The sequence below is a fragment of the Anabrus simplex genome, chromosome 6 (genome assembly GCF_040414725.1).
Source record: "Anabrus simplex isolate iqAnaSimp1 chromosome 6, ASM4041472v1, whole genome shotgun sequence".
NCBI classification, from domain to species: domain Eukaryota; kingdom Metazoa; phylum Arthropoda; class Insecta; order Orthoptera; family Tettigoniidae; genus Anabrus; species Anabrus simplex.
Window position 1 is genome coordinate 25,955,491 of NC_090270.1, and position 144,179 is coordinate 26,099,669.

The window sequence follows — 144,179 nt, forward strand, 5'->3', positions numbered from 1 at the left end:
GTTGCCCGGGTATGGTTAACAAGCCTCCTCCACTCTTTACTGTCCTTCCACTTTTCCTGCTCCATTACATCCGCTACATCCAATCCAGCTTCTCCAATGTCCTTCCAAATTTGATCCATCCACCTTCTTCTCGGTCTTCCAACTGGTCCCTTTCCCTTAACTTCTCTTTCCAATTCTATTTACATCTCCGAAACATCTCAGTCTTGCTTTCTGTATCTTCTGTACTAACGGTTCTATTTTATCTCTTCTCTGATTTTAATATTATGAATTCTATCTCTTCTTGTCTATCTAACCGATATTCTTAAAAAAAAATTTCTACTGCTGGGATCTTACTATCTTGTCTCTTATAGTTACCAGCGTTTCTTGTCCGAATGTTACAATTGGTATGAAATAATGTTTATATAATGTTAATTTCGTTTTCTTGAGTAGTTTGTCATCCATAAAAGCTCTTCGACTTGATAATAAATTGTTGTACCTTTACTTAGTCTGTTATTAATTTCAGGGTTGATTTCATTACTTCCATTAATGATGCTGTCCAGATATGTAAACTACATATGTAAGCTACATTCTCTAACCGTTCTCCGTCTATGTTCACTTGGATTCTCTTTTTTCTCTTTTCCACAGTGCATGACTACAGTACTACCGGAGTACCCGGAGAAAGAACTGCCCCACCTCCAGTTTGTCCAGCGCAAATCTCGCTGTCATGGATTTCTATTTTTTTTCGTTTCTTTTTTTACAATTTAGTATATGTCGCACAGACACAGATAGGTCCTGTCGCGACGATGGGATAGGAAAGATCTAGGAGTGGATGGAAGCTCCCGTGGCCTTAAATAAGGTACACCCCCAACATTTGCCTGGTGTGAAAATGGGAATCCACGGAAAACATCTTCATGGCTGCCGACATGGGGGCTTGAACCCAATATCATCCGGATTCAAGCTCACAGCTGGGCGCCCTGAACCCCACGGCCAACTCGCCCGGTCAGTTATGGAGTAACCGGGATCTGAATCACTAAACCCGGCTGTGAGAGGACCGTACGTTGCCACCTGAGGCACGGAGGCGTACATATATGGAATTATACATATTTGGAATTATTTTTTCATATTATTTATCAGTATGAGCAACCCTCTAACGCTCATATAGCCGGCTCGCTTTGTTTCCGACCATCCTGTGTATGCACTGGGCTTAAAGTTAGCGCTGTTCTAAATTGGCTTATTAAAATAATAGTTACCAACTAAATCCATTTTATTCCGCTGCACTCAAATACTTGTTTCCCAGCAGCTCCACCAAGCACCTTCTCCGTCCAACTCCGCACCTCCGATCCACTTCCTGCAGAGAATATCGAATTCTAGGATACGTAAATCATTAAAGCAGACCGTGAACTTCAGCAACTTTTTCACACAATTTCAACGTTTACCCCAGACCAGCCGTACCTCTCTATTTGTTCAGGCTACGATGTTAGTTCCACTCAAGCACATAGTACCTGCATCCATCAACTTGCTCAGCAAAATCAACTGAAAGTTTTAACTCCATGTTTCTACTGCACCAGAGTGGTCGTTAAGCGATATTCTCTCTACAGTTCACGCGTTCACTTCTAACTGCTGCCGCCACACCTCAGTGAACACTCAATGAAAAAGAAAATATTCAGCCCGTCTGGTTGCCATGATCGTGAAGGAGTCAGGTTTCTGTGGTCTGACATCGTGGTTAGCTGGTTAGAGTTTCCTTGCTGGAAAAATGTTTAATAATCGGAATATTGGCCGGTATGGTATGGAAGTACCGCCTCTGTGGTGTAGTGGTTAGTGTGATTAGCTGTCACCCCCCGGAGGCCCGGGTTCGATTCGAGAATCTGCCACGACATTTGACAAGTAGCACGTGGCCTGGAACGAGGTCCACTCAGCCCCGGGAGGTGAACTAAGTAGAAGAGTGTTCGATTCCCAACTCATCCATCCTCGAAGTGGATTTCCGTGGTTTTCCGATTCTAATTACGACCACGGACGCTTCCTTCCCTCTCCCTTCCAATTTTCACATCCCCCCACAAGGCTCCTGTTCAGCATAACAGGTGAGGCTGCCGGATTGGGGTACTAGTCCTCCTCTCCAGTTATATCCCCCATTGGGATCCCTCTCTGAGTCCGAGAGATAAACTAATCCTGGACGGTAAACTGATTAAGAAAGAAGAAAGGAAAGAAATAAGAAAAGAGAGAAAGGGTAGGAAAGATGGTGGTATACACTATATAATCTCCCATCCTGCTGGTCATTATTCCGACAGTGATTTCTTTTGCCAAAAATGGGACTCGAATCTGATAACCACGGTCTCAGACCACATAGGTTTGATGCCTTGCCGATCAAGACAGCCAAGGCTATTACCAATGTGAAATCATGTAACATAGGAAGATAATGATTCGTACAGTTACCTGACACCTTCACCTGGCATTTTAATGGAGGTTCAATTCTACACTGTGATTATCTCCAACTGTAAACTGTAGAGACCTTTAAGAGCGATGACTAGCAGGCGGTCAGTAAAACGCCTCATCTCCTTATTAATTGATACAATATCTGGAAAACTAGCGTGTAAATATTTGAAAATCATCCCAATAATATCTGCATAGCTCTCCGCCTTGAAAGTAACACAATAATAGAAAATAATGCGTAATATTGTTTTTAACTGCGTTTTGCATAACCACATTCGTACCATAAATCATTATTATTATTATTATTATTATTATTATTATTATTATTATTATTATTATTATTATTATTATTATTATTATTTAATCAGTTTAGTGTCATGAGTTGGTTTCTCGCTCGGACTCAGTGAGGGATCGCACCTGTACCGCCTCAAGTGCAGAGTCTTGGGGTGTGAGACATTTGGTCAGTGATATAACTGGGGAGATGCTAGGGGAAATCAGAGTGCCGGAAGAAAAACCTGTCCCGTCTCTGACTTGTCCAGCAAAAATCTCATTTGGAGTGACGTGACCGGGATTTGATCCACGGAACCCAGCGGTGAAAGGCCAGTGCGCTGCCGACTAAGCCAGGATTGCCAGGAATATGTCATTCGCTCATAATTTTTTCTTTCTCTTACTATAAAATGCGGTTGTGATACGAGAAGTTACGAACGTATGACAAGAGATCGATATCAATAATATGGTCGAAAGTAAGTTTTCATTTATTCCACCCAAGGCCGTGGGAGCTTCGATGGGCAGATATTCTAATTTTCACGACGTTAAGAGCGTGTAAGTTCGGTTTGATATCAATAGGGTGAACTCCGGGTAGTATGATGGATATTTGTGTATTGCCTGTCCACAAACTTCACTGTACTCTCTGAGTAGGTAATCATTGCTGCATAGAAGAACGTGTTTCACGATGCTAGGACATCTTAATTTTGAGACGATTCCGGTAAGAATTTTGGCCTCTCATCTTTAGTAAAAAGAAATGAGTGCCGAGAGTGTCCGAGGTCAACTTCGGCTCACGAGTTGCAGGTCATTTGATTTGCGCCCTTACGCGACCTGCGAGTCTTGATGAGGATGAAATGATGTTGAAGACAACACATACACCCAGCCCCATGCCAGGGAAATTAACCAATTTTGGTTCAAATTCCCTACTCTGACGGGAATCGAACACGAAACCCCTGTGACCAAAGGACAGCACGCTGACCATTTAGCCATGAAGCCGGGATCATTTTTAGTGAACTTTTGACTCGAACATCTTTCTGTTCGATCCGGCGCTAGGTGTTTACTAGCGGTGAAACGCGCGTTAGGAAACGTGACACTATATAGCAACGATAATATCATCGTATATATGAACGATATTGCTATTGTAGTTACATTGTTTGTAAAAAAATACCTGCTAACTACAAGAAGTACCCTGTGACGTCACCTGACACAACAATATGGCCGACTAATGAGTCCCCATTTTGGTGGTATCGCACTTGGGTGCAATCGTTATAACTTCAGAAGTGGTAGTCTGATTTCAAAAACCAAAGTTCCTTTTCGAATTCTGTATAATACCCCATAAACCGACTTAGAAATTATATAATTTGTTGAAAGCTTTATCAGTCACCATTGATCTGTATTTAGGGCTATCGCGGGGGTGTCAGATTGCCTACCAGGTTTTACCACGTCTGTTCTTAATTTATTTCAAAAAAGTTAGAAAGTTTAAATAATCTCGCTTGATAAATTATTCCAGTCCGCAATTATTCTTTTCATAAATTACTATTTACACAATAGTTTCCTCTTGAGTTCCAATTTTACCTTAATGTTATGATCATTCCTACTTTTAAAGCTCCTCGCAAGCTTATTTGTCTACTGATGTAATTCCAAGTCATCTTACCACTGAAAGACAGAAATGTTGCGCTTATTCAAGCCGCTAGTCTCCATAATGTCAAGTCTTACCAGCACAAGATTGCAAAATGTTTGTAGCACCCTTATTTCAAATATGTATTTTAAATATTTTTTTGAAAAATGCATAATATCCAACTTCATACGACAACGAAGAAAGCAAACACATCCGCCCTCGCCGATTTTCATAAATTCTATAAGCATCTGTATCCTCTCAAACAAGTTTTCTGTGATTTTGAGGCCATTCAATATCCAACTACAGTGACATTGCGAAAGAATGAAATTTTACACTTCTTCGCACAACATATTTTATGAAATTTTCACTACGCTCCTTTTTCACCGCGTACCTGTAGAAGTCAATGAGAGAAATCAATCGGTACCTCACACATCGTGCCATCGTCGGAGTTGAAAGTTACAATGACTGATAGACATGTGGCACAGCTATTTTAGTATCTGAAGATGGTGACGATATTGTATCATCCGATGACAATGTACTGAGGTGAAACTCTTGTTGCAAGTGCATCCATTCTTCTTCTTTATTCTGTGCGGTTCAGAGACTGGATGTGTAAGCATTTACAGGTTACAACGCAAACTTAGTGAAGCATGTAACAAGTATACTCTAGTCATGACAGCATCTCTTGTATGAGATATGCTTATGAAATGGGGGCACGGGCTATTAAAACTCCTACAAGTTATGTTACTCTAACTACAGTACATTACAGGTGACACTTCTCACTAAGCAAATTAGTTTGCATCAGGGCTCCACTGATGTTGAACACTGTCGTACGTGCTGTCTAGGAATGATGTGGATATATGTTCATAAATACGGTTTTGAAACTACATATTGTATACCAAAAACACACAGCAGTAGTGACTGAATCCTCAGCAACTCCAGGACCTTTGATGATAAATAGTAATTTCTCAGCGTGACTATTCGCAGCGTCCAGATTAGCATCCGGTCTCTCCGAGTTCAGGTGTTTCTAACAATAGACTTCTGTTCAAAGTGGATAACTTAACGGGCCTCGCAAAGGCAACTTGGAGGGGAAGCAGGAAACAGATTAAGGCGCAGGAAATGAAGAACGCAGAGGCGAGAGAGGAACAGAGAAAACGAGACGGAGAATGGTAATCAGACGAACAAAGGAACGATGCAGCTGATGGCCAGGAAAATGAAATGAGGTACAGGATTTTGCTATTCCTAGTGCATAACGGGGCGTAGCGACAAGGAACTGTGAAATATGACACCATCTATCACAAACAATAGCAGTTATCTCAATGTTTTCATAGTTTTTTATATATATTTGGTGCATGGCTATTAGTGCCGGGAGTGTCTGAGGACATGTTCAGTTCGCCTGCTGCAGGCCTGCTGAATTCCAAGAGCGAACTGTGCGTCTCAGTGTGAGATCATGATAATAGTGAGATATGGAGAGGGTTAATCAAGGTTTCGGTACATATAGTGGCTGTTACAGCAAAACCTCGTATCTCCCAATACTCTTCTTAACCATTACTATCCTTAACACTGGTCACGCTTCCCAGACACATAAGGATATGTAGTCCGTCAGTACACTTTTTGTTGAGATCATTTTCCTATCCCAATCTTGTAAGGGAAGACGTGTACAAACAATTATTTATTTGCTAAATTTCCTACAGCTTGGGTATTATTTGAATTAGAATCATAAAAATGTGCACATAGATTTAAAATACATTTTTCTTAGCTACAACCATTATTCATTTCATTTAGATGAAATGTTTCTTTTGCAAATTTGAATTTTGGTCATATTGATGTACCTCTTCCTTTGATGTACCTTTTTATTGATTTCTAATAACATGATGATTTAATAGCTGCAGGCGTTTGTAATATTATGCCTACTTCTTTTTAAAAATAAATGTGATACAAAATTTTAAAAGTTAACAAAAATACATCCACAATATTACATATTTTGTAATTTCCTTGCAGGCAATTGTGTGATAGTGTTTAGACTCCCTGTCTATCAAGTTCCAGATTGATTCCTTTAGTAGTTCCAGAGAAAAATGTACCATTGTCATGGAGAAAGTGAAATCCTGGAAATGACAAACTCAGAACACGCAACCTCGCATTATATTTCTCAAACCAAAACCAATCTTCCGCTGTAATCACCCTGCGTGACCAACCGGAAGCGACATTTCACAGACTTCTTCAATACTCCTAAAGGTGATACCGGCAACTCCCTCACTAAACAGACTTAAAGACTTCAGCGAAGATGAAAGAAATGTACATGAAGAAGAGGATATAACACCTGACGCAGATGTGTTAGATATTTACTGCACTTACGTATCGAATTCAGCTAAATGGTACCGGAACTTAATTCCCAACGTAATAAGCTAGCAATTTCAGCACAAAGAGATTCGGTTTTGAAAGATTTCGTGCACATCTCCCCTTAAGGAGTATGAACCTTAAATACATTATATTATACGGGTGTATAAATACGTCACGCAAACATTGCAGCGCGGTAAAGTAAGGTTCAATTTCCTTTAAGGATAACGATAGGAAAATGAATAATGAAACGAATGTGGTTCTGATGGACTACAAGTCTTAAGCAGAATAATGGATAAGAAGAGCATTTTGACATAAGATGTTTTGCCGTCGCAGCGACGATATAAAATTTACAAATGGGACGAAGTGCCAGATTTTCATATGAGTTTACTATTCACCGAAAATCTCGATGGCTGATACGGAAACACCCGCTGGAAAACATGTTTCCTGAATCGTTGACCTACCATTTTCCTTGACTTAAATTTGAATTGGCAATAAGATAAAAACTTGGTTCTGTAAAAAATGTATAGATGCCCTTTGGCTTTTATATTCTTTCTTAATCTGCTTATTCTCCAGGGTTGGTTTTTCCGTCGGACTCAGCGAGGTATCCCACATCTACCGCCTCAAAGGCAGTGTTCTGGAGCTTGGGATTCTGAATCGGGTATACAACTAGGGAAGATGACCAGTACCTCGCCCAAGTGGCCTCACCTGCTATGCTGAACAAGGGCCTTGGTGGGGGATGGGAAGATTGGAAAGGATAGTCAAGGAAGAGGGAAGGAAGCGGCCGTGGCCCTAAGTTATGTACCGTCCCGGCATTTGCCTAGAGGAGAAATGGGAAACCACGGAAAACCACTTCCAGGATGGCAGAGGTGGGAATCAATCCCACCTCTACTCAGTTGACCTCCCGAGGCTGAGTGGACCCGTTCCAGCTCTCGTACCACTTTAAAAATTTTCTTGGCAGAGCCGGGAATCGAACCCGGGCCTCCGGGGGTGGCAGCTAATCACACTAACCACCACAACAGAGAGGCGGACGGCTTTTATATTAAAAATTAAATTCCCAGAAAGAAACCAAATTTACACTTTATCAACTGCGAATAATAATTTAAATATTGAAAATGTCTAAATACGCGAAATACTATAAATTTCGATATTGATGAAACGTAATTTTGGTTTCCTTCGTAGAACTTATTTTTTATGTTCAAAATTTATGTTAGAAATATGTTATGTTCCTCAGGAAAAGTGTATTTATACCCTATCAGCATGTGCAATGCAGATAATGCTACTTGGGTGATGTTTGTAATATGTTATTATCGAACGTAACAGCTAGGACTTTTTCTGATGACATGAATGGTATTTTGACATATGGTATATAACAATACGGTCGGGTCGATTGATTTCCAGAGTGACTTCGGATATCGTAGGGGAATGGCTTGCATTATTGGTGGGTTTACATGTAGGACAACATCTCAAAGGTCAGGAAGAAACCTGTGTTATATCCTGATGAATGAATTTTTATAGGGCCGAAAAATGATTGCATCTAGAGATGTTTACATTTGTACACCATCAGCGTAAATGTGATATTTGCAGTGCGTTAGGTTTTGGGAGACATCATTAATGTAAATTGAATAAAGAAGGGGTCCTAACACCCACCCTTAAGGAAACACGTTACTGCCACGGAAAAATATCGATTTGTTTATCCCATCTGAAACACACTGCCGACGGCCATGCAGGTAGGAATGCAGCCAATGGAGGACATTGTCCAAGGAATGGAGGGATTACAACTTAGATAAAAATGTCAGTGTCAATAGAGTCAAAAACTTTACTCAAGTCCAGAAGTATTAAAAATGCCACTTCCTTATTGTCCATTCTTTCTTGGAAATCTATAGCCTTGAGCAGTACCACTATAGTAGAGTACTGTGTGCTTGACGGAACCAGATTGTAGTGGGTCGAGTAAATTTAAGTCCTCGTGTAGTCTGTAACTTGTCTACAAGCAATGAATTTTAGCGAGCTTTAGATGAAGATACGACAACTTCTGCCGGGTTTGAAACTACGCTCCTGGATTTCAAAGGCAGGCATATCACTACTGATCCGGGAAGGAAATAATAATAATAATAATAATAATAATAATAATAATAATAATAATAATAATAATCTAAAGCATCTCAATTTAAATATCTGGGGTCACTTATCCAATCTGATGGTGACACACTCCCAGATGTCCGAAGCAGAATCAATGCTGCATGGATGAAGTGGCGACAAGTACTTTTTGATCGGAATGTGCCAATATATCACAAATCCAAAATTTATAGAATCATCATTAGACCAGTAGCACTGTATGGAACCGAGTGGTGGCCAGTTACAAGGAGACACGAACAACAGCTGCATGTCATGGAGATGAAGGTGCTTCGCTGGCCAGTGGTACTCACTAGACGGGACTACATCAGAAATGAGGATGTTCGGAAGGCATTTGGCGTGGCCTTAATTCCTAAGAAAATGCGAGAGAATCGTTTGCGATGGTATAGCCACGTGCTACGCAGAAACAATTCCTAATTTGCGAGAAGGGCATTAAACAAAAGTCCTGAGGGCTGCAGGCCACGAAGACGACCAAAGAAGCGCTGTCTTGACACTTTGCCGGAGGACATGCATGTGGCGAATGCCTCTCGTGAAGATACACAAGACCGCATCAAGTGGAAAAGAAAGTGCACAGCAGCAGACCATGCAATTAAGCGGGATAAATTCCAATAATAATAATAATAATAATAATAATAATATGAAGTGTATAGGCAATTATTTTTGCTTGAGGCTTTACGTCGCACTGACACAGATAGGTCTTATGGCGACGATGGGATAGGAAAGGCCTAGGAGTTGGAAGGAAGTGGCCGTGGCCTGAATGAAGGTACAGCCTCAGCATTTGACTGGTGTGAAAATGGAAAGTCACGGAAACCCGTCTTGAGGGCTTCCGACAGTGGGATTCGAACCCACTATCTCCCGGATGCAAGCCGACAGCCGCGCGCTCCTGAAAAGACAATTATTTATTGGTCTTCCTACGTAAGGACTCTAAATGATGGACCACTGCAGGATATTTTTAATGGATCTGTGTCCTGAATTTACATCTCTAGAGTAACATGATAGCATAGAAATTCACTTTGACCTTCTAGTTCTATCGTGGAGGACGCCCTGGCTGACAACATAAGGAATGGTGATCGGTTGGGAATTGAGTCAGCTATTTAACTGAGGTCTTGTTCTGGTTTGTTAGACGGACTGTACGCAACGTGCAGTAGAATTAAGTTTTAATATCGTACCCCACCGGGCCACATACTTGTTAACAAAGCCTCAACGTGAGCGGTCCGCAGGGAACAAGATTACAGAGAGTGAATGGGACGAGGAAAACAAGCGACCAGCCTATGTACGGTACACAGCGGACTGGCCAGGCTTCTACTCTACATCCAAATTCTGCTGAAAATACCTCAATTACACTACGTCTAATACATGCAAAATTTACGTAATAGCGACGATTATTATGGCGAAGGCCGCTCTCTATCCTGGCCCCTTCACATCTTTCCACTGTCGAAAACTTCAATATGTAAGAGCAATGTTAAAACCACTAGCAAATATACAGGTTGGTCGAAATTAACGTGAACCGGATATATATTAGACGGTTGGTCATGCTGATAGATAATTTGAAAAACATACGTCCAGATCTCGCGGCCTTGTCATTTTATCAGCTGCTGAAGATAGCCAATCAGATCACTTCGCGAGCCATTTAAGGTGGGCTTTGCGAGATGGTGTTGCTAAATCTACACATGAATCGTGCCCAGCTTGAGAGCGCCAATAGAAGAAATAAACTTCTCCAGGGGAGAGACTTGAACAAGGACCTTCCTGCTCGGACCATAGAAAGTGGCTGAAACCCACGGTGTGTTAGTGTTTGATGATGCCTCTCAAGCCCGACCAAGCCATGTACAGATTTAGGACTACCGCCTTGTAAAACCCATTTGAATTCGCCCGCTATGCGATCCGATTGATTAACTTCAGCAGCTGATAAAAAGTGAACGGTGCAAGATATCGGCGTAAATTTTTCAAATTACTTGTCAGTATGATCAACGTACTAATGCTCATATACTCCGTTCACGTTGTTTCCAACCAACCTGTAAATGCATGCATGTTTTGATCATTTGCATAATGATTTGGCTACTGTCTGCAAATCACGAACCCGGAGGATAGAACGTTTAGGAGGTTGAAGTGCTGGCTTTCTGAAAGGAACTTGCCAGATTCGATCCTGACTAAGTCCGAAGATGCGTCAGCCTCGTTTCGGTAGATTTACCGGTACGTAAAAGAACTCCCACGGTACTAAATTCCCGCACTTCAACGTCACAGAAAACCGTAAAGGAAGTTAGTTGGACGTAAACCAAATAACATTTAAGAACCTCACTGTCGACAGCTCTGAAGTTGGCTTTCCTTGGTTTCCCATTTTCACAGCAGGTAAATGCCGGTGTTGTACCTTAATAAGGCCACGGTCGCTTCCTTCCCGTTACTAGCCCTTTCCTGTCCCATCGTCATCATAAGACTTATGTGTGTTCCTGTGGCGAATAATAAGCTTCAAAAAGAATGAAAGTTCTGTAAATGTCAGCACTTTCTGTTTTAAACAGACGGACTTGACATGGCTACACATGCCTGGACCTTTCTATTACACACAGCTCCATGCCGTCCTTATCAATGGCGTTATGATTTTCTTTCAGTATTATGTTTTATTTGTGTGCTAATCATAACTGTAATTAAGGTATCTTCATATCAAGAAATGTAATAATTATTTCCTACGAAACAACCACATGGGATTTTTAATACAGTCCACTTTTCATCATATCCCGTTTTTCTTTCATCTAACTCGTTATTCAAATTTGGGCAGGCGATTGAGTCACTGGCTGATAGAGAGTCATAATTAGCTCATTACTCACCGCTGTTGCTATAGAACTTTATTAACCTTCTCTTCTGTGTGAATAGTGCAGCGAAGAATTACATCGTTAGTTGACCAATGGGACGACACATATCATAACTAGGGCTGTGCGTAATCCTTTCGGAGAGAAATAAGGAACGGACGTAAAGAGAATAGCCGATACTGGAGGCTCATCTGAATGTTCCTCTCCGCACAAGTTTTAACATATTACAATCCCATATTTCTGACAATACTGATTGTTTAAGTAATAACGATGGGACGATCAGCCCTCCTACTACCTTCATTAAAGTTGACGTGCCGCTCTGAGTAGCTCAGGGGGTAGGTCAATATCCTTCTGAACTTATGTTGGCGAGTTCGAACCTAGCTCAGCCCGATGGTACTGAAGGTACTCAAATACATCAGCCTCACATCGGTTGATTTACTGGCAGGTAAAAGAACTTCCGCTCGAGCATACGTGGCTCAGTCTGGGTTCCGTGCTTCAAATCCCGGTCACTCCATGTGAAATTTATGCTGGTTAAAGCGGAGGCGGGACAGCGTTTTCTCCGGGTACTCCAGTTTTCCCTGTCACCTTTCATTCTAACAACACTTTGTAATATAATTTCATCTGCCAGTCTGTAATCATTACCCCAGAGGAGTGTGTAAGGCTGCGGCAACCTGCGCAATTCCTATCCTTATCGCTAGATTGGGGCTTTTTACATTCCATGCCTGACCCAGTCGAAAGACTGGAAACAGGCTAAAGATTTTCAAGCGAACTTCTGCGGGACAAAATTACGGAACCTCGGCGTCTCCTAGTACCGTGAAAGCAATTAATGCGACGTAAGATCAACATTATTATTATTATTATTATTATTATTATTATTATTATTAAATGCATTCACATTACCTGGCTTTTTGACCAAATTGCTAGCGTATTCGTCTTAATCTATGATGATCCCGGGTTCGATTACGGCCGGACAGACGATTTTACCTTAGTATGGTTATTATTTTGTTACAATGTGCTTTAAGTCGCACCAACACAGATAGATCTTTTAGGGACTATGGGATAGGAAAAGGCTAGGAGTGGAAAGGAACGAAGAGGGGTATTACATAAAGTACAGCCCTGGCATTTCCCTCGTGTGAAAATGGGGAACTACGGAAAAACATTTTCAGGTTAATTTCCCTGCTTCGGGGACTGGATGATTTTATTCATGTCAGTACCTTCCTTTCCAGACCAGACATCGATGTACATTATTATATGCGAGCCGGCCCCGGGTTCGATTCCCGGCTAGGTCAGGGATTTTTATCTCGACCTGAGCGCTGGTTCGAGGTCCACTCAGCCTACGTGATTAGAATTTAGGAGCTATTTCGTCGTGCGGAATACACGGCCCCTCGTAATCTGCAGGCCTTCGGGCTGAGCAGCAGTCACTGGGCAGGCCAAAGCCCTTTCAAGGGCGTTAAGTGCTGTGGGGGGGTTATTATATGCTAACGATGTCATGATATCTAACGAGACACGTGAAAGCCTCGAACAGTAAGTACAGGGGCGAAGGATGCGTCATGAAGAATTTGGGATGAAGTGTAATCTGAAAAAGATGGAGTACCAGGAATGCGGTGACCAAACTGACAGCACGGTCACCGATGCTGGGGTTCAACTTAACAATGTGACCCAGTTCAAATACCGAGGGTCATGTATCACCTCAGACTGCAGTACGATTCCTGATGTCAAGACAAGAGTCAGCGCCGCGCCGCATGGGTGAAATGGCACCAAGTTAATGGAGTCCTGTGTGATAAGAAAATGCCATTGCATCTAAAATCTAAAGTCTAACGCGCATTGATCAGACTGGTGGCCCTTTATGGATCTGAATGCTGGGATACAACATCGAAACACGAACAGGCACTTCATGCAATGGACATGAAGATGCTGCGGTGGTACAATGTCTTGACTCGACTAGACCATATCAAGGACGATGCTGTGCGGAAGAAATTCGAGGTTGCCCCAATCGTAGAGAAAATGCGTGAATCACACCTGCGATCTTATGGACATATAGGGCCTACTCCGTAGCAGTGAAACCTCAGTTGAAAAGAGTTCCCTTCAACTGAACGTGGAGGGTCGCCGAATTCGAGGGCGATCTGAAACACGCTGGCTGGACCCGATGGGTTCACCGGGTGGGACACTATGCATCGACTGAAGTGAAGGAAACACTCCAAGAAGGCAGAGCGCCATATACGTGGCAAAATGCAAAGAGGATGATGATGATGACATTACTTTTCATTTTCGTACACAACAATAATAATCAACACAATAAAAACGCAATAGTGAATATATAGGATTGGAGTCAGGCAGGGCATCCAGCTGTAAAACTGGTCCGAATCCACGTTAATGTTCAATCAAAAGAAACTAGCATTAAATCCAGAAAAAAATATTAAAAGTACTTGCATGCATCACAACGAAGAATGAAAGGTATAAACTAGAGAAAGACCGAACGTCATGAAAGGCGGTAAATTAAAGTGGAGGCGGTAAATAGCCTCCTCAGGACAGAGAAAGAAGTAAACTGCATCTTGTGTATTTTAGAGAGCGAACGTGTCTCCTGTGTATAAATGCGCACCTTTAAACACACTTTTCTTTCCATTTACAGGCTTAAGACTGTGAGAACCGTGGCGTAGAAATATTTCCTCGTAAAGCTCGAATGCGTTTAAAACGTTAAATATTTGCTTTCTTTGAGCGACAGGTACTTTAAAGGAAACAGCCCTTACAAACTCAAATCGAGTTATCTGGTCTCGTCCACGTACAAGAGAACAGGTTTGTTAAAATAATTATTTGTGCGACAGAGATGCATTTCTTTTATCCAGGCTTTCATGCGACACATACATATTTAAGTACTTCAATGTAGAGATGAATATTCGGATGGATGGCGTTGAAAATACTTAATTTATGTATGGAACGATCCGCAAATCTTAGTTGTGTGTCTAATTGATAACGACTTTTTTCTTTTGCCATTAATGCTTTCACGACCCGTACTTATAGACATGATACTGTATGGGCTTTTGGGCTTGTGCCGTGTCAAGGAAATGCGGTGAAATTCTTAACGTTTCGCAGAAAACTGTGCTCTGCGTCCTCAGAAGAATTCTCAACTTTCCACGAAACTGACACTTTTGAATTTTTTTCGGCTCCCATGACAGGAGGGATATGGTGACTTCTGATATGTGGGTATTTAGTATATAGTCCGTGAATGTTCTCCTATGCAAGATATAATTTCGGTGGATGAGCAGGATATACCATGTGAGATGCCCTCAGAGGCAGATTTGAAGACTCCATGGGAGACAGCAGGAACTAATTTGCAGCACCACATTGGAATCATTACGGCCGGAGACGAAGATGAACAGGTGGCTAAGATTTATAAAGGAGGTTGTTTGCAAACATATTAGGGGAAATGTCAGTTTCAATCAGAGCCCTGTTGTTGCCAGTCCAAGTTGGCACATGGGACATAACATGCATCTTATTGTCAGTCATTTAGTCCTTGCCTGGGTATGCAGGAAAAGGAGTTCGATTCCACCTGGGGTGTTTCGATGTAAAAAATCTGCGTTGCTGAAGTATACAAGTCAGGCCCTTCAGGCAAGCAACGCAATATTGAAAACACCAAACGGATTTTAGGTAAATAAAATATCCAGACGATCAGATTAGCTAATGTGAGTCATTGCACAGTTTCACATAAGCCCTTATAACTACATTCGGTGTGGATATTTAAAAAAAAAAGAGTTTTGGGGTCATTATCCAAGAAACACATTATAGAAAGAATTACGTAAATATGTTAATTTGTTTAGGATTTGAATCAGAAAGAAGACGAGCAAATAAACAAGCGATGTTAGGCTATTTTCTCCGGAACTCCATTTAGGCCGGAAGTGATTTACGAAATTTGCTCTTTTCAGCTTGGTAGATCCATCCAAGAATTAAAATGTAAGACATCGCCGGGCCCTTTAGCCCTTCAACGTTTGGCGCAATTGCAGAAATTACGTAATTTCACGTTTTTCGCAGTATTGGGACCCGTACTTTTCTGCTAAGAAATGTTTGCAACATAATAATATTAATAACAATAATAATAATAATAATAATAATAATAATAATAATAATAATAATAATAATAATAATAATAATATTCGTATGGCCTCAGCTACTGTGTGCAGACATTTTTTATTTGACACCATCTGGCGGTCTGCTCGTCGATTTCGTCTTTCCATTTTACTCTAGGCCTACTAGATGGCAGACAGACTGAACTGAATCTTTATTGGGCGTCTTTGGTTGAGATTTAATTATTTTTTTCGGGAAAACACCAAATGTGTTACCAGAGATCTTTTACATGCCGACATCGTACATGGAGTGTCGAATGGACTTTAATCCGCTCTTCAAAATCCGACTACCTCTGCTGGGTTTGAACCCGATATCTTGGGATTCGATGGCCGACACTCTACAACTGATCCACAGAGATAGCTTTTCAACATTAAAACGTTCTTATTCTTCTTCCACCCATTCTTGCCGTTATATAGGCTCACTCTGTTTGATAGGATTCCTCCATATCCTCGTCTCTCTAGTGTCCAATGCTCACAAGATACTCTCCTTCAGATCCTCAGACCTTCTTGTGGTTTCCTCTCTTCTTCGTTTACCTTCAGTCTTAATATTTATCACCCTCTACCCCACATATAATTATCCTCTCTTCTCGTGACATGGCCAAACCATTGTAATCGTGCCTCTTGATTTTCTCCCATTATTTCTGTAACTTTCACTGTCCCTCTGATGTGTTCGTTTCGTCGGACGCGGTCGAACCTGGTTATTCCAGTCATCCTTCTCAATATCTCTGTTTGCTCCGCTACCATACTGTTCATTACTCATTTATTCAAAACCAACGGTTTGTTGCCATATATCATTTCTGGCTTCAAAACTTTCTTGTACACTTTTCTTGGCTGGCACCGTTCTATCACAGTGTACGGCACCCCTGCTCTTCCAGTCCTACAACCCTGCCTGTATTCTGCTCATGAATTCCAATTCCGCATCACTAATTTCATCCAAGAATGACTCCAGGTATGTTAATGGGTCATGTTATGAACAGCTCATTATTGGCAAAATTTCGACATCCGGGCGTTTTCAGCCACCGTGGTTTGGGGAGTAAAATTAATATTCAATTACAGTTTAAGAACCACACAGAAACATATACAACCAACGGTGTGCAATTATTAGGCATTCTCGAGCGCTTCACATAAATTTCTGATCCCAATTCTGTTCGTCAATTCTTCCTCATGATCATTCAACCTCACTCGAACTACAGCTCTCCAATTTGGACAACAGCCTCCCCTTCCAATATTAACTAGTTAGGCAAGGCAGTGTCCTTCTTCGCTGCAATTATTAGGAAAAGAAGCTCAAGCTCAGCAGGTATGTGTCTACGCTACACATCAGGAGACGGGTAAATGACATGAGATTCCTCCACGGAATTTTAAATGGATATTACCGTCTCACACTTCTCTCTCCGCGTTCCTTCCCACTCCACCAGAATCAACGATATTCTTTCCACATTCCCCACATTCAGCACGCAATACTTGAACGATCTTTCCTAATCCGCCTCCCAGATTTTTTAAAAAATAGTAACAGGAGACAAGAGCTTGATATAGCATCAAGTAAAAGTATTTTCCAGAGGGGTTAAATAATCTCTTAAGAATAAGTTGATGTTATGTGGTTATATCGCCATCCTGACCCACGAGGACTTGGCTATGAATATGGACATTCTCATGGTTTTCGATGTGGACACTTGTTGTTAGTAGGTTGTGTAACTGATCTTGTTGCCTTTTGTTGTGTTTGTTATATTTTATGATGAATGTTTACATTTGTTAATTAGTTTGTTGAGAGTACAACAAAGTTGCTCAGTGTAGTTGTATCTTGTGCTTCGTAATTAAATAAATAAATAAATAAATAAATAAATAAATAAATAAATAAATAAATAAATGATCCGCACTATCCTCCACCCGTGATATCAGATGACTGATAGGGGTGACTCTCAACATGGGAGCAAGGGTGGGTGACCACGTGACACCTAGCTGGGCTCGGATTTGTTTACGCCTACTCTTTCCTCAATACCCCAAATCATCATTCATTACCGACCTCTGTTGGTCAACTATTTGTCTCTTCCAACAAAGATCGTATTAGGGTTGCGAGACTTTCGCGGCCATTACCTTTCGTTTGACGATACCTTCATTTTTCGAGTGTACGACTTCTTCCTTTTTCTCCTCTGATTAGTGTTAATAGAGGTTTGTTGTACTTCCTCTCCACCGAGTGACTGGACTACGGGGTTCAGATCATACAGCTGTGAGCAAGAATTCGGGAGATAGTAGGTTCGAACCCCAGTGTAGCCCGCTCTCAAGACGGATTGCCATCGTCTTCCATTTTCGTACCAGACAAATATTACGGCTGTACCTTAATTAAGGCCACGCTTGCTTCCTTCCCATTCCTATCCCTTTCCTATCTCATCGTCATCATAAGATCTGTCTGTGGCGGTACGAAGTAAAGCACATTTTTTATCTTTAAAAATCTTACAAATCTCGTGATTTCAATCCCGCTCCATGCAACAATATTATTATTGTTTTATGTATTTTAAGGGGGATGGGTTTTGGGTTGGCGTCTATCTGGAATTAGGCAATTTAGCGTGGACAGGAAAAAACACCGCGGTAACTAGGCAACCAGTGCTCCTCATTTGTCGATACTAAGTCCTTTTCGTCTTCTTCCTCACGTTATTACCGTTTCAGAACACTGCCTTCTACATACAGTAGTTAACCAGGCAACCAGTGCTCGTCATCTGTCTATACTAAGTCTTCTTCATCATCTTCCTCACATTCATACCGTGTGTCAGAACACTGCCTTCTACATACAGTAGTTAACCAGGCAACCAGTGCTCGTCATCTGTCTATACTAAGTCTTCTTCATCATCTTCCTCACATTAATACCGTGTGTCAGAACACTGCCTTCTACATACAGTAGTTAACCAGGCAACCAGTGCTCGTCATCTGTCTATACTAAGTCTTCTTCATCATCTTCCTCACATTAATACCGTGTGTCAGAACACTGCCTTCTATATACAGTAGTTAACCAGGCAACCAGTGCTCGTCATCTGTCTATACTTCTTAATCATCTTCCTCACATTAATACCGTGTGTCAGAACACTGCGTTCTATATGCAGTAGTTAACCAGGCAACCAGTGCTCGTCATCTGTCTGTTCTAAGTCTTCCTCATCATCTTCCTCACATTAATACCGTGTGTCAGAACACTGCCTTCTACATACAGTAGTTAACCAGGCAACCAGTGCTCGTCATCTGTCTATACTAAGTCTTCTTCATCATCTTCCTCACATTAATACCGTGTGTCAGAACACTGCCTTCTATATACAGTAGTTAACCAGGCAACCAGTGCTCGTCATCTGTCTATACTTCTTAATCATCTTCCTCACATTAATACCGTGTGTCAGAACACTGCCTTCTATATGCAGTAGTTAACCAGACAACCACTGCTCGTCATCTGTCTATACTAAGTCTTCGTCATCTTCCTCACATTAATACCGTGTGTCAGAACACTGCCTTCTATATACAGTAGGTACAAATGGGGCCGTGTTTTAAACGATTTTCCACTGTCATCGACTGGCGTTTTGTCTAGGTCGCAGCAAAGCCCCTTACACACGGTAATATCATCAAAGGCAGCAGAATTTTATTCATAATACGCAACTTGCGAAGCATATAACTGTAGCCTAAATCGGTGAGCATTCTGTTGGGGGTAGATCTCAATAGGTGGGGTATAACAATTTCGTGTGGCTATTTCTAGCCGACTGCAGCCCTTGTAAGGCAGACCGTCCAATGAGGGTGGACGGCATTTGCCATGTGTAGGTAACTGCGTGTAATTGTGGTGGAAGGTAGTGTTATGTGTGGTGTGTGAGTTGCAGGGATGTTGGGAACAACACAAACACCCAGCCCCCGGGCCATTGGAATTAACCAATGAAGGTTAAAATCCCCGACCCGGCCGGGAATCGAACCCGGGACTCAGCCATTCAGCCAGCGAGTCGGACTCAATAGGTGGGGTTATCTTCTGACATGGCGTGCGAATGTTGTGTGCTGCATCAGCTGCCTAATTGTTGGACGTAGGTCATGATGCTATACACACGGTGGCCGAAAACAATGTGAACCGATCATATGAGCTTTAGAGCGTTGGTAAAACTGATAGATAATTTGAAAACATTACGTCAATATCTCCGCCGTTGTCATTTCATCAGTTACTGAAGTTAGCCAATCCGATCGCTTCGCGGGCGATTTCAAATAGGCTTTACGAGGCGATGTTGCTAAATCTTCACCTGGCTTGGTCGGGCTTGAGAGCAATGCTGAGAAATGAGCATCAACCGTAACACACCGTGAGTTCAGTGTAGCGTGCTTGCTATGGACCGAGCCTATCAGCAGGAAGATGCTTGTTCAAGTCCCTCCCCTGGACAAGATAATTTCTTCTATAGGCGCTCTAAAGCCAGTGATAAGGCACGTGCAGATTTAGCAACACCGCCTGGTCACCTGAAATCGCCACCGAAGCGATCTGATTGGCTAAATTCAGCAGCTGATAAAATGACAACGGTGCGGGATATTGATATACATTTTTTTCATATTACCTGTCAGTGTGACCAACAGTTTAACACTGAAATGAAATGTCGTATGGCTTTTAGTGCCGGGATATCCCAGGACGGGTTCGGCTCGCCAGGTACAGGTCTTTCTATTTGACACCCGTAGGTGACCTGCGCATCGTGATGAGGATGAAATGATGATGAAGAAAACATATACACCCAGCCCCCGTGCCATTGTAATTAACCAATTAAGGTTAAATTCCCCGACCCGGCCTCGAATCGAACCCGGGACACTCTGAACCGAAGGCCAGTACGCTGACCGTTCAGCCAACGAGTAGGACAGTTCAACACTCATACACCCGGTTCGCATTGTTTCCGACCACCCTGTGTTTGTTTCTATTTATCGGAACTTTTTATGTCCCCAGTAGGTGGAGGGGCTTCTAAGAAGACAACAAGCAATGAATCTGTACTAGATCTCCCATCATTTTTTACAAACTGTTTTAAGTCGCACCGACACAGATAGGTCTTATGGCGGCGATGGGATATAAAAGACCTAGAAACCATGGCTTTAACTAAGGTACAGCCCAACATTTTCCAGGTGTCAAAATGGGAAACCACGGAAATCCATCTCCAGGGCTGCAAACAATGTGGTTCGAACCACTATCACCCGAATGCAGGTTATTAGCTAAGGCCATGCCATGTTAAGTACACCGGTTCTCGTCTTTACTTAAGTTGTGTGTGAATTTGTATATGATAATGTTGGATTTAGAATGTTAAACTAATAGTATTTCTTGTAATATTTTCCTTCCATGAAATTGCTTATTGCTGCTGTTGCTGTTGGTTAATTATATTTTAAGTTTACTTTATTATCACACTATTGTAATTGATAATTGCCACCGCGATATTCACCGATTGCGACGTATTTGTTAATAATAACTTCATTATAATAATTGAACGTGACACAAACGGAACCCCACTTGTTCGGTCTCTCATCTTTTGAATACAGTAAGGTTACGTAGTTATACTTCCCCTTATAAACAATAATCACCACCACTTTCACTATTGCCAACATTTTGTCTTATAAGACCAAAGATATATCCATTGTTCTATGATTTTCCGTGTAACGGAGAAGTGTATATAATAAATTATATTTCTCTCCTGCTGTCCAGTATTTCTTTTCTCCCCTGTCCCTGTCTACCACGTACAAACACCAATGTTTTTTAAAAAAGGAATTTACCTTCAGTCCTCCACTTTCCGGTGTCTTTTACCATTTCCACACTTTGTTCTCCAATCCTTACATAGTGTCTGCGACTTCACCTCTCGGATATTCTAGAACATCAAATATTCTTCTCTGCAAGCGACTGTAAATTATCAGAAGTACCTCTGTCGGTTCACACAGCAGTGGTGGATATTCTCAATTTTGTGCCCCATTTAGTCTACGTTAAGAGACAAGCGATCTCCTCCACTACGCACCGAATATAATCTGCTTACGTGCGTCCATCAGCCTTACGAGTGACGAAATCTTCTTAGAGGCAGAAATATACAATTGCATGTCACGGACTGTACAGTGAAGGAAATATGAAGGCATGTTTAATAAACTCTGAGAGCACGTCTTCAGTTTCTTATTTAGTTTCAAGAACTGTAGGAATTCTCCCAATTCAAATAATTCTAGAAAGGCAACAACAAGAACAAAACACAAAGTACTTTTAAGAGTTACATACTGAACCCATAAACTTGGAGCTAGAATGAACCAGAGTGGTGAACAAGAGTCCTGAATCGAGTAGTTTCTAATATGTTTGAACCAGGTGGGCAAATATCTTGAGGAGCTTGAATCAGATTTATTTGGTGATGATCAGGCACGTGGAGAGACGAGGGAGCATTTTAGCTTTCTCACGGATGAGTTAATGACGTCAGGTACACGCGTGGAATGGCGTAAAGTTACAGAATGCTTTTTGATCTACAGACGAACTGGGACGAAACTGACGGGAGAAAAGCTACAAGGACTGCAAGTATAATTAATTCATTGTTAATGACGAAGTTTCGAAGTATCTAGTTGTTCAAATAAAGGATATCATGAAAAGACAAGTCTGATTGTTAAAACTCTGCGACATCATCGCAAGCATAGTGTCTGAATGAACTTTCAGTTTGGAAGGTATCGGTGAAGGGGAGAGAGGGTTGGCGGCCGTGGCCTATACTAGGAACTGTCCCGGCATTCAACTTAGGGCAGGAGAATGGAAACCACGGAACAACATTCTCGGACAGCCGACAGTGGGGACCAGGCCCTCCCCGTCTCCTGAATGCAGAGATGTAGAGCGACGGCAGATCCACGGCCACCTGTCTTCTGCTTGATTGGTCGGTCGGAGTGCATAGCTGTCGTACCAGCCGAATCCCACTCTGCAACCGCCGGCTGACCATAGATATTCAAAATTGAGTTATATTCCAGAAAACAAGAATTTTAGTAAACACCATGTTTAACTTGTCCAAGTACGAAACAGTAGCCGATAGTGAACAGAAATGCAAGTCATTTATATACGAGATGAGGTAATATTAATTTGTACTTTATAGCAACAAGAATGCCTCGAATTATTACTACTGTTTGTTTTACAAATCTAGGTTTCCACTACGTTGAACAGACATTCATACCTCAGAGCGCTCTACAGCGCGTGGATTAAAATAATTGCTGAATTGTTTGGAAATAGACAGCCGGAAACCGGAGCGGCTGGAATTATTAATAACATGACGGCAGTCTAGTTTGGGGCTCGGACCTTAACTGATACCTCACTGCACCCGCCCAAAGCCTGAGTCCCAACCAGCATTTATCTCAGTGGTGTTACCGTCCGATGTATGGCGCAAACAAACAAACAAACAAACAAACAAACAAGAAATGAAGATACGGGATCTCCAGTTTAAATATAGGTGCAAAGAAATTAGTACTACAGGGTTGAACAGGTCACACAAATTATTAACTGTGAGGCTCATCATAAAAAGAAGTATATTTAAAAACAGATCAAAGGGTAAAACTGGAAGCTCCGTGCTAGGAAAAGGGACGGATATATGAAACGGTCGCCAATGGTTTACTAATGTCTACAAACACAAGAAATTGGAACTGTTTCCTTGCAAATGCTTAAGGAGCATTTTATTCAAATTTTATCTTGAATACACAAAAGTTGTTGACCCATATTTGCCTATCAATCTGGCATTGCTGAAATTTAGACATACATAAAATTGTACACTTTTTATACCACCCATCCACTTGCGTGTTTGAACCTATGATCGCCGACCAAATGTGGTCGAGGCTATTTCTCTGTTGGAAAGGTGGGCCAGGACACATAAATAATGTCATCGTCTCAACCTATCCCGAGATGAGACCCACCAGAGATTGTTTAATACCATCCCGGGTTCCTAACCCAAGATATGCTACTGTTAACGGACGGAATATGACCATGGGACCCTAACCTAAACATCCAGATGCAGGTATTTGCCATCAATATTATCACCAAACTTTGCTTTCTATTTAGAGCATATTTACATTTATTACGTCATTTTTCTAGCTGACTACCCTAGTCACCGCAACATCATCACCCGAAATAATCCATAAACTATATTTATAGTATATTTATTGTCATTATTTTATTATTAATGTTATTATCATTATTCTCATTGATTCAGTATATTAATTCCAATTTCGCCATTAATACTATTATCCCGGCCCCGTGGTGTAGGGGTAGCGTGCCTGCCGCTTACCCGGATGCCCCGGGTTCGATTCCAGAACAGGTCAGGGATTTTTACCTGGACCTGTGGGCGGGTTCGAGGTCCCCTCAGCCTACGTGATTAGAATTGAGGAGACATCTGACGGGGAGATAGCGGCCCCGGTCTAGAAAGCCAAGAATAACGGCCGAGAGGATTCGTGGTGCTGACCACACGACACCTCGTAATCTTCAGGCCTTCGGGCTGAGCAGCGGTCGCTTGGTAGGCCAAGGCCATTCAAGAGCTGTAGTGCCATGGGGTTTGGTTTGTTTTTCATTAATACTATTAACGTAAATAATATTAAAAGTTCCTCTTCTTCTTCTGCTGCTTCATTTTGTTATTAATTAAAATACTATCAAGTGTTTCACAGCAGTTAACCATTATTATTATTATTATTATTATTATTATTATTATTATTATTAATCCAAAAATTTTACGGTTCCGATCCTGCTTGGCACTAAGCGATTAGCCAAATCACGATTTACTTGGCTGCTTGATGATGCAATGGAATGTGATTATTATCAATATTAATTTTCAATTTTAATGTCCAATCTTTAGAATTTAGTCACACATGTTAAATCCCAGATGAAAAACCAAGATCGGAATTCGCATCGGTTGGGACACAATAACGATAATCTAACGGCAACCTTAATTCAATTCGTACTGTAATTAATTTATGGGGACACCATGTCCTCCCAATGTTAATCTCAAATCCCATGACACCCCGCAGCTGGGCATCTCCATCCAGTTCCTGCCATACAGTTCCCGAAAATCCAACGGCTGAAGACTTATTTGAACGCTGCAGTTGATAACGGGAGGGGATGAAGAGATATTTCGAACTACCGCTTAGCTATGAGCCATGAGGTGGCCGCATACTACGAAAAATTCAAGCAATTTCCTCAATTGTACCGAATGTTGAAGGGCTAAACAGCCTGAAAACTTCTCAAATTGTCTGTCTTGGGTAAATCTATTAAAATAAAAAACAAACTTCGAAAATAACTTCCGGCCTAAATGCAGTTCAGGAAAAACAACCTACAATCGCTTGTTTCTTTACTCGTTTTCTTTCTTATTCAGAGCATAGACAAATTAACTTATTTACATTATTCTTTCCATAATGTGTTCCTTGGTTTAGTACCCTCAGGTATTTTTTGAGTTTTTGCAAAATGTCCACTCCGAATATAGTTACAACTGCTTAAGTGAAACTCTGTATTGACTCACATTAGCGCTCGTAATGGTAGAAAAATTCAAACTGATAATCAAATCGACCGGATAACGATGATTAAGAAAGGTATTGTATTTTTATATTCAAAGAATATATTCTCATACATTGTTATATTATATTTACCTAAAATTCGTAGCTCAAATTTCTAGGATGTTTTCAACATTGAGTTGCTTGCCTGATTGGCTACAACTGTGGATATTTTAATAGCATTTCTAGCATAAAGTTTGTAAGAAATTTTATGGTGCCAGAGGAACAATTTCAGAAATATTTGTAAGTTTTTAGTTTGGTCATTCCTTATATAGGGGCTGCCTGGCCGATGCGGTAAAGGCGTACTCGTTTCGCCCGGAAGGACGTGCGTTCGAATCCCCGTCAGGAAGTCGTAAAATTTAAGAAATGAGATTTCCACTTCCGGAGGTGCATATGGCCCTGAGGTTCACTCAGCCTACACCGAAAATGAGAACCAGGTTAATTTCTACTTCCGGAGGTGCATATGGCCCTGAGGTTCACTCAGCCTAATACACCGAAAATGAGAACCAGGTTAATTCCTGGGGGCAAAGGCGGCCGAGCGTAGAGCTAACCACTCTACCCCATCAAGTGCCGAGGTTACGAATAGTGGAAGCCTTTACCTTCCACCATTATCAGGGCCTTCAATGCCTGTACGGAGATGACTTCCTTCGCTTTGCTTTGCATTCCTTATATATATTCAGATCTAACTACTTTGGTCATCAGATTATCCATACAATGATTTGAAATAACTAGTACATTTCTGAGTAATACTCTGGTGAAACTTATGACGATGAGGAACTTCATGAAGCATTTAACTATTTTTCACATGCTAACATCAATATCGATGGCCATTATATTCCTTAAGACAGGTAACGCCTCCCAGCCACATGTGGATATGCAGTCCATCAGAATAATTTTCACTGAGTTACATTTTCTATGCTTGTGTATAGAATCCGAATGGTTTTGACTGGACACTAATTTGGATATTAGGAGGTGTTGTCTACCCCGCTCTGTCGTTATGAGGCGAGAGTAATATAAATTATTGGGGTTCTGCTGGGCCGTACCCCTAACGCTTATGTAAAACTCATAGCATAACCCTTGTGAAGGATAGATTATACTTGTTAATCGTTTCAGTATGTTCAGTGCCAGAAACTAGTGAAAATATTCCAACGCCGTGGGCTTTCCTCAAAAATATTGAGATCGGCAGTTGATGTGGATATCGCAAAGTTTAACAAATATTCCGATCATATCTGTTACTAAAGTCATCAAAATACCATTTTGGAAAATGTGAATGGTATATTGCATGAACGAAATTCCGGGAATGTACACAACTAGCATTCAAGTGTATACCGTATAATATGTAAAATATCTCGTACATATATGTTTCATTCTGTCTTAGTAAAGAGTGATATAGCAAATAGCGAACTAGCATCAGGATACAAAAATTAAAGGGTACCGCGGTACCTATTTCCAACAATACGCATCTCAAGGCACGAATTACATGCGAAGCCTAGCGGCCGGAGCCCCGACAGAGACCCTTCAAGTTCATTTCTCTGATCAGTGTGTCCAATCTAAAGATAATATCTCGCATGATACAGGTCGGAATGTTTGAAATATTTATTCAAAGTTCCGGAAAGTGTTTAGAAATATGTCATTTTTTTTTATTTTACTGAATATTAAATGATCATACAATTAACAATGAGTGATAGAACTGAGTAACATTCAGTAATTCATCTGAATATCTTCTTCTTTCTTCTGATGGTGATAAATAATAATGGCTTGTGGCCTCCGAATAGGCCTGGAGCAGGTCTTACGAGTTGACGCAGTATGGGCGGCCTGTGCGTCTGTGAGGATGGGACCTGCCTATGATGAATTGTAATGATTAAGACGGCACACACACACCCACCTCAGGAGCCATAGGAATTAATCCGACCCGGCCGGGAATTAACCGCAGGACCCTCTGGACCAAACCCCAGTACGCTAACCATTTAGCCATAGAGCCGGACTCCGATGATGATAATTATTGTTTAAAGGGGCCTAACATCTAGGTCATTGCCCCTTCCCTTTCTCCTTCTCTTTGCTCTCAAAGATGTGGTTCTTAGTCACATGTGTGAGGCATGATCAGAACGTTTCCGAAAGAGGACGTTCCTGCAGCGGACATGCAACGTAGTGCACTCCAATGCGACTACTAGCAAGGACGTGTAGACGTGGGGATTAGTGTAGCAGTCGCGTGACGTGCCGAGGTGCGCGCTTTAAATGCGGCCACGTGAACTATGGCGAAGTTATTACCAAATGCGTCCAAACCTGACAAACGTGCTGTTATTCTGTTAGTGGCTGCCAAAGGATAAACACCGGCGGGTGTCAATCGAAAAATGGGGAATATCACCGTTGTGATATGGTGCACCAAGTTCCGTACGGGTCGCGTTTCGATATCACACGGCGGTCGATCTAGGACGACAGCCTCATCCATTACGGCTAACATCAAGTGGGTTGTGTATGTGCCTACAGCCCTGATCTCTCCCCATGCGACTATCAAGCATTCAGTCCCCTCAAAAATGTCTTTAAAAGTGGACGCTTCCTATCGGACGAGGATGTGCAGCAGGCGGTTACGGACTTCGTCATGCATCAGGACACTGATTTACCACACGGGGATCTTCAACCTGGTGCGTTGGCGGGATAAGTGGCTCAATGCTCACGGCTATTTTTTTTATTGGCATCCAGATTCAGGACTATTCGGCCGTCGAACGGAAACTTTGTTATCACCCCTTATAGTAAGATCGTGCCAAGTTCGACATCATACCAGGATTTTACTCTACGATTACCCCTAGGTCAAATATTGATATCCCAGCTCAGTTAACTGCAAATTAAAGTGTTTAAATGGTAGAGAACCATACCAGTAGCACTATAAAGACATTCACAAGGTAATATAATACCGGCATCGCACTCTAAATTATCTTAAAACTGATATCAGTTGAAGGGAAGTTAAAGACATTCATTATTACCCATGGCACTTACGTACCACCGTGTACTTCCGCCCAGTAGCTTCTGTCTACGAAATCATGATGTAAAATATTTGAAGACTTGCAACTATATTTGTATTTTCTGGAACATTTCAAAATACTGGAACATCTTCCAAAAGGCCGACGATCCGGTAATACTGTCTCTGAGTATTGTTAAGAGAGGATAGTTGCTCAGTCATGACCTCCACCAATGTGGTGGTTACCGGCTTCAACTCAATACTCGAATGTCGTTGCTGTGCTCGATGCCCGTCACTTATGTTTCATATGTTTTGAAATTCTCGGGCAGGTGACACAGAGGTTAGAGACTTAGTTGTGACCTTGACTCAGGTCCAAGGAAGCATCACTCCAGTTAACATACGATCGTCGAGAAAACAGCTGCTGGAGACTATTATAGGTATCTGGTATGCTGCCAACATAAAGTAATAAATACTGCGAAAGTACATTCTATTTAACTTAAAAATGACAGCTGTTATGTTCCTAGAGTTATAATAGTAACAGGGAGAGTTCGTAAAGGAATCCATTCAAATATTAATGTATTTGGTGAGACTTCTATTCGCTGCAGCACTTCCAATTTACTCCGGTTTTCACCGACCGAGTGGCTGCGCGGTCTGTCACCTTGCATTCCGGAGATAGAGGGTTCGAAACCAGGAAGATGGAATTCCGTAATTTCCCATTTTCACACCAGGCTGTACCTTAATTCACTCATCCCGGGGAAAGATCTTATACGCAAATTCTACTGCCAAATTCTTCAAGAATACAAAACACTCGTCGGTAAGAATGTTGAGTTATCTTGTTAATATTCTAAATGTTGTCAGCCAGATAAGTCAGTTTGTCTTGTGTGTAATACATATTCCACGGCTTTCCTGAAGTGGACGTTATCATCTTGTAAATAAATTATTGGCAGTGAATTTACACACTGCTTCTGTTGAAGAGAACAATTAAATCTTACAACTAACAATACACAAATGTGACTCACATGCTTTTATTTTTACTCATCCACATCAGAAAATAATGTCTGCTCAATGTTGGGCAATTCACTTTATTTCACAATCCAAAGCAGATTCCTCATTAATAATGTGAATTTAACAAAATCAAACCAAAACCATGATTTAAAAAGCTGCTTCATATAACGCAGAATGGTTTGACAACATTGCTAAATCGGTGATAACGTATTGATAAAAACATGCTTCCCCTGAGAATTTTAAATATTTGGCTTACCTTCTTGTTCCCTGCCATGAGTGAATTACGGCCACGGTCGCTTCCTTCCTACTTCTTGCCCTTCCATAGTCTCCATAAGACCTATCTGTGCCGAAGTGATGAAAAGCAAATTAAAAGTAAAAGTAAATACTCCGATTGTTCTTTCACTGGTTATCTTTGTTTGTTTAAAACTTTACCAAGGGTAATATCGTCGCTGACGAGCCTAAACCGTGAATGTGACAATGACCTTCACACCCAGCCACATACGGATAGGCAGTCAATCAGAACTATTTTCCTTGAAATCGTCTTCCTATATGCATGAACCTTACTGTCCCGTACCGCAGGATTGTACCTTCGCATGACATATTTCTTTTATGCCATTTTCCTTTACACATTTGTATAGGAAAATTAATCCAACTAAAATTGTACTGACGGACTGTGGCTGGGAGGAGTGACCAGTCTTAAGGAGGGAGAGGAAGAACTTCGGGAGATACGAGGTTTTGCTGTAACTGCAACGATAGAGTATGATTTTCGATTTTATCTTTTATAACAGAATGTACGCACATGAGCTCGCCTGGTGGCCATGATCGTTAAGGCGCTGAAACCTAAATGGTCTGACACCGAGGTTAACCGGTTCGAATCCCGTTGTTCGAAAACATTTTCACCATCAAAACGTTGGGGAAGTGATGGTATACAATTTCTAATCACTAGATTGCTTGCCAAAAGCCTGGATTAAATTCTAAACAAATCCGCAGTGCTCATATGGAGTGAACGCATATGACGCTGTTGATGGTGATTCGTCCGTCGGATGGAGACGTTAAGACTTGAGCAGACCCCTTGGTGCTGTACCACTGGAGTAGGCTATGTGCCGGCACCGGGTTTATCCCTCTCCCTACTATCATATAGCACGTCATTCATTTAATATCATTAACTCCTCTGATGAGGTTGACGTCCGGTCATAAAAACCCACCGCGATAGATTAATCTCACCTCATACCCGACCCCATAAAGAAACGAGACAAGCGTTGGACAAACAAACAAACAAACAAGCAAACAAACAGAATATACGGGCATGTTAAAATGAACATATCTGACTGTCAACACGGGTTGTATCCTCGGAGGTCTACCATAACGAGCCTAGTTAACTTCACCCACAATGCTTCTGCACGATTGGGTTATAGCGAAGGGAAAATGCTGTATACACACCTTTGGAGAAGGCATTCGATAAAAGAGATTATGGATCTTTTAATGTTCAAAACATTTCTTAAGCACACGAAGTAAGGGTCCCCTTACTACTAACACCGTAAAATTAAGCAATTTCCTCAATTGTGCTGAAAGTTGAATGGCTTAAGGTCCGAAAATGATTCAAATTATGAGTCTTAGATGTCTATATCAAACTTTAAACAAATTCGAATATCTCTTCTCGTCTAAATGCAGTTCCGTAAGAACAGCCTAAAATCGCTTGTTTCTTTACCCGTTTTGTTTTTATTCAAATCCTAGACAAATGTGTTTCTTGGTTCAATATCAAGAGGCGTTTATTTAATTTTGAAAAATGTCCGCAACAAATGTAGTTATCAGGGCCTAAGTGAAACCCTGCATTGACTCGCATTAGCGCTCGTAGTAGTGCTTAAGTGAAACAATGCGTTGACTCACATTAGCGCTCATAGTGGTGCTTAAGTGAAACAACGCATTGACTCACATTAGCGCTCGTAGTGGTAGAAAAAGACAAACCGCTAACCTAATCGATCGGATAACGAGGATTCAAAGGAGGATTGTAATGTTCAGGAATAAATAAACAATATATTCACATATTTTATTATATTTAAAATTTATAGCTCACATTCCCAGGATATTTTAAACATTGAGTTGCTTGCCTGAAGGGCTATAACTGTGGATTTTTCAGCAAGCTTACCATCTCGTAGGATTATAAGTTTGACGAGTAGAATTATTAGCAATTCACTGTTAATAATTGTATATTTAAATTATACAATCAGGTATGTAGATGTAGAGTGTTCATTCATTTCTAAACCTGGAGGCTAAATATAGCCTTCCCGTTTCGGAGTTCCTATTTTTTGTGAGTATCTCCGCTACTATTCCCCGCCGGCTGACACAAGAGTTCACTCGCTGCTGCTTGCCGCTGGGGCTGATGGTGGTTTTGGTGTTCGACCATGCACATTGCTGATAACAATGAGGTAACTTCCACTGGACTGGGTCGTAACAAATTCCCCTTATCTTGAGCAGGACTGCAGTACACAACACGTTTCTCCTTCCACACACCAGGCTGTAAACACAGCCGTAAACGCTTAAAGGTTTAATTTTTAATAATTCGAATGTTATATTTGGGTTCTATGTCTCAGTCTAGGGACAGTGAGCCTGCCGCTCACCTGGGGGCCTGCGTTCGATTTACAGCGAAATCAACAGTTTTTACCCGGATCTGAGGGCTGCTCGTGATATACTCAGACTACATGAGCACAGTTCAGGAGCTATCTGACGGTGAGATAGCGGCCACGGTATAGAAAGCCAAGAATAACGGCCGAGAGGATAAGTCGTGCAGACCACACGACACCTCGTAATCTGAAGGCCTTCGGGCTGAGCAACGGTCGCTTGGTAGGCCAAGGCCCTTCAAGGGCTGTTGTGCCATGGGGTTTGGTTTATACCGTATTCAAACGTGTATGTTTCCATGATGTTTTCAGGCGCTCCTACAGTGTAGTGAATTTAAGACTCATTTTCCTTCACGTATGGCTTTCATACATAATTCTCCCCTGTTCCGTGTGATTGTGGTACAATATTCCCTTTCATGCTGTATAATTTGATGAATACACACGAATCTGTTGAAAACACTACGAATATCGTGCTGTCCAGCTCTTCGAGAACAGCACTCGGGAAGTCGTCCAGGCTGAGGGATGTCTTCCTGTGTCTTCATGCTACCTGTTCCAGCTGCTCCCAGGCATGTCCAATCGCATTCATTACGGCAGTCACCGCAGATTATGCTATCCGATTACTTTGGGCTTCCCTGAGAAAGCTGTTAACATAAGGGGAACTTTGCACGCGCACATTGCCATCTTGCAAAAGGATCCTGTCTTCGATATGACCGAACGGTAGGCTTCCGGATTCGGTCGCGATATTGTACACTTTGCATAATGCTATAAACGGTGAAGCCGTGGCATGAAGTATATGACTCGTCTCGCGTGATAGCGCGCTTTATCCACACATTTCTCTCACCATTATCAGGCATCAGACAAATCCTGCAGTCATCTCTGGAGAAGACTTGACGCCTTGATTCTAAATTCCAGTACAAGTGTTCCGCTACCCATCTCCAACCGGCACTACGGTGTTATCGTCTGCGTGCAGATGTTCAAGGGGCATTGTTGAGAATTGTCTGAGCAGATACACCCGTACCATTTGCCTCACGAGAGGCATTACGCAACACTTTTTGTGAAGGGACGAACACTGCAAGAACGATATGAACCTTTTGTGCCACGCGATAGTGGTTTTAAGTCCTATAAACGTTTCAATGGTCTACATCTGTAATTAATAGTAATTAAGTAATGCTTTGGGAGGAAATAATTCCTTACGCTCATGCGAAATTTATATTTACTCTTTAGAATGAAACATGAAAGTCTCTAGTTTCTTTCAAGTCCTTCGACCGCATCGGGAATGGAATGAATGAAGCTCCCATATATCGGTGATACTGCTTTCGTGATGTACAGGCCGTACTGTAGCTCTGATGACGTCACGCTTTGGGTGGGACTTGAAAGCTGTACACATCCGCTCCACTTGAAAAACACACTCGTTTAAATTACTTAAGAAACTGTTAACATCTTATACAACCAAAAACTATTCATAAACATTTGTTAATTTTGACATAGAGGAAGATATGGCAGTACCGGACGGCGTGCAGTATCGGATAGTGTCAGTTTCTGGGAATCGCCGCAAGATTGCAGCACCCTTCAGTAAGTGCTTACAAGCTTGTTGTGATGGAAGCGTGTGGTCGCCATTTTAAGGTGTTTACTTAAGAAGTGTACTTGTGGTGTGAGATTTCGTGATTTTGTGCTCAGTGTCACTGTTCAAAGATAACTTTCTTGGCTAATAACATCAACATAGGTAAGTGCAATATCAATTAACGTACGGTTCATCAGTTACTATCGGTTAGTGCACAACTGAGTGGTATAATATCCCTGTGACTTTAACACATTCAGTTTCCTGACGCATAAACTTTGAACGAATAGGTCGGGCAGTATCGGACATGAAGCTTGTAAGTTTTCCCTCCGACTATAAGAATTTTCCATTTTGTTTCAGCTCAAAATGGAGAAGAAACGTGAAAAATGGACAGATGAAAATATGAAAATGGCCATTAATGAAGTAAAACGTGGAAACATAAGTATCAGGGAAGCAAGTGACCTCTTTTCTGTTCCCAAAAGCACATTAGGCGACAGGGTAAAATTAATTTCTTCCGGAAAGGAGCTTACTTGGAAACCTAACTTGGGTAAATTCAAATCTACTGTTAATGAAAAACAGGAGGACACTTGTACACGCATGTCAAAATGCTGGACAACCAACCAATGCCTCTCAATACAAGCGAATTTCTAAGATTAGCTTATCAATTTGCTGAACAATTAAAAATTAATCACCAGTTCAATAAAGAAAAGCGAATGGCTGGAAAATACTTTTACTACTCATTTATGAAGACATCCCTACTTGAGTTTAAGGTTCGCAGAATCCACGAGTTTGCTACGCGCTACCGGATTCAATGAACAGCAGGTGAAACGATTTTTCGACAAACTCATTGAACTGATGGAAAAACATTCATTCAAACCATCAGTGATGTTTAATGCTGATTAACCTGGAGTATCTGTAGTGCATGAAAATCAGTTCAAGGTAATTTGAGTGAAAGGCAAGAAACAAGTAGGAAAGTTGTCTTCTGGCGAACGGAGAAAGAACGTCACCGTTCTGTTGTGCATTAATGCTTCGGGGGGATCAGTTTGTTCCTCCCGTATTTGTTTTTCCACGGGTAAGAATGGACAGTGAGCTAGCAAAGATGCTCCCCAAGGTAGTGTGTTTGATGCGCAACCGAGTGGCTGGATCACGAAAGATGGAATCCTTAAGTGGATGAGAGCTTTTTGTGAAAGAGTGAATCCAAATGAAGAGAACCCGGTGCTGTTTATTGTTGAGGGCCACTGTACTCATAAAGATTTAGAGGTGATATTGTTTGCTCGCTCCAGGAACATCCACATCTTGAGTCTTCCACCACACACTACCCGCAGACTGCAGCCTCTGGATAGGGTTATTATGAATCCCTTCAAAAATGCATACAATGAGGCGTGCTCTTTGTGGATGAGGAAATACAGTAATTTGAAGATTTCGCTGAGAGACATTTCTGGGCTGGTAAATGCTGCATTTACCAAAGTGTGTCGTATGGATCTGGCTCAGTCGTCATTCGCTTGTACTGGTATCTATCCGTTGAACCCCAATATTTTCAGTGACTTGGACTTTAACTCACCTCCCACTGAACTGACACCATGTTTGTCTGAAGTTGCCCGTACATGCCAACGTTCTACCTTAGAAACCACAACCATCAACTTCAAAACACGCTGTAACTTTCGATTCCAAGCCTTCCTCTTGAAGACTCGTCTTGTCAGCACCGAAGGCCACCACATCTTTAGAGATAGGCATACATAGCTCCTCATTGTCCCCAAGTGAAAACCTAATTCACATCTGTCCACTTCTACGTTCTAAGAGTTTCAACATACGGAAACGGCGTGGGGACCAAAGTGAAATTCTCACTTCAAGCCCTTACAAACTCCTCCTCGAAGAAAGGCAACGAATAAAAGGTGCCCATTCAGTGCAGACGACCGTCAAGTCCTATATTAAATCAAGGAGAGAATTAAAAGGAAATATTCAGCGCAGTAAAACTGCAAGGAAAGCGCTGAAATTTCACACTGGAGACGACGAAACTGTTTGCATCATCTGCGGGGAAAATTTCGCTGAGGACTGGATACAGTGCAGTTTATGCAAGGGTTGGGCTCATGAAAAGTGTAAAAATCTTGAAGGGAATGAACTTTATTATAAATGTGACATGTGCAGTGTGAAATAATATAACAATATATAAGAAAGTAAGAACACTCCTTTGAAAGCAGACTGTCCGATACTGTACGCCATGTTTTTAAATCTTTAAGATTGTTATGTTTCCTAAATTACTGATAAATTGCTTGTGTTTAATGTTAGTATGTAAGAGTTCAACAGCAGTCATAAGGTGAATAATAAGGTTCCTGAAAATCAGTTATTTGTTTAATTCCACACTAGTCTACCTTTTTAACTCGAGCGTTAGCTTGGGTGTCCTGTACTGTCAGACCTTCCCCTACAACGCATATCCTTCCCCGTAGTGTTCTATTTCTCGCGCATATCCGTTCGTTTCCGTGAGTACAGACCAATACTTTGAGAAAAATTATTGCGATTTCCACCCATTTTCTAGTCAACTGGAACATTGACATCATATAGACTGATATAAAATATGCAACCAATTACCAATACAATATACTGCAAATGTAAATTATTTCTGTACCACAAATTGATTCAGTACTGTACCTACGAGAGAGATTCCGGGTAAACTAACCTCCAACAATAACAAAATATTTCCTGTCAATGTCATGAAATTAAGTTATTGTTAAAATGTAGATTTTTCAGTAAATAACGCCTTTTTCATATTCAGTTTTCATGGAATAAGCCTGTGATAGGAAGTATGATAGGGAAAACCTCAGGAGACTTATTCCACAATACAGTACATTCCTAAAATGCATAAATTGCACTTTAATTTTCAAATACACCGAATTAAAATAAGCTGAAAGTCTGGCTATATAAAAATATACCTAATATTGACCATATTTATGAGATAATAAGAAATTTTAACTCGCCATCTGGACGAGATACTCTTACTTCCCTCAGGATTTGATCTTCAGGAAAGTGGTTGGTACGCATAACTGTGTGGTGATTAACTATTTAATTCTCCCTAGGAATAACCTTCTTCCATAGCCTACTTCTTTCTTCATGACAAATACTGGAGTGTGCTCTCGTCGTTTATTATTGGCACACAGCAACTCTTCGGCAGGATGATTCCTTCCACTGATAACCTTAATTAAATTAAATTATATACACATCGTGGTTGGTAATAAAATACTGAATGCATTAACTCAATTTTATACTAGGGATATAACATTACAAAATTAAACTAAAAATTAGAACACTGCAGAGCGATATTCTTAACATCTAGCCTGACATGAATACACGCTCACGCTAAATTTTCTTCACTGGTTAAGAACTTTTCAGATAATTGTGCAGTTGATGATGATTCAGTTGCATACGTATCTGATTAAACATACGACCAATGTTAAAAATTACAATAAAACGGTGAAGAATTCACATGTCACTCAATTAACTCACGTGCTAAGCTTCCACTCTAACTATCAACTGATTGCTTTCACGCGCTCGCTACTGTACGGCCTGTACATAACGAAGGCAGTGGCGGTGAGGATAGGAAATATGCTAGTTGCTGAAGCCTGTCGCACTCCTATGGGTAATTACTGACAGATGAAATGATATGATAATGGAGGGTGTAGCTGAGATGAAAGACGGCAGGGAAAACCGGAATATCCGGAGAGAAACCTCTCCCGTTTCTGCTTTGTCAAGCACAAATCTCAAATGGAGTGATCAGGATTAGAACCACGGAACCCAGCGATGAGAGGCCGGTGCCCTGACCCCTGAACCATGGAGATCTGTTTCGAGTATCAAGAGCAAAAGTGTAATGAAACATTGAATCCGCGAACTGATATTCACCTGAAAGGGAAATACTCTTCTTCCAGATTCCCGGTTCTTCGTGTGAGCATTTTCAGCTTCTGCCTACATTTGTGAGACAACCTTCTCACAAATGAAATAGTGAAGTCAAATTATAAAACGTATTTGACCAATTAACATTTGTACTTAACAAATAGCAAATCATATTTCGGAAGAAATGGAGTGCTGTATTTCAACTACAAAATAAGGTATTTAATATAGTTAATTGATTTTTCAACTAATGATCGTAATGCATGATGAAGTACTCGCAACAGTAAATAAAATAATTGAACAGTATGCATATGAGTTCTGCTTGTTAAAATGTATTAATGATACAAATCCATTACTCCGACTATTTATCATCCATTTGCAAATACACAAAATGAGCAAGTGAGTTCGTAGTACATACACTCAAAATTATTTGCAATGAATTAGTTCTTATTGAAAGAAATAATACTGCGATATTACTAAATGAACTGTGGTACATCGCCATCTGAAGTGAATCACACAATAAACGTTGTGTACACGAACCACGGTGTGACTTTGCCGTGTAACAAGCCGCGTACCGTCAAACGCTGTAATCACTCGTAGAGGCATATTTACACACTGAACAGGCCACATGATGCTTCCTGTACATGTTTACCGAAGTTCCAGATTCTGGACTGTCCTGAGATTGCATATCGCTTAATAGGTGTATTACGAATTCTCTCTCTTTATTTGGGCTACTTTCTTAGTGGTAATCCTTCAGGAACACCAAAAATACACCTGGTGTTAAACTTGTTTTAGGCGCGTAGTGATCTTGCGCCCGTGTTGTATCCAATGTTGGGAAGTAATTTAGAAAAGTATCGATTATTTGTAACGAATATTACTTTTAGAAATTTGTTCGAATCACCAGCTGAATGGCCAGCGTTAAGGCCTTCGATTCGGAGGGTCCCGGCCGTGTCTGAAGGTTTATTCGCAACTGATTAATTCTCCTGGCTCGGGGATTGTGGTCTGCTTCTGTCCCAACACTTTCCTCTTTATATTCAGACAACACACTACACTACCAACTACCACATACACACTCTGTAGTGATCACATCCCTCCGTACAGGGTTGGCGTCAGGAAGGGCATCTGACCGTAAAATAGGGCCAAATCCATATGTGCGATACAGTACGCACCGGCGATTTCACAGATGTGGGAAAAGCGATGGAAGAAGAACAAGAGTTTTTTTTTGAAATTTGTTATTTATAATCGTTACATTTGTCAATCGTATATTTTAGTAACAATTTACTTCTGGAAATAAAAGTATAGTCTTTACATTCTATTCATCGGTATACATTACATCGAGAGTTGGACATATCTGCAGCTCCAGCTTCGAAAGGCGTCATTCCAAGGGTATGTTGAGAAACCTTTTTTGATATCTAAACTTATTTCATAAAAAAATATCAATATTCCGATACTATCGGAAATAAATATCGATATCTACCGTATCGTTCGATAATGGCAATATTGTGCAGGGACTTTGAAACGTCCAGATAACGAAAGCTCAGTAATTAACTATCAATGAAACCTACAGAACTCTATTATTGTAAGAGGATAAACTTTGTGAAAGTCAACAGCAGTAGAATAATTTTCCTCCTTCACGGTAACGAAGTGAGTTAGTTTAGTTAACGACACTGGGAATTGGTTTTTAAAGAGCTCTTCGTACACCACAGTGGTGGTCAGTCCACCATTGGCAAGAACACAACCCAACAGCGCTCGCACAGTAGTTGCCCTGGAACGTGCGCTATGACACGATGAACACAATTTCTGGAGAAACTAATACAAATACCAAAAAAAAAAAAAAAAATCTTATGAGTTATAGAATCCTGCTGAATTATGTCAGGGATTTTCTCAGTGAGATAATTTTACTGAGAATTGTTGAAAAAGAAATTGGGTTAAACTTTGTCAAATATTTATCAGGAATTAAAAATTCAGGCAAATTACCTTTTCCTTTTTATTTTTTCACTAATTACCTTCACCGAAGTTATGTTGTCATTCTACTTCCCTTAAAACAAAGTATCTGCCGTGAAATAGTATCTCGTTCTAAAAAATCACGTGTCCCCAATGCTAGTTCAAACTTTCGTCACCATCTGCACTAAAATATACTCTTACATCTCTGTGCCATTTCTTCACACGTTGCTTTACGTCGTACCGACGATGGGATAGGAAGAAGCAAGGAGAGGGAAGGAGGTGGCCTTTACGTTAATTAATGTAGAGCCCAGCATTTCCCTGGTATTTAAATGGGAAACCACATAAAAAGTTTCAAGGCTGCCGACAATGGGGTTCGAACACACTATCTTCCGAATGCAAGGTCACAGCTGCACACCCCTAGCCACACGGACAACTCGCTCGGTATCCTAGAAACGCTAGTTTTAATTGATCAACTAGAGGGTCTCTCGTCTTCCACTAACTATTCACCGAACGCGGAAGTTCGGGTATTTATAGGCTATAATGCAAGTTGTCTAATAATATCATTGGCTTTACGTGCCACGAACTACTTTTACGGTTTTCGGAGGTGAATTTTCTGAAGGGAGTAACAAGTGTACTAGCCCGGGCAAGAGCTCTGCTATGAGATTTGCATAAACATCGGGGGGCGCAGACAACAGATCTGCTATGAGATTTGCAAAAACGTTAGGGGCTCAGACAACAGTTCTGCTATAAGATTTGCATAAACATTAGGGGCCCACACAACAGTTCTGCTATGAGATTTGCATAAACATCAGGGGTTCAGACCACAGTTCTGCTATGATATTTGCATAAACACTAGGCGCCCAGACAACAGTTCTGCTATGAGATTTGCTTCAACATTAGAGGCCCAGAAAACAGTTCTGTTGTGAGATTTGCATAGACGTTTGGGTCTCAGTCTGCTAGAATTCCTGAGAATGGTGTTAATCTGGCTGCATTATGAAAGAGAGGGGTAGACATTTCCTACAAGCCAAATTCTTTTGCGTTTTAAACTATCCCTGCCTAAACGTATGGAATATTTTCTAGTTCACTTCATACCATTACTCACTGAATACAAGCTTAAGTATTCTAAAAATTGTACTATTTCAATTAATTCACCTCGTCATCTTGCAAGTTCCACCTACAAGTTTTCATGTGCACATTCGTCATTTTTTATTAAAAATTTTGTGTAAGTAATTCTAGAAAATTGTATATACATACTTTAGGATAAAAAATCAATTATACTCGTACAAGTGATGGGACGAGCGGGAGAGATAGAGGGGAGTGAACAACCTGAAGAACGTTGTGAAAAGTTAGGGAAAAGCACCCGCTAGCTTTTTCATGCTACGAAAGGAACTCGAATTTGTGCTGCTGAAGGTATACAGCTATACGTTCAGAAATATTTTCAAAGACTTCGAAGAAATAATGTAAAAAATTCAATAATTCTTGGTCAACGGTTTACGTGTGACGACGACGTGCGTGGGTGTGCACAGATGTGGTTTCGTCCACAGCGCAAAATAATTTTCAATACTGATTTTGACCAATAAATTACACTTTGCCTGCCCCGCGGAGTAGTGGTAGCCTACCTGTCTCTTACACGGAGGCCCCGGGTTCGATTCACGGCTAGGTCACCAATTGCTCCCAAGATCTGAGGGTGGTCCACTCAACCTACGTGATGGCAATAAGGAGCTTTCTGATGGTTAAGTTGGTTTCCCCTGTCTAGAAAGCCAAGAATAACGGCCGTGAAGATTCTTTCGTGCTGACCACACGACACCTCGTAATCTGCAGGCCTCCGGGCTGAGCGGCAGTCGCTTGGTAGGCCATGTCCCTTCAGGGCTGCTGCGTCATTGGGTTGGATTTTATATTACCCATTATGATAAACGCCCCAGATTGCTGTAGTGATTACTTTTGAGGGACAAAATACTCTACCATACTTTGTGGCAGGATATTACCATTACCTGTTTAGGCAGTTAGGGGTTAGAATGCAAACTAATTCGGTTATTAGGAGTTGTTGGCTGGCCCGCTGTAGCGAGAGTAATATAGGAGTTCCGAACACAAAAACCGTAGCATAATCCTCGCAGAGGCTGGTGTACTTGCTACACGCATTCTACCTTATTACTGCCTGAAATTTCAACTTCCACAATACCTTGGACGAAGAAAAGTTCTAACTCCTCCATAATCGAAGAGCTTGGTATCCCGAATCGACTTCCAGCTCGGGCCAGTCAACACCTCCCAATAATCGAATTAGTTTGCATTATAACCTGTAACTGCCTAAACAGGTAATAGTAACACGCTGCCACAAAGTTTGGTAGAGTATTTTGTCCCTCAAAAGTTGTCTAGGCATGTCATAAGGAAAGAAAATTCTCAGAAAATTCCCAGGAACTAAATGGCATTTGGACGGAAAATAAACCACAACAAGTTTATCAATGAACAGGAAAAAAATCACATACAATTAGAAAAAGGCAGTTAGACTCCTCCGAACACTTACACAGAATATTAAATGGCGCCTGACAAATAAACACCTGAACATAAGTGGTACTCCCATACAGTATATCCAAAATGCCAGAAATCTTGGTGTAATATTTGACGAACATCTGTCCTGGTCTGCCCAAACTTTATCTGTGTATATAAAAACATACGGAAAGCTCCACTGTGTCAGTAAATCAAATTCACTTTCCCTTTTAAAGTAAATAAATTCTTGTTGAATCACTCGCATTACCTCATTTTGATTATTGCGACATAGTTTACAACAACCTAGGAGTAGACTGGGGAAGTAAATTACATTGTGCCCAGAATGCTTGTGTAAGATTCATATGTGGACTTCGTTACGCTGACCATGTCACACCGTCTTATATACGGCTCGGGTGGTTTCGCCTGCAAGAACGACGCACATTTCACACTCTTTGCTTTTTGCATAATATTCATAAAACTTCTCAACCAGCCTATCCCGTGATCGCATCAAGCTCCTCTCCACAGACCATAGCACCATGTGTTTGTCTCTTGCTGCACACAGAACAGCAATCTACACGATATCATTCACCATTAGCGTAGCCCAACAATTGAATCTCTCACCAGTGGACGTCAGAAACATGTTCAACAGCTCAGCTTTTAAACATGCCTGTGTCAAGATACTCGGTAAACATGCATGAATCATCCAGTTGTGACCTGAAAACACCTCCTCCTACCGCGTCTTCACCATTATTTCTACTTCCTTTCACAGATTTTCTTCTTCTTTTTCCCTTCTTCCTCTTGCCGATCCTTCCCTTCACTTCACAGTTTAAGGCGATATCTCGGTATACTGTACAAATGTATATATTTTTTAAACTTTCTCTTAAGTAGTAGTTATACTACTCATTTTTCATATATATTTAAATGTACTTTTGTCATATTAATGTTATCAGTAGTTATTATTAACAGTGTTCTAGGGTAAGACTGGTAAAGTGTAAGAAAAGGAGTACATCCCTAACTTTGCCATAATAAATAAAACGTTATTGTGATTATCCTCGCTGAAAAACTGCAACAACTCGTTAGTGGAAATAAATTAAGATTCATAATAAAGTAGAATTCCTGAAGAAATCATTCAATAGAATAATTTTAGAAGATCAGAGGCTAAGATGAACGTGGAGAGAAACCTAAAAGTAAACGTAGAAAATCGATAGAAGTACACAGAAAGAGAACACAGAAAGAAGAGGTATTAGTGGGACAAGAAGGAACATTGCGTTAAGTGAGTTCATACACGCTCCTTAATTGGTTATAATAATAATAATAATAATAATAATAATAACAATAATAATAATAACAATAATAATAATAATAATAATAATAATAATAATAATAATAATAATAATAATAATAATAACGTTGTTGTCGTTATTTGGTCCATCAGTGCTCAGACTGGTTTGATGCAGCTCTTCATGCCACCCTACTCTGCTCTAAAACTTCCATTTATATGTAACTACTACGCCCCAGCCAACAGCCGTAACCGTTTTGAAACACCGGATCCCGTGAGATCTCCGAAGTTAAGCAACATTGGGCGTGGTCAAGATTTGGATGGGTTGCCACGCGCTGTTGGTGGGGGATAAGGGAATGGAGGAGCGGAAAGGAACTGGCCACCCTACCGTACGTAGACTCCGGCTCAGGCACATCGCTGCGGAGGTTCGGACCTGCCTTCGGGAAGAAACACCCTTACCTGCTACGTCCTACATCTGCCCCAATCTGCCTTTCATCTTCATACCTTGGTCTACCAGTACCGTTTTTACCAACTACACTTTCCTCATTTCAAAAGGTTAGATTCTCTTTATTTTTGAGCTAGTTATCGTGCATGTTTCACTTCCATGCTCCAGATATAGTCTTCTAAAACATCTTCCACCGAGCACGATAGCTGCAGTCGCTCAAGTGCGGCCAGTATCCAGTATTCGGGAGATAGTAGGTTCGAACCCCACTGTCGGCAGCCCTGAAAATGGTTTTCCGTGGTTTCCCATTTTCACTCCCGGCAAATGCTGGGGCTGTACCTTAATTAAGGCCACGGCCGCTTCCTTCCCATTCCTAGCCCTTTCCTGTCCCATCGTCGCCGTAAGACCTATCTGTGTCGGTGCGACGTAAAACAATTAGAAAAAAAAATCTTCCCCTTTTCTAAATTAAAGTTCGAAGTGAGAAAATTTCTTATCTTAAGAAAGACCTTCCTTGCTTGTGCTAGTCTGCATTTTATGTCCTTTTAATTCTTTTTTACTACCCAAGTAACAATGTTCATCTACTTCTTTTAAGACTTCATTTCCTAATATAATATTTCACCGGTCGAGTTGGCCGTGAGCGTAGAGGCGCGCGACTGTGAGCTTGCATCCGGGAGATAGGGGGTTCGAATCCCTCTGTCGGCAGCCTGAATATGGTTTTCCATGGTTTCCCATTTTCACACAAGGCAAATGCTGGGGCTGTACCTTAATTAAGGCCACGGCCGCTTCCTTCCAACTCCTAGGTCCATCCTATCCCATCGTCGCCATAAGACCTATCTGTGTCGGTGCGACGTAAAGCCCCTAGCAAAAAAAAGTAATATTTCCTCTATCACCTGACTTCGTTCGACTGTACTCCATTACTTTTGTTTTGGATTTGTTGTAATACTACTACTACTACTAATAATAATAACAATAATTATAAAAATCATCTTCTTGAGCATTGCTACTCATATTCCTCTTCCCTCTCTGCTGATGCAGCACTGGTTGGTCTTCATGGAGCGTTAGGAACAGAGATGGCAAGAAGAGAAGACTGGCAACGTTGGAGACTTGCCTACAGAAAGTCGATAAGGGAAATCCTGGTCGAAATGGCGATAATCTCGCAACTCGCCGTTTTAATCAAAAGAGATGTTCATTTGCGATGACTTGCGTAGGCAGTGACAGTTGAGAGACGGCGCTCGTTAAGGAATGGATGTCACATTAATTTAACTCGTTGCGGTCAATTTCGACTGGGAAATTACACAATAAATTTTAAAAAGGAAATAAAGGCAATTCATCTAACTATGACTGGGGTGTCGAATAGTGCGACTTCCCTGTTCTCAAATATAGTCTATCACTCTTGTAATTGTCCTACATTTCGTGCTGTCACGTGTGGCAACAAGCTGTTATGTTGTAAGTGTAACTCGCTATGGAATACATCCACATGTTTCCTCCGTAAGAGACTGTAATCTTATACAGAGTAAGGCAAGGGTGTATTCTGCCTGAAGGCAGGTCCGAACCTCCGCAGAAGTGTGCCTGAGTCGGAGTTTATGTTCGGTATGGTGGCCAGTTCCTTTCCGCTCCTCCATTCCCGTAACCCCGCACCAACAGCGCGTGGTAACCCATCCAAATATCGACCACACCCAATGTTGCTTAACTTCGGAGATCTCACGGGATCCGGTGTTTGAACGCGGCTACGGCCGTTTTGCTTATATAGAGTGGGCAAATTAAAATAGGCCAGGGAACTAGTTATATGGCTCACGTGGAATTGACTCTTCTTAATGAACTGTCCATCACAGGAAATGCTGGAAACAGTGATTTTGATGCACCAATCGGTCTCTGTCACGTGTCTGCGCATGCGAATCTCCTGAATACGTTGCTATGTCATTACGTGTGAGTGAGTGAGATGAGGAGACCCTTTTAGTGACCAGTTGAATGCAACGCAATATTGTGCTCACGATAGAACAGCGCGTGTTCATTTCGAGTGTCATGCGGAAGACAATTCGTCAAAAATCTGCTCGGAACTGTTGCGCGAGAGTTTAAGACTGGAGGTGCTATGGAAAAACCTCCAGTAAATTCTACAAAGCAAGCCTTAGTGGCAAAATACCGTGAAACGGGCTTCGCAGCGAGTGAAAAACGTGACTATCCGAAAAGGAGTTCGACCATGGGGAAACATTGCTCGAGTGAAGGGAAGCCTGGAAGGAAGTCATACGAAATCTCAACACCGTTTATCTGTGCAAGTGGGAATTAACAGATCATCGTGTGAAAACTTTACCAGGAAGGACCTGCACCTGTATCCTTACAAATTTAGTGTTGTGTATGCGTTAAAGCGTGCAGATGGGCCTTGGCGTGTTGAGTTCTGCCGGTGGTTTCTGAGTGAAGTGGATTCAGATCTTTTGGATCAGCAGTATTCATTTATACAGATTAGGTCATTTTCGGCATATTATGTGATATTCATTAACAAGGTCAATTCCACCTCAGTCCTACTGTAAATATTTTTCGGGGCAATTTCATTTTATCCAGCCGGTAGTATGGGAGGAACACCCCCTCGTTCAACTCTTTTTCTTTTCCGACCTCCATGATAGTTGGTTTGTTAAATTAAGAAGTTCATAATTTTCACGCCTTTTGTGGTCGTATTCTTTCTTTTCCCTAGATCTTCACTGTTCGGAGATTTGAACTGTTCCATTTTTAACGCAGAATACGTTTATTTGGAGGACCTAGTTGGTCAGAAGCGGCACGCAAACACTGTTTCCAACAGCCATATAGGGCATGTGAGTACTGTGTAGTGGCCGTATGTGCCATAAAGTGTTGTTAAGTAGAAGTTGGGGATACTGACACAAATAAATGGAATCAATGCCAGAATTAGCTGTAAATAAGACACACGTTGGATGTAATTCTGAAAAATAAACTACTATCGCAGGTTCTGCTTTGGTAGACTGAGCGAAAAACGTGGTGACCTCTTTTTTTGCTAGTGGCTTTACGTCGCACCGACACAGATAGGTTTATGGCGACGACGGGGTTAGGAAAGGCCTGGGAGTTGGAAGGAAGCGGCCGTGGCCTTAATTAATGTACAGCCCCAGACTTTTCCTGATGTGAAAATGGGAAACCACGGAGAACCATCTTCAGGGCTGCCAACAGTGGGATTCGAACCCACTAGCTCCCGGATGCAAGCTCACAGCCGCGCTCCCCTAACCGCACGGATAACTCGCCCGGTTTTCTTATGAACGGCGCGCCGAGATTTGGATCTCGTCTGTTGGAATGCAACAGCTCCCTAGTCCATGGCAGTTAATGGCAGGAAATATACTGTCAGTTAATTGGTGACAGGATGAGCCAATCGGAGGGGACGAATATAAAATGCGGCTACATTCGCCGTCCGTTCTCTGACTGCTCAGTTCCGCAACCGTTAAACTGCAGCAAGTGGTACTCAGTACCAAGAAATAAGTTCCTAAAAACCGAGTGAGTTGGCTGTGCGGTTACAGGCGCGCAGGTGTGAGCTTACCCTCACAGCCCTGAAGATAGGTTCCGTGGTTTCCCAATTTAACATCGGGCTGTATCTTAGTTCAGTATCCAGGGGAAATAGTGGGTATTTAATTGTAATGATTAATATCCCTTACCAGGGGACTGGATGTTTGTGACGCACTTAATATTCCTTTCCTCACGCACAACATTCCACACTACCGCCATTCCAATTACACGCAGGTTCGTACAGTAGGGGCAAAATATCCGCATGGGTCGATGACCCGAACAAACAGCATTTTAAAAAATCTATCTCCTATCTTAATCTGTTTATCCTCCAGGGTTGGTATTTCCCTCGGACTCAGCGAGGGATCGCACCTCTACCGCCTCAAGGGCAGTCTACTGGAGCTTCAGACTTTGGGGGATACAACTGGGGAGGAGGACCAGTGCCTCCTCAGGCGGCCTCAGCTGCTTAGCCGAACAGGGGCCTTGTGGGGGATGGGAAGATTGGAAGGGATAGACAAGGAAGAGGGGAGGAAGCGGCCGTGGCTTTAAGTACCATCCCGGCCAGAAGATGGTTTTCCGTGGTTCCTCATTATCACATCAGGCGAATGCTTGGGATGTACCTTACTTAATGCAATGATCGCAACCTACCCAGTCCTATCCCTGCCCTCTCCCATCGTCACCATAAGATCTCCCTGTGTCGCTGCCACGTAAAACAAATAGAAAAAAAATCAACTGCAAACACAGCCATCCAGATTGTGTTGGAATTAGGAAGGTTATTCTCCCTTAAACAATAAATCCACTGTCCTAGTCCTAGAGATATGAGCTATGAATGTTAGGTAAATAAAATATATTTTTTTTATTTATTCCTAAAAATTACAATACGTTATCTTAATCTTCGTTATCAGATAGCTTCGATTAGCAGTTTGCCTTTTTCAGCTACTACGAGCGCTAATGTGGCTCAATGCAGAGTTTCCCTTAAGCCGTTATAACTACATTCGGTGAGGACATTTTTCAAAAAATAAAATAGGCTGAGTGTATTGAACCAAGGAACATATTACAGAAACAATTATTTAAATACGTAAGTTAATTTGGCTAGGATTTGAGCCCGACATATAACCATGACTGGCGTTGAAGTCTAAACGGTCTGACACCGTAGTTATCCGGTTCGAGTCCCGTTGGTCGAAAACATTTTCACCATTAGAATTTTGGCTGACAGGAGATGGGAGGTGGTGTTATACAATTTCTAATCACTAGATTGTGTACCAAAATCCTGGATTAAACTCCAAACCTCTCCGCAGTGGTCATATGGAGTGAGGGCATATGACGCTGTTGATTCTGATTCGTCCATCGAATGGAGACGTTAAGCCTTGGTGCTATTCGACAGGAGTAGGCTACATGCCAGCACCGGGTTTCACTATCTCCCTCCCTACCATCACATATCACGTCATACATTTCATCTCATTAACATTCTAATGAGGTTGACAGCATGTAGAGCAGCCGGTCATAAATACCCGTCGCGATAAATTTATCTCACCTCATATCGGACCCCGTAGGAAAAACGGGATATGGTTTGGGCAAACAATTTGGTTAGGATTTGAATTAAAAAAGAAAACTGGTAAAGAAACAAGCGATTTTAGGGTGTGTTTTCCGGAACTGCATTTAGGCTGGAAGAAATATTCGAAATTTGTTCTTTTTTAGTTTGATAGAGCTATCCAGGACTCACAATCTGAAAACATTCCTGGCCCTTTAGCCCTTCAAATTTCGACACAATTGAGGAAATTGCTTAATTTTACGTTATTCCTGGTATGGGGATCCTAATTTGTCTGCTATGAAATGTTTTTGACATTAAAAGAAATGTAGTGAATTTTAAGGCGTGAGAATGATTTCAGACCAAACTTGGCCCCAAAATAATATAATGCTTTGTTTGTTCTTGTATATAAACGATAGTTATCAGTGGAGTCGCGTTATTTAGGCATTTATAAGTTAGAATGCAAACTGGTTCGGTCATTATGAGGTGTCGACTGGCCCGCTATTTCCTACTGTAGCGGGAGTAACATACATTCTAGGGGTTATGATCAACGAACGCCTAGTGTTTATGCAAAACTCGCACAACGCTACAGTAAGTTTGCAGTAATACTGCCGAAAAGTCCGGACTATATTTATCTGTACAGAATATTACTATTTTGTGCCCCTTCAGGCTAAATGAGCATGCAAATGTTTACATCTAGATCCAAAGCAGGCAGCACCTGTTCCCACTCCCCAAGCTCTGCCATCCGAGACCACTTAAGTCCCAGCGGTGGGCTGAACGCAGGGGTGGGCACATCAGGTGACCGCGCTAACCAACGCTCGCCTGGTTTAGTGCTTATTATATCGAATTAGGTTAATGCACCCTTCACACATCGCTTCCCAGCCAGCAAACGGCTCGTAACAGCTCCAATAACAGACTCTAAAAAATAGAAGGATTGCCATTGTTGTTTGTTTTATCCGCTGTGGGTCAGCGGTACAGTGTCCGCCTCCTTGACGTCACGGATTCAATCCCGGCAGAAGTATTCGGGTACTGAAGGGTGGAATTATGCACATTCAGCACTCTTTATGGCACGGTGTCGGCTTGCTAAGGATTCTAGTGCCACGCCCGGTGACTACCCGAAGGAAGTTATTAAAACTCAGCCATTAATTACTCAAAAGAGACATTTTCTCCTTCCATTGAACATAGAAATTGACACACAGGCAGTCTAAATAGAATTAAAAACGGACCTAATAACAACAAAAATCCAAACCGCTGCTCAGCCCGAAGGCCTGCAAATTACGAGGTGTCGTGTGGTCAGCACGACGAATCCTTCCGGCCGTTATTCTTGGCTTTCTAGACCGGGGCCGCTACCTCACCGTCAATAGCTCCTCAATTCTAATCACGTAGGCTGACTGGACCTCAAACCAGCCTTCAGGTCCAGGTAAAATTCCTGACCAGGCCGTGAATCGAAACCTGGACCTCCGGGTAGGAGGCAGACACGCTACTCCTACACCACGGAGCCGTCTAATAACAACAATAATAAAATTAAATTCTAATAATATCATAATAAGAATAATAAGAAGACTACGAGACTCACTCTGCAGCACGTTGGTCTCTAACCACTGCGTTCCGTGGTTCAAATTCCGGTCACTCCATGTAAGATTTGTGCTGGAAAAGCGGAGGAGGGGCAGGCTTTTCTCCGAGTAGGCCCTACTCCGCTTTTCCCCGTCATCTTTCATTCCAGCAACACTCTCAACTATTATTTCATTTCATCTGCCAGTCATTAATCATTGGACCAGAGGAGTGAGAGAGGCTTCGGCAGCCGTCACAGTTCCTATCCTCGCCGCAAGATAGGGGCTTCATTCATTGCATCCCTGACCCGATCACTGACTAGAAAAAAGGTTGTAGGTTTTCATTTTCAACAAAAATAATAAAGAGATAGCAACCTCCTACGAGTGGGAAGAAATCGGCTCAGGCTTTAATTAATGTACAGATCCAGCATTCGACTTGTGTGAAAATGGGAAACCTCGGAAATCTATTTACAGGCCTGAGGACAGTGGGGTTTGAACGCATTATTATTATTATTATTATTATTATTATTATTATTATTATTATTATTGTTATTATTATTATTATTATTATTTCAGAACCTTCGTGGCTGAGGCGGCAGCACGCAAGCCTCTCATCGCTGGAATCCGTGCTTCAATTACCGGTTTGAGGTTTGTGCTGGACAAACTGGAGGCGGAACAGAATTTTCTCAGGATACTCCAGATTTCCCTGCCACCCTTCGTTCCAGAAACACTCTCCAGTATCATTTCATTTCATCTGTCAGCCATTAATCTATGCCCCAGAGCAGTGCTACAGGCTTCAAAAGCCGGCACAATTCCTATACACGCCATTAGGTGAGGGCTTCATTCATTTCATTCCTGACCCGATTGAATGACTGGAAACAGGCTGTGGATTTTCATTTTTATCTTCATCATTATTAGCAGCAGTTATTGTAGCACTAGTAGCAGTAGCAGTAGTAGTAGTTGTAGTCATCTCGTTTCGACCAACCATCGTCCACATCATTTCAACTGGGCTTTGGCTTTTGGGCAGTACTTTCGCAATGTTTCCCAGTGATGATGGTTTCTCTCTCGTATCCAAGCCTTTCCTCTTTTCATTTGGGGTTTTCCTGGAAACCACGACCTGATTCATGAGTTGGACTCACTCCAGGATACCTGCAGTTCTTCGAGATCTCTTCCTACCTCAGTGAATCAGGTCCCTTTGAGTTTCTTTCCCTGAAGTTGTTAATAATCAGATTGACCAGTCTTTGTAGGTTCACTAGCCCCCCCCCCCATGTCCATAACAGATTATCTTTCTTTTCTGGATTGTGTGGGTTTTGTTCTCCACATGGCTGTGTATTTCCTGGTCGTGACGCAGGACTTCTTTCAAAACCTTTCTTTATATCTTTCTTTCGCATCGAATGTTTCAATAAGGCATTTCTTGTTCTTTGTGCGACATTCCGCAGCGATTAAGACGTCTGGTCGTATGACACTGCATTACTGCCTCATTTTAGAATTGAAGAATCGTGACCTTTTCTTTTAGACAAATTTAGTTACGGGTATGGCATTTCAATTTAGTTCGCGTGTGACGTGAAGACTTCCTTCTCCAAAATGTTGGTTTCTATCCATTCTCCCAGCTAGTTAAATTTTCAGCTTTATTATTTTTATTGTTATTATTTCTTCTTTTCTTAATACGTTTACCCACCAGGGTTGGCTTTTCCCTCGGAATCAGCGTGGAATTCCACCTCTATCACCTCAAGGCAGTGTCCTGGAGCGTGAGACTTGGTCCGGTGGATAAAACGGGGAAGGAGGACCAGTGCCTCGCTCAGGCGGCATCACACGCTATGCTGAACAGGGACCTTGTAGGGGATGGGAAAATTGGAAGGGATAGACAAGGAAGAGGTAAGGAAGCGGCCGTAGCCTTTAGGGGGAATGTAACCCACAAAGCATGAATATATTAAAATAATTTTATATGCATAACAAGTATTTAATACCCTACTTAAAATAAATGTAAAATAAAAATATTGCATACGTTTATCAAAATTTTCGACATTTTCTGGAATTTATAAAAACATGTTTCTTTTCCTCTGTTTTTATCTTATCTCCCCTTGATAAATCCTGACCACAAGCCCCTTTGATGTAAGATGTGTAATTTTTAATTTTTTAAAATTTTGGACAGTTTTCGCACTCGATGTGTTATAAACCATATATCACCTAGTAAGATTCTTTTTAAATCGATTTTAGAGGACGTTCAAGAGGCATGCGTTATAATGATGCCCTGAAAATTTCATGCATTTTCACCGGGTAGTTTCTGAGAAAAAGGAACATAAAAGCGTTAAAATATAAGTTACGGAAAAAAACATTTGAAGTTGTCTCGTACTTCTAAAACACAATCATCTTTCTACAGATGGTAGAAAGCCTCAGTGTCCACCATATGCATATTCCTCGTTGTTTTCCTGGCTCTTCCTTTTAGATCTTCTGTCCTGTCTTATTTCTGTTGCAGTTTCTGTATGTTTGACTCTGCTTTCGCTATCCGCCCTTGATCAATGTCGTGAAAGATTTTTATTGTGTGCATTCCTGGCTCTAGTCCAGCCTTCTGCAACACCTGAATCCTACCATGATTCCCTTCATTATACTAGAGTAGAGCATCCTACACAGCAATGTTCACCACACTTAAGCCACAAAATGTAGTTTAAGGACACCTGATCAATACTAAGTTGTTGAAACATTCCTTAGTATTTTGCGTTTTGCCATATTTTGCGATACTAGAGCCATCTGGGGAAAGGAAAGTGTACTTCACAACATAGAGAATGAAAGTTTGGAGTATGATAGACCATGCAAATGGTTCAATAAGTGATAATATTGTATGTATACATTATATGGAGCGTCGAATCTTGTTTTTCATAAAAGGTGGCGTGAAAGTACCTACGCGCTGATACATTATTTATTTATTTTCAGTACTTTCCAGTTCCTATATTTTTTTCAAATATTAACATATCGAAGAAAACAAAATAAGCGACGTAAAGCAACAAAAACAATTTTCTAAAATTTTGATCTCAACCAGCTACACCCCCCTTAATATGTTACCATCCCGGCATTTCTATGGATAAGTGGGAAACCACGGAAAACGCTTCGAGGATGGCTGAGGTATGAATCGAACCAATCCCTACTCAGTGGACCTCGTTCCAACCCTAGTACCACTTTTCAAATTTCGTGGCAGAGGCGGAAATCGAACCTGGGCCTCCGGGAGTGACAGCTAATCACGCTTAGCACTACACCACAGAGGCAGATTTTATTTTTTTCCAAGTTTCTTTACGTCGCACTGGCGCAGATAGGTCTTATGGTGACGACGGTGAAAGGGCTAGAACTGGGAAGGAAGCGGTCATGACCTTAATTGGAGGTACAGCCCCAGCATTTTCCTGGTGTGAAAATGGGAAAGCACGAAACAACAACTTCAGGGCTGCCAAGAGTGGGGTTCGAACCCATTGTCTCGAATACTGGATTCTGGCCGCACTTCAGCGACTGAAGCTATCAAGCTCGGTAAATTATTATTATTATTATTATTATTATTATTATTATTATTATTATTATTATTATTATTATTATTATTATTATTATTATTATTATTATTATTATTATTATTATTATTATTATTATACTCTGATCACTTACTGCAGGATGAAATCGCTAGAAATATGAAAACATGAAGGACACACCTACAGTGCACTATAGCTTGATATATCGTCCTTATGTGACAATGCTGAGGAGACAAATACTGGCCCGCAGCACATGTCTCGCTTAGCATGAAAATTCTCTGATATAGTTCACGCAGTACTGAACCGCAGATGACAGAACATTTCAGGTCAAAGTTATAACTTGAAATGTTATCACACAGCGGTTTTCCTTCGGGCAACGACGATATCATCTCAAAGATTCTCTAAGAGCAGAGATTAAAGTTAATTCGACTCATTTTTTAGATAGGGAGACGTCTCTTACGTCCTCTGGCATTGGCCGAAGTGCGCCACATGAAAAAGCTCCTGGAAAATGAGATTAACTCCAGCTTTCTTCACTTAATGTGATGGAACCGGGCGACACTGAGACACACTTGAGAGGAGCAATGTGTAAGCCTTCGTAATATTTTCTATCAGGGGATGCTCTAGCAATGATGATGATGATGATAGTAGCGTAAATCATTAGACTTTGACCTTCTCTAATCAAGGTTCAAGGAGCACTATCTGGGTAAGACGGCTGGTATTTAAGAGTGCTGTAATGAAAGATGACCTTGCTAGTATATTTTCGGAGTAGTTGAAGAGCCCCCTTTCAAGGGCGTGAGGAGTCATCAGAAATTCAACTTTTTCATTTCTTTGAGTCGTGAACTTCTCTGAATAAATATATATATACTGTAATATGTTCTTGTTTATGCAAGAATAGTGTATTTTAAGTGGCTGTAAGCTAACATTATATTTTTGAAATAGCATTCTTTTTATATTTTGGTCCACTTTTTCAGTAACTGTAAGAGTTAGAGTAATTACTGTAATGTCATTACACTTATTTAATTGCCTAAGTGGTACAATCTGAACTAAAAGAAATACAGCATATTTTCCTCTAACACACAAGTAGTATAGCAATGAGTGAAAATTAAAATCTAGAGCCAATTTCCAGTCACACGACTGGGTCAACATTGGAATGAATGAATCTTCCATCTAGCGGCGAGAATACGAACAGTTCCGGCTGCCGAAACCTGTCGCACTCTTCTGGGGCTATGATTAATGACTGTCAGATGAAATGAAATTATATTGGAAAGTGTTGCTGGAATGAGATATATGACGGGGAAAACCGGATTATCCGGAGAAAAATCTGTCACGACTCCTCAATGTCCAGCACAAATCTTGCATGGAGTAACCAGGATTTGAACCACAGAACCCACCCGCGGCAGGCTGATGCAATGCCACCTGACCGCCGGAGGCCCTCAGTTACCACCATTTTCATGTTTGTCAGGCATACGACTAAAATATATACACTGCTGTTTGTAGAAAGTGAAACACCAAGACTGAGGTCTGTGATCACAATGCAATTTATTCCACATATTAGGGACATGACAAGACACAAATGATTACAATTACAGAACTGTACATGTACGGCGACCGTGGAAATTCAGTACGGTGTAGCGCCACAACGCGCTGCAATCAGAGCCACTAGACATCGTGGCATGCAATCAGAGCACCTGAATATGGTGTTGGGGAATACTCTGCCACGCGGTTTGTAGGCGCGCCCATAAATCAACAGTGACTGCAGGAGGACCTGAACGAACAAGGTGCCGACCGGCCATATCCCTGACATGTTCAATGGGTGATATTTCCGGTGAACGGGCAGGTCAGGGAAGCAGTGGTATCCGTCGTTCTTCGAAGAAGGCTTGCACATTCCTCGCCACATGCGTCCGGGCATTGTTCTGCTGGAATACGGCGTCTGGAACGGTCTGCAGGAGGGGCAATGCCTCGGGCTGTCACACCTCCCTGATGTAGCGGTAGCTGTTCAGATTGCCCTCAAGACATAGGAGGCGAGATTGCATGTTATAGGCAACTGCGCCCCAAAACATCACACTTGGCGTTTGTCGGCTGTGCCGCTCAACAATACAGTCTGCCTGATGGCATCCACCACGGCGGCGTCTAACGCGTATGCGACCATCACTGTAGGACACATTGAAGCGGGACTCGTCCGAAAACACTACATTTTGCCACTCAGCACGCCAGTGTCGGTGTTCACGTGCCCATTGCAGTCTACGGCGTTGGTCGTTGCTGGTCAATGAGCCGGCGCAATGGCATGCGTGCCACCAGTCCGGCCCTCAGAAGACGGCATCGAACCGTCGATGCAGACATGCCCACACCCGTTGCAGTGCTTCAACATCGAGCCAACACCGTGGACAAAGCTGTTCTCTCCGTTACGGCCAAGCGGACAAGATGGCGGTCACCTCGCGCTGTGGTCACATTGTATCGTCCAGTACCCTGTCGGCGCTGTGTAAAGCCCTCTTCTTTCCACTGGTTCCACATACGCCTCACCGTTGAAGCAGCGTACCCTGCACGAGCCGCAATATCACGGAACGACAGACCCATCTCCCGGAGCCCTATCATTCTGCCCCGTTCGAACGCACTCACATGCTGATATTCCCTCCTGTTATGTCGGCGAGACATAGTGGCACTTATGTACACATTTCCACTTCGTATGACGGCTCCGCACTGACTGAGCGTTGCGTAACACTGCCCTGGCCGGTCAAACACAGAAGGGCACTGCTGGGCCTACGTGCACGCCATCTCTCTGCAATTTTAAAGACTTATTATGGTTCCACTGTTCTACGCGTCCTCTGATTTTGGCGAGTTTCAGACCATTTCTTCTGAGTGTTTCACTTTCTACAAACAGCAGTGTATATATAATGTACACTACTCATTCACACAGCACACATGAAGATCCCAGCTAATAACAGGTTCAGTGTAAATTCAAGGAGTATTAGAGAGTACAGTATAACATTCCCTCAAAAGTCTATTCATGATTCTACGTCATTTGCCTTTTTTCGCCGACTTTATACATCGTTCTAGTTCACCACAATCTCGCACTGCTGGTCGTCGTACAACTGGACATTGCAAGCTTCACCGCGTCATCAATGCGTCAGTGCTACGTTACCACCTGTCTACTTTCACGAAGAAACTGTGCATACTTCCTGCACCTTCCACGTGCACTTTATAAAGTGAGGCTTTTCTACCTGTTCCTCAGTCCAGGTTCGATTGCTGTGTCTGTGGAGGGCTGAGGATCCAGTTATGCTGCGTTTTGGTCACTCGCTATCTTTATTACTGGACTTCACAGGAAGACATTCCGTTAGCAAAATATTTTCTAAATTGCCGGGACTTGGATTCCCGTAGCCCAGTCTGGCTCTTATTACTCTTCCCTTTGTTTATCCTCTTTCCTTTTCATTCTTCACCCTGAAGGGGTGAGGCGTGGCACCGCGAGGTTTACACCCTCGCTCTGGCCATGAGAGATGGTGTGTTATGGAAGGAGTGATGGATAGGTGAGGTGGAGGGAATGGTATGGTAATTTCTGGGGTAGTAAAAGCGGGATAACTTTGTATAGTATATGGCGAGGGCATACATTTTTTGGCATGTACATTGATATATAAATACGGTCTACAGTTTGACAGTACGTGGGATATTGACATAAATTAATGAGTTTTATCTTTACAGTCTTGTATGGAGGTCTAATGTTTAACACATTACTGATTAGAAAATTTTCCTTTGGTTCCTTCCCCATGGTGATCTCTTCTGAAGACAGAGGGGCCAATATGTGAAGAGTGATATTATATACGTGGTGCACTCACAAGACTAAATTTAACAGGATGTAAGTCCATTCAATGATTAAAAAACAGTGGAGAAAACGCGATGCTATGATGTGGTTGCAGGAGCAGAGGGGATGGGAATGTGTTCAGACAAGGGTTTCTAAGGGAGTAAAGTTGAAGTGCAAATTTAGGCCGGAATGGGTGGTGAGAAAATGAAGATTGAATGTTTGGTTTGCTGTGGCTTGTGAGTGAGTGAGAACTAAGGGACGGTGCCAGGGATGGATATATTAGTAATGAAATGGTGACAAAACGAATTAGATCCTCTACTGTAGGTATTTGAAAAAGGAAACGGCTAGGTGACGTATATGGATCAATGGTTCTGACAGGGGCTGTGAGTTCTGGTTGATTTCAAGGTGGTGCAGGTTGGCGACGGCGGCGGGGAGAATACACTGCGTGTTTACCTCCACATGTATGGCATTGCGGGGGTTGATGCGTGTTAGGTGTAGAGTGATCTTGATTGCAATGTCCACATTTAGGAGTCTTGGCGGTACACTGAACGATGGTGTGATTATTTTAAACGAGACAGCGCTCACACCGGATGGCTTGTGGTGGTGGGGCACGAGATAGTTCCACTTTAAGGTGGTGTCTACGTATAGAGACTCCGCTGGCCAAACCACGGTCGACATCTTCGGGCGATGGCAGAAGAATTCTCACCATATAGGTGGGACACGTGGAGTTATTGAGTCTGAATAATGCCTTCTTGACTGTGATGCCTTCCGCGTGAAGTTCGGAGATTATTGTTTCTTCTGTAATAGAGGGGTCAACACCTCGTATTAGACAGCTGATAATGCGGTTGAGTGGTGGGGCCGGGGTATTTTTGATGGGTTGAGGAAGGAGGCGTTGAAAAGGGGTACTTGATCCAAGTTGGTGAACTCCTATCGCAGTGGTGAGTTGAGTGGCCGCGATGTTCCCATTAACTTGAATGGTGACTCCACTTGTGGTTCGTCGGATGTCAGCTATATCCTCACGGCGCATATTAAATCTGAGGAGGGTGGAGAATATGGCGTTGGGGGACTGGAACTCGGGGGCAGGGTTGGAGAGTGGAAATGAATGCGTTCCTGAGGGGGTAGGTTGGAGCAAACGGGAATAAATGATGGGACGTCTTGTGCCGAATACGGATGAAAGTCCGAGTGGAGAGGGGGTAGTGGTGGAGGGTGGAGAACTGGCAGAAATGGGCTGATTGATAGCGCCCATGGACTGGGGAGGCGCATTTGTAATGTCTGTCGATGGTGCAGGTTTCGGGTTAAGAGCAAGGCGTCGTGGGGCTTGTTCTCCTTCCGGAGCAGACTGTGGAGGAAACTTCTTAAACTGGAAGTGAATTCTAGTGTTGTTCACCAGAGAAGCTGGCGTCGTGAGAAGAAATCGGGCCTAGTGGTCAGGAGCGGTAAAACTATACATTACGGCTGAGTGGTAAGCTGCTGTGGCTGTTTGACTGAAGTCAGTGGCGGTGGTGGTAGTGGCTGTCGTGGTCGTTGCTGTAGAGGTAGCTGGACGATAAGCTGAATAGCGATGCATAACGAAGAGTGATGTTAAGGTCGTCTGAGGAAGTACAGTACGACTAAAGTTGTGCTCGCCCTGAGGTGATACCTCTCGGAATTTCTTCTGTCTACGTGGTCAGAACACTTTTTAGTAGACCTCGCTCATTTCTATTTCTTTATGCAATGCAGTATTCCGTGCCCATCGGTTTCTGTGCTCTACGTTATTCTCTGAGGACAGCGATTTCTGCTCACGTACGTTGAGCATAGCTGCCGTAAGGAGTGCGGTGGGGTGGACAACGAACCCGGTAAGCACTTATGAATATAGGATTTTTTCGGTGCGTGTTTGTTAGTAACCTCTACAGCAATGGCATTTCGAGTGACTGATAAGAACTTTGCTGATATAGCTCGCACCATCCTAGATGAAGAGAGGGGTGACGGAAATGACATAAGGCAACGAAGAGATTTTTGATTAAACGCCTTATTATCCACTTTGGATGGCGATGCTAACCCTCCTTATGGAGCCACTATAAAAGGCGAGAAATTGGTTCTCTTTGGTCTTCTACTCCACCAGTTCAAACCTGAACTCCTGCTATAAATGCATATTGTGTGCTATGACTGACAATCTAATATAAAGGTATGGACCATAATATTTTATTGGCTATGTTTACATCTTTACTTATTCATACGTATTTCTATCGTGTTCCTCCACCTATATCTATATCAGTGTTATTTCACATGTGTGAAAGTTATATTTTGAGAAACTATCATCAAGATTTGAATACAAATATTCGTGTGTCACGATTTTGTGATACTTCAATTGAAGGGGTCGGGGCAAAAGCGTGCCAAGCAACATTTTTGACAAAACTAAGCTGTCGGTGCCATTTGTTGAGAATTATGATAATCTATCAGTAAACACTGGAAACTTGCATAGAAACACATTCAAGTGGCATTGCATGCGACTTTCATCTTGTTGCCCCCAACAGTTCTTAGAAACACTCGGAGCAAAACAGTGTCAAGCAACCAGGAGACCCAGATTACCATGGATTGTAGGAGGAAGTTTGTAGTTACGAGTGATTCTGAAGAATATCTCAGTGATCCTGATGTAGACGCTGACTATCTTCCTCACATAGCATGTGGAATTTCCTCTCAAAGTGGAAGTGAGGTAAGTGTTTCTTGGCATCATTTTGACCATAACTGAAGTTTCCGCCATTGTTGCTGGGGTTATGTAACTTATTAAGTCATTAGGTTATGTTTTAGGAACCGTTATAACACACTCTTGGATCTATAGCAAGTGGATTTTTCAGTTCAAAGTTTACTCAAGTTAGTTTAAGGCCTTCGTTGACCAACATTCGCAAATACGAATTATGTGGCTTGGAATTATATTGCTCCAATTTTAAATCTGCTGCTGTCAGTCATCATTTTTCTCAAGAAAGGTTACATTGTCACTTTCGACCAGAGGTTTATACAAGTTAACAGAAAAACTAGTGCATAATTTTGCAGCACTCTTGTTAAAGTATCGTTATTAGTTATATAACAGACGATACAACATGGGTACTTCTCGTACTAAGACTTGGTGTTTTGCACTGTTTAGGATATCCTGGATCATCAAAGGATACCGTAACATTAGCCTGAGAAAAGCCCGAATTCTAGGAAGTGAAATAGACGTATTAAGATACAGATGAATAAGAAGAGGCGAAATGAAGGAAGAGAATATGTAGCGCGTAAGACCGGAAAATTTGTTCCAGGAGCTAAAGTTGGAGAGCTATGTCGCTGTCCCTTGAGATGTTTTGAACTTGAAGAACAACAGATATTGTCAATATTTAATGGGTTTTGGGATCTCGCTGATTTTGATAAGCAAAATGCTTAAGTATTTTGATGTATTGGAGCTATTCCTGTAAAACGGAGATACAGGACACACTGAAGGAGAGCCAAGCTACGGAAATTGTGGACATACAATGTATGCATTCATGACTGTGGTAATGACTTAGTGTGCATGTTTTTGTGGGATGAGAGTATTGTAGGAGAGGCTATGACGAAATAGGCAGTGCAGTTTTGAATTATCTGAAAACAACGCTGTCGATGCTGAAAAGCTTGTGATTTTTTCTGATAACTGCGGGGGCCAGAATAAAAACTGGAATATAATGGCACTCTGGCCTTATTTAATTCACACTAAACGATTTAATGAGATCGAACACTGGTTTTTAACATCTGGTCACATATTCTTGCCATCAGATAAAGACGTTGTTAAAATTGAGAAGTACCAACGAAATCAACCGCCTGTGTACGACGCTGCCGACTAGAAATGTATCATTCAAGAATGTGGGAGAAAGAAGAAGTTCAGTATAACAGACATGAAACAAGACGACTTTTATGACCTGGCAGCATTAAAAGTTGGACTCCTGAACACCATTAAAAAACATGTGTAATTGGCATGGAATTTAAATTCACAGACGTAATTTGATCAAATTTGAAGCAAGTTTATCAAACTAAAAACAAGAGTGAATATGGATTTTGAAGACTGTAGCGTGCGAAAAAGAGGCAACACCACAACGTTGAGCTTGAAACGAAAGTACACTACTGTGCGAAAAATAAAGAAAAATAAACTGCAAGATGTGTTGAAACTCCTGGACTATGTCCCACCTGTCCATCACCAGTTTTATCTCAGCTTGATTCCTGATTTTGAAGACACTAATAAAGTTGAAGAAGTGTAGGAAAGGAGCAGCTGATCTTTTAGTTTTAATGTTATGCATGTGCAGTTATAAGTCCCTAAATTCCATATTTTGAAAAGAACATCATAGTTAAAAGATACAAACAGACCTTTTGCCGTGATGGGTTTATGTTGATTTATTTAAATTTCTTTTCAGTTGCCAGTTCTACCCCGATTTCTGCTGCTATCAATTTAAATATTATGGGTGGAAATGTTATTTTAATTTAATATTGGTGTTATTTTTCATTTCTGATTAGAATAGTTGAAATATCAGACATTGTTTCATTATCATAAAATAATATTCCTAAGATTAATGTCACTCCCATTGGGCCAATAAAGTGCCAAGCCACAGTATTCTGTGACGTGGTATTAAAAGTAGTGACTTTTACTCTACAAATAGCAGCCCAAAAGAAATTATGCCTGAAAATCACATACAATGAATATTACTGAACCTTTCAAAGCTATTATTACATCATTCCCGTGAATGGTACGATTTCACGATTTGAACAAACTTTCTAACTGCTCTCCCTTAAAGTTAAGAAAATGTTGCTTGGCACTCTTTTGCCCCGACCCCTTCAATTTTAATAAATATAAAAGCATATCAATTTATTTCATTGTCTAAAATATGTTCCTTAATTCGTTTTAACTTCAAAATATGAACAAAACTTGTTTATTAGTACTACTTAACTGATAGGCCTACGTATATCAGCAAGAACGTTATTCCACCCAAACCTTCATAAAGGAGAAGGAAATCTTTGAGGTGACGCATCACCCCTTTTAAGCCTTTGTGTGTGAGGGTTAAAGTGAATGTGGGTATTGTATTTGTTAGTCGTATCTTAATCCTAATTAGTAGGTTAGTGTCAAAAGCTCTGTACGGAATAAAACATATAGACTGTTTCGTTTCGGTATTGGGTGTAACTCCAACTGAGAAGGCGTATGTCGATGATCAAAGTATCAATCGATTCATCTTTATATTTTCCGCCACAGCGATGCCCTACCATTTATTTGTACTGCAATTTTGAATAACTGTCTCCCATATTTTGAAATTCTGATGTCAAATTTCAATGTGTACACGACCATTCGCTTGTTTCGAACGTCGCTGTGTGTCGGGGAGTTGTGCCATAAATAATGATTTATTCTCTTTCAAATGACGCCTCAGTCGTGTAAATAATTATATTGAGTCAGAACTTAGACTGAAGGAACATTTTACGAAGCCACGAATAGAAAACAAAGTACCAGCGCGTCCCACTCCATCACGCGTGTGGTTTCCCAATCTCCACTAGATGAAATGCATTATTTTGAGAGCATGTGGTATAGCCTGACTATCAATATGAATGATATTATTTGACCTCAAACGCGGAACTGCAATACCTGTTTTCGTTATCACCGAGTTTTCTGTAATGCTCGCAGTAGAGGAGGAATTTTTTTCGTCATTTGTTTTACGTCGCACCGACACAGATAGGTCTTAAGGCGACAATGGGAGAGGAAAGGCCTAGGAATGGGAAGGAAGAAGCCGTGTCTTTAATTAAGGTACATCCCCAGCATTTGCTTTGTGTGAAAGTGGGGAAACCACGGAAAATCATTTTCAGGGCTGCCGACAGTGGGGTTGAAACCCACGATCTCCCGGATGCAAGCTCAAACCTGCGCTCTCCTAACCGCATGGCTAACTCACCCGGTAGGAGGAAATTTAAAACAAACACTACCACGAGATCTTCTGCCTGTCACAAGAGGTTACTAACTTCTTGGGGCTTTCAAGGTGAATGGGTTGGTTTATGATCCGCGTTCAATAAATATATGCAGTATATATAAATATTAATTGAATGGAAACCTATCAGATACAAATTTGGGACAAGTAAGATCTCATCTATGTTTGATTGGTTATCATTGATGAATGACAAATCCCGTATCCCCGAGTAGGTGCTGCAAATAAAATGAGTTTCACCTCGTGATTTCTCTATGTAGGAGAGTAGAACTATATTCAGTCAGCACAGCAATTCTCACAAGTGATTTGAAACCCTAGGCTTCACTTTTGCTCTCCGTCGCAACATCACAACTTGTCTCTGCCGTGATTTAATTTGTTTGTAAACAGCTGACGCACATAAAACGCGAAGCAGCACTTTAGTATATGCGCTGCGGTACTGTGATCAAATTTCACAAAGAGATTGAGTCAAGAAATCGTAGTAGAGACTTGAGGATAGATATTGAACTGAGAAGGCGCCGCATATTCCCTCTCGCGTCTCCCAGGCTGCAGCAAAAAATGGAGATATACGCACCGACTTGTGTTCGTATTGGATGTAGTCTTGTTGTTCAGCGCAGGAATTGACACTGGAAGTCGACTGTTATTAAACTCTCCCCGGGAACAGACAAGGGTAGCGCTGTAGAATGCATTACGTTATAGAACATACGCAGTGTGAATTTAAGAAAATACTTTTTATTTTTCAATATTGCAGGGAAAATTGCGGGACTTCGACGAAAATCTCACAGTTATTTTGGACATATGGTGCTATGTATAAGCCGGCCCCGTGGTGTAGGGGTAGCGTGCCTGCCTCTTACCCGGAGGCCCCGGGTTCGATTCCCGGCCAGGACAGGGATTTTTACCTGTACCTGAGGGCTGGTTCGAGGTCCACTCAGCCTACGTGATTAGAATTGAGGAGCTATCTGACGGTGAGATGGCGGCCCCGGTCTAGAAAGCCAAGAATAACGGCCGAGAGGATTCGTCGTGCTGACCACACAACCCCTCGTAATCTGCAGGCCTTCGGGCTGAGCAGCGGTCGCTTGGTAGGCCAAGGCCCTTCAAGGGCTGTAGTGCCATGGGGTTTGGTTTGGTTTTTTGGTGCTATGTATAATCCACTTTATTTCGTAAATCAAAAGTTATTTTTAAGTACGTATACATAAAACATGACTTCCGGCCCAATCTGTATTCATTTCAATATGTAATTTGGCTATTTAAACTGTAAACAAATGGCTGCAAAAATAATAGAGCGACCTCTCATTTTAAAAGTTCAGTCTGTATCTCCTTAGAAAAAACAATAGTTGTTATGTGATTTAGATTTCTCCTTCAACTTTGTATTTTATTTATTTTCTTCAAGAAGTTTTATGGTCATCCACCAGGTATCACATGGAATGCCATCCCAGCTAAGCGTTTGATGTGTAGGGAGCCGTGGCATTGTTCCGAGTCTGCCCAGGTCCTACTTCCACTGCGACTACGTCTGTGGTAGTGTACGGAGCAACATGCTAGGCTGCTGCCCTTGCTACTTTAGCCGATATCACACACAATTTGAATTATTTAAATGGTTCTTTCATGTCAGGAATCGAAATCGTGCCTTTACAATGATCTTCCACTATTTAAAGAGCAGTTAGAGGAAAATGATTTTGAAGAATTCTCATATTAAAAAACACCCTTCGTTGACTGCAGTGACTCTAGCTACAGTTCATGGCACTGCATGAGCCTTTACGGCCATCGATATCCACACACTAAACTCTAACACGGTGATTTTTAGTCGCTCAAAATGTCTATATACATGTGGTTCTCGATTTGAGGTTTCATCTCAGGACTGGTATTACTACTTCAGCGACCTGTATTTCCTGCTCCCTGCTCTCCAAGAGGACAATCGAGGTTTCTGCCTTCTCCACCGAATAATACAGAAGAGCGAACTTGATCGTCATGCATCATTACGCCCTCGCCACTACCAGCGACACCTGCACCACCACTACATCGACGACGTCTGTTGTGTGAGACCGCCCAAACTCCGCCGCTGTAGCCTACTATACTGCCATCATTCCTCCCTCGCTGATCCTAACTACCAGGTGAGGTTTCTGCCAAATGTTCCATTTCCACCAGCTTTCAGTATAAACGGTCCGCCGCAACGCCCTCCCCTCCCAGAAGTTGCACATCCAAACGGACGCTTGGTGGTCAGACAGACAGATGTCCGTCAGGTCAATCCAGATCAATCACCAACATTCCCTACGGAAACTGCATCTGAACCTCCTATTCCTCCCATCATCGATTCAATTCCAGTCTCAGGGGCCGCCATCCTCTCAACAACTAAGGCTCTCTTCAGACCCCACCAACTGGTCCCACGTCTATTTGCTTGAAAATCCAACTCAGCACTTCCGATCCCAACGCAACATCCTTGTCACCCTCCTTCAGTTTAACATGCTCCGAGAAGAGATTGCAGACATACGGCCAACCACCAACGGCGTCGTCATCAAAATGAATGGAGATCTCGCCACCCAGAAACTCACTCTGTCAATTGGAGTAGATCAACTTGCTTCTACCACTCCCTTCAAGCTTCCATCACAACCAGCGCTCAATATTCCACCTCCGCCACCCAGACAAGCCTCTTTATCTGTGTGGTTCGTGTTATAGATCCAACTATCACAGAGGCGGATATAGTCACCGAATTGACCTCCGAATGTATTCCATCCCGTGAAGCCTAACGAATCCGGAACGCAACAGGCCCAATTTACATGGTGGGAATTCTACTGTCTACCACCGCAGATCTCGACTGGCTGCTGGATGCAGGTGTGTCCATCTACCGATCCCGACAGTTCAATCTTCACGTGCCCCATCACCGCAACCTATCCGCTGGGAAAGTTGTCTGTTATGCAACTCACGCGACCAACAAGTGTTGAGCTACGAACCCTAAGTGCGTGAATTGTCTAAAAGAACATCTAACCTACAAGTGCATCAACACTGCGCAACCTTCTGTCTGCAACTCCTGGGGAAAAGCACACCCGTCCTATACCCACTGATATAAAGCTCGTCCCGCCCCTTCTCTGATAACCCCAAACTCGCCGCACCTATTCGCACAGTTGGTTCACCTACTAGCCCCAGCCGCTATCTTTCCCATCTCCTACTGTCGAGGATTTAATCCGATTCGTCACCATAGGCCTCTGCAATATTCACCCCTACCACAGTCTTCCTGTGCTAACACACCTACAAGCTGCCCCAAACAGGACCCTCAATATCTACTTCCAAACTTCCCATTCAGACTTAAATACTCACTTTCATATCACCCCATTGGAAACTCTTGTCTGAACCCAGTCACTCATGCCGTTCCCACCCCTAACTCTTCTCTTCAGTGAACACTGCAGCATCCAGTCAGCAGATAGAATAGTGATAGGAGAAGAAAGATCCAGCACCACATCGTTGGCAACCTCCCATCGCTCTTCCACATCCAGAAGGATCACCTATCGTTTTTGCCTTCTTTGTATTATTAAATTATTTCATATCCAGTCATGAACTTTTTTACTATATCTTTCGCAAGATCAGAACATAAGTATCATAGGTAACAACGTTCATTCTCCAGACCAGAAAAAACGAAAACAGGAAAGAGCAATAAAAGCAACCACAAACCTGTAAAAGGTAATGAAATAAAATGAAGTTGAAAACCCGTTATCCAAGAAGCCAAACCCACTCTTTTCTTCTCCTTCTTCGCATTCTTTGCCCACCTCTTTGGCCAGAGAGAGGGTGTAACCCTCTTAATGGCCCGCTCCACCCCTTCAGGGTTGGGAATGAAAACACTGATAGTAGATAGATACATAAAATCATGGGTCGTGACCGAATAAAACACTGATTGAATTGAATTGAATTGAATTGAACTGAATTGAATTGAATTGAATTGAATTGAATTTATTGATTGAGATTTACATGCCACTGAGGCTGAAAAGCCCCTATATGTAGCTTCCTCTTATAATACAATACAGGTTTATGAACACAGTAATATATAATATTTCTAATATTAAAGTATTAAACTAAACATGAAACTTAAAAAAAATGAAAATAAAGATACCAAATCCAATAAGGTTAAGACATACATTATATAATAAGTAAGAAAGTAAATCATTGAGCCCTTCTGTTATTTTGGACTACATGGATTTAAAGAATATAAAGCTAAAGCAGAGAAACAATTTTCTTCGAAATATACATAGTTCTGATTGTTCGACACAAGAATGCGTGATCTCAGCCTCTTGTGTACTCCTCCAGAAAGATAGATGTTAAGAACTGCTTTAGTTGGGTACAGTTAGTGTTATTTGCAAAACGGTGAAGATTAAAGACGTTAAAGATACGTGATGCAGTGCAAACAAAGGATTTGTTAAATTTAGTGGTACGATGAAGGGGAATTTGAAGAGTGGTTTTTGTAAACCTGTTATCTTTGTTATGTACCGACTCCATAGGTTTAAATGCATTATAAAGGTAGGATGGTGTTTTCAGTTTGAGAATTTTCTGCGTAGCAACAGCTACTGAGATTTCCCGAAGTTCATGGAGTTTCAACCATTGTAGCTGTATGTAATAGGGTGTTATGTGTTCATCACGCCTGGCATTTTTAACGTAACGAACACATGCATTTTGTACCCTCTGTAGTTTTATGTTCAAAGTTTCAGATAAGTCGTTGTATACGACTGAACCATAGTCAATTATTGGAAACTTTGAACAAGTAGTTTTCGCATGAAAGGTGGTGTGCATGTCAAGCTACGATTCAAAATACTGTATGCATGGATGACACAACTTTTCGGATTACATTTGACGTATGATCAGACCAGGATAAGGTTCTGTCGAAAATTAGACTTAGATTGTTAACGGTGCCACTATAATGAATATCTGTCTCTAGAATTTATATTGCTGGGAGGGATTTGAGGTCAACAGTTTTCAGGAGTTTTGTGTAACCTATGCAAATAAGCTGGGTCTTAGCCACATTTAATTGGAGGTTATGATATGCGCTCCATTCAATCAATCGAGAGATGTCATGGTTAAAATGCGTTATACAAGAAGATGCATTAGTGGGACAAAAGTGGAAGTAAGCTTGTAAGTCATCCGCATACATGTGAAAGGTACTGCTTTTAAAGACTTCAGATATCTCATTAATATAAATAGAAAAAACATAAAGGACCGAGGACTGATCCTTGTGGTATGCCACAGTTTACTGATTCCCAGCTAGAGAATCGACCGTCAACGAACGTGACTCTTTGTGATCTATTTGACAGATATGATTCAAACCACGACAGATCACTCTGGGAGAAGCCAATTGACTTCAGCTTAGCAAGAAACAACTCATGATTAACAGAGTCAAATGCCTTAGAGAAATAAAAGAGACATACGATTGTAAGCTCCCTCTTATCGGTGGCCGCGCGTATATCATCTGTAACCTTCAGAAGAGGAGTAGTAGTACTATGGCCCTTCTTGAAGCCTGATTGGTAGGGATTTAGAATGTTGTATTTAGACAAATATTCACATATCTGCTCATGAACAATTTTTCTAGTGCCTTACTAAGTGCACAGAGGATGTTGATAGGCCTAAAATCACTACAGACTGTTGGTATTTTCTTTTGGGCACAGGACGTACATTGGCTCGCTTCCACTCTGAGGGATAAACTCCATTCTGTAGAGAGATGTTAAGTAAGTGCACAAGGGCAGGAAAAAATATGTCCATGCAGGTAGAAATCATGGATATTGGAATATTATCTGGACCTTTAGCTTTAGTTCGTATTGATCTGACTGCTTGTTCTACCTGTGAAGGGTGTACGTACATGAAATAGAATTTATCTCTGTTACTTGGAGTGAGATGTCTATAATGTTTGGCAGTCTCTGATACTTTCGGACAGTTGGAGTTAGAGACTGATGTCATGTAATATTCACTTAATTCAGATGGAGTAACAGGCATATGGCTATCTAGAGAGTGACTGACTCCAATACCAAGATATTTTTCAGCACGCCAAGAAGCTGAGGTGCTCTTAAAATTACGGAAGATGTTGTACGTATACTTCACTTTAGTGTTCCTAATTACTTGTTTTGTCTCGTTACGTAAGATCCTGAATTGCTCATAATCATCTGGAAGTCTAGTTTTAATACATTTCTTCCTAGCTCTGTCCCTTTTACTCATCAATTCCTTAATACGCTTATTGAACGATGGTGATGACCGGTGTTTTACGAGAATTCTTTTTGGGGCGCATGCTTGTCATAGAGTGAAAACACAAAGCTGTTGAAGAGAGATACTTTTTGATCTACGTCATTAGACTGAAAAAAACATATTCCAGAATAGTAATTCAGCGTCAGCATGAAAATTGTTCACGTCAAATTTACTGAAGTCTCGAACAAGAATAGTTTTAGGAATTTGTTTTGGCGTGGATAAAGTGAATACAGTATACAGCAAGTCATGACCAGAAAAACCGGCAGCTGGTTCCTGTCCGTATTCTACTACAAACTCATTGCAGTTCGATGAGATTATGTCGAGAGTGGCAGTATGAAAGGTTGGATTGAATGGAAGGCAGTCGAGGTTACAAGCGTTGAGCACATCACGTATATTTTCGCTTTCAAACGCCCCAGTTCCGAACCGAGCATTAACATCGCCCACAACGAATATATATTTATAATTCATAACATGAGAATACATATCATTCAGGAATGTATCCATGAACCCTGCTTTTGGTGGACGATATATACGAGCGAAAAGAATTTTAGTATCTGAAAGGGCTATATCAAGGATTATGTACTCAGGTTTCTTACTGTACTCTCCAGGAGATTTGCTAAGTACAGTACATTTTATACTATTCTTCAAATAAACTGCAACACCACCAGCGGCTCTGTTTAATCTGCTGTTATGGAAAATACTATACCCTTCGAGATAGATTGCAGAATCTGGTGCTGAAGGTTTAAGAAATGTTTCACTGACTGCGATAATATCAAACGAACTCTTGCCAAAAATGTGCCGGAACTCAGATATATGGGAGGAGTAGGCAAGAGACTGAGAATTGATATGAATGATCTTAAGATTTCTTGTGTTTCTCACACTAACATCGTATAGTAAATCAGATAAGACACACTCATTACTTGTCATGAGTACAATATGGTACAAAGGGTTCGATAGTTCAATAGCAGATCGTTCAAGGAAGTACGATGATCTTAGTAGCCTATACAAATATAAAATAATTTAAGGATTTAGAAATTATGTGAAGAAGTGAGAAAAATAAATGAGTAGAAAATTGGTATAAAATGAATCGCGTTAGCAGATATTTCTAAGTATTAAAAAAAATTATAACTAATATACTACGCTAAATAGAATGGTTGCGAAAGAGAGACTTTTGTATTGTTAGCCTCGCCAGAATTATCTCTACTTCTCGTCCTAAGTATTTCCAGTAATAGAGTGATACACAGGAATACGAATTATCTCACCGCATCATTTCAGTGGAGCTGGGTAGCGTTTCTTCAGTTCCTCAAGGTCACGTTCCGTCTTCACTCGATGTTTCACATCACCAGCGCGCACCATTATAACACCATCCATAGTCCACACTGAATTCAGTCCGAAATGGCTCACAGCACGTTTGAGAATATCAGTACGGGTCTTAGTTAGGTCCTCCCGCTGTTCTTTAACAGTCTCTTTGATTTGAAGACTGAATTTTGGTAGGCGTATGAAACAAATTTCACAATGATGGGCCTGGTTTTGTTGTGACTTCTGGTACCAACTCTGTGTGAACGGTCGATCAACGCTGGATCAAGTGGAACATTGATACGAGTGGCATCCTGAATGCACTTTTCCGTAAATAATAATGGCATGTGTCCCGAGTTAACGCCTTATGGGCGACCTGTGCCGCTGTAAGGATGGGACTTTATTTATGATGAATTCTAGTGCTACAAACTACGCTCACACACTCACTCACCACACACAGCCACCGAGCCATCCAGAAATAGCCCATTGATGTTAAAATCCTCGTCCCGCAGGGAATTGAAACCGGGATCTTTCGGACCAAACCCAGGACGCTAACCGTTTATTCATTGAGGCGTACAACGCTGATGGTTACTGCGAAGCCCTTAAACAGTTCGACAATGGTTCAGAAATATCGTAGAAATGCAGATGCCGCTGACAATAAATCTCCGGATATTTTGTTAGTAATGTTAATCCTAATTTGCATTTGTTTCCAAAGATCCTTAGAGAGTAGAACTAAGTGACGTATCCCATTCTGTACGGGACACAAGATAACATAGCAATCACATCCCCTGATGATGTAATCACAGTGCATAGAAGGGGAAAATAAATGATGCCATTGCAGTGCTGTTATGTTTCAGCATTGTTCTAACATTAGACTGACAGGACGTATGTTAATCATCACGGTGTCAATCAATTTGTCTTCCGTCATCGCCATGCCCTTACATGTATTTTGAATGACAGTCTTCAATATTTTGAAATTCTGTTGTCAACTTTCCAGTTACATATCACTATTTTCTTGTTTCGAATGCTACTGTACTCTAGTCTATGATGCCTTAAATAACGTTTTATCCCCTTTCAAATGTCACCCCAATCATGGAAATACTTCTAGTGTGTCAGAAGTTATACTGAGAGAAAATTACCAGAAGACACGAATCGGTAATAAAAGGCCGGCACGCCCCACTTCGTTCCGTGCCTGATATCACAATCCCCAACAGGTGAAATGACTCGTTTCTTCGTAAATTTTGGACAGAATCCAGTAAAATGCCAAAGAAAATTGGTAAGGCTTCAATGTAAAACAACTTTGAAACATACGCATCACAATATTATATGCGAGCAGCTTGCATTTTAAAAGAACATAGAACAAAAATAATTTGTGTGTATCCGAGCATTGGAATAATGCTTGGCTCAGTGTTACATTAAGAACACGTACTCTCAGACATGCTCCTGAACAAGAGTAAAGCTAGCTCATGTTCTGCGATATTTCGTTGGAAGCAACGCTAAACGTCCATTTAGCTGAAACAATTTTCCTTTACAGCACATTCCTCTGTGGGTGGATGGTGGTACAATAAAATCTACGGAATCCCCTACTTGTCGTAAGAGGGGACTTAAACGGCCCTCAGGGGCTCTTGACTTGGAAGCGTGGGTCGGCCACCACGGGCTCCCTTACCTGAATCCTAGCATTGCTTCCACTTACTTGTGCGAGGCTCCTCACTTTCATCTATCCTATCCGACCTCCCTTGGTCAATGTTTGTTCTTTCCGAGCCCGACGGTATTAGAACATTCGAGGCCTTCGGCCCCATGTCTTTCTTTGGCCGATGCCTTCATTTTTCAAAGTGTTGGATCCCTTCAATATAATCCCTGTGATTAGCGTTAATAGAGAATAGATGCCCGGTTTTACTTCCTCCTAAAACAATAATCATCACCACCACTAACACCATAAAAGCATTCTTCTTTTTCTACTACTACCACTTTCTCAAACACCTATGGATCGCAGGTGCCAACTACGTATCACATGTGAATCTGACCGAGTTTTACGACTGGATGCCCTTCGTGACGTCATCCCTATATGGAGGGATGTAATCACTATTGCGTGGTCCTGTGATGGTTGGTGTTGTGGTGAGCTGTCTGAATATGAAAAAATTGCATTGGGATAGACACAAGGCCCAAGACGCGGAGTCAGAAGAATTAATCAGAGGCGATTAAAATCCCCGGCCGGGCCGGGAATCGAACCTGGGAACCTCAGACCGAAGGGCAGAAAGCTGAACACTCATCCAAGGACTCAAACTTTCCCTAACAAGATCAAATTCCTGAAATCAAAGAAACGTTAGCTGTCGTCCTAAAAGCAAAAACTTTTACATGGTTATGCGAGTTTCTTTTCGAAGGCAACATTTTTAATACTGTCTATGTCTCACAAAATGTGCCATTCTTACATATCACTTCCCTCTATCTCTTTCCCACTCACTGACTATCTGGTCGTGCTTTCAGCGCTGGCAGCCTGAAGCTGCTACGAGCCATGCATGTGGTCTGCCAACTTGGAATGGCCTACCATACGGCAGCTAGCATGGCTCTACTGCGTGGCACTTGGTATCATCCCTACCAGCGCATATAGCGAGAGTCGCTAGGTTGAACCGACAGCGTGTTGGCGTACTGTTTTCTTTAGCAAATAAAGTTATATTTTCTTTTTAAGAACTGTACTTTTATATTTTTATATAACTGAACTAGATAGTTTGTATTTATAAAAATAATTTAACAAAATATATTAGAAGCAAGAAGTTACAAACATATCTAAAACACTCATAATTACAAGAACGCCATTCAGTTCGGTGGAAAAAAGGACACTTTTTCTGAGGAATTTGCTCACCTTATGTCTGGCATGTTCCCTCATTGAAGTGACTTTCTGAGTCTCTAGCATCCTAGTTAGCCGCTGAAACATATGTACCAAATGTACCATGACTGCTGGACATCCCTTATGTTGATGAAGATCAAAAGGGATATAGATGGCGACCAAACGCTGCATCAAGTTGTCGATGTTCTCCATCGTTCCTTACTCTGATGATCCGATTGATATTTTTCTTATTTTTCTAATCTTTTCTTTGTTTTCCTTGTATTCTCTGTTCTTAAGTACAACACACATTTCCAGTCCCCGGGCCATTGGAAATAACCTTCTTCTTAAGACGCCGTCTCCGAGCGGAGGTTGGCGATCCACGTAACTAGCTCTGATCTTGACAGCGCATAATGGAATGCCATTTCTAAAGTACAGCAGTGACATCTTCGAAGGTCTTTCAGAAATGAATTTCTTCTTCTCCCAACAGATCTCTTCCCCTGTATCTTCCCTTCGATAATAAGCTGTAATAACTGATACCTCTCACCTTTCATGATATGTCCTAGATATTGCGTTTTCCTCTGTTTTATGGTGAGCAGTAATTCTTTTTGCTTTTTCATCCGACGAAGGACCTCGGCATTTGAGATTTTCATTACGCAGGATATCCGCAAGAGACGGCGATACAGGAACATTTCGAAGGTATCAATACGTTTTTCTGTGATTGGATCCAGAGTCCAGCTTTCACATCCATATAGGAGAACAGAAAATATATAGCATCGGATCATACGAATTCGTAGTTGGAGACTGAGGTCTGACCTCACAAAGAATTTCTTCATGGTTATGAATTGTTTCCTGGCCTGCTCAGTTCTAGATATTATATCCCGTTTGGAGTTACAAAGGTCATCCAAGATGGTACCCAAATACTTGAGTGAAGACACTTGCTCAACTATTTTATCTTTTATTGTGAGATTTGTCCGAATTGTCTTCTTAGAGAACACCATTAGTTTCGTCTTTGAGGGGTTAACATATAATCCAAACTCTTCACTGTGCTGAACTAAGGAGTTTATCATGCACTGAAGGGCAGGCATATCATCAGCTATGACAACAGTGTCATCTGCATATCTAATGTTGTTGATGATTTTTCCGTTAATTTTGATCCCACCATAGTCTTCCAATGCTTCTTTAAAGATTGCCTCTGAGTAAATGTTAAACAACAGAGGTGATAGTACACAACCTTGGCGGACACCTTTGCTGATCGAAGCAGTTTCTGAAGTTCCTTGATCAGTTTTGACATTTGCAAACTGATTGTGCCTGACACAATCAAAAGCTTTTTTATAGTCTATAAAACAGGTATAGACATCAACATTCATATCTCTGCACCTCTGTAACTACACATTTAACGAGAAGAGTGCCTCACGTGTACCAACGCCATTTCGGAAGCCGAATTGATTCTGATCCATGTGGGATTCACATTTTTTGTATAATCTAGTGTGAATGATTCGCAAGAATATTTTGAGCACGTGAGACATCAAACTTATCATTCGATACTCATTGCACTGAGACGAGTTAGGCTTCTTCGGTAGTGGTATGAAGGTTGATTTCAGCCAGTCTGATGGTATTTCTCCTGATACATATATTTGATTGAATAATGATATTAAGATATTGAGGCCGGTAGATTCCTGTTCTGTTATTACTTTGAGAACTTCAGCGTACACACCGTCAGGTCCAGTTGCTTTACCATTCTTTTGAAGTTTTACGGCATGTACAACTTCCCTTTTTGTTATTTCAGGGCTATGTTCATTTATTCTCTCGTCAAGTGAAGGAGGATCATTTCTGTCATCTTTGAAGAGATTTTCTATATATTCCTTCTATCGTTTGAGTTTCCCTTCCACACCCAAGATGATTTCATTATTGGCATCTCTCAAAATTTGACCATATCGTCTCCGTTTCAAACCAGCAAGTTCTTTCACTTTCTTATGCAAGTTAAAATAGTCGTGCTTCTCTTGAAGGATCTCAATTTCTTTACATCTGTCTGTCATCCATAATTCTCGGGCTTCCCTGCACTTTCTGCGTACAGCTTTGTTTAGAATTTTGTATTGAATGTGATCTGTATTTTTATGCTTTCTCCTTTCATCCATAAGTTCTAGAATTTCATCTGTCATCCAGCTCTGTCTTTTGATGTTGTTGCATTGTCCAATTTCATTTTCCTGGATTTCAATCACACTATCTTTAATGGCGTTCCATGTGTATTCTACCTCTGATGATTCAGTGTATCTTATTAACTCCATCTTCTTTTCCAGTACAGTTCCAACGTTAGTTCTTACTTCGGGATCCAATAGTTTCTTAATATATATATATGCTTGGATAGTTTAACATTTCTTTTAATTTTTCTGAAACGTACCATTTTAAGGTCCATTACAACTGGATTGTGCTCACTATTTACATCAGCACCGGGATATGTCTTAACGGATGTCACATATTTCTTTAGTTGTTGTTTTACCAAAATGAAATCAATTTGATTTCTTATGATCTTTTCGTCGTTATCGGCGAGTGATATCCATGTGTACAGCCGCCGAGGAGGAAGTTTGAAGAATGTGTTAGAGACAAACAGATTGTGCTCCATACAGAGCTGAACAAGTCTATCTCCTCTTATGTTACGTTCACCAAGACCATGACTTCCTACAGTATTACTTTCAATGCCAGCCCCTACTTTTGAGTTGAAATCACCCACGACCAATGTTATTTCTCCATTCTTAGTCATTTTCATAGCTTCCTCTAAGGTGTCATAGAATGCTTCTACTTCATCATCATCTTTATCGGCAGTTGGCGCATGGACCTGAATAACGTTCATGATCCGGTGTGATGTTTGTAACCTCAGCAACATTACTCTATCACTAAGTGGTACAAAATCTAGAACTGAATTTGCGATCATTGATGAAATAAGCACAGCAACTCCATATCTGTGATTGGTGTCGGCTCCTCCCGAGAAGTACATATATCCTTCCTTCGTGTTCTGAATTGCTGATCCAGTCCATCTTACCTCACTGAATCCAAGGATGTCTACTTTCAATCTACATCTTTCTACTTCCACATTTGCTAGTTTTCCACTCATATACAAACTGCGTACATTCCAAGTAGCAACTCGTAATTTCTTGTCATAGATTTTGATTTTCCTAGCACTGTCAAGTACACAATCGTTCACAACTATGTTCGCTACATTCCCCCCCGGAGATCCGATTGGGGGAATAGAAACTCCGGATACAAATTTCCGAGCCATGTTATGTCAATTTATAGGGATGTCCTTCAGGACCTTTAATGCAGTGGTTTCTCGTTGCCTTCTGCATTCTACTGCCGTTGACCACACTTGGTTCCTCCGCCTTTAGGGGCAATTTCTTACCCCTTGGACAATAGAGTGCCCAGACCTACACCCGCTCATCCACTCTCAAGGAGACTGTTGGCATCTGGTGTAGGGGATCTCCTTATACCGGGAGATATTAGGTCCCCTTTTAGTCGCCTTTTACGACAAGCAGAGTTTACCGTGGGTGAATTCTAACCCGCAGACCACACCTTCCAAAAATGAACTGTAGAGTAGACACTATCAATAAAACATTCTACAATATGAATTTTAATTAGTAGTATCCTTCGGAATACGACGTAGCATATGTACATTATTCTTACACGAAGCCGGCTCCTCATAGAAAGAATCCCGTGATGTCATTATCATACCATCTCCTTTAATAGACTTATCAGGATGATTGTGAGACCAATGAATACGAAGACCTTTCGTACCTTTAACGAAATTATCGCAGATAGGACAGTTTTATTAATTCGCACGATGGACACAACCACGAGTCAGCAGCGCTAGTAAGAACTTAAACTTCCACATAAGAGATGCCAGCGTAAACTCCGTGAAGGTTAAAATCCTCCGCCTGGCCGCAAAACGAACCCGGCGCCCCTTCAACCAAAGGCCAGCGCGCTAACCGTTTAGCCAAGGAGCCAGACACTGTCAACACGGTAGTGTTAAGGTTGAGTGGAACTTTCAAAAGTGGGATAGATCATAATATTAAGACAAAGTTGGAATTCAAGGGGACAGATTGGGGAATATACACATTTAGAGAACAAGGAGTAAGGGGTTGGAATAAATTATCAATCGGTAAATATACAAGTTCTTTGAAAATATTTAAGAAATAGTTCGGAAAACCATTAGAAATAAATGTAAATATGAGGTAAATCATTATTAATGTTATTTGTTTTACAGCCCACTAACTACTCTTTTAAGGTTTTCGGAGACGCCGAGGTGCCGGAATTCAGTCCCGCAGGAGTTCTTTTACGTGCCAGTAAATCTACCGACACGAGGCTGACTTATTTGAGCACCTTCAAATACCACCGGAATGAGCCAGGATCGAACCTGCCAAGTTGAGGTCAGAAGGCCAGCGCCTTAACCGTCTGAGCCAATCAGCCCGGCAGGTAAATCATTGGTAAGGATTCTGCGAAATTCAGATGATTGATTGATTGATTGATTGATTGATTGATTGATTGATTGATTGATTGATTGATTGATTGATTGATTGATTGATTGATTGATTGATTGATTGATTGATTGATTGATTTATTGATTGATTGATTGATTGATTGATTGATTGATTGATTGATTGATTGATTGATTGATTGATTGATTGATTGATTGATTGATTGATTGATTGATTGATTGATTGATTGATTGATTGATTGATTGATTGATTGATTGATTGATTGATTGATTGATTGATTGATTGATTGATTGATTGATTGATTGATTGATTGATTGATTGATTGATTGATTGGGAGTCACTAAAGGCTCTGGTTTGAAACTTTGTTGTTACGAACTTACAGATTTATCTTCGCGATGTAAAGCTTCATACACAAATCAGAATACTGCCAGGTCTACTAGGGATCGTCCCTACATACGTGGTTCGTCATGTAAAGGGAAATTAATTGTGTCTACGTAGTTTGAAATCAAAAACTACTGTTGGTCACAAAGACCTTAGTATTAATAACTATATGTTCATTGCTCCTGCGAATGTCTGTATGTGAAATATTTCAGCTTAGCACTTTGCCCTGTATAGCTCTGTCGTCTAAGGTTCAATATTGTGAGAGCAGTTTAAACGAATTGTCCCTCGCATACGTGTTGCGGGTCAGTATTTAACCCACGGTATTATCACATAGCCGTTTTCACGTTACGACATGAACTTTCCATATAAATGTTCATTTTCGGACGTGAAAATGTGCAAGATTTTGTGCTATAGAATTTCTCCTACTGTCGTCAAGTTGCTGTTGTGATTGAACACTTGGGATTGATCCCGAATCGAACCCACTATCTAGCCCTCAGGAAGTCAGCACTTCTATAGTCTGAGTCACTCAGCCGAGGAGGTTCAATTCGTTCTTCAAATTATGAAATGAAAATTTATCTCACACGAGTTGGTAACGGCTGGAGGGACTTGCTCCACTTCCCTCATTGTTACACATCACTGTTTTTGTAGAGCCAATTTCAAGTTCACATACAATTTGATAATGAAAGACCTGTTACACTGACTTGCACGAATGAGGTCACTGGACAGAAGGAGAAAAACGCAGAATATCAACATCATTTCATGTGGAGTAGAAATGCAGACACAATCAACGTGAACATAATATTTTAGTAAGTGGTACATACCAAAAGTGCCGTAAATACACAATTCAATATTTACTTCACGAAGGTAAGATCTTTATCAAGTATTCACCGCTGTGTTTTTTTTCCTCCGATGCGGTGTACGCTTGGTTTACGTGGAGCATTATACTGTACCACTTGTGCTCCACATAAAGTGATTTTGAACTTTAGAGTTTCTCTAGTTCTGTCTAGTGACCTCATTAGAGCACGGTAGCGTAACAGGTCGTTAATTAGCAATCTGTATGTGCGTTTTAAAACGGCTCTACGAAGACAGAAATATGCTGTAGAAATGAGAAATATGATACATATCTCTTTTTTTTTTTTTACTATTTGATGTACATCGCACCGTCACTGACAGGTCTCATGGTGACGATGAGAGAGGAAAGCGCTAGGAGTGGGAAGGAAGCGACCGTGGCCTTAATTAAGGTATAGCCCCAGCATTTTCCTGGTGTGAAATAGGGATGCCGGCAGTGAGAATTGAACCCACTACCTCCCGATTATAGGACAAAGTTACATGACGCAAGCCATGCAGCCACCTGTTCGGTTACAAATCTCTCTAGCCATTACGATCTCGTCTAAAATGCACTTCCACATCGCAATGTGAAGAACAAATCGAACTTGTCGATCTGAGTGACTCACATAGTAGGAGCGTTGACATTCGGAAATCAAGTTAGCAGGTTCGATCCCTGTAATTGATCCTCTGACTCGAGGACTGTGTATTTGTGTCTGTCTTTAAACACTTCTCATATCAATACATCCACCACATAAACACATTGCACTGTATACATCGCTGTATACAGGATGTACCAAAACTCGACGGCAAAATTTAAGAATGGATTCCCCACATAGAGAGAAGAAGAAAAGTTTATGACAACATGGGTCCGGAGACGTATACTTACAGATGTATTCAAACTTTTGCACATTTACACCGTGCGTCTGTAACGGCAGCTGAAACACTTCGAGCTTGAATACAAATTTCCGCTCGTCGTCGCGTGGAGTTATGCACGCGATCAAAAATGCCTGGTGTAGTGCGTACTGCCTGAGAGGTTGTCACAATGCGCTCATATAAAGTTTCTTCATCAGGAACAGGAGTCGTATACACAAGAGACTTTACGTGTCCCCACAGGTAAAAGTCCAGCGGGTTCAAGTCGGGAGAGTGTGGTGGTGGCCAAGTTATCGGTCCCCCTCAACCTATCCAGCGCTCAGGAAAATGGATACTCAGGTACCTGCGGGCAGCAGACTGAATTGTGTGGGAGCACTATCTTGCCTGAAAAACTTTGTCGACGGGATGCAAGTGGAATGTCTTCCAAGTAATCAGGCAATGCAGTACGCAAGGAATTCGTAAAGTTCATCCAGTAAGCCTATTCGGAAGAACGTAGGGTCCCAACAACGAATCACCAACAATGCCTGCCCAGATGCTAATGGCGAACGTCTGCTGATGAGAAGATTGGATGATTGCATGAGGACACATAAATCTATATATTAAAAAAAATTATGAAAACTAAAGTCAGTCAGTCCGGCCATTCTATTCGATAGATTACCTTCATTTTTGTTTTATCTTAAAGGTATTAATGCACAAATTTGTCATCAGGTACTATAAATCACTTAACTTCGACCTTCCTCAAATTATTTCATTTTTTCAATTTTTTTGTATCTTTGAACCAATCATATCTTTTGTCCTAATTGAGGTACGCAGTTCGTTTTGGTCTAAAAACGCTCAGTGGATCATGTGCTTGCTTTTGAGGTAATGACTACTTACATTGGTAGATAATGAGAACAGTTATGAGTACATTTGTCTCCATGACGAAGATCATTGAAGGACTTTATAATAGTTCGGCGTTTTGTGTTGTCCCAAGGAACGTTTAATTCAATTTTTTTGTGTAATGTATTTTCAAGTGTTTTCTTGACACAATATTACATTCTATTACCGCAGCAGATAATGTGCTTTATTTCACTAAGTGGGAACTTTGCAAATACATCCGTGAGGATAGTAACTAACAACACCATACATTGTACATTACGGGCGGAGCCAGCGGGGAACTGCTAGTTATTAATAAAGTTAGTTTGTGTCACAAAGATTGAATAAATCTTTAAGTATACGTCTCCGGACCCGTGTTGTCATAACCTCTTTTTCTTCTCTCTATGTGAAGAATCCATTCCTATTTTTTTGCCGTCGAATTTTTGTACACCCTGAATAGCATTTGATTCGAGAAGGGCAACCGGTCATAGAACAAGGCCAAATCCTCATGCGTGACGCAGTTCACAGAGTGTGTGAAAATAAGCTAACATTTGAGAAGAATGAATGTGAAAGTCTGCTGCTGCTCATTACAATCTCCTCAGGACTCGACAAAGGACACGAGAGAGGTTCGCTCGACCTGCGTTAAGCTGCTCTTAGTATTCTCTGCACATGGAGGTACACTTTGTCTACTTCTTATTACAAAATGAGCACATGAATAACTTGGCAGGTTAGCACTATGAATACATAATGAGGTGAGAACAAACGGGACCACACGTATGACAAATAATTTCTACGTTTGTGTGAAACTCTCACCATGGGAATATAATTCCCTTATTTTATAAGAATCAAATCAAATTTCCTATTGAATATATCCAAAGGGCTATGCAATAACAAATTAATTCCTTATCTCATATGAATGCTTAATATAATAATAATAATAATAATAATAATAATAATAATAATAATAATAATAATAATAATAATAATAATAATAATAATCATTTATAATAATTTAATTTAATTTATAATAATTTTTATTGTTATTATTATTATTATTATTATTGTATAACATCCCACTAACTACATTTACAGTTTTCGGAGACGCCGAGATGCTGGAATTTAGTCCCGCAGGAGTTTTTTAAGTGTCAGTAAATCAACCGACACGAGTTTGGCGTTTCTAAGCACCTTCAAATACCGCCGGATTGAGACGGGATCGAACCTGCCTAGTTGGAGTCAGAAGGCCAGCGCCTCAACAGTCTGAGCCTCTCAGCCCGGCAATTGATTGTTTAATCATTCTTCAATTAAATTTAACTGAATTTTTGTACAGAAAAATAATAATTACGGAGTGGATTTTCATGCAATAATGGGTTAGATTTCAACGAGTAGAAGACTTCTCCTAGCCCATACGTAAATTCAGTAAGAAGAAATACATAAATAATAGGAGGTTTGAAAACCATGCGCCTAATGATTATACAACTCTTTAAACAGGAGTGTTATGCGGCCTTGCTTTCTACCCGTTGATATCCAAACTTTCCATGTTTAAAAATCCACTCGTTAATAAAAATCTTATACGGCTTTTCCTGAACCCTGATGGTATTTCGGGTATGAATTGCGTGAAACATAAGATTTAACTATATTTTACATCCGGATGCCCTACCTGACGCCAACCCTATGTGGAGTGATGTATTTAAAATTACGTGTTTCTGTGGTGGTTGCTCGATTGATGTGATGTGTTGTGTGTGTAAAGAGGACTGTATTGGAATACACACAAACACCCAATCACCAAGTCAGAGGAGTACATCAGACGGTGTTAAAATCCTTCTTCGCCCGGGGATCAAACACGGAAGCTTGTGAACCGAAGTCCTCGGTGTTAAGCATTCTTCCAATGAACTGGATAGGAATAATAATAATAATAATAATAATAATAATAATAATAATAATAACGATCCTGATAACCACCGCTATTAGGAAATCGAAATGTTCAGCTAATTTGAACATTATTTAAATATAAGGGGTGATAAAAATATTTTCGTCCGACGGCCGAAGAGTCCTGAATCGGGATGCTAATCAGTCAAATTCGCCGTGAGTTTTAAGGCACTCATCCCATCGACGCACCAGGTACTAAAACACCGTGTCTTGCTTCACGAAGAATAAGAAGAAGTCCATACCGCCTGCTGCACGTCCTCGGCCGACAGAATGTGCCGACACTTCAAAGCCTTCTTGAGGGGATCGAAGGTGTGATAAACGCTTGGGGAGAGATCAGGACTATACGCCTCATCCATCGCCGCCTTGTTGTTATCCCAGATCGACCGGTTCCTTGTATCGGAACGCAACCCTCACGGAACTTGGTGCACCATTACATATCGGTGGTTTTCTACAGATATGCTAACCCATACACAGTCTTCATTCTCCGATGGATGTCGATCGGTATTTGTCGTTCGGCAGCCAAGAACAGAATAACTGCACTTTGGTCCTGTTTGGACGCATTTAGTAATAACGTCGCCGTAGTGCACGTGGCCACATTTAACGCACACACCTCACAAGACACGACTGCCACACTAATCCCTTTGCCTATATGTCCGTGCTTATATAACCGCATCGGAGTCGCGCTACGTTGCATGTCCGCTGCAGCAACGCCCCCAAATCGAAAAGTTTTGATCACGCCTTATACTTGTATCTGTTATTTAGATGCAAACGGGTTTCGAGTTATGAATCTAACTTTATATTTTCAATCATCTGGTGGACTTCTTCCTGGGGACCTTATAGGAAGAACAAATTCCACTACATGGTATTCCAGGTCAGGGAGATCAAATGGTATCAAACAATTGCCACCGAATAGTACAGCACAGAATCCCCTATGGTCTGGACGATGATATCCTGGAATTTTATTACTATTAGGAAATTCAATGTCTCCTTGGGAATAGCCCCTCTAGCGCTAATTATAAACCCAATGACTTCACATTTTTAATCCCACACTAGTTTCACTTTTACAGTTTTAAGAAACACCGAAATGATGAAGATTTATCCAGCAGGAGGTAATTATCAAACTCCCGAACTTGGACTCATAAGACGCGACAATTTTATTGTTTTCTTAATCAATATATATTTTCGCCTGACTTTCTGTATTCTTGAACATACACATTGGTTAAGTCTTGACAGACCATTCTAACTGAAGTGTATTTCATTTTCTTACGTTACCTGTACGTGAAAGTTGCCCGCTGTTTCAAGTGATAAGATTTATAAACGGCTCCATTGTCCCCGATTCCAGAGCACATAACTTTGAGGAGCGAAAAGTTCACCTAAAAACAATGATGTAATAGTGCTGTCCTATAAAGGAATAATGTATTAATATTAATAACAGAAATAAGTGAAAAATATCATTGAAATTATGATACTATTTATAAAATCACGTATTTTAATTTTTACTTCGGACATCTTTAAATATACTTATGGAATTTTTCACTTTTCCACTTACGCTTTTTAACTTATCGTAATCATTTCTAATTACATAAAGTTATACATAAAATTAAGTATATATTTTTTAGTTAATATCTGTTTCGTATTTCCATTTGGTGAGGAAATTGAGACGAATTAAACAGTGAAAGACAAATAGGATGTTACACAATCAAAATTTTATGTATTTTAATATATATATATTGAAATTAGAATTTTTCAATATACTTATGTATCATACTTCATTTAGTCACACAAAAAGCAAAAAGGAAAATGGGTGTATGATACTCAAGCGTGTAGTGTCCATGGTAGTTTCGAAAGCGCCGCTTCCGTGGAAATTTTAAGTAATTCATGTATTGATTGATTTATAATTTGTATGGGATATTAAGGTATAATTTCGTTTAACTTTCTCCAGTAAATCCGCACAAACTCCCAACCACCACTGCAAAGTCAGCCATCGTCGGCCCAACTCCCGAGTCACATGGATGTGATTCTGAAGTTACAGGAAAGGTGGCCAAGTTCTAGCAACTCATACTAAAGTTATCTTACGTATTTCTGTTTAGTTATTCACTAGGTGCATTCTCAAAGTCAGCAGTATATTTAATTAATATATGGTGTTATGTATATCGGTAAAGTGAATTTTATCTTGTGCTAGACGCGAATTAAGTTGTACATTTGAGTCTTGTAGTACGCTGTGAACTAGCGTAGATGTATGTACACTGACTGACAGTGACAATGCAACACCAAGGAGGAGTGGTTCGAAAGGGATGAGAGTTGAGAAAAAAACAGAGACGGCACGGATGAATAATTGATGTTTATTTCAAACCGATATGCAGGTTACACAATGCGCACGGCATCGACTCAGTAGGATGTAGGACCACAGCGAGCGGCGATGCACGCAGAAACACGTCGAGGTACAGAGTCAATAAGAGTGCGGATGGTGTCCTGAGGGATGGTTCTCCATTCTCTGTCAACCATTTGCCACAGTTGTTCGTCCGTACGAGGCTGGGGCAGAGTTTGCAAACGGCGTCCAATGAGATCCCACACGTGTTCGATTGGTGAGAGATCCGGAGAGTACGCTGGCCACGGAAGCATCTGTACACCTCGTAGAGCCTGTTGGGAGATGCGAGCAGTGTGTGGACGGGCATTATCCTGCTGAAACAGAGCATTGGGCAGCCCCTGAAGGTACGGGAGTGCCACCGGCCGCAGCACATGCTGCACGTAGCGGTGGGCATTTAACGTGCCTTGAATACGCACTAGAGGTGACGTAGAATCATACGCAATAGCGCCCCAAACCATGATGCCGCGTTGTCTAGCGGTAGGGCGCTCCACAGTTACTGCCGGATTTGACCTTTCTCCACGCCGACGCCACACTCGTCTGCGGTGACTATCACTGACAGAACAGAAGCGTGACTCATCGGAGAACACGACGTTCCGCCATTCCCTCATCCAAGTCGCTCTAGCCCGGCACCATGCCAGGCGTGCACGTCTATGCTGTGGAGTCAATGGTAGTCTTCTGAGCGGACGCCCGGAGTGCAGGCCTCCTTCAACCAATCGACGGGAAATTGTTCTGGTCGATATTGGAACAGCCAGGGTGTCTTGCACATGCTGAAGAATGGCGGTTGACGTGGCGTGCGGGGCTGCCACCGCTTGGCGGCGGATGCGCCGATCCTCGAGTGCTGACGTCACTCGGGCTGCGCCTGGACCCCTCGCACGTGCCACATGTCCCTGCGCCAACCATCTTCGCCACAGGCGCTGCACCGTGGACACATCCCTATGGGTATCGGCTGCGATTTGACGAAGCGACCAACCTGCCCTTCTCAGCCCGATCACCATACCCCTCGTAAAGTCGTCTGTCTGCTGGAAATGCCTCCGTTGACGGCGGCCTGGCATTCTTAGCTATACACGTGTCCTGTGGCACACGACAACACGTTCTACAATGACTGTCGGCTGAGAAATCACGGTACGAAGTGGGCCATTCGCCAACGCCGTGTCCCATTTATCGTTCGCTACGTGCGCAGCACAGCGGCGCATTTCACATCATGAGCATACCTCAGTGACGTCAGCCTACCCTGCAATTGGCATAAAGTTCTGACCACTCCTCCTTGGTGTTGCATTTGCTCTGTCAGTCAGTGTAAGTTGAAAACTCACGTCCCACTAAACGCAGTATGGGATGGGACACTTGGTGACAGAGGGCAACAGCAGTGTAAATACATACTGCGATACAGGGATTGCAACAGTAGTTGGAGGTGTTGAATTTAAAACTAAATAAGGCTCTGATAAATTAGATATTGTTGAAAGTGGTCCACCAAAACTAACTCTTCGTTTGAAAACAAAACTAAGACATTTAATTATCATTTGAACGAGCGAATTTATGACTCTATACCGCGGATATGTGTCTTTAAACAATTAAGCAGAATGTATAGTTGGCCCTGCCTTTTATTTTGTGAAAGAAAGGAACGTATGAAAAACGCATGGGTACGACGATTTGAATGGCATTTATAAAGCAGATAAAATACACAAATAAAGAATAATGCTTCAGTTATCTGAAAGTACATGTAATTTGTTTAAGAGAGCAGAATAAAAGAGGTATGGAAAAGCGCAAAGAATCTATTAAACAGAACAGGGAAATTAAGTATATTTTATATTTACTGATTACTTTCTAGACTCTCAGGGACTTGTTTTTATGGGTAAAAACGGCAGTATATCATTTAATTAAACGAGATATTTATGTTCAGATTTTTAACATCAGGGCACGTTCCGACTATCAGCTTAGAACCTACCTTGACAATTCCCTAGTTTTTCGTGGTAGCCTACTTCCCCTGACATTCAGAATGATTTAATCTGCAGTCTCTCTCTCTCTCTCTCTCTCTCTCTCTCTGAGGTGTTGACTATCACAGGTGCGTTTTGTTTCCTTAATTCTTACATTACTTATCCATAAAAACGGAGGGTTTTTCTCGTTTGTAAAAAGTAAGGTGCAACATTTTGTACTTAAATGCGTTCATAACCATTCAGTAACTGTTAAAAATCTATAAAAAAGAATACTGGGTTATATTTAACGTTAATCACAAATTAATTCAATAACGTGGTTTAGTTGACAGCTTCCTCTAAGTAGAATACCACTCTACGCCTTTGATGATATCGTATATTCTTTGCATTTTATATTTTAGCGGAGTTCATTTGAATTATTCCCAAAATATAATTCAACTCGTGAGTAGAAATAAACCGTTTTAATGCGCACGATAAAAATTATATGGTTAGGTTCAATTGTTTATGAGTAAGTTTTATTTAAGGGGTACAGAGGAACGATCCATTGGAACAATGTTCGTTCTGTTAATTTTCCTGTGCTTACATGTAAAGCACAATTCACTTCAAATAAATTACCCTGTAGGAGTATGTACATACGTTACGCTAACATATATTCTTACGGTACTGTACGGTAAGGTTCATTTTCATTTACATCTTTGCTTAGGAAAATAAACACACGGATATTGTTCTGATCGACTGCATATTTATATGTGGCTGGACGGCATGGCAAGTGTTAAAGAAAATAATGGATAGGAAGAACACTGTGGCATACGAGACTTTGTGTCTTCAAAGATGATACCTAAAACATTAAAATGATAAAGTTCAAAGTTTTTTCTTTAGACACTAAAAACAGATATCTTTACAGCAATGCTTAAAGCTAAATATTATTGTTCACTTTCCTTGCTATTTTTGATTGGGCGTTTTAATTATTCGCTATAATTTGCTTCCTTTCACTCTATTAATTTTGTTTGTAGTGTGAATTGGTGAACTGAGATACTTTCTGAAAAATAAAATAAATTACTCTACTGAGAGCACAGAAGAACGCACACTTAACTAGTACCCCTACTGGTTTAAGTAGACACAGCTAGAAGTAACATTTGATCCATTACTAATCGAAATCACGGTCTTTACGTGAGCTCTTCATGGAAGTGTAATTAGATTTATATGCAATTAATTTATATTTTCGATTATTTCTGTTCACTGACGTTCTCTCCTCGTCGCTAAATTCTGTCACTAACCAAATCCTCTGTGTGCCTTTGTCTGTGTGTGTGAACGTTTACGTAATATCTTCTCCAAACTTACCTTGCAATTTCCTGACGTTGATATTACATGTCAATTGTTTCGGATGTTCAACAAACCATTATCTACTTCATCCGGTCTACCACTGCGTCAAATAATTACACTGTATTGTCCGCGGTAGGAATATTAGCAAACAATAACAATAACCTCAACCTTTATGAGACGACATAGTCATAATTGTGCCAAAGAAATAGTGCGAAATTTTAGTCCATCACATTCACAAATGAAAATGATTACATTGTAAAATAAATTTGAGACCACCTATAACGAGTCCGATGGGACTATCTCCAATGGGAGCCAGCTTTAAAATAAATAATAATAATAATAATAATAATTAAATAGGAATATACACTGACTGACAGAGCAAATGCAACACCAAGGAGGAGTGGTTCGAAAGGTATGAAAGTTGGGGAAAAAACAGAGTCGGCACGGAAGATTAATTGATGTTTATTTCAAACCGATATGCAGGTTACACAATGCGCACGGCATCGACTCAGTAGGATGTAGGACCACCGCGAGCGGCAATGCACGCAGAAACACGTCGAGGTACAGAGTCAATAAGAGTGCGGATGGTGTCCTGAGGGATGGTTCTCCATTCTCTGTCAACAATTTGCCACAGTTGGTCATCCGTACGAGGCTGGGGCAGAGTTTGCAAACGGCGTCCAATGAGATCCCACACGTGTTCGATTGGTGAGAGATCCGGAGAGTACGCTGGCCACGGAAGCATCTGTACACCTCGTAGAGCCTGTTGGGAGATGCGAGCAGTGTGTGGGCGGGCATTATCCTGCTGAAACTGAGCATTGGGCAGCCCCTGAAGGTACAGGAGTGCCACCGGCCGCAGCACATGCTGCACGTAGCGGTGGGCATTTAACGTGCCTTGAATACGCACTAGAGGTGACGTGGAATCATACGCAATAGCGCCCCAAACCATGATGCCGCGTTGTCTAGCGGTAGGGCGCTCCACAGTTACTGCCGGATTTGACCTTTCTCCACGCCGACGCCACACTCGTCTGCGGTGACTATCACTGACAGAACAGAAGCGTGACTCATCGGAGAACACGACGTTCCGCCATTCCCTCATCCAAGTCGCTCTAGCCCGGCACCATGCCAGGCGTGCACGTCTATGCTGTGGAGTCAATGGTAGTCTTCTGAGCGGACGCCGGGAGTGCAGGCCTCCTTCAACCAATCGACGGGAAATTGTTCTGGTCGATATTGCACATGCTGAAGAATGGCGGTTGACGTGGCGTGCGGGGCTACCACCGCTTGGCGGCGGATGCGCCGATCCTCGCGTGCTGACGTCACTCGGGCTGCGCCTGGACCCCTCGCACGTGCCACATGTCCCTGCGCCAACCATCTTCGCCACAGGCGCTGCACCGTGGACACATCCCTATGGGTATCGGCTGCGATTTGACGAAGCGACCAACCTGCCCTTCTCAGCCCGATCACCATACCCCTCGTAAAGTCGTCTGTCTGCTGGAAATGCCTCCGTTGACGGCGACCTGGCATTATTAGCTATACACGAGTCCCGTGGCACACGACAACACGTTCTACAATGACTGTCGGCTGAGAAATCACGGTACGAAGTGGGCCATTCGCCAACGCCGTGTCCCATTTATCGTTCGCTACGTGCGCAGCACAGCGGCGCATTTCCCATCATGAGCATACCTCAGTGACGTCAGTCTACCCTGCAATTGGCATAAAGTTCTGACCACTCCTTCTTGGTGTTGCATTTGCTCTGTCAGTCAGTGTATTTAATAGTTTCCTTATTTACAATTAACATAATGTTATCAAAATTAATTATTGTTATTATTTTTCTTAGATTTGTCATTCTTCTGCTTCTTCTTCTTATTATTTTATAAATTAATGCAGTAGTAGTTTTATTTCTTGCCTTTCGGCGATGAAAATATTCCAATTACGGTCATTAAAGGCCATGCCCCTAATCATTATACAACTTTTTAAACAAGAGCGTTGTTCAGCTTGAAGCAGATTTCTACCGGTTGATATCCAACCTACTACTGTTTACAAGTTCGCTACTTGATCTGGCATTTACAACATGTAACAGAAACGCGATGCTTATAATATACACAAAAATTAAAATAAATTATGTATTTATTTCGGTTAGTTTAGGATTCCTCTCATTCACACTTCTCCACCCTCTCTTTCGTTCAGTAGATCCTCTTGACGAGTTCTTCCTTCTTCCTTCTTCCTTCTTCTTTCCTCCGGGACTGTGTATACTCGCATAACAGGCTTATCATTGTTTCTTCACTTTCTCCGCAGATTATGCATTCCTTCCCACGTTCTTCTTCCTTTTATCTTGTAGTGTGAAACTAGCATCTTTTCAAAATTTGGCTCTTGTATTTCGTAAAGCAACGGGTAGCTAAATTCAAAAGATGGTATCTCAGCTCCAAGCATTTTGTATAGGGCACGGAATATTTTACGTGAACTAAACGTACGTAAAATTTTGAGCCCAATACCATAAATGTTACTATTCATATAAAATAAAAAGAGAATGAAACAGGTGAGAATGACGATTCGTGTAATGATAGCAGTGAAAAATATAATTAAGAACAAGTGCTCTAGTGCACAGTTTTCTGCGAAACGTTCAGAATTTCACCTTATTTTCTTGACACGGCATAAGCCCAAAAGCCTATAAACTCTCATGTCCATAAGTACGGGCCGTGAAAGCATAATTGGCAACACGAAATATTTTAGCTCACAACTTTGGCCAGTAAGGTCTTCTCATCTAAGGTGCAATATTGTCAAGGCATTCTCCCTCTTCATATTGCATGTGCTGCGGGTCAGTATATCTCCAAAATATTATCACATAGGAGGTATTGTCACGGCAACGACGATACACTTTTAAAGTGTGGTACTGTAAGGTTCAATTTCCTTTACATCAAATCATAGGAAAACGAACGTTGTTCTGATCGACTACAAATCGATATATGGCTGGGAAGCGTGACCAATGTTAAGGGAAGTAATGGATAGGAAGATAATTTTCAGGTACGATTTCCTGCAGTAACGGCGACGATTTCTTTCTTCATTTCGCTTAGTGACATTAAGTCGTATCTCAGTAAATATAACAAGTATTTAAAATGTCATATTCCTCTCTTGACAATTTAGGATTTGTTATATTAGAAGATATATTTTTCAGTTTTATGGCATACTCTACACAGACTTAGGTGTGTTAAAAGATTATGTATTCCTTGCCTAGGATTCTAGGACTATCTTTTCTCTGCCAATCATGCCCTAAAACGGGAAATGAAATGTTAATTTTTTAAATAATTTATATAGATGTTCTTAATATTTTATAGTTTCCCAACAGAATGCTGTGCTTCTTTCACCCAAATTTTATCCTTTCACAACCACCAACTTCTGCATACTGCACTTTACTCGTCCTCTATCTCTGCTGTAACGAAAGAACACGCTGCACCTCCTTTAAGTCTTTCAGTGCTACCAACACAAAGCAGCCAAATGTCATGTGACCAAATCCATTTGATCTTTATTGTCGATTCTTACCTTCAGTCAGTGGAATATTATATAATTCTATAGGAAATAAATACATCTTAAGAGAGGAATTTGGCGTGATTAAACCTTGATTCTCCTGTCTGGTGAAGAAGTAATTGGGATATTTACAATTTAAATCTTGAAAACATTTCTCAGCAAACAATTTACTCAGTTGTGCCGAAATCTGAAGGGCTAAAGGGCCCGGAAAGGTTTAAAATTGCGGACTTAGGATAGCTCTATCAAACTAAAAAATAATTTTCGAAAATCACTTCCGGCCTAAATACAGTTCCGGAAAAACAGCCTAAAATCACTTGTTCTTTACTCGTTTTCCTTTTTATTCAAATCCTAGCGAAATTAACTTATTCACATAATTATTTCTCTAATGTGTCCCTTGGTTCAATACCCTGAGGCATAGTTTGATTTTGTGAAAAATGTTCAGACCGAATTTTATTATATATGCTTCACTGAAACAATGCGTTGACTCACATTAGCGCTGGTAGAAAAAGGCGAACGGCTAATTTAATCAAATGGATAACGATGATTAAGGAAAGGATTGTAACCCTTCGAATAAATAAGGAATATTTTCTTATACCGTATTATATTTTATTTACCTAAAATTCGCAGCTTATATCCCTAGGATGTTTTCAACATTGAGTTGCTTGAAAGGTTAGAACTCTGGAATAATTCCTTGAGGGAATCGGCAACAAGCCATTCATCGAATGATAGAATCGAGAGTCACCTATATTGTCTACTCTATATCCAACAGGAATCGTGTTCTATTACAGCATATCTGGGGTAGAGAGGTTAATTTGCCTGTTTCTGTAGTAACAAAATTTTTGCACAACAACTGTGTTTTACACATTTAATTCACTTAAGTTTATGTCCATATATTTTTAGTTTTCAGTTCTTTCTTAGAGATACTATAAAACTATCGATCGCCATCTGTATTTGTGTTAACAGAACTGAGAAGAATGACTGTGGGAGTGACGCACTCAACGCCGTGTTGATCCGACACGGAGCAGCTAAGATATCTTCGCCTCTAATATAGTGCGATAATCAGTTAACATTTTTCCTACTCCCGTACGCAGCTACATAACTTAACAAGAGAAAACAGGGTCTATTATTCAACAAACGTCGCTTCATTATCATGGTGTCGAGTTTTATGTTCACGTATGCATGTGAATGAAAGATACAATACAGAGAATGTAACCACATAACTAAACCAGGAAAGCACCAGAACAAATTGAATTTCAAACTGGGGCTGGATGTATCTCTCACATTCGAGAAGTTCAGTGCAAGAACAATAGTTTTCCTTCCGACTCCTCGGCTGAATGGACGGTGTTCAGGCCTTCAGTTCAGAGGCTCCGGGGTTTGATTCGGAGTTTCGACCTGGTACAAGGGCCGGGGTTACTAGAAAAGGAACCGGACGCGTTGTGGGATTTATAGTATATTTTTGGATTTCATTGGTTGATTTAATGTTTTGTACTTATTTTTCATAAGAATTATTGTATCTTTACAATATTTTTTTACAAATATAGGGCTAATTATTATTACGAAGATCTGTTTCATGTGTGATTCCTTTACGCATTTCTGCCAATTCGAGATTGGCATAATGCTCAATTTATTTTATAGTATCTTCAGCGAAAATCAAATGCTATGCTTCCATTACCACATTTGTATTTCTTGCATGTCGTCTGGCACCTGGTAGTTGTCTCACTAGATTCCTATAGCTAGTTGTATGTGCCGTGTTTCTGCAGTGTACATCCCACGTGGTAACTACATCTTTCCCAGTGTATATGGGTCTGCTTCGTACCACGTGGTCAGAATTTCCAACAACAAGTCTCGTTTCAATTCCCACAAACGCATTGTTGTTATTTTGTTCCATTCGCTCAACTTTATCACTCCAAAGTCAATTATATCATCTGAATCTTCACCTGCTCCTTACTTCCTGTTCACCTCCTTTAGCACAACTATTGTGACACTTTCCGTGAAGACCCGCTTCCGATAGTTCAAGATATACGCATCGTCAATACATTTACAGTAATCCACAATGCCAGAAATACTAACGCAACAAGGATCAAGGTGAAGGAAAATCTCACAGAACAGCAAGAATTAAAACAACGCACCGCAAACGAAAACCACGAACCTTCACCAACAAGCAGCAACCGCACACTAATGCGGAAAATAATGAACTTGGAATACCCAGAACGATAGAGACGTGCGCAAAATCATTGCCCAGTGGGACATAACGAAATAAGCGTGACCACGCACCCCCAGTGCTGGGTTAATCGCATCTGATTAGCCTCGGGGACTGGGATTTGCGTTTGTCTCAACACTCTTCTCTTCAAATTGAAAGAACATACTACACTACTAACCACCACAGAAAGAAATTCCCATCTACCTACTTCACACGCTCCTTCCCAACCAGCCGAACTCCTGGATAGAGTGAAGGCGTAACCTTCAAGGTGGCCCACCCCTCCCCTTCAGGGAGGGGAATCAAAGCTAGAAAACAACAACAACACAGATAGGGTCAATAGTGATTACATCTCTCCATATAGGGTTGACGTTAGGAAGGGCATCCGGCCGTTACACATGTATGCGACACAGTTCGCAAGCTCATTCCCACAAGTGTGGGAAAATCAGTAGGGGAATAAGAGAAAAAGATTGCCCAATACACTTGCCGATAATTGAAGAGGACTGGGAGCGCAACTGAGCTTGGCATTGCTCACATTTACTTTTTTTTAGGTTCCTCACATTTTTCTATACTTTCCGACTTCTTTTGGCCAGTTCTCGTTCTTTTCCGACTCCGATCATTCGAGGCTTAAGGAGTCTCATCATCACGCCCCTCCTTGCCTTGTCTTTCTTTGGCCAATATCTTAATTTTTCGAAGTGTCGAATCCCTGCTATTTTCCATTCTGATTAGTGTTAATCGAGGATGGTTGCCTAGTTGTACATCCTCTTAGAACAGTAATCTCCACCACGAGGCCCTGGGGTCCCTTTTAGTATCCTCTTATGACAGTCAGGGGACACTATGGGTGTTATATAAACCTAACCCCCACCCACAGGGGGTTGATAACGTAGTCCCTGTGACACTTTTGACTAAGCAGGTCTTTCGGAAAAGTGTATTCTCTCTTTAAAAATATGTTCCTTGAGGGGAATAGTTCAGCTGTTAACCTCCATGAAATACTGCCATATGTACACTGTCACATTTGAATTTCATTATTATAAAATTACCAGTTGTAGTAGCTGTAGTTGATGGCACAATGAAACTACCCAGCTACTTTCCGCCAATATTCAGGCAGGCTGTTTTACTCGGGACGCAGCAGTAATTCCATCTATCGGAGATGAGTCAAGCAGAAGAGAAAAGTCACGTAACTACAATGGTCAATGTAATGTTATTGTTGACCTGTGTTATGAGTTTTCGATATTGTAGGCCTTCACATTTAGTTGTCTTCCAGCGCTGGGATGTTAAGTAGAGACTATAGTGTAAAGATTCGTTCCTTCTTTCGTGACTGCCTATTGTTTCATTCTTCAAGCGCTCGTTCTTTACAGTTTATTTCTCATTTCCTTAAGTAATCATGTTTCCATCCAGCTCCATGGTTAAATGGTTAGCGTGCTGACCATTGGTACCAGGGTTCCCGGGTTCGATTCCCGGTAGGGTCGGAAATTTCAACCATCATTGGTTAATTTCGCTGGCACGGGGGCTAGGTGTATGCGTCGTCTTCATCTTCATTTCATCCTTATCACGAAGCACAGGTCGCCTACGGGCGTCAAATCAAAAGACCTGCACACGGCGAGCCGAGCATGACTTCGGACACTCCCGGCACTGAAAGCCTTACACCATTTCGTTTCATTTATCATCTTAACGTCCGGCTTCATGGCAAAGTTGTTAGCCTGCTGGCCTTTGGTCACAGGGGTCACGCGTTCGATTACCGGTAGGGTCGGGAATTTTAACCAGAATTGGTAATTCCCCTGGCACGGGGACTGGGTGTATGTGCCGTCTTCATCTTCATTTCATCCTCATTACGACCCGCAGGTCACCTACGGGTATCAAATTAAAAGACCTGCAACAGGCCTCTCTGTAGCTCACACGCCATTATTATTATCGTTATTATTATTATTACTATTATTATTATTATTATTATTATTATTATTATTATTATTATTATGAACTTAACAATTTTCCGTATCGTTACGGACGGATGACTGCGCAGTTCTTCACCTTAAGACAATCATGACAAAAACCATCGCCAGTTGACACTGTTGAACAATATTTACATGTTAGCAATGCTCGCCGTTTATATGGACTTAGCAACAAATGTCGAAAGTCGAAATTCAGGAGTACGACTTATCTCTGTTATCATAGCTGGTCGAGTAAAAATTTATAAGACACGAATGATCGGAAATTTAATTCTATATAACTTTACTTATGTAGCATTTATACATAGGACCATTAATAACATAATAATTGAGAATTCATTTTTTCCTTTCCTTAAACTACCATTTTACTCAGCATGAATAAAATTATTTAGAGCCTAGATTGTAATACCTCTTTCTCCAACTTTACATACCGAGTTTCATTAAATTCTCATCAGTCATTTTATCATGATGTCCATATCTGGAAATGAAAAGGCGTACATCTCTGAAAAAGCATCCTCCTCATCCAGCATATAAATCACCTACAACAAATCACCCCCAAGTTATGCAGAAGCTCAAATCAAAACACATCTAATAAGACAGTGCAACAACCTCCGGACATCAAGTACAAAACAGTCTGTCACAATAGAATTATTTTTCGCGACATGTATAGCCGACTCCACTGCAAAACATTAGTGCCGGAATTCATTGTCACTCAGTTTCTCTCCGGCCTTAGGAAGTTGAAGTGCTACTTTGAACGCTCGAAAATTAACATTGTGGGCGATTACTTGTGCTTTTGTGGATCTTCACTAACGGTGGACCATTTACTATTGACTGTGCCATGTTTCGAAGAACATGATCCGAACTCGAGTGTCACTTAAACAACTGTAATGTGGAACTTTCAAAACCATATTGCCATCTATTTAGGAAATTTTGTTGCTACAAACAGTTCCTCAAGTTCATTCTCCACATCTTCAATTATTTAATTTCCTACTTTTGTGCCAATAACCAATAATTTAAAAAGATGATCCAAACTATAACTCTAATGCACTCATGTGCAATTGGGTTCAAACTGTCAGGATATTTAATAAATCCGGACAGACAGATAAACAGGCAGACAGAAATGACGCAAAATTAAAATGTGCATTTCCTTGTTACTGTGGACATGACCGATACAGAAATATCATTCCTTTTAAATTCTGAGCAATGTATAGACGAAACTGTTTTTTTTATACATACAGTATATATTGACATAGGCCTTCAAACTTATTTTATCAGCCGTGTAGTAATTAATTAATAATAAGTTTGCAGATGTAATATTGGCATTGAATTGGGCATGATGGGGACTGTAGGCTGGTGGAACCACTTTATCATAGACCTCGCCAAGTATTATCGTTATCCAGGCCGAGCACAGGGAGCTGAGTAATGTGCATCCTGTAAATCACATGACCTCGCTATATTTTTTTTGTTTGTTGTGGCTGACATTTGAATACCAAGTAAGCTTTACTCAGCGCGCTCAGACTGATGTTGCGGTTATGAATGTGATAATGAAATGCTGGCTGGTTAAATGGCCTACTCGTTTGCCCCGTCCTGACTGGAGAATATGCAGCCATCATCGCACCTTCACAGTGGGCTTTAAACAAAGCTTACACACATTTACCAGAGCTGTAATGCAAATTGTACAGCCAGGATGTGTGTCTAATTTTTGGGCACATAGTCGTGAGTTTTATTACATTAAAGTTTAGAATTATATGAATACAGAGAGGTTGGGCATTCAGGAAGTACGTTCATCTGGAAATCGCAATACCAAAAGCTTAGGCGAAAGGAATTGTTTACCAAAACGCTTTACTTTGGCTCCCCGTAGCCAACAACCATCTACATAGTGAGTATCAAGTATAATTAATAATAATAATAATAATAATAATAATAATAATAATAATAATAATAATTGTTACGGAATTATCCGTGGAAGGCAGAGGTGAAGGAAGGTGCGGGCTGGAATGGGTCTAACTACAAGGCCGAAAGATTAATTAAGATTTAAATAAAGGTTATATTTTCAATAGACAACAAGATTAAACAAATTTTCACTAGGAGAAATAACAATAAAAAATCAGGTACAATTATAACTTCACAAACGAAAGCACAAGTTAAGGGGTCTTTACAAATTCTGGACTTTGAGCCCCAAGTTTATAATTCCTGAGCCCTCAGCTCACAACAACAAATTACCAAAGGGCAGAAAACCCCTCATTACATGGAGCACTTGCTCCCACCTAGTAATGTAAAGCCTCCTAGAGGCGCCTTTCTAAACACCATAAAGAACTGACACGCTCTCAAACTTTCAAGCCTATTCAAGGCAATACAATGCTTTACAAACACTTGCCATCGAGGCGCGACTTACAAGAATTAAACAGGGGTATCTCGTACCCAGCCTACAGGGCCTTAAAAGAAAAATAATAGGTTAATTAAATGGCCCAAAATACCAATATGAATGGAGGCGTTGCTTGCGCTCCTACATGAAACCGTATAAATCCTAAGGGGCACTAGGCCGATGATACAGCGGCTATTCCCAAACTAGGGAGGTGACTCGTATAAGAAAATTTTAATACATTAAAATTATAAAATCGGTTTTGAAAACGTAGTCACCTCAAATCAAAATGAAGGGGAGCTCGAGAAGGTAAAGCACTCTCTATCCCCGATTTACAGTTAAAGTAATAAGAAACTTTAATATAAGCCGGCACTAAGTTATATTTTTAGAAAGGTAGGTTACATTGAAAAGGTTTCGGACCTTCCCGGAGGGCCAAAACTGCTGAGCTAGCAAGAAATAAAGATGTTAAAAGGCCATTACCTTGTAGAAGAGCTGCTGGCGGATGAAAGAGGCGCTTCCCGCCTCCTGCTATACTTCCATACACTAAGCTAGATGTTGTACGAGTGGGCAAGAGACATGAAAATCAGCAATTTTTATACTCTCGGGGAAGATTCGAGACCTTTCGTGAATAATTAAGACACACCCACATGCGTTTATTGGCTAATTAAAATTTACACATCAAAAATTGGGGAAGAAAAAATTGGCTGAAAATTAATGACATAAATTATTGATTGGTTAACTTCAAAACTGGCGGAAAGAAAAGATTTATATTGCCAACCCACAAATGAAAGAACGAAATTTAGTTACAGGAAAACTTATGAGCGTAAAGTATCCGCAAGAAAAATTCCGTCACTTCGCACCAGGGTGCATGATCATAGTTTTGGTAGAGACATCTGTGAGAGAATGTCCACACTTCTTGATTATTAGTAAACAAAAACAATTCGAAATTAACACTGTGACATCTTCTGATATACGGTTGAATTAATTCAGTTTTAAAGTTCAGAGTTTCAGCTGTAGAGGAGTACTTTAAGGCGGAAAATTCAAATGTGCGGCGTATAGGAGTACCAACCGGCACAGACCTCCCTCCCTCCCAAAAGTCCTTCCAAGGGGTGACACAGAAGAATATTGAAGAAATTATTTTCCAAAAAAAAGTCCTAGTTTTGTTTAACCCAACATTAATCATCACTTGAAGAATTGTTTTTTTTTTGCTTCCTTGCAAATAGATTTGTTGAAGTACATGGAAGAAACATTAATAGATGAAAAAGTCTCTTTACGTTGAATAGAAGAAGAATTTTGAAGAAAGAAAACATTTTTTAAAGTCTTTTTTGTGGATGACTAGATGAATTCCAGACTTAGAGTGGCTTTCTTATAGTATACTGCCAAATACATGTTAATAATTTTGACGGCCAGACCAGTCGCCGCTGCCAATGTCCAGTCGAGGTCGCCCGGACCCCTCAAGTACCCTGAGAGGGGCCGATGACCTTCGATGTTAGGCCCCTTAAAACAAAAAGCATCATCATCATCATCAGTACCCTGAAATACACCTCTCCCGCCACTATGAGAGTGTAGTCGTGCTGAAGGACGCCGCAGAGGCGAAGTGTGTTTACAGTCCCGAGATAAGCTGGCGAATGGTGCGCCGCACATCAGCCTTGGCCGGGAGATAGACTCCGGCGCGCCGTACACCGGAGGACATCACGGGAGTAGAGCGGGCCCATACCCCACCACGGTGGCGGTAAGGCGACGAAGGGCTGCGGGGCACTGAGACAATAAAATCTCGGCGGCAGAATTGTTGTTGGTAACTTGTGCTTTAGGGTACGATCTTGTTGGTGAGGCTGAGGGGCCAGCGGCGTGGAATTTCTTTAAAGCCACTAGTATGGCTTAGCAGGAGACGGGAGCTAGGTAATGGCCGTAAGGAAAAGGACAGCAGAGTAACCGGAGAGGAAGGTCGTACATACTTATACAAGGTAGATGAGAAAACAAAGGGCAGAAGGCCTAAGATTTAGCGAAAAATATACCCTTTACACCGTTGCCAGACACAGGTGGCAAGTTAACAATTACATTACACCGGTTTCACCTGAGAAAGGAACCCTGAATATCCTCTCGGTGGCTGGATTGCTCACTAATAAAGTTACTGGAGTTAGAAAATCTAAAATGATACACGGCCCATGAAATCTGGGGGCAAGCTTGCCCGCGGGAACAAAGTTTTTGACCATAATTTGGTCTCCTACCTTTAAATTGGTGGGTCTCCGTCCACGATCATACCATTCCCTAACCTTTTCATGAGAAGATTTAAGATTGGCCTTAGCCTTCTTCCAAAGATCTCTAATATTATCTTGATCTATTGTCTCGGGTAGAATATCACTAAGAGACCACAGGTTAGAGAGCGGCGTGTTGGGTATAAACATAACATCAAGGAAGCTGGAGTAAACTTATGAGATTCATGAACCGCCGAATTCAAAGCGAAAGCTAACCAATGCAAGGACGTGTCCCACCTAGAATGATCATCATGATGATAGGCAATAAGAGCCGACCTCAGATTACGATTGACCCGTTCAGCCAAAGATGGTTGAGGATAGTACGCAGAGGTTGTTACATGTGAGATGGATAGATCAAAACAGAATCTACGGAAGAGATTGGAGGTTAAGTCTTTAGCTTTATCAGACACTAAATATTGACACGGACCAAAAGAAGAAAAGATGGAATTTAAGCAAGAAATGGTGGACTGAGTGGTAGTCAGCTTAGTGGGAAGTAGCCAGGAAAATCTTGTTTAACCATCTACACACACAAGGATGAATTTGTTGGCATTCCCCTTTGATTGGGGGAAGAGTCCTACGTAGTCGATATAAAGATGTTCCATGGGGCGCGACGCTTGATGAGAAGACAATAGCCCTTGCTTCGTGGACATGGTAGGTTTACTAAGCCAACAAGTTTTACAAGCTTTTACTAATTCACGAATTTTACCGTCCATACCTTTCCAAATGAACATTTCTCGGATCTTTTCTCGGGTTTTAAAAATGCCTAAATGCCCCCCTAATAGGGTCTCATGGTAGTACTTGAAGATCATAGGTACAAGGACAGCTGGAACCACAACTTTCATCTTCTTATCATGCCCCGAAGGGCAACGTAAACACCATTCCTCAATATATAAGGAACGACATGTTCCCCAGAAGAAAGGGTTTCCATAATAGGAGCCAGCACTGGACCTTCACGTTGATATTTTTCATGATCCCTAAACAACATGGGAGCATCCATTATTATGGCATTTACACCAGGAGATATGGACTCGGGAAGTGAAGAACAGTGTTCTTGTTCAAGGGGCTCTACATCATTGGCAAACATACGGCTTAGGCCGTCTGCCACAACATTTTCAGTTCCTCTGATATGCCTATCATCAAATTGGAAGGCAGAAATTCTGATGGCCCAGCGGGCTATACGACCAGTGCGACGCGGTCCAGCTAAGACCCAACTTAAGGCTTGGTTATCTGTCTCCAAGTCGAACATGACATGTTCCAGATAGAGACGGAACTTTTCTAGCGCAAATAAAACTGCCAAACCTTCAAGTTCATAAATGGAATACTTAGCTTCTTGAGCCGATAAAGTCCTAGATGCATACGCGATGGGTCGCCTTCCTAGTTCAGTCTCTTGAAGAAGGACTGTAGCCACCGCCGACGACGACGCGTCGGTTTGGACGATACATTTCTTCGAGAAATCAGGCATGGCAAGAACGGGGGCATTACACAGCGCTAATTTGAGATCTTCGAAAGCGGCTTGTTGAGAAGGTCTCCACTCAAATTCGACACCTTTCCTACGGAGTAAGTTCAAGGGCGCCGCTCTATTAGCGAAGTTAGGAAAAAATTTCCTGAAGAAATTCACCATGCCAATGAATCTGGCAATTCCTTTGATGTCCTTGGCCTGTGTTCTAGAATGATCTACAGCGACACCAACGGGCGACACAATATGCCCTAGAAATGACATGGAAGGCTTAGCGAAAGCAACCTTGGACAACTTCACTGTTAACCCAGCCTTACGAAGGCGACTCAGGACCTCTTTCAGATGTTCTAGATGTTCTTCAAAGGTCTCAGAAAATACGAAGACATCATCAAGATAATGGTATAAGTACTCAAATTTGATGTCGGAGAAGACCCTATCTAGCAATCGCGTAAGGACAGCTGCTCCCGTGGGGAGCCCGAAAGGCACGCGGTTGTACTCATACAAGTTCCAATCCGTTGCAAACGCTGTAAGGTGTTTAGATTCTTCAGCTAGAGGGATCTGATTATACGCTTGATTGAGGTCTAAGATGGTGAAGAACTTAGCTTTTCGAAACCAAGAAAAACAAGAGAGAAGGTCTAAAAGGGGCACAGATTGTAACACCACCTTCCGATTTAAAGCCCTGTAGTCAATCACAGGCCTGAAGCCACCTTGGGGTTTCGGGACTAAGAAAATAGGCGATGAATATGCAGACTTAGAGGGCCGAATTATACCATCTTTTAACATTTGATGTATGATTTCCTTCAAAGCCTTCATTTTAGGTGAAGATAACCTATAATGTGGAAATCGAACAGGAATCGAATCCGTAACTTCAATCTTGTATTCAATAAGGTCAGTAACACCAAGAGTATCGGAGAAAACCTATGGAAATGACTGACACAACTTACGAATACTATCAGCCTGCTCCTCAGGTAGATGGCTAAGATCTAACAACATCTCATCCTGGGTAGGCGAAATAGATGAACATGACACAGAACTACATTTAAGTAAGGGGATTTTGAAATTACTAGCAAATTTGAAAGTGCACGACTTGCTCTGAATGTCGAGCACTAGACCGAAGTGAGACATAAAATCCGCTCCCAATATAATGGTGCAAGACAAGTGCTTAGCCACAAACAGTTTAACTTTCCAAGTAAATTTAGCAATTCTAATTTTGGCGTACAGAAAACCTAAAATTTCTAATGGAGAAGTGTTAGCCGAGATGCATTGAACCGAAGAGGAACAAAAATCGGAAAATTTACAAACAGATTTTAATTTGGAATACCATTCAGCCGAAATAATGGAGCATACACTCCCAGAATCTAACAGAGCGGTGACAGGTTCACTATTTAATTCAATTTTGAGAAATGGTATGGGTGCGGGGGAATCCGCCGCAATTGTTTAGGGCATTCAAATGTGAGGTTGGAAGAGCGGAAGGGAGACTTATTTTCTCATATTGTTGGTAAATCAGATGCTCAGAAATGACTGGTTGAAAGTACTCTGAGGATGAAATTGATTATTCGTGAATGGCCAACTGGTTGAACGGAAACATACCTGTGCTTTGACCTGTGTCATTTATTCCAGGTCCTGGAGGAAAATAAAAATGAAAATCGACAGCTTGTTTCCAGTCATTCGACCGGGTCAGAAATGGAATGAAAGAAGCCCCCATATAGCGGCGAGGATAGGAATTGTGCCGGTTGCCGAAGCCTGTCGTACTGTTCTGAGGGTAATAATTAATGAATGGCAGATGAAAAGAAATTATATTGGAGAGTGTTTCTGGAATGAAATATGACAGGGAAAACGGAGCACCTGGATAAAATCCCATCCTGTCTCCTCTTCGAGGTCCTGGATAACAGTTGCAAAAATAATACTAGTAATAAAAATAAGTGCTGCCTGGACTGAATAGCCCAATATTTCTGGGCGGAGTAATCTCAAATACTGAAATTTAGAAATACTAGCCTTGCGAGATCTGTGACCTGCTCTTCCGAGATGTAACGTAACTTTCAGACTACCAGGAGCCTCACTTCCGGGAAAAAATAGCCACTACTGTGGATGCTATGTCTTAAGTTGCAAGCACAATATTTATTTATGAAGAGAAGTTTTACAATACAAACTGCTTACCTTACAGTATTTTTCCCTTTTTTTCCCAACACTCAAACAGTAAGTCTCAAACAAACGATAGATCTAGTAGCGGAGAGACTAGTGGTGACTGAATACAAAGGGAGAGGCGGCTGCTCCCTGGAACATTTGCTTATTTTGAGCGGAATAGCTCCGCCCTACGCTATATGACTTGCCTCGAAATGTATGTATAATGCAGGAATATAGCCACTGTTTCAGTCGCACTGCTAGTGAACAAATTCAAGTTTCACGAAAAATAGAAGCGGGTTAGCTAAATGTTTTAGTAGAGAACGCTTGAACTAGGTTCTGCACAAAATCCTTAAACCAGTGTTAATCGTTAGAGATGAGGTACAATGTCATGGTTGTCTATTGTTGGGTTGCGTACAGAGTTCGGAAACGCGTCTACTAAATTTTATGATCATGAAGCTCAGTTTCCACGAAATTTCTGGGGATTTAAGGCGGTGTTTTCAGGAGCACCGTGCGTGTTAAGAGGAAGTGTGTCCAGCCTCAAGTCGAAAACGGAACTAGAATGCTGCACAAACCACACATAAGCATGTCGTAAAAATAATCTAGTCCGCTGTGTATGGGACTATTTGTGTTGTAAATTTCCATATATACTCCTTTCTAATTAAACTTCTCTTCCATGAAACCAATATTAGACGAGCCGGTAATCCAGAGCACATACTGTGTCTTGCCTTAAATCGGAAAACGCTTCAATTCTCAGGAGTAATAACTTTCCATGACCTTCTACTCCACTGGGCGGTCAGAGTTGTGTGTAGCCTTGCTCATGCAGAATACAGAATTCACACTCGAGTAAACTTTAACTGGACGGCTCCTGTGAAAGCGATACCGCACACAGTTTTGGTGTCTCTTGGGACCAGACCAGCGTTTGTTTAGGTTTGCTTTGTAGAGGAATTAGTATTTCCCGATAGGAACTGTAGGAGCTCTTTAATCCGTAGGGCGTATAGCTGAGCTCCAATGCGCTGTATATATGGCGCAACAGGTTTAGGGCTGAACTGTAATGCTTATAGGTCAGTGACCGAATCCCTTCAGTCGTAGTGGGCCAAGGATATGAAGAGTGATACATTTATGAGACCCGTATCAATATTGACAAATTCAGTTCGGAATATTCTGACTAATTACGTTTAGAGCGCTTTCTGTGATAGGATACCGGTTGTTCCGAGGCATTTACAACTCTCGAAAGGTTCTGTCGTAACCTAGGAATATGTACATAGTATACATTATTTCTGTGGATTGCACTGGGAAAAAACACAATTTTTTTGGTAATAAATATAGCGTGTTCCAGGAGGAATGATCAATATTGAAGGAAATTTCACATGGACATATTCCATATTCAGAATTGTTTCCGAGAGAGAAAACATTTAATGTGCATTTGTTTGCGTGCTAGTGGCGTGCGCGTATGTGTCTAAGCCGCTCAACCTCTTTGACGTTTTATTCTATCCCAGCCTACATTGTAGCTTTCAACCTCTTTGCTCGGGATGTCTTTCTGCCATTAAATTAGCCCGTTGACGCGCAGTTGACCATGGTGTGTTGTTAGTGAAGTAGTGCGAGGGACTGAGAGTGTATCAGGGAGAAGAATTGGTTGTGTTCGTGCACGCGCCACACTTCTACACTAATGACGAATATTCAGATATGCTGTATCATTACGGCTTCTGCTCCTGCTGCTGTCGGCGCTTTCCGACACGTCCAATTATTGATAGTAGAGTGTTCACACATTGCGTGGAACAGGTATTCTTCCAATTTTCATTCTATTCTGAACGTGTAGTTGAACAACCTGTGCAGGAAAAGCAACACATTGTTGAGAAGGTGCAGCGTAGTCCTACTACCAGCACACGGCGACTTTCTGCACGTATCAATGTCCCACGAACACGTCTATACCGAACATGGCATGTGGAAAACTTGCACCCATTTCAAAACGTCAAAGAGGTTGGGTGAGTAAGATAAATACATGCTTGCCACTAGTCCAAAGCGAAATGTAAATTACATTTCTCTCTCGGAACCCATTCGGAATAGGGCTTGTGTCTATGTGGAGTTTCTTTTTTAGTTCGAATGACCATTGACCACTCCACCTGGGACAGCCTGTAAAAATAGCAACGGAAAATTTAGGAATATAAAATAATTACTAAAGTAAATGAGGATAAAATATATCTTTATACTAAAAAAGGTTACAGTGTTTAACATCAAAGAAATACGATTGCCCTTCAAACGCAGTTTGATGTAGTTAGTTGCGTGCATCCAAATAAAAATCTAAATTCATGAGTGTCTCTATTATCGTAGCCGCTTAGAATTTGACAATTTCATATTTGAAAAGAATAAGGCATAGCTGTTCGGAAACGGTTGTTCTGTGCAAGTTATTTGGAGTTATTTGGACATATTTAAAATGTGGAATAATTGCGAACATAGAATATAGATAATTATATTTTGCAGGGCTGTTATTATGTGCACACAACCGCTCAAAAACTGGCCGTCGTAGATGATGACTTTAATTCAAAATCCTCTTCATTTAAATATCGTCCCTGTTCTGCCAAAACGGCGAATGTGACAATGCTTTTCCTATCCATTATTTCCCTTAAGACTGGTCACGCCTTCCAGCAATATATTGATATGCGGTCCATCATAACAATTTCCGTTGAGTTCATTTTCCTATGCGCGTGTGTAAAAGAAAAGGAACCTTAAATTCATCACACTCTAGGAGTGGCTAAATATCATGCAAACATACATTCCTTCAGTATGGTACAGTAAAGTTCATTTTCCTTTACACACGCACATAGAAAAATCAACTCAACGAAAATTGTTCTGATGGACCGCATATCAATATGTGGCTGGAAGGCGTGACCAGTCTTAAGGGAAATAATGGATAGGAAGAGCATTGTCACATTCGCCGTTTTGGCAGAACAGGGACGATATAATGAACCTACTGTGCTGGTGGGAGTATTCCAATTATCATCTCTACCCACAGTTTACGAATATCCTCGTGTTTCGAGAATATATCAAATTAAGTATTTCTTTGCAGGACATTTTTTACGTGTGAGTGTACAATGTTCCGCTCCATTCCCACATCAGCCCATTCCTTCATCAGCTGTCCTGGTTAAGATTATGTGATAGGCACAAGTACCATATTTCTTCTCTTCTGCACAATCTACTGCGAACGGATAAACCATATTAGCTTAGAATAGATTTAAAATACCTCTCTCCTTTAGGTAGAGCACCCTCAAGGTCATTAATACGATCTCTACGGTCCATCCCACTCACCACAGTAGTATGTATAACAACTCCTTTGTTTCGGGGATGATAAGTTTCAGGAATTCTCTCCCGGCTGAAATTAGAGACATAAGCAACCTAGAGCTATTCAGAAGATTGTGCTGGAAATTGTATCTACATTTAGATTCTATGAAGCACCCTCAAATGTTAGTTTATTAAGTTAAATGAATAAAATGAAAATGTAAGTTTATTAATATTATAGTTTAAATTTTTCGAGATACAGTTTTAATAATAGTAAATACTCTAAATTAATTTTAAAATGTGAATTTTGTTTTTATGATACTATCATTTTCAGTTAAATTACATTTCAGGATAACTTTAGATTCTGTTAAAGTTATTTTTAATTTCAAGTAGTTGCAATGCACAATATATTATGTTAATGCAGGTGCATGATTACATGGTTTGGCTTCATACCCTGAGTCTCGCCATCTATATACATAAATAAATAAATAAATAAATAAATAAATAAATAAATAAATAAATAAATAAATAAATAAATAAATGTTTCGATACAACTAAGATTAACGGTGAAAACTGAAATTTCATCTTTTGGTCCCCTTAAAATATCTACGCCACTGTGTACTATCCAATAATATACAGCCTATTAAACTCATCAGTTATCCCTGAATGTAAATAAATACTGAGTTTCGAGACGTAGAAGTCCGAGTAACTACTTTTAACGTAGACTTGCGTTCGCCCTCGACGAGTACGCGGACAGACGTCTCCATTGACTGATAAAAGAGGAGGTTACATGTTGCAAAGAAAAAAATAAAATATGAAACGTAACTTTCATGAAATATCCTTTCAAAAGGAGGCACAACATATGCTGAATATGTGACGTCACACGTATACTCTGTTATAAGATGGCGCTGTGTTTACTCGCGCGCTGAATATTTCTCTTTTATTTCTAATAAATAAGTCTATAAAACCTTCAAAACACTGCGACCCCTACAACAGTGATAGCCTAACACTAAATATTTCGACGATTTTCGGAGAAGCTGTGGTGCCGGAATTTTGTCCCTTAGGAGTTCTTTTACATGTTTCAAAAAATTCTGTCAAGCCATTTTACCGCGATCTTCACAAAACAACAAACAAAGTAGATAGAAACAATTCAACTGAAACCACATTCTACTTCCGTATTCCTAATTCGAGATTTTAACTAGCCATGAGCCGAACATTTCAATCGTACAGACAACAGGATAAATTATTGATGTAGGTAACTAGAGTCCACATTTATAGGCAGTCCGTGATAGGTTGGAAGCAAACTTACTGAAGGAAGTAACGAGTATATTGTTGTCTCTACAACGTTTATGCTGTGAACACTAGAGGTTCGTCCATCAATTTGTGTGTCACTCTTGCTACAGTAGGAAAGAGCGGGCCAGTTTTTCATAATAGTAATTAATAAATTCTTTACATTTTAATGATGTACAATATCATACTATTCACATTTGTTATCAATTTCCTCTTTTGTTTCAGTTTATTAAGTTATGTAAAACAATTTATATCACAGCACACGCATTAGTTCTTGAACGTAGTACCCTAGATACATCTTCCGCTTTGGACATGTGAGGGACTTCGGAACATAATCATTTTCATCAGACCAGAGCTCGATCCCAGTACGGGAATCTATGGTTTTGATCACGCAATGGACGTAACTACCTAAAAGTAACACCACAGTGCTGTATTCTGCAACTGGGATGGGTGAAGTCTGAATGTTGGTCGGATCAACCATTCGGTTGGGATGTATGTGTTGGGGTTGTCAATGACATTGCATAATAGTCGTTTAAATTTATTCCAGAACAGTCGGATGCTATCACATTTTGCAAGTCTAAGAAGACTTGTGTCATTATACTTTCCACACCTATTGCAGATGTCCACCTGGTGTAGTCGACAGTTTGTTACGAACAAAACCAGCTGACACCTTCTAATAGATTCTAATCTACAACTGCCTAAATATCGGGACTCGGTAGATAACTTTTCAAGATTTCCTTCATTTACGTCTCGCTCATTCTGGAGTCTTGATTTAGAACGTCAAGGTGAATCAATATGTAAATTAAGACATTATACCTGCATTTCCGCTGGGAACTTCTCTGTGAAACGTGCTGTTCTACTGCCCAACATTCTAACCCTCTGAACGCAGCCCGTTATTTACGTATATTGCCTTTATCGCAGCTTCCTCTTAGAGATAACAAGACTTAGTCCTCATTTCCTTCCATACACGAACTCGCATAATATTAAATCATATGGGAGTCCTTCGGTCACTCACCCTTTCCTAGCCGGAAGCTCTAAATGTCCTCTTCAATAAAAACTGAATTACACACTTCACACCTGGTTCACTCCATCGCAAGGCGGAAATGTCATTTTCTCCTGAGGGAAAATTCCAACGTAGTCTCTCTGTCCACGTCAAACGGAGCTCCAGCCAAGTGGCAGGACATTGAAAATAAAACTCTCAGCCGCTATCGCCCTGCAGTGAATAGCATATCAGTTTCTCACCTGGCAGTCCTGGGTTCCATTACACATAGTGATATCGTAATCGGTACGCTCATCATGGTAGGATCTTCTTACCATTTTACTGCTTTTAGCGCACCAATGACGTCGCGGGTACGAATTGTGTTACGTATTTGAATTTGGCCCTGTTTTACGGCCGGATGCCCTTCCTCACCCAAACCCTATATAGATTCACGTAATCACTACTACGTGTTTCTGTTGCGGTTGGTAGTGTTACTTGTGCTATACGTATGGAGATAGGAGTGTTTGGAAAATGATAAATTCCATGTCTCCGAGCCAGCAGAAGTAATCAGAAGCGATTAAAATGCCCGACTCGGCCGCGAATTGAGCCCGGAACCCCCTGAAACGAATACCTCCATGCTGGGCATTCAGTCAAGGAGTCCGAGGAACAATTGACATCTTCATTATATTAAAAACTCACTCTCGATAGTAGTAGGAATAGTTTTCTCCAAATTACTGACACAGCATTATTTGACATCAAAAGAACAAAGTACTTACGTCCACATCTTCTCGTATCAGCAAGTTCGTCGTTCGGTTTTCCTTGGTTGAATTAACAGTGTTCTTGCTCTTATTCCATAATAATAATAATAATAATAATAATAATAATAATAATAATAATAATAATAATAATTTTTATGGAATTGTCGTGGATCACAGAGGAGCTAGAAGGTGCTGGGGGTGAATAGGCGGACCAGCAACTGACCGGAGCATAAGTTAATGCACTAAATTTTGGAATTTTATTCCTTTCTTTCCTTTTTCTTAAAATTTGATAGATAGAAAATTTGGAACAAATAACAATCAAGAAAATCTACATGTGCTCGTCAGCTCCAACAACAACAGTGGACTATAAGTCCGAATATCAGCTACCAAAACTTGAGGGAATTATCAATACGATAACATACAAGCAATGAGCATTATAACTCTGAACATGTACACTGTTTTATGAGAGCATTTTTTCACCACTCACTTACGTAGCCTAAGAGTCTAATCTCCCAAAATTAATATATTTCAGCCTCTCATTAGCATAAGTTTTAAATGCAGGAGAAGGTGTACCACCGGTACAATATTAGTAATAATATAGAAGCAAGTTTAAACACCTAGCTTCCGCAGAGGACCTAGCAATGATCGCCAGGAGCAAAGAAGAAGCTACGTATGCGGTAGAGAGGTTACACAGTGCACATTATAGAGCAAACACCAGGCCTCCAGGTATCATACAAGAGAACCCAGTTCATGAGAAAACTTGCTGTATGTCACAATAGCACGAAAGCCGAAATATAATTACAATTCTGTCAGGTGCCATCTTTTAAATACCTTGGTGTAATCGTTCAATTATCAGGATTGGACAGTTGAGCCAACACAGAAAGAGTCTCCAAGTTTGATAAAGCATATCACAAGGAAATAGTGCTATCATGTAGTCATTGATACAGGAACATTTCTGAATATTCGTCCTTTCATAAGCCCTGTACACATGACAGGAGGTCATTCCAAAATCGCAGGAACCGAACAGCAAAATATACGGTCCGATAAAAAAATGGAATCTGGATCAAGACGAGAGCTGCAGCTCTCAGCAGTCTAACAGGTAGATTCACTAATATCGTACCAAAGAGCCGTTTGAAATTCTATGGGTATATCTATAGAATGAACAACAATAGAACCACCAAGAGTTTATTAATGTGGACAACATTAAACTTGGATTGTTCATATGCTTCCTGCATCACAATCTCATGAATGATGCGATCTTACTGTATATGACATCTATCCTGCGGGGTGTGGTGGTATGAAACGGATCGGTTGTTAAACATGCCTCGCCGACGTGTATGTGCAGGATATCAACAATTATTATGTCTGGATCATTGGTCGGCGTGAGAGCAGGTTGTCTTCACGGGCTGTAGCTGTGTCATGTTGGTGGAAATTCATTTATGGTACAGCACGTATGGCGGCAATTCTCAAATGAAAGGACTCGTGCTGGGAGACATGGGATGGGACCGACCCGACAGACATCAGGGTTGGGGGAAGCTACTGGATCCCCGAGAGTCCTCCGAGCAACAGCAGCGGAAATTCGAGCTACTGTGCCACAGCAAGCTTCGCGACTAACAATTTTTAATCGTTTGATTGCAGATGGTTTACGATTAATCGTACCTCCAGCTGCAACTGTTCATCTGACCCTAGAACATCATTATGGGGCTGTCTTGGTGTCGGGAACGGTCACGCTTGGCCGACGAGTGATAAAGTGACATTTTCGGTAATGGACCGCACTTTTGTCTTGGTCGCAATCACACCGAGTGGCATACTGGTAACACCGGTTTTTTTTTCGAGAGGCACACCTGCTTTACTCCAGGCTTTTATGTGAAATCGCCATTAGAAACTGTTGAAGGCACATGACTGACAGCATTTGGACAAAGTTGTCCATCCAGTGGTTGTCAGCCTCAAGACGGCCATTTCAAAGGAGAAGTTACAACAGGGCAACATACAGTCTTCAGGGAAGCTCTCCATAAATTACCCTTTTACAGTGGCCCAGGATATCAGGCCTACGTCCCGTTGAGCCTGTGTGAGACATGACGGGTAGCTGCCGGAACATCAAACCACCAGCCACTTCGAACCAATTCATTGTGTTGCAGTTTCCATTTTTCCATATAGAGTGGTGGCGAACTTCTGCTGCGCAGACGGGGTAAGCGCAGATTGGTCACTGTCGTGGCTACTGGTCGCAGGTTGTTTCTATTTTTCCAACGGATCCCTGTTTTGCGATCACGTAGCATTTTTACTAAGTAATAATGCTATTGAATATAAGTTGTACTAGTTACTTTGACGGTTTTCGTAATCACTGTGGTGCTGATATTTTCTCCTGCATGAGTTATACTGAAAGCCAGTATATCTACCAACACTAACGTGGCGTATTCGGGGACCTTCAAATACCACTGACTTGGGGTCCAACCTACCAATTTTGGCTCTGATGGCCAGCACTTTAACGCCTCAGCTACTCAACCCGCCTTGGTTCTCTACTTTATGTGTTATCAAAATTGATACCCAGGCTCTGTTTACACGTCATTTCCATACGTTTTTCTCAGAACCCCATTCTTGTAAACGTGTCCGTCTTACACCGACAACTTCAATTTAAACGTCATCAAATCCGGGAGATAGTAGGTTCGAATCCCACTATCGGCAGCCCTGAAAATGGTTTTCCGTGGTTTCCCATTTTCACACCAGGCAAATGCTAGGGCTGTACCTTAATTAAGGCCACGGCCGCTTCCTTCCAACTCCTAGGCCTTTCCTATCCCATCGTCTCCATAAGACCTTTCTGTGTCAGTGCGACGTAAAGCCCATAGCAAAAAAAAAAACGTCATCAATTGTTGTTGAAGTTAACCATATTATTATTATTATTATTATTATTATTATTATTATTATTATTATTATTATTATTATTATTATTATTATTAAATGTCATTATCGATCGTGCCGAATATCACATAACAGTGATATGAATAATAAATTGTTCATTATGTAAATGTATATGTAAATAAAATGAGTACTGTACAGAGGCGTGCACGCTGTCGTTGTCACTGGCACTAACAGTAAAATGTAAAGAGAATGGATACTTAAATATTTTTGGTGAATTTAGTATTTTAATACTCATTTGCTATTTTTAACGTACAAAACACTATCTATTTGAAATAGTGAAGACTACCAAGTAGGCAAACGTGTATGGTCTGCGTTGTCGGATTCCAACAGCAGGCACGTTTACGCCGTCAGTATATGCTATCGGTACACCAGTCTGACCCATTACGGGAGAGCTGGAGCCGCTTCTCAATGTCGCACAGCGGGTTGCCTACGTAACCCCTTACTGGCTGTCAGAAAATGTCTCGTGTACATACAGCATGGAATTTTAAGAATAAATAGACAGGTTTTATTACTTTAATTCACTTAAGCAGACACGTACATACGTGCATCAGTCCCTGTATACAGCAGAATAACGCTGTAAATGTTTGCGGACCCCACAGTCTAGATTCATTTTAGGATGTCAGGGATGAGGTGAGATTAATTTGTATGGAATATTTTTTACTGAAAAAAGCCCTTCACGTGAAGGGCTAATGAATATGAATTGAATGATGGTGAATGAATTTCGGTAAGGAGGTGGAGGAAACCGGCTCTGGCCTATGACTCGGAACTGTCCCGGCATTTGGCTGGGAATGAAAATGGGAAGCGACAGGAAACAATTCTCAAGACAGCAGACGGTAGGATTTGCACTCACTATCGCCCTAATGCAAGCTCGCAGCTGCGCGTTCCTAACCGCACGTCCATCTCGCTCTTTTTTTATATATGTAGCTTCCCTAATGTCATTGCGGAGTTAGTTAGACCAGCTTGTGTTGATGACCGTAAAAAATCAGTTAAATGTTGTGATTCGTAGTACAGGGATTTCTAGTGCATGTTCTGACCGGGTACTGAACAGGTGCAGACAACTAAGGCAGTGAAATCTGGAGGACAAGTATGTAGGAGTGTTTTCATGGAATGCCTAGTAGAGTAAAGTAGTTGCATGCAGCGTACGTTTCCGTCCACGCATAACCAAGACCACTGTCTACGGAGAGGAGGGAGGTGAACACAGGGACGTATGTCCAATGCGTACCTGATGCATGCATATCGGGTACGCACTAATTCTAAATTCTGTTTGATTGTTGGTTGGCAACATGTAGATCTCAAAAGAGATCAAGATATAGGCGAAATTTCAACAAGTGTAAATTTACCAGAATAACAGTAAATAGAAACGTATTTCTGCAGCAGAACTTAAATGATTTAGTGTAGCTAATTCTCCTCCTCGGCTGGTATCAGATGTAGCTTATAGAGAGGAAAACATCTCGAGAACCAAAAGGATATAAAAGAGTGAACAGTGGAAAAATGGAGTGTAATATCTACGGGACAAGTACATCGAGCTGTTGTACCCATGCCTTGTGAGATCTAACGTAACGACGTGATGTATTATCTCACGGTGGTTGGTGGGGTTACCTATGCGGGTAGGAGACAGGAGGGATTGAGTGGGGTGACTGAAGATGGGCTGAAAAATGCTGAAACGAGCTCGGATCATCTTAACACCCTTTAATAAACATTTTACGACGTGTTTCAAAGCTACATTAACAACTGAAGTGAAATTTATACTTGACGAAATATCTGGACGTTATATAGTACCTACGTAGTTCATATCATTCATATGATATCATGCTCTGCATTGAGTGACCGACAGACAGACAACGAACCTACAGGTTACCATGGCAACGTCTCTGACTGCATGCCAGCAGGGATGTAACGTACTGCCATTTTCCTCAATCGGCCTATCTGCGGGATATTGGCGGAATATCGTTGGAGGTTATATGATATCAAGTCCATTGTTGCCAGTCGGCGGCTTTCTAGTTTTCACATTTCTTTTACGCCGACACGTAAATGTCTTATGGGGACGACGTGACAGGACAGGACTAGAACAAAGATCTGCCGATAGTTGGGTTAGAGTCCATCGTCTCCCGAATGCAAGCTACCTGCTACATGACTCAAAACACACGGCCAACTTGCTCTAGTAACAAATATACTGATTTTGTGCATCATCATGTTTAATAATTCAATAGCATGTTACTTTATGGAAAGTAAATGTACATATCCAGTACTTCACAGGACATAAAAATAAACAATTTCTCATGCACAGGAATAGTATTTACTGAATACCTTATCTTGCATAATTCAGCTGACTGGCTTAGATTCTCTTAACTACGCAATGCTATTCCTGCAGTATATCCCTGGGTGGCGGGGAGGGGTCCTCTTTATGACAATCCATATCACGAATGTTGTGGGTTCGAGTACGCGAGTTGTTAGGAGGAAGATTATTTGTCCATTTTGTAACACCATTCTTTCCTGTTATGGTCCAAAACCGTTGAGAAAGAGATAACTCACCATCACGAATATTTACTTCATTAGCGCTCGGTCGCATATCACTGTGACAGTCTACTACTTCTAATTCATACACACTCTCACTAATAGGACTTCCCCTTCCACAGACTGTAAAAGAGATAACACCCCTGTCTTATTCTCTTCACAACTCATTTCACCGCTAAGTGATTGACTGAATGGATTCCTAACTTGATTACACAAGTAAGTCAATTGATACACTCAACACTGCTGGTGTACTTCCGACGAACGGGACTGGTGGTGCGGGGTTCGACGGAACACTTTATTGCATCGGATGACAATAATCCCTCTTCCTAAGAACGAACACCCTTCACTACAATGCCACCGACCTCAGACGAAAAGCAAAGAATGTGGGGAGAGGTATGTGGCGGACAAGGTCTCTAAGTTTAAAAATAAGCGCAATCGATCACAAATTTTCTCCAGGTCACAAAAGAACCCGCACCACCACTCTCGGGTTAAGACTGGACACGCCTCCCAGCCACGTACGCATATGCAGTCCAACAGAATCATTTTCGTTCTGTCCATTTTCCTATGGTTACGTATAAAGGAAAATCAACCTTAGCATACAGTACTGCAGGGATGTATGTATGCACGGCGTATTTACTCACTCCTGTATATAACGTTGCTGTATGCACAGGCATACCAAAATGAACGCAACGGAAATTGACCTGATGGTCTGCATATCCATTGAGGGCTGGGAAGCGTCACCAGTGTTAAGGAAAATAATGGACAGGAAGAGCATTACGACATACGAGGTATTGCTTTTTAGGCGTCGATATGCAAGTGTACAAATGAGTTCATCTATAAAAGCAATAACTTAATTTTTAAAAAAACAATAAATAAGAAAATGATCTGGAAGTATTTCTTACATTTGTATATACAAAGGACAAGTCCTGTGCATGTCCATGGAATACAAATGATAGAAAATAATGAAAATGAAAACCTACAACCTGTCTTCCAGTCATTGATCGGGTCAGGAATGAAATGAGTGAATCATAGGCTATTAGTACGATGGGGTCTCCACTCCCAAAGTGATTTATTAATGACTGATAGATGCTATGAAATGAGAATGGAGAGTGTTGCTGAAATGAAAGATGACAGGGAAAACCGGAGTACCCGGAGAAAAACCTGTCCCGCCTCCGCTTTGTCCAGCACTAATCTCACATCAAGTGACCGGGATTTGAACTACGGTATCCAGCGGTGAGAGGTCGACGCGCTGCCGTCTGAGGCACGGAGGCATGATAACAAATAATATTAATGTATTAATAAAAATAAAAACTATAACAATAAAGTGTCAAGGCAATACAGGGTATATCGTATAAACCCAGACCGTCCAGTGGCGTTTTCATTGTTGGAGACCTAAGCAACTGTACGGGAGGCGCGACCTTTTAAGGAGCAAGCACATATTCGACCTTGCATCAGTAGCCAGTCTGAATCTCAGCTCTTAACATGGGAAGACAGTTATCATTGAAACACCATATTTTCGTATGTACAGTAAAAGTTATTCTGTGTACGAGTCGGCTCGACAGGTACGCGATGCATGTGTTCAGCATTTTTCAATTACCTGCATGAGCACAGATTCATGTCATTGTAAATAAATTTGAAACTACTTGCTCATTGCCCAATAAAACATGCGCTCACACGAACTGTTTTAACAGAGAAAAGGTAGATGATATGAGTGTGAATCTTGAACGGACAACGAATAAATCACTCGCAAAATTAGCACAAAATGTAGGGGTTTCAGTTTATTCAGCACTCAGAGCTACAAAGCTGTTACACACCAAATCGTACAGGTTTACACAGGTCCATTGTTTAAAACCTGCTGATCCAGCCACAAGAGGGAGATATTCTGAGTGGTACCTTGCACCATTGAATGATCGATTATTCGACCCACAGCTTGTGTTCTTTCCGGATGAGGTCTGGTCGTGTGAACAGTTATAACTCTCGCGATTGGTGAGCATGAAAACCTAATATTATTTATGAAGTCCCTGATTATGAAGGATGTCACGTCCAACATATTTTATAAGGTAATATACAGGGTGTTAGGTGTATACGTGCAGATATTAAGCTAGTCGGCAAAGAAAAAGACATATCACAATACTAGCAAATGTACCCGTGCTTCGCTACGGTATTCTACATTGTATACGGATATCGACGTAAATACTGTGCATGCAGCAAATGAGATTGTTTTAAAATTGCATATCTCTTAGCCTTATCCGAGAAATAGCATGGGGAGGTCCACATACGTTGTTTCCAATGTAAAGTGAGGGTTGCGGAGTTGTGATGATAACGCCAGGTTCACTTGCCTACTGCCATTCACAATCGAGTTGGCAAGTTTATATTATAATTGCAGGCCCCAATGCCTACTGCGCGGTCAGAATCGATTTGAGGAGTTTTAGTTACAATGGCAGACCCATTTCCTACTTTCAGACAGGTTACAGTTGAGGAGTTTTTATTATAATACCAGGCAACTTCCCTACCACCAGTCAAAATTGAGTTGTGCAGTTATCATTATAATGACAGTCCCTTTTTACTGCTGCTAGCCAGCTTACTGCCAGTCACACAGAATTAGTGTGTTTCCATGAAAATAGCAGGCCACTATGCCTAATGCTAGTCAAATTTTAGATTGGAACATTTGTTTATAATGGCGGGCACCCTGGCCTAGAGCCAAACACAATAGAGTAGGGGACTTTCGAACAAAACTGCATGATCCCTTGCCTTCTGCAAGACAAATCGAAAAGTGAATTATTCATTAAAATGGTAGGCCCTCCTTACTAAAACCAGTTACACAGGAGTTGGAGAAGGACCCCATTCCTACTGCCAGCAGTCAAAGTCGGTGTATGGAGTACTGATTACAATAACAGACACATCCTTTCTCGATCGCTACAAATCGACATCAATGAATATATACAGATGGGCATACGAAAGTATATGAATGTTTACAATATTGCAGACCTTCATTTACAGATTAACTGCTGCTAAACGGTACGTCATATCGACAAAGGATTGTACCGTAAGGCGCAGTATTTAGCGATCTAAATGGCTGGTCCTATGATATTTTCTCGCATCTAATCTATTCATGGGTCAGATTGAATCAGAAACGTTGAATAGGTTGAAATTTGTGTAAGAATATCTTACATTGCATTACTTTTCGGATAATTATGTGACATAGCATTTGGCTCACATCTGGGTAGTGGGTGGGCCAATGTTCGTGTAGAGTTTGATCATACTATCTTTCCTGTAAGTGATTGAAATGATGCACATGAGAAGAAAAGGTTTAGAAATTAATTTTCATTAAGGCAGGTTGATTTCCATTAAGTTTGGTTGTGTGTATTTTGAGGGAGTGCAAAATCACGGTTTCGGTTTCGTATAAACCCGCAATTAGTTCAGGGATTTAGAAACAATATTTGCCCTAAAACCTCCCCAAAGGACAGGTGGATTCTAAATATCAAGTTTGGTGGAAATATATCCAGTAGTTTTCAAGTTAGAGAAAGACAAACAGACCAACAAACAAACAAACAAACAAACAAACAAAGAAACAAACAAACAAACAAACAAACAAACAAACAAACAAAGAAACAAACAAACAAACTAACTAACTAACAGACACCAAGGAAACCTACCCTTGGACAGATGGATGCTATATATGAAATTTGGTTCAAATATCTTGTTAGTTTTCAAGTTGTAAGAAGTACGCTTTACACGCAACCGCTCTTGCGTACAGTCCGCTGGGATTTGTACCGAAAAAGGGTCCGTTAATGATATCTCCCCTACTAAATGCTGTTATCGAAATGATGCACATGAGAAAAAAAGGTTTAGAACTTAATTTTCATTAAGGCAGGTTGATTTCCATTAAGTTCGGTTGTGTATACTTTGAGGGAGTGTAAAATCACGGTTTCGGTTTCGTAAAAATCCCCAGTCAGTTCAGGGATTTAGAAACGATATTTGCGCTAAAACCTACCCAAGAAGAGGTGGATTCTAAATATGAAGTTTGGTGGAAATATATATTTAGTAGTTTTCAAGTTATAGAAGGACAGACAAACAGACAAACAGACAAACAGACACCTAAGCTAAAAATGATGCAGATGGTCATTATTACACCTGAAACGGATAACTGCACAGAAAATTCGCCAAAAATAATCAATGTACAGACACACGGTCGTTACGATTTTATTTCTTGCGCTAAAACCTACCCAAGGACAGGCGGATTCTAAATATGAAGTTTGGTGGAAATATATCCAGTAGTTTTCAAGTTATAGAAGGACAGACAAACAAACAAACAGACAAACAAACAAACCAACACCAAAGCTAAAAATGATGCAGATGTCATTATTACACCTGAAACGTATAACTGTACGGAAATTTCGCCAAAAGAATCAATGTACAGACACACGGTCGTTACGATTTTATTAATATAGATGACGGATAAGCATGAGCACGTTGAAAACTGCAGACGTCCACTTCGAGATTCATATCTCCTAAACGGTTTATGATATTAAGAAACGGTTTGCGCCATCAGACGCCTCATTTATCGCTCTACATGTTTGTTTCTAAACCAGATCCTCGTATCTCAAATATTAAGGGGGTAAATTGAGTTAAAGTTTTGAGTAGGGTGAAATTTGGATGCATTTTTAACATTTTACATTACTTTTTGCCTACTTATGTATAAGCTAGAATCATGAGATTTGGTACACATATGTCCCTTAATCGTGCCAATGTGAGCACCCAACGCGATGATCCTATAATTCTTATAAGTGTGTCAAACAATAAAATATACTTGTAAAAATCACCAAATTTACGAACAATCCAGAAATACGGCCAAATTTAACGTATAAGGGAGAGAGATACGACAAAATGTCACAGGACCAAAGTTGTAGATCACTCCGAATTGAAGGGACATTGTGCTTTCCGTTTTGTGATACGACTTACCGTTTAGCCAAAAAATAGCTCAAAAGGAATGTCTGCACAGTCATTAAAATTGCCTCAATATTTCGATATCTTTGGGGGTAAAAGGTGAAAAATTTGAACATCTTGGAATTTTCCCGTCGGTTAGGGACCAAAATCTATAATTTCACCAAATTTCAATTGTCTACCTCGTCTCGCAGGTTGTGCCGCCATCTTGATTTGGGGGGATGCGGGATAAAAATGAGGAAATTCCCGAAAATTGTTAAGCCCACGAAACCTATAGGTTATCGTTTTGGATATACTATACGACTGTGTTCTTATGCTGAGCCCAAAATTTGAGCCCCCCAGCGTGCCCCCTTCAGGGAATTTTGAGAATTTCCGATTTTTCTAGGGATCTTGGGGTCATCAGTTTCCCTCGTACCAAGTTTCAAATTTCTGAGATTTCTGGAAGTGCCTCATTAATTCACGTCTTTTTTCATTTTTAAATATTTATATATACATCGCTCCAGCCCGACTTGCTTTTATATATGTAGATGACGGATAAGCATGAGCACGTTGAAAAGTGCAGACTTCCACTTCGAGATTCATATCTCCTAAACGGTTTATGATATTAAGAAATGGATTGCGCCCTCAGACGCCTCATTTATCGCTCTACATGTTTGTTTCTAAACCATTTCCTCGTATCTCCCATATTAAGGGGGTAAATTGAGTTCAAATTTTGAATAGGGTGAAATTTGGGTGCATTTTTACATTTGACATTACATTTTGCCTACTTATGTATAAGCTAGAATCATGAAATTTGGTACACATATGTCCCTTAATCGTGCCAATGTGCGCACATAACGTGATGATCCTATCATTGTTATAAGTGTGTCAAACAATAAAATTTACTTGTAAAAATCACCAAATTTACGAACAATCCAGAAATACGGCCAAATTTAACGTATAAGGGAGAGAGATACGACAAAATGTCACAGGACCAAAGTTGTAGATCACTCCGAATTGAAGGGACATTGTGCCATCCTTTTTGTGATACGACTTACCGTTTAGCCAAAAAATAGCTCAAAAGGAATGTCTGCACAGTCATTAAAATTGCCTCAATATTTCGATATCTTTGGGGGTAAAAGGTGAAAAATTTGAACATCTTGGAATTTTCCCGTCGGTTAGGGACCAAAAGCTATAATTTCACCAAATTTCAATTGTCTACCTCGTCTCGCAGGTTGTGCCGCCATCTTGATTTGGGGGGATGCGGGATAAAAATGAGGAAATTCCCGAAAATTGTTAAGCCCACGAAACCTATAGGTTATCGTTTTGGATATACTATACGACTGTGTTCTTATGCTGAGCCCAAAATTTGAGCCCCCCAGCGTGCCCCCTTCAGGGAATTTTGAGAATTTCCGATTTTTCTAGGGATCTTGGGGTCATCAGTTTCCCTCGTACCAAGTTTCAAATTTCTGAGATTTCTGGAAGTGCCTCATTAATTCACGTCTTTTTTCATTTTTAAATATTTATATATACATCGCTCCAGCCCGACTTGCTTTTATATATATAGATGACGGATAAGCATGAGCACGTTGAAAAGTGCAGACTTCCACTTCGAGATTCATATCTCCTAAACGGTTTATGATATTAAGAAACGGATTGCGCCCTCAGACGCCTCATTTATCGCTCTACATGTTTGTTTCTAAACCATTTCCTCGTATCTCCCATATTAAGGGGGTAAATTGAGTTCAAATTTTGAATAGGGTGAAATTTGGGTGCATTTTTACATTTGACATTACATTTTGCCTACTTATGTATAAGCTAGAATCATGAAATTTGGTACACATATGTCCCTTAATCGTGCCAATGTGCGCACATAACGTGATGATCCTATCATTGTTATAAGTGTGTCAAACAATGAAATATACTTGTAAAAATCACAAAATTTCCGAACAATCCAGAAATACAGCCAAATGTAACGTATAAGGGAGAGAGATACGACAAAATTTCACAGGACCAAAGTTGTAGATCACTCCAAATTGAAGCGACATTGTGCCATCCGTTTTGTGATACGACTTACCGTTTAGCCAAAAAATAGCTCAAAAGAATGTCTGCACAGTCATTAAAATTGCCTCCATATTTCGATAATTTGGGGGTAAAAAGTGAAAAATTTGAACATCTTCTAATTTTCCCGTCGGTTAGGGACCAAAAGCTATAATTTCACCAAATTTCAATTGTCTACCTCGTCTGGCAGGTTGTGCCGCCATCTTGATTTGGGGGGATAGGGGATAAAAGTGAGGAAATTCCCGAAAATTTTTAAGCCCACGAAACCTAGAGGTTATCGTTTTGAATATACTATACGACTGTGTTATTATGCTGAGCCCAAAATTTGAGCCCCCCAGCGTGCCCCCTTCAGGGAATTTTGAGAATTTCCGATTTTTCTAGGGATCCTGGGGTCATCAGTTTCCCTCGTACCAAGTTTCAAATTTTTGAGATTTCTGGTAGTGCCTCATTAATTCACGTCTTTTTTCAATTTTAAATATTTATATATACATCGCTCCAGCCCGACTTGCTTTTATATATATAGATGACGGATAAGCATGAGCACGTTGAAAAGTGCAGACTTCCACTTCGAGATTCATATCTCCTAAACGGTTTATGATATTAAGAAACGGTTTGCGCCGTCAGACGCCTCATTCATCGCTCTAAATGTTTGTTTCTAAACCATATCCTCGTATCTCCCATATTAAGGGGGTAAATTGAGTTCAAATTTTGAATAGGGTGAAATTTGGGTGCATTTTTAACATTTTACATTACATTTTGCCTACTTATGTATAAGCTAGAATCATGAAATTTGGTACACATATGTCCCTTAATCGTGCCAATGTGCGCACCTAACGCGATGATCCTATCATTCTTATAAGTGTGTCAAACAATGAAATATACTTGTAAAAATCACCAAATTTACGAACAATCCAGAAATACAGCCAAATGTAACGTATAAGGGAGAGAGATACGACAAAATTTCACAGGACCAAAGTTGTAGATCACTCCGAATTGAAGCGACATTGTGCCATCCGTTTTGTGATACGACTTACCGTTTAGCCAAAAAATAGCTCAAAAGGAATGTCTGCACAGACATTAAAATTGCCTCCATATTTCGATAATTTGGGGGTAAAAAGTGAAAAATTTGAACATCTTGGAATTTTCCCGTCGGTTAGGCACCAAAAGCTATAATTTCACCAAATTTCAATTGTCTACCTCGTCTGGCAGGTTGTGCCGCCATCTTGATTTGGGGGGATAGGGGATAAAATGAGGAAATTCCCGAAAATGTTTAAGCCCACGAAACCTATAGGTTATCCTTTTGGATATACTATACGACTGTGTTCTTATGCTGAGCCCAAAATTTGAGCCCCCCTGCGTGCCCCCTTCAGGGAATTTTGAGAATTTCCGATTTTTCTAGGGATCCTGGGGTCATTAGTTTCCCTCGTACCAAGTTTCAAATTTCTGAGATTTCTGGAAGTGCCTCATTAATTCACGTCTTTTTTCATTTTTAAATATTTATATATACATCGCTCCAGCCCGACTTGCTTTTATATATACAGATGACGGATAAGCATGAGCACGCTGAAAAGTGCAGACTTCCACTTCGAGATTCATATCTCCTAAACGGTTCATGATATTAAGAAACAGTTTGCGCCATCAGACGCCTCATTTATCGCTCTACATGTTTGCTTCTAAACCATTTCCTCGTATCTCCCACATTAAGGGGGTAAAATGAGTTCAAATTTTGAATAGGGTGAAATTTGGGTGCATTTTTAACATTTTACATTACATTTTGCCTACTTATGTATAAGCTAGAATCACGAAATTTGGTACACATATGTCCCTTAATCTTGCCAATGTGCGCACACAACGTGATGATCCTATCATTCTTATAAGTGTGTCAAACAATAAAATATACTTGTAAAAATCACAAAATTTACGAACAATCCGGAAATACGGCCAAATTTAACGTATAAGGGAGAGAGATACGACAGAATGTCACAGGACCAAAGTTGTAGATAACTCCGAATTGAAGCGACATTGTGCCATCCGTTTTGTGATACGACTTACCGTTTAGCCAAAAAATAGCTCAAAAGGAATGTCTGCGCAGTCATTAAAATTGCCTCCATATTTCGATATCTTTGGGGGTAAAAAGTTAAAAATGCCAACATCTTGGAATTTTCCCGTCGGTTAGGGACCAAAAGCTATAATATCACCAAATTTCAATTGTCTACCTCGTATCACAGGTTGTGCCGCCATCTTGATTTGGGGGGATGGGGGATACAAAATGAGGAAATTCCCGAAAATTTTTAAGCCCACGAAACCTATAGGTTATCGTTTTGGGTATACTATACGACTGTGTTCTTATGCTGAGCCCAAAATTTGAGCCCCCCCCCCAGCGTGCCCCCTTCAGGGAATTTTGAGAATTTCCGATTTTTCTAGGGATCCTGGGGTCATCAGTTTCCCTCGTACCAAGTTTCAAATTTCTGAGATTTCTGGAAGTGCCTCATTAATTCACGTCTTTTTTCATTTTTAAATATTTATATATACATCGCTCCAGCCCGACTTGCTTTTATATATATAGATGACGGATAAGCATGAGCACGTTGAAAAGTGCAGACTTCCACTTCGAGATTCATATCTCCTAAACGGTTTATGATATTAAGAAACGGATTGCGCCCTCAGACGCCTCATTTATCGCTCTACATGTTTGTTTCTAAACCATTTCCTCGTATCTCCCATATTAAGGGGGTAAATTGAGTTCAAATTTTGAATAGGGTGAAATTTGGGTGCATTTTTACATTTGACATTACATTTTGCCTACTTATGTATAAGCTAGAATCATGAAATTTGGTACATATATGTCCCTTAATCGTACCAATGTGCGCACATAACGTGATGATCCTATCATTGTTATAAGTGTGTCAAACAATAAAATATACTTGTAAAAATCACCAAATTTACGAACAATCCAGAAATACGGCCAAATTTAACGTATAAGGGAGAGAGATACGACAAAATGTCACAGGACCAAAGTTGTAGATCACTCCGAATTGAAGGGACATTGTGCCATCCTTTCTGTGATACGACTTACCGTTTAGCCAAAAAATAGCTCAAAAGGAATGTCTGCACAGTCATTAAAATTGCCTCAATATTTCGATATCTTTGGGGGTAAAAGGTGAAAAATTTGAACATCTTGGAATTTTCCCGTCGGTTAGGGACCAAAAGCTATAATTTCACCAAATTTCAATTGTCTACCTCGTCTCGCAGGTTGTGCCGCCATCTTGATTTGGGGGGATGCGGGATAAAAATGAGGAAATTCCCGAAAATTGTTAAGCCCACGAAACCTATAGGTTATCGTTTTGGATATACTATACGACTGTGTTCTTATGCTGAGCCCAAAATTTGAGCCCCCCCAGCGTGCCCCCTTCAGGGAATTTTGAGATTTTCCGATTTTTCTAGGGATCTTGGGGTCATCAGTTTCCCTCGTACCAAGTTTCAAATTTCTGAGATTTCTGGAAGTGCCTCATTAATTCACGTCTTTTTTCATTTTTAAATATTTATATATACATCGCTCCAGCCCGACTTGCTTTTATATATATAGATATGCTATGTACTTTTTACCTTGTCCTATTAGTTTGCCCATAACTGAGCCAAACATTTCAGGACCTAATGTGTTTTGAACGGCCGTAGCAGGTTATGCCGGTTACGTCATTCTGTCCACGCGTAGTGGAAGTACAGTAGCAGAATATAGGGCTTGTTGAACCTGTTTCTTATCGCAGGCCAACGCATGTTGTTGTGCACTTCCCCTAAAGGCTTGGCAAGTAGGAGAGGATGGCTCACGTGCCAGCCACTTGCTGTACTTGAAAACCGGTCTAGGGTACTCTGTATGAAATGTACACAGAATCGTTACAGTGACCTCGAAGATACGTACCAGCACATACATGCGAATCAAGTATTGTGTAGGTGTGTGTGATTCATAAGACGTCAATGGCAATACTCAGTGATCCAAGCTGACAAAATGAAAGGAAATAGTTAATAAGTAAATGAAAAATGAGCGCAACATTTCGGTGCTGTTATTACGACAGGCTACGATGAATTTCTGACAATAGACAATGCGAGTTGTCTATGCTTATTCATAAACTTTTCAGGTCAATGAAATGACGGTGGACACTGAAAGAAAAGGCTGTAAGTATTCAGTCATATTGTTATTAATGAGACAGATTTCAAAAACCGTAGTTGCAACCATGCGTGAACATTGCTCGAAGGAAAAATAGCTACTGTGGATTTTTTTGCTAGTTGCTTTACGTCGCACCGACACAGATAGGTCTTATGGCGACGATGGGACAGGAAAGGGCTAGGAGTGGGAAGGAAGCGGCCGTGGCCTTAATTAAGGTACAGCCCCAGCATTTGACTGGTGTGAAAATGGGAAACCACGGAAAACCATCTTCACGGCCGCCGACATTGGGGTTCGAATCTGCTATCTCCCGATACTGGATACTGGCCGCACTTAAGCGACTGCAGCTATCGAGCTCGGTCTACTGTGGAATTGCCGCCGGGCATTTCTAATAGAAGGCTTATTCTTCTTTTTCCTAATCTGTTTACCCTCCAGGGTAGGTTTACCCTCGGACTCAGCGAGGGATCCCACCTCTACCGCCTCAAGGGCAGTGACCGGGAGCGTGAGACATTGGGTCGGGGGATACAACTGGGGAGAATGACCAGTACCTCGCCCAGGCGGCCTCACCTTCTATGCTGAACAGGGGCCTTGCGGGGGAATGGGGAGATTGGAAGGGATATACAAGGAAGAGGGAAGGAAGCGGCCGTGGCCTTCATGACGTTACAGCCCTAGCATTTGCCTGGTGTAAACATGGCAAACCACGGAAAACCATCTTTAGGGCTGCCAACAGAGGGGTTCGAACCCACTATACCCCACTCATGAGCTGTGGAACATCTCCATTCAATAGGACAAGGCGATTTCCAGCACCGCTTCTAATTAACATCTGGATGGGTGTAGTTGGAGGTCGGTTACATCTTTTTATTAATGTAGAGGCAGTACGTTACTGGAGCTTTCAGAGGATGTGTCGCTTCGACTACGCCGAACCACGTGGATTTTACACGATGGTGCAGACATTTCCTCAACGGTAGACAGGACGATGTGGAACTATCAATTGGCCAGCCCTTATTCCAGTGGATTGTTATGTCTGGCGGGACATGAAACACAAAGTATACTGAACTGAAGTAACCACTTCGGATGACCTCTGTAAACATAATTTTTCGGCACCAGAGGATATTCTGAACAACACAGGTTCCTTGTCTCGAATGCGTCGCAACTGCATTCGGAGAAGTGAAGCCTGCAGAGAAGCCCAGGGTGGTCACTGTGAACAATTGCTACGAGTTTCGCTTCGGTATGTCAGATGTTACGCCATTTCTGCCCCGTAATGACTTGGGAGTACAGTACAGTATCGATATAGTATTTTGAGTCCCGATAGTTCGATATTCTCATAAATCCGAGCAGTGAAATTGAAGTACCGGTAACAAAAATTATAAATCGAGAGTTTCAGTGCGCGAGTGACTTGTACGTGCCGAAAGCTGAACACAACACAGGGAAGACGTGCTTGTTAAAACTCTAGACATTGACCTTGAACGCATTTTGGCAGTTCCTCAATTCTACCCTGCATGTGGTTTTGGTTTTTTACGTGTGTTCGAGCAATTTATATTTTGTTTCTTATTCACTACGAGTTAAAACAAAAGGCTCTTTTAAGGGCCGATGACCTTAAAACAGCAATCATCATCATCATCACCATCATCATCATTAACACGTATAAAAATTCAATAAAATGCTTGTGTTATATTCATCACTACTGAAATAGGAAAAAATTCAATCAAATTAGTTATTTCATTCCCAGAACTCGTGGAGGAGTGGGTGGGCCTTCAGCTATGCGTGTAGCTCATGGGGCATGTAGTAAGAAAGTAGAGTTGTGAGGATGAAATAATTCAAGTTGGACGTATGTCTTGTACATACAATAAATTGAATTGAATACGTTAGTAAATATGCTTGTTGTTTCAAGGGGCCTAACATCGAGGTCATCGGCCCTGTTAGTAAATACCTGACCGCGCAGAGAGATAACCGCAGCAACAACACGGACCCAAGAGGAGGTCCGCAGAGCACCCCACTCAGGACAGAGGTCGCCCCAAACACCCCGTTTATTGAGTAAATTTTCATGGTACGATGTTGACATAGTACAGTGTTGACATACATACATACATTGGTAAATAAACAAACAAACAGAGAGAAGTGGTTGGCCTTGAACTTGCTGGGCCGATTGAGACGCGTTCTTAGTCCAGTTATGTGAACAAAACAAGCACTGAGGTCATTGACCATGCTACACTCTTAAAGGCTACAGAGCAGATTAAAGGTGATGTATCACAAGGTCAAACTTAAACATGTAACAGAACGTAAGATGTAATTGTGACACATGAGAAACGAAACGCAATCCGGGCTGGGAAAACAAACACAGACCTTGCAGCACTGTCTTGAAGCACAGACAGAAACATAGATGTACCGGCACACGACACAAAAGGTGAATTAAAGACGGAAAAAGTATTGTGTCACGTGAAGCTAAAGAGAAGTTATAAATAAACGAAATAAACTAAATCTAAATAATAAAAATAACAATAATAATATAAAAATAATATTAATAACAAAATATCAAATATGAATAAGAAGTATACGACTTAAAAGGAGAGTAAAAAGAGGAATAAGACGAAAATATGAACAGGTGAATAATAATAATAATAATAATAATAATAATAATAATAATAATCAGACGAGGAAAAGAGTAATAAGAAGTAGTTCAATATGAGTAGTAGCAATAATAATAAGACTGAATAATAATAATAATAATAATAATAATAATAATAATAATAATAATAATAATAATAATAATAATAGTAATAATAATACCGGTAATGTTATTTGCTTTATGTCCCACTAACTACTCGTACTGTTTCTGGAGGCGCTGTAGCCTAATTTAGTCCCACAGGAGTTCTTTTTACGTGCCAGTAAATCTACCGACACCTTCGAATACCACCGGATTGACCCAAGATCGAGCCTGCTAAGTTGGAACCAAGAAACCAGTGCTTTAACCGTCTGAGCAACTCAGACTGGCCACTTCTATTTTGATAAATTTATTAAGCACTGCAAAGGAAGCAGTACGTTATACTTTATTTTACCATTGCACATATGCTTTTCGTTTGTAAGCACGAAATAATAATGTAATTTTTTACGTCCTAATAATTACTTTGACGGATTTTGGAGACGCCGAGGCGCCGGAATGTTGTACCGCAGGACTTTTTTTAATGCAAGTAAATCTACAGACACGAAACTGGCGTATTTCAGCACCTTCAAATACCCCCGAATTGAGCCTCCATCGAACCTGCCAAGATGGGATCAGAATACCAGCGAACTATCGCCCGAGGTACTCAGCCCGGCATTAGAGCTTGGAATACGTTGGTCGTGCGGTTAGGGGCGCGAAATTGTGAACTTTCATTCTGGAGATACTGGGTTCGAACTCCACTGTCGACAGCCCTGAAGATGGTTCTCCGTGGTTTCCCATTTTCACATCAGGAAAATGCTGGAGGTGAACCTTTATTAAGGCCACGAACGCTTCCTTCTCACTTCTACACCTTTTCTGTCCCATCGTCACCATAAGACCTATCTGTGTCGGTGCGACGTAAAGCCAATTTTGAAAATCATCATATTTAGGACATTATACAACTGTCGAGATCCATAGTTATAAACGATGAGAAGTATTTTCTGGGCAGACATTATTGGCGAGTAGTCAATAAAAATAATAATAATAATAATAATAATAATAATAATAATAATAATAATAATGATGATGATGATGATGGTATTTGCGTTACGTTTACGGTTTTCGGAGACGATGAGGTCTCGCAGGGGTTCTATTTACGTGTCACTAAATCGACCGGCACGAGTGTGACGTATTTGAGCACATTCAAATACCACCGGACTGGGCCAGGTTCGAACCTGCGAGGTTGGAGTAAAAAGGCCAGCACCTCAACCGTCTGTGCCATACAGCTCGGCAGGAAGCACGAAATGTAGGTACGTACACCGGTAGCAGCCTTCAGCTGCTATCGTACTTCAGTTGCTCGTAAACATAAAACCAGTTTGGCAAGTATATTACGTAACATCTCGTTACAGTAGTACATTTGCTCTGAAACATAAACAGAAACCGGTTTGGCACGGGTGGCGCGTGACTTGCCTGTTATCAACGGAAAGCTATTCATTCGCAGAACAAGGCATACTACCTATTCTAAAAACATCGTACCCCTTTGCATTCGAAAATAACTTCCGCTGATTACTAAAAGTTTGATATATAGTGGTTCGTGACATCGTTCTCTATTGCTACAAGAAATATCTGCACGTATACACCTAACACCCTGTATATATACTGTATATATGTGTGTGTGTTTGTATACACGCTTAAAGCAGGGCGACATAAGTTGGGCTGAGGCAGCTGCTGTAGAGTAGAGTGCAAACACCGTGCCCTCGGTCTGGCTTTATAAGAGACACCCTGTATTTAATGATATAGATATGATTTCTTCTATGGACTTTATTTAAATGATCTATTACACCTGATGAGTGACCAACACACGCACTGTGTACTACTTGACTGACGTTCCATCCTTACACTACCAAGTTCTGCTGGCTGTAAACTACCTTGAAGATGACACCACAGCATATTCATTATATAATTATTATTTCCACTCAAATCTAACCTTTCAAAAATTTGTTGGTTACATCCTTATTCCAGGAGGTCTTCAATTTAAACTCGTTCTGAAACATACAAGTGCATTTTTATGGACAAAGTGTATATATATCTAAATGTATTAACCAGATAATGAATCTCTTATGATATGTGTTCGTTGCTAGCGGTCGTGCTTTTAAAGTAGACGACATGTTCTGTCAGGGAATGTACATCCCTCACAAAAGGGTAACAAGTCTCTGATATTAATGAGAGGGATCTTGCTTCTTCCTGTTATTACAAAGTTTAGAAATGAAATTACAAGATAGTAACCCTTCAGATTTAATTTGCATTCCCCTAATTTTAACAAGGCAGTGACGTGGTGGATAGAGTGTAGTATAGCTGTTATGTCTGTCTTTCCTTCAACTTCAACACAATGTTTGGAGAACAAAGTAGCTTTCATTATGTTAACAAAATTATACATGCCTTGTCATGTGCTCGAAAGATAAGAGCCAAGTTATTGGTATATGGAACGTGAAACGAAATAATAATTCCTTCAGCCGTTGACCGCGTACTTCCTTGAATCCTGATACAAGCGATTGCTCTTTAGCAGGCACAACTTTACAGGTGAAGAAATTATACTTTCCAGTAATTTAATTAAGTTATTTATTACATTAATCTGGAGAAAAGTATTCTAATTATCTTCGCCAATTCAAAATACAGAATACGTCTTCTCAGACGAACTTGGCATGTTCGATCCTGGCTCAGTCCGGTGTTATTTGAAGGTGCCCAAGTACGTCAGCATAGTGTTGGTAGATTTACTGGCACGTAAAAGTACTCCTGCGGGACAAACTTCCGGCACTTCGGCGTCTCCGAAAACCGTAAAGAACTAGTTAGTGGTGCATAAAATCCAGTAACATTATTAAACGTTTTTGTATGTCACCTACCAGGAAATTCTCTAATATGACTGCTGCTTATTACTATTATTATTATTGTTATTATTATTATTATTATTATTATTATTATTATTATTATTATTATTATTATTATTATTATTATTATTAGGGAGTTATCCCAATATTGGAAGCCGTTAAACAAATAACTCAATCAATTCCTCCATGGGTTTTTCTTGTTTTTCGAGTAGGCTTTCATTTTTCCGAGAAGGCTTGTTTACGTTCTTCCGACCACTTTGGCCTGTACTGTTTTTGTTGTTGTTGCTCTGATGTAGCTTCCCAATTGTTTACATTGTGTCTAAAGATATCTCTTTATCGAATGTCTGCTGAACGACTGTTTGCATTTTGAATTCCATTCGAAATTCGTTAAGCCAGGGTGTTGAGTTGTTAAGTGAAGTTATATAACCTATTATCCTCTTTGTCAAACGACTTTCTAGTAATGTAGTGTGATGACGGAAGAATTTAATTGATCCTAATGTCGATTTCGACGTTTGAGGACTCCTCTATTGTTTTGACTGATTGTAACCTGTAACCATCTTGGGTGTACCTTGCTCATTATGTTATTATTATTATTTTATTTCTATTCACGGTGGCTACTGCTAGCTAGGGGCAACCCTCCTACAACAGATCTGTGACGACAGAGGGCGAAGTCCGCCGTATAAAGGAAACTACGTGTTTGTGTAGTGTGAGGTGCATGAATTGTATGAATGTTGGAAACAGCACAAACACTCAGTCCCCGCGTCAAGGGAATAAAATCTTGAAGATGAAAGTCCTTCGGCCCAGCCAAGAATCGAACCCGAGATTCCAGGAACGATTTACAAGCTGTTGATCACTCATCGATGCAGCTCTTAATAATAATAATAATAATAATAATAATAATAATAATAATAATAATAATAATAATAATATACATCACGATGACTTACTTTGGAGTATTTTATTTATTTTATTTATTAATGTATTTCTGTAAATGGCGGGGCTCAGGCTATGAAGCCTGCTATTATGCCAAACCATAAAATTGTACACCTGTGTAGACAGAACATTACAACTACTTAAAATTAAAAATAAGTTTAATATAATTTAAAATTAACGTGAAATGTAATTTAATAATTTGTTTTTAGCATTTTACAATGAATTTGTAGTATTTACTATTATTAAAACTATACCTCGAAAATTGTCAATGTCACTAATCTTACATTTACATTTTATTCATTTGACTTAATCTAACATTTGAGGGTACTTCTTGGAGTAAATTATTCTGATTGTAGTTAAAAGTTCCAACACATTCTTTTGAATACCTTTAGGTTGCTTATGTATAACCATCATATTTTCTCTCATCTCAAATCGATAATATAAGTAGAGCGAAAACTGTCCTAAAGACCACCTCTATTGAAAGAGCATTCTAAACGCGACCAATTTTCCCATGAACCGGTTTGAAACTACATTGGGGCAAAGTATGTCTTACTTCTATTTAGGGATCAAAGACCATAGGTGGAAGACCAGGCATTTTCATGGTCCGACCGCTTATGTACCTTTGCTGGCAGGACCTAGTGTTTACATTGCACTATGTCTTCTGGTATGGGCTAGAGCAATTTTGTTACTTTCATTGATCTGTCTTTGTCTTATCCTTGGCTTTGACAATATGAAAGTGACCGTGGTATGAGTGATGCTAGTAATGCCATTCCATCTGCAGCCAGTCCCTGCTATGAATGGTGTGAAAATATTGCTCATAGGGTCAGTTGGTGCATGCATTTCAGTAGGCTTGGCAGATTGATGTGTAATAGCAACTCTGACTCGGTGAAAAAAGCAACGGGAAACTACCTCACTCCTCATTTCCCTAGTACGCCGCTTCAGTGATGCGTAGGCCATCTATGACAGCTGATGGCAGAGCTGTTGAGGACCCAACCATCCTTAGGGCTGAAGACTGAACATACACATACGACCTCTTTTAAAGATCAACTCCACGTGTAAATATACCGAATAGAGCATGTATTTAAAACTGAAATCACATCTATTTCTCTATTTATGAAAGAAAATCTCCCTTTATTTCCAAAGCATGTTTTCTGCAGGGCTACCTGTGAGTGATGATAATGGGGAGGAGGAGAAACATACAGGTAAGTCAACTTCATTCAAAATTTAAAAAAAATAATAATTATGAAACGTTGCTAGATAAACAAATAAAAAGTTACAATATTATATGCTTTCAGTAACTGGGTTTAAAAATGCGGTAAACAGAAATAAGCTTTGTCCGATGCTCAGCGTATCACCGCTAACTCCATCACCACAAAAAGTTGACTTACCTGTTTCTCTCCTCCCCTTCACGTGATGTCACTTGAGGAAGCGCTTGTTATCATGCAAAATACACAAAACGTTGGTTCCTGTGGAAGTCTGTGTTGAAGCTGAATGCATCAAGAAACCTTTCAGTGCAACTAGATGAGTCTGAAGAACAGTTGTAAAAGTTTATTTCAAATAAGATTAGGACAATTTATTATTTTTTAAGTGAGTGATAGGTAAGGACTAGGATTCAGAAAGTAATTATACTTTATGTGAACCAATTTAAATACTGTATGGTTTTAAATCATGTGCATATTATAGTATTACTAAAACCAACCAAACTACATAGTACAAAACCCCCGAAGGGCCACGGCCTACCATGCGACCGATGCTCTGCCCGAAGGCCTGCAGATGAGGTGTCGTGTGATCAGCACGACGAATCATCTCGGACGTTATTCTTGGCTTTGTAGACCGGGGCCGCCATCTCACCGTTAGATAGCTCCTCAATTATAACACGTAGATACAATTCGCTGATGACGGCATAGCAGAAATAGCGGAGAGTGAAGAACAATTAACGACAATGCTGGAAGTAATGGACAGTGCTTTTACATATGGACACAACATGAAAAACAATTCCGAAAGACAAAATTAATTGTGATAAGTAAGCAAGAAAGGAAAATTAAGATAGCTCAGTAACGTTAAATATTTTTTTGACTTAGGAAGTAAAATGACCGCTGATACCCGAAGTAAGAAAGATTTTATCAGAGAAATTAACCGCGCAATATTAGCCTTCAATAAAAGGACGAAGCTCTTCACGTCTAAAAATACCAGCTTAAAACTGAGGAAACAATTAGTTTCGAGCGTATTTCTGTTACGGAAGTGAGATCTGGACACTAGGGGTGACAGCGAAGAAGAGGGTAAAAGCCTTTGAACAATGGTGCTCCAGACGAATACTCAAAATTCCTCCGACAGATAGAGTTACCAATGAGGAAGTGATGGAAAAAATGGAGAAACCCCGAGCTTGTCAATTAATATGAAGAAAAGAAGAAATATATCGATTGGACTTATAAAATACGAGTAATCAGATATGAGAGTTTACTAGCCTTCACTCTAGAGGGCTCTCTGAAAGGAAGATTTTTTTTTGCTAGGGGCTTTACGTCGCACCGACACAGATAGGTCTTATGGCGACGATGGGATAGGAAAGGCCTAGGAGTTGGAAGGAAACGGCCGTGGCCTTAATTAAGGTACAGCCCCAGCATTTGCCTGGTGTGAAAATGGGAAACCACGGAAAACCATTTTCAGGGCTGCCGATAGTGGGATTCGAACCTACTATCTCCCGGATGCCTGAAAGGAAGAAATTCTAAGGGAAGACCTAGATGGAATATACCGGAAAACTGGTGCAGGAGCTGGGATGCCAATCTTACATAGAACTGAAGAGAATGGCACAAAACCGGAACATCTGGAGAGCTGCTGCCAACCAACCTTAGGGTTGTAAACTTTAGTAGTAGTAGACTGAGTGGACCTCGAATCAGCCCTCAGATCCAGGTAAAAATCCCTTACCTTCTGGGAATCGAACCCAGGTCCTCCGGGTAAATGCAGGCAGGCTACTCCTACACCGCGGGGCCGGCATTAGTAATACTATTAAAAGTTATTTTAAAATGCCAACCCCTTCCCTGAGACTACCCCTCTAGAAGACTATTGTTTTGAGGAACCGTCACTAGTCGTACATTTACTGTATCATATTATGAATTAGAATAGATAAGATAATATTTTATTTAACAGAACAGCCCGTGAGTATCATTTCATCATCATCTCTTGTAAGAGCGTATTGGTCATGAATTCCTTCCACATCTCTCAGTGCTAGGGGAGTCTCTTGTGAGTGCCCAGTATTCCTTGAGTGTTATTTTGGAAGTCCTGTACCTGCAATTTCCCATCACCTAATGAAGATGTAACTGGATTCAACAGCACGTAATGCGTTGCTCAAGAATCTTTCAATAAAGTAAGCTGCGAGATGGAGTATTCCAGGAATGTCTTCATCTCTCCCGGCAGCTCACTTCCTGTCCTGGAGAGCAATCAAGACTTCATCACCGCTCCGCCCTGGACCAATCTCCTGAATTAGGAACTGCTGCCGATGGGCCAATCACCGGCTCTAGAAGGAATTATTGGTCCTTGCAGGGCATTTTACACTTCCTGAACTTTAACGATCAATCTTCATTTGAATTATAGTCACCGCCAGAAATATTTCTGTAGCACACGTTATAAATAGGCACAGGATTTCTATTAGCTAATACTCTAGACGTAATTATCATCTAAAATACTGATATATTTTACTTATTTTATTTATTTGTCTTCTTTTAAGCGACGAAGATAGAGGGCACGGCCCTGTCATACACGTAACCATACTTGCAATAATTTTGTGCAGGTATATTACGTTATAATTTAGTAGAATTACATTATGCCAACGCATAGGCTATCACCCTCACTCACATTTAAAAATAAATTTAAAATGTTATACATTAACCAATATGAAATAATATTGCTCAAACACACACAAAAATAAATAGGTTTCGAACCCACTATCTCCCAAATGCAAGCTGATTGCTACGCGAACCAAATCGCACAACCACTTTCTCAGAAAAGTATTTCTAAGGGAATGAAATTCAGTACGACAGAACATAAAATCACTTGGTATTATCCGCTCAAAACATGTTGGCTTGTTTCCAAACAATATTCCCTCAATCTTGCCCTCTCAAGTTTTTGGTTACATTGTCTTTCAAGACTTTTTGAAAAGTACCAGGCTTCTATAGTTTTCTTACACTCCAAATCAAAACTTTGAGTGTATCCATTTTCGTTTAAGTTGTCTTTGTGACTGAAGTCCGCCTAACCTTTCCTTGATACAGTGGTTGACCGGCAGACGTGCTGGTGTACAGTTTCTATCACCAGATCGCGTCCTAAGACTGACTTCAATTCGAATTCTATCCAGAGTGTTCATATGGAGTGAGGAAATATGGCACGGTTGATGGTAATTCGTCCGTCAGTGGGGGTCGTTCACCCTTCAACAGACTCCTTGCTGTTGTTCTATACGAGTAGGCTAAGTGTCAACATCAGGATTTACACTTCCTTGACCTCATTATCATTATCTCTCATGCAAATTTGCAAGTAGTCCATGGACGCCTCCACCAGGCGAACCGAACACGTCAGCGGACACTCCCGGCACAAAAATCCATACGATAAGAAAAATAATGATCAAACCTGGCACTCATTTTCTTAATAGACTGAATGAACCTCATAGCCATGTGAACCTCGACAAGTTGAAATCTCGTTTCAGTTTTTTAGACCTGTTGACAGAGAATCGAACCCAGCTCCTTCTGGGCGAATTGAGCAGGCTCGTCCTGTCCTGACAGTCGCAGAGAGCACTGTAATATTTTTTAAATATTGGACGTATTTATCCACTTCGTTACGGAAACTCTTGTTTATACCTGTAAAAGTGCAAACAATTTTGTGGATAATAAAAATCCACAGCCTGTTTCCAGTCATTCGACCGGGTCAGGAATGGAATGAATGAAGCCCCCATATACCGGCGAGGATAGGAATTGTTCCGGCTGCCGAAACCTGTCGCACTCCTCTGGGGCAATGATGAATGAATGACCGATGAAATTATATTGGAGAGTGTTGCTGGAATTGATTATGACATGTTAAACCGGAGTACCCGGAGAAAAACCTGTCCCGCCTCCGCTTTTCACAGCACAAATCTCACATAAATGAAATGTCGTATGGCTTTTAGTGCCGGGATATCCCAGGACGGGTTCGGCTCGCCAGGTGCAGGTCTTTCTATTTGACACCCGTAGGCGACCTGCGCGTCATGTTGAGGAAGAAATTATGATGAAGACAACACATACACCCAGGCCCCGTTCCATTGGAATTAACCAATTAAGGTTAAAATCCCCGACCCGGCCGGGAATCGAACCCGGGACCCTTTGAACCGAAGGTCAGTACGCTGACCGTTCAGCCAACGAGTCGGACAATCTCACATAGAGTGACCGGGATTTGAACTACGCAACTTAGCGGTGAGATTCCGGCACGCTGCCGCCTGAGCCACGGAGACTCAATTTGGTGGATGTTCTGCAAAAATAATAGACTATTAATCAATTTTAAATGAAGCGGTTTTATTAGACATTGAGTACATCCCTCCATTTTAGTCACTCATTCAACACCCATAAAAGAGAATGGAACAGTAAATAAATGCAATAAACCGCAGGCAATAATTTTGGTTAATTTGTAGTAAAGAGAAGGAGAGGGCCTTGATGTTCGATTACGTGTTGAGGGTTACGTCGTTTGGAAAATAAACCAGTTTATACAAATCACCCCTTAAAGCCCTTCACACTCCGTACTGGCTACCGCAGACAATTCGTATTCCTTCATTTCCTTCTTCCGTGGACATTTTCCCAACTATCTGGTGTCCGTACTAATGTGTATTAACCCCAATTTCAGCGTCGGCTGCCCTCCTCGACGCCAACCCATTGCGGAGGATTTATTCACTGTTGCGTGTTCCTTTAGTGACTTTCAGTTTAACAATCATACAAATCAATTCCCAAGGTAGAGGAATTAATAAAACGTGTCTAAAATCCTCGCCCTGGCCCAGAATCAGACCCAGTATCCTACGAATTAAAGGTCAATTCGCTACGCTGATCAATCAGCCCAGGAGCCGGAAACAGATGACAGTTACGGAAGTACGCAATATCAATCACCATCCAATTACGATGCCTGAATTTGAATTTTTCTCTTAACTCTAGACTAAATTAAGCTTTATGAAAAGTTAACAGATTCATCCTCGGGTTTTATACTGGACTGGGGTAGAGGGACAACAGTCACCCTGTCTAGTGAGGATAAACTAGGAGCTGTCTGATACGAGAAACAGTGGGTTTGGTCACGAAGGCCAGACAATGCGGCTGAGGGTTTGTCATTCCCATTACGTGGTAATTCACTTCCAAACGGCCATCCAGCTGGCTGATATGGCAGACCGAGGCTATAATGTGTTCTATATATCACGATATGGAGCAGGTTAAGTATAAGGCAAACTCGGCTAATTTCGCAGTTTTCGTGTATTAATTTGCTGAAAAATAAACCAAATAATAATAATAATAATAATAATAATAATAATAATAATAATAATAATAATAATAATAATAATAATAATAATGTTTTGATTTACGTTCCATTAACTGCTTTTACGGTTTTCAGCTCGGCTGCGAACTAACCAAGTTCACGTCAACTTCAAAAAGTCTCTATCTGAGTAATTGCCACGTGTCCTTAAGAGTTGTGTGAGCACATATTTTAAAATTATTAGAGTGGAAACCACCATCTTCATTCCCATGCAAGATCGCGCTGATGAAGCTATCGAGTTCATCAACGCCTTGATATCCACAGGTTCAAACCCCACTGTCGGCAGCCCGTGGCTTCCCATTTTCATACCAGGCAAATGCTGGGGCTGTACCTTAATTAAGGCCACGGCCGCTTTTTTCCACTCCTAGCCCTTCTCTATCCCGTCGTCGCCATAAGACTTGTCTGTGTCGGTGCGACGTAAAGCCTATTGTAAAAAATAGATAATCACACACGCGGTGATACAAGGAATTTCTCTCAAAGCTCAGTGCATACGACTACTACGCAGGAACGAGGCAGCAACAAAATCTGACTTCGCAATATTTTTGCGGAAAATTGCATTCCCGGCTTTAAGGGTTAACCGTTCACCATTTGCACTACAGAGTGAAAGTATTCCAGGTTATTCTATGCAAACATAAGACGCGAAATTCGCATTCGAGTGGTGAGTTATTCAATACAATAAACAAGAGTAACTGGAAACACCCGATCTTTCACTTACTATTGCCGAAGAGATAACACAAGAAAATATGACATAATTTGCTGAATTTTTCTGGGCTGAGTGGAGTAGACGGTTGAAGCGCTGACCTGCGGACGCCAACTTGGCAGGTTCGATTCTTGCTAAGTCCGGTGGTATTAGAAGGTCCTAAAATACGTCAGTCTCGTGTCCGTAGTTTTACCGGCAAGTAAAAGAATTCCTGCGGGGAAAAATTCCGGCACCTCTGTGTCTCTGAAAACAGTCAAAATTAGTTAGTGGGACTTTAATGTAATAACGTTGTTATTATTTGCTGAATTTATCGAGATGATTTTGAGACATCGAGTAACATACATCCCTGCCAATTGACGTATATTTTTATTTTTGACATGCTTCGTCGCAAATGACACGGAAACTCTAAGTGATGTGTAAATGATTTGCAAGTGAGAAATTATTGCGAAATATTTTTAGAGCGGTGAATCTATGTCAACAAAGGCTGAATTTAGCGACTATTCTGTTTACTGTTTTAAACACTGAAGATTTAAAGTTAATAAGAACAAATATAATTATTCCTGATTGTACTTCGTTTCTATAAATTACTTTGAAGTGCTGCGAGCACATTTACATACTTCCTCGCAAAGGCAATAATGGGTGGGTCGTTATAAATGGAAAAAATATTTTAATAACGTAGCTACCTTTGGCGATATTCACAGAAGAAATGACAAGTAATGGTTCCAGTTTATAAAAATAAACATAGGACAGTCATACCGCGCGTAGATATTGCCGATGCAAGCGGTAACCATGGTACTAATGTTGCGTGACATAGACTGAAGTTCTAATAAAATGACATTTATTTTCAAACAAAGGAGATCAAATCGCGTTACCCCGAAGCATTCACTCTTTCGAATGGTTTGGCCTTGGCTCAGTCTTCAGCAATACGCTTCACATCTTCAAAGTTTCGGAACCCGGCATTCTTAAGGAATGTCTTAAAAAAGGTCTTTCTTGCTCTTAATGGCCATGCCTATCCAAATGACCTGTCGTTTCCGAAGCTGAATCAACAGCTGCTTTCCCCCTTGGACTTGGTGCTTTTGATAGATATTCCGCAGTAGAATGGGTGGTCTAACTCCTCTGTTGTAGGAGCTTTCATTACTACTCGCAACGTAATGTGGGAGACTTTCCAGAATTTCAAGGGTTGCAAACTAATCGTAAACTCAGTTTGCTGAGACGAAGCCTGAGGATTCTCAGGGTGTGAATGACGAACTTCAAATCAAATCAAATCAAATCAAAATCTCTTTATTTGCAAATGAGGTGTCTATCTCGGTGACAAATGGTACACTAAAATACATTATTGTCAAGCACTAAATATTAAATTAACAAGAGAAGAAACTTTTCCCGGAAGATAATATTATACAATTTAGGCTAACAATTTTTCTATTAAACACACAGATCATCTTTAATAAATTTATATTGTTTACAAAATTCTACTTATATCTCCTGTACTACTTACAAATATAGTCAATTGATATAGAGTATGTGGAATTACTTCTAATAATACTATACAACTGGTATAAGATTAAAATTTACATTGCATTTATTTATTTATTGTTTTACCCATTTTGGAACCTAAGTAGCATAACGACCTGCTGCGTTTTAACCAGAGCCCCTTTTGCCACCACTTTTCAGAGTTCCTGAAGGGCCTTCACAGCTACCGTAGCGCTCTCAGGGCCCTCTAAGTCCCCACTGTACTTCACCCCAACAGTCCCCTACTTTGACTGTCTAAACTACTTAGACCAGGGGATGGAATTAATTTATTTACACACATTTTTTTTAATTTACATTAACCTGCACTGGTCGAATGCTCTGTAACATTTCATTTATTTTCTCTGTTGCTGTTTATTGTCCTCCTGAATATCTGTACAGATTTTGGAAAAGGATCAAACACTACCCCTGGTAAACTGTTCCACTCCTTCACACCCTTCCCAATGAACGAAAATTTACCCCAATCGCTTCTGCTAAAACTCCTTCTAATATTATATTTGTGGTCAGTCTTGCCAAGCCTTTCACGGATATCTCCCCATGCTTATTCTCCTATATAGGCTCTATATAATCCTATGTCTAGTTTTCTCTCTTCTCTTACTTAAAGTTTCTCACCCAAATTCCTTTAACATTCCTGATACACTACTCTTTTCTCCTGAAATCCCCTGTTACAAATCTTGCTGCTTTCCTCTGCACACTATCTATTTCTTTTATTAGGTATTCTTGGTGGGGATCCCAAACACTGTTTGCATATTGCAATGATGGACGAACCATACTTATGTAACTTTTCTCTTTTAATTCTTTGTTCCATCCTTTAAGTAGCCTCATTATGACATGTAACGATCTGTATGCTGTCCGACTCGTTGGCTGAACGGTCAGCGTACTGGCCTTCGGTTCAGAGGGTCTCGGGTTCGATTCCCGGCCGGGTCGGGGATTTTAACCTTAAGTGGTTAATTCCAATGCCACGGGGGCTGGGTGTATGTGTTGTCTTCATCATCATTTCATCCTCCTCACGACGCGCAGGTCACCTATGGGTGTCAAATAGAAAGACCTGCACCTGGCGAGCCGAACCCGTCCTGGGATATCCCGGCACTAAAAGCCATACGACATTTCATTTCATCTGTATGCTTTCCCAACAATGTCATCCATATGACTCTTCCAGTGCAAATTACTTTCAAATCTCACACCTAAGTATTTGCACTTGCCATCTTTTGGGATAACTACCTCATCCAAAATATATTCAAATTCAGTTTGAAAACTCTTGTTTGTAAATGTTGTAACAGTTGATTTGCCTCCATTAACCTTCATATTATTCTCTTCAACCCATTGCTGGATACTCTCAAGTTCCCTTTGTAATTCTGAACAATCCTCAATGTTATTTATTTCCCTATAAACAATTATGTCATCTGCATACTATCTTATTTTTGATGTTATATTACTCCCTAAATCATTGACGTATATTAAGAAAAGTAACGGACCGATTATACTACTCTGTGCAATTCCCTTCCAAACTTTCTCTTCCTGTGATACATTATTTCCTACTTTGACTTTCTGAACCCTTGAATTTAGAAATGATTTTATCCAACGTGTAACCGTTACCTCCAATTTCTTTAATAATATTCCATGTTCCACTCTATCAAAGGCTTTGGAAAGATCTATGGCTATGCAATCTAACTGACCTCCTGAATCCAATTGATCTGATATTCCCTGCTGAAATCCCACCAATTGTGCCTCACAAGAAAATTTATTTCTAAATCCATACTGGCTCCTCATGAACCAATTTTTATCATCACATATC